A 144179-nucleotide genomic window follows, 5' to 3' on the forward strand; every position below is an offset into this window, starting at 1 on the left:
CCAAAATGGTTATGACTGTGTCTTAATCTGTTACTTACAGTTCTCTGTAATGTCACAGCAACATTGATGTGATGTAGTTGAGCAAATACTGAATAGCATTGCAGCAAGGCCCGTCTGCATCCAAAGGCACGGGTGTGTACGATCCGTACAACTTGGAAGAAAGAGCTGTGCAACAAACTACAAAGTTTGGTGGAAAGTGGGGCACATTATAAGTTGTGTTATGAAGCAGTAGAAAAGTAGCACAGTCATTTCGTAGGAAGAATAAGAAGCAAAATTGGGGGAAGGGAAGGGGCTGTTGGGAGGTAGTGTAATGAAGGAAAAGTTAAACTCGTTCGGGAAGATTCTCACAATTAAGGCGGCACAGTGCCTTAGGCAAGGACATAACAGTACGTCTTTATGATCAACTTGGGAGGACGATCTGTTGTGGAAAAAAGAGAAATGGTCCACGTGCCCCCACCCCCTCCCCATCGAATCCTAATTGCAGCAAGTCTCCAAAGAGTTTGACGATAACATCATCAAATTGCATAACCCAAAAATAATTTTATATCCAGTGTATTTATACAGACAATGTAATTGCTTGTATAAACATTCACAAGTATTTTTCCTACAACTTTCATAGTTCAAGTAAGTTTTGTTTTGTCAAGTCAGGTTCTGACTGAAGTTGACAAGGGAACTTTTGAAGGTTCTTTTTATGGGTCAAAGTGCAAGGCAAGGCCATGTTTGACATGCAAGGTGAGTGTGTGTGTGTGTGTGAGTGTGTGTGTGTGTGTGTGTGTGTGTGTGTGTGTGTGTGTGTGTGTGTGTGTGTGTGTGTGTGTGTGTGTGTGTGTGTGTGTGTGTGTGTGTGTGTGTGTGTGAATGGAAGGGGGCGGGGGGTAGCTTATGTAACCTACCCACTTACCTGTCAAGTTGACCCCATTCCCCAACAGCCCCCCCCACTCACCCCCCTACTTTGAACATGTGTTCTCCTACCCCTAAGTAAGTGCCTTCATTGTGCATTGGCGCGTATGATGAGAGTGGACGTGAAGGAAGGGGCAGCGTAGCCAAAAAAAACCCCATCTCCTGCTAGTCTGACTAACAGCAGCTCTGTAATATATAACACCAGGAGGTTTAGTCAATAAAGAGGCCATCAGACTGAGTTTGTCAGAGGGTGGCTATTACAACATCATGCACACAGCTGGACAGCCGTGGCCTAGTGGTTAGAGAGTTGGTTCTTTCAATCTAGAGATTGCAGGTTTGAATCCCCGCTTACCTCTCCCTACATCTCCATCCATGGCTGAAGTGCCCTTGAGCGCTGGTTCTCACTAGTCCGGTCAAGAGCAATGCAAGTACTTTCTGAGCTCCCAAAAAATGGGGAACTTCTCCCACTTTGTCGGGAAGCAAACAACCATTAGTAAACCATGGAAGGCGGGTCAATCATGCCAGGTGGGAAATGTTAATTGTTGTGCTCTTGGTCAGACCAAGTCTCAAAGAGATTTGAAAGTCGATGATAACCAGGCTTCTTGAGCAATGCACCTAACCCCACATTGCTCCAGGGCCTGTAACCAATGCCCTGAAAAAGAATAACTGTAAGTTGCTTTGAAATAAATGAAAGCGTCAGCCAAGTGCAATGTAATGTAACTGAAAAGGTTACTTGACAGTGAGCCTGGGTGACTGACTTTGTGTCTGTTTGCACATAATGCAAACTCACACAAGACCCCCAGACAAACAGGACTTCAATGTGCAGCTTGTTGTGGTATGTACTTTCAAGGGCGTTGTCGCAGTTTTGTTGATGTGCTTTTTAAACTCACATTGTTTACAAATGATTGAATGCAAGTCTGAGAAGACAATGTGCTATGGCCTCTGTACAATTATGTGTCATTTGGATTCCTTGGTAACTATGAGAGTGATGAAAACCAAACCCTACGATAAGCAGGTTGAGAAAGAAAACAGGCATTCACACCTGTGATGATCATTATTGACTCAATCAACGTTTACATGATGCTTTTAATTCCAAATTAATAATTCAGAATTAAATAGTTCCGTTGAGTTTACTTTGATCTTTCATTTAATTCCGAACTAAGAGGTGTTTTTGAGGTGTGACGTTTTCAAAGCGGAATTAAGCTTTATTCAGAATTAAAGTGAGTTAATTCAGAATTAAATGTCTCATGTAAACTTAGCCATTGACTCATTATTTTGAATTTAAGTCAGAGTCAGAGAGTCAGAGTTAATTAAAGTAGTAAAAAAAAAATGCCTTTTTCGTATACTACAGCGGATGAAGATGTGTTTTTGAGGTAGTGCCATGGAGAATGTGGCACAGCTGAAAATAAACTGGGCAGGCCACGGAGGTTTTTCTTCTTTTCTTTCTGCTCTAAGACGGTAGCCCAAGTAGACCAGACGTGCCTTCAAACACGGAAGGAAGGAAGGTCTATCCCGAGCAGGCAACAAAAAAACGACGGGGTAGACTTGACTCGAGGCAGGCTATAGCTGGCAGCAAAGTGGCTGACTGGCTAATAAAAAACATGGTTTGTTTAAAAAAAAAAAAAGAGTTGGGTGAATGTGGCGTCGACACACCCTCTGCACGCTACACCACGCACTATATGGTGAACGGTGTGATAGAAATAGCAGCGAGGGCCCAGAGTAACAGGCCAGGCAGGCCCTGAGGTTTTTCTCCCTCCTCCTTCTCATTCTCCTTTTCTCTCTCCTCCTCCCTTTCTCCCTCCTCCTTCTCCTTTTCTCCCTCCTTCTTCTCCTTCTCCTTGTCTCCCCCCTCCTTCTCCTCCTTCTTTTCTTCCTCCTCCTCCTCCTCCGAACTCTATAATTAGACAGATCAGTCACAACATGAAACCATCCAAAAAGCCGCTTCTCCTCTACATCCAGTCACCAGATCCCCCTATCATTAGCCTAGCGCAGGGGTTTTCAAAGTGGGGGCCAGGGACCCCTGGGGGGGCCGCGAGAGGATGCTAGGGGTGCCGCGGAAAGTTGGCAGAGAGTAATGAAATACATTTTTAAAGAAACTGAATAACTAATGTACACCAAAATAAACCAAAATTGAGGTACACAATATTCCCGTTTGTTAATTTTATATATCTAGTGGGGCAATGACTCACAGGCCTAGGACTGTGGTTGTGGAGGGTGCACAGGAAAAGTAGTGCGGCACGACCCATGTAAAGGGGGCCTTCTCTGGAATCTACCGGTGTATGGGGGGCCTTGTCATGGTAAAGTTTGGGAACCCCTGGATTAGCGGGCCTCATGCTACTAAGCTCCATGGGTGGAGGAGGAGAGGAGAGGACGGACGAGGCGACGGACACAGCTGAGATTTATAAAAATGTATCTAACCAAGACTTTCCAGTTTTGAAGACTTGGTACTGATGAGAGATGGGCAAGAAAATGTTATGTTGCTTCACAACCTAGTAGGGCATTATTAATAACAGGACGCAGGATTCCTCGAGGAATGTTGTTGTGCTCTGGATGTTGGAGAAGTCCAAAGCACAAGGGTAGTTGGCACACTGACATAAGGCATAGAGCTGTACAAAAAGGAGTTTTTTTTTAATCAGAAGAAGAGCAGATGTGTCAGCAGTCAAAGTTGAAGTTCCAAACCATTGAGTAGAATTGGGGTGGGGAACCTATGTCTCGGGGGGCCATTTACGGCCCTTGAGGGCGTCTTATCCGGCCCCCAATATAATGTCAATGTTATGCAGCTTCACATGAAATATGACATGTTTTGTAAAGAAATATTAGAAATTCCATTTGCCATACAATTAAGCTATAGTCAGGTGATCTAGAGATGGTGGGGTGTGTTGTAAAGGTGGACTGGCCACTTTCAATATAGGCCTAAAGTGCAGGGGAATAATCCTGATTTGTTTTAATAGTACGGCCCTTGGAGGAATTTGAAGTGGCCCTTCGAATGAAAAAGGTTCCCCACCCCTGGGGTAGAACATAAAACATATTCTTCTGCAATGTACAGAATGTGTCTGCATGGGAGTGTGGTCCCAAACCATAGGGCACGTTAAAAAGAGAGAGAGAGAGGGAGAGAGAGAGAGAGAGAGAGAGAGAGAGAGAGAGAGAGAGAGAGAGAGAGAGAGAGAGAGAGAGAGTAAAATACAGTTGTTCTGAATAAAACTGGACTGCACAATGGTTAAGGTCATGCGGACACCAACAAGAGTATCATTTGCACCTAAACCTCAGATATGAGCGCAAACCATGCAACTATTCCTCAAAAGCACATTAGGCTACCACTCCAAACAAAAAAGGGGGGAAGGGTGGGGGGGGGGGGGGGGGGGGGGGGGGGGGGGGGTACTCGACAGATGCAAAGTTCTTGGCTCTTTCAGTTACTGTGGAATTCTGAGTGAAACGCAGATTAATTCGCATTGTTAAGTTTGCACTTTTACACTAATCGAAGTGCATTTTTTTCCATAAAGATATTTTTCAGGAAACTTACGGCGTAGAAGTGTTGGTTGTCTTTGGGCTCCAGCATATACCTCTCTGTGTAGATGGAATCTGGAAGGGTTGGTTTAAAACAACAAAAAATAAGGCCACCTGATTAAGGCCTAAGCGAAAACGTTGGCCAAGTTAAAAAGTACTGCATGAAGCTCAACGACAATTGATTTTTTTTCATGAAGGTGACTATTGGAACTATAATTAGTATAATTAAGGAAAGTATTCGCTGCGCCATACCATAAAATCTCCATTCAGAGACAGGGGCGACTGCCATGCCACACTTGAACACTCCACTTCCTGCTCCAAGCACCATGGAGGTCACATAGCCACCGTAGGACTGCAGGAAGAACAGGTACATGTCACATTACTACTGCTGCTGCTGCTACACTATTACTACTACTACTGCTGCTGCTACTACTACTACTACTACTACTGCTGCTGCTGCTGTCAGTAGTACTACTACTACTACTGTTGCTGCTGCTACTGCTACTGCTACTACTAGCACTGGTACTACTACTACTACTACTGCTGCTACTTCTGCTGCTGCTGCTGCTGACACACACACACACACACACACACACACACACACACACACACACACACCACACACACACACACACACACACACACACACACACACACACACACACACACACACACACACACACACACACACACAGAGGGAGACTAAGAGGTTTCCAACACTGCCCAGACACGACGCTGTCAATAAGCTGAATCTGGTCTGCATCTTAAACTCGAGGGGAGAGGGAAAGAAAAGAAAAGAAAAGAAAGAGAAAAAGTGAACTAGACGGCAGCCTAGGCAGCGGTCATGTTAGAGGAGCTCTAGAGGTCGTAGAGGTCACGGGGGCCAGCAGTCAGTCTGCTGATGAATGAGACGTCAGTGTGGAATGCTAACAGGCCAGACGCCAGGCAGGCAGGCAGGCAGGCAGGCTGTGGTGAGGAGAAGACTGCCAGCGTGCCAAATCACCATTAAACTCTCATCACCATCAGCAGCCGTGGTGGCATAATGGTTGGGGCAGGCAGTCGTGGCGTAATGGTTACGGAGATGGGCTTTCAGATCAAGGCGTTGCAGGTTCGAATACCACTCTACCGCTCCCTGCTGCAATCCATGGCTGAGGTGCCCTTGAAGCAAGGCCTACCTAACCCCATACTGCTCTGTAAGCAATACCCTGTAAATAATTGCAAGTCGCTTTGGATAATAAAAGCAATGGTCCTGCTATGGCAGTCTGATTTCATAGGCAGATAGAACAGTATGTAAATACTATGTCTACATGTATAAATTGCTTGTGAGAACATACATACTCCAGCCAGTCAACAGGTAGCAGGCTGGGCCAGCCCAGTGTCCCAAATCCCTATTGAACTCACTAACTCATCATCATCATCATCATTGTAGTCATCGTCATCATCATCGTCATCCTGCTGCGACGGTCTGACCCCACAGGGATATGTACGAATCTTTAACTGGTTGTGAGAATTAAAGGCATTCTTTATCAGCAGGAGGCAGGGAAAAAGGCAGCAACCGTTGAACTCTCATCATCACCATCATCATAATCATCATCATCATCATCATTGTCCTGCTTCCACGGTCTGATTTCTAGTTCTGGGTAGGGAGAACTGCACATGTATATATAACGGGTTGTGGCCTACATAGTTAATCAGCAGCCTATTGAGGTGGGCAACAGACTGTGTGAGGAAAAGACCAAGAGTGTCAAATCACCATTGAACTCTCATCACCATCATCACCATCACCATCGGTGCTGGACCGGGACAAGAAAACAGGCCAGGTATTATTGTTTGGCTCCTTCTACATCTTGCCTGGTTAACACCAGATTATCTCAAAAGTGAGACTGCCTCACTGTATATGCAGTTTCTCATAGGAAAGGTGTGGTTTGCGATTGCCCATGGTCGTGATGTATTTATTCAAACAAACTACAAGCTTTTGTTTGTCAAGTAGTATGCGTCATCACCTTTCCACCCCTCCCGGCTCTGATTAGTTCCCTCGCTCAGGATCGGCTTTTGGGAGAGGATCCATGAGAATCCAGCAGCATGGGGTTTCCTTGGCTACTCTAAATTGAATGGTCTCATAGAAAATACAAAAAACGGCCCTATCGTGGCTTTAACCGTAGGGCACTGCCTGGGCTGTTGTGGCAGCAACCTGGGTCCCAGGTCCTTTGCCGGACCTTCTCCATCTGTCTCTCCCCACTTGTTTCCTGTGAAATCTCTCACTGTCTTATCAAAAAACAAACAAATAAAAAGACAAAAAAGAAAGAAAAAACAAATAAACTATAAAAGCATCTACCCTTAACCTGATGGCTGTCGACCCACTGGAAAATGCCCTGTAGGCAAGATAACCAGACCATCATCATTATTGTCATCATCATTTCTAAGTAACAGTGCCTGGAAAATGACAGGTTTTTTTTCGTGTCCAAAATGTAGCAGTGAACTGTAGATCTGATGTGTCGTGATCTTGGGAGAAAACCTTAGATGAAATGTTGGCAGGCAACTTAAAAACACACCAGTAAAAAATATTTGTGCAATAAGTTCTTAGCTAACAAAAGATTTATCTAAGCGACACATTTTTAAGTTTCCTACAGTGAGCTCAGTGAACAATATCACGATAGAAGAAGGGGAAATGGGCAGTGAAACGAAAACAGAGAGAGCGTGTGAATGAATGAGGGGAAGCAGAGCTGGATTGACCCACAACACCCACAAAAATTATGCAAGCTTTTGTTTCCACAGCACACGGGGGCCTGCAGCAGCGATAAAAGTAAACGAATCACATCATTAGGTCCCTCAGACTAAAAATACACCCAGGACCAGGTGCTGTTCTGTCGATATGAGCTGCCTCATCGAGATGAGGTGTGCGTTCCAATATGCGACCTTGCGTCCTCCACTTGTGCTTGTGGCCTCGTACTAGGAAGTAGTACGCCATGATGACATCACTGACAGCAGCATTATATTTCAATATCTCGCAAAAGCTCAATTGTAAAGTAATTTTCTCATTTGCAAACTGGATGGTGAATGAAGAATAGTCCCCCCAAAAATTGTTGTGCTTTAGGCTGACAGAGGGGACACTTAATTATTTTCTCAATGGAGACGGGGAATCAGCAAAACGTGAGGCCACAAGCACAAGTGGAGGACGCAAGGTCGCATATTGGAATGCACTCGAGGTATCAGGATTTTTATGTTGCCTGAACGCAAAGCCTCTTCCAAACCTTTACCATTAGAGGCGCTATTGTAGTGCATTGTAATAGCTTAGTAGCTCTCCTCGACGGGAAGCTCATATTGACATAGCAGCCGCCTGCAGTGTTGCCAGATGTACGATAATTATCATATTTGTACCATAATTTTGTCCATTTTGACCTCTGTATGATGAAAAAACCATGATGTACGATAAGTTCAGAGTTCTCATTCAATTCATCTTCATGCCTTGAAACAACAATTTGGGCTTACTACTCCTTGTCTCTATGCAAGAGTCGCCTGAAGTAGGCCCAACGGCCAACAAGTTTTGAAGAATGGACTTTGTCGTTTAACTTCAAGAGCAACAGCATCGGAGTATACTGTCTAACAAAGAAGAGCGCTCAGCATCTCCCCCTTATAGCCTTACAACAATTTGGGTGTTGTACGATAATTTCCTCACAAAAAGCCCCCAAAAACGATAATTTTGAGGTTTTGATACAATAATTCATGGCAGCCTGGTTTCAGAGAGTTAGGCAAGACAACACAAGCCTATGAAAGTGTTCCTTTCCTTCCAAACCCTATTCCTAACAATAACCCCTAGAGGCGCTATTGTAGTGCATTGTAATGGCTTGGTAGCTCTCCTCGACAAGTAGCTCATATCAACACAACACACCAGCTGTCTGGGTGGGTGGCTAAAGTGATATGCTGGATCTAGGGTTGGGGATTATTTTTTGTTTTACTTTTCTATTCTCCCCTCCATCACCTGTTTCTGTCTCTGGCAATTTTCCTTTCTCTCTGTTACTGATTGCTCTTAGTGCTTTTCTCAAAACACCCCCCACCCTCCAAAAAAACATAAACACAGAACACACGCACACGCAAGAGATAGGGAGAGAGAGAGAGGGAGAGAGAGAGAGAGAGAGAGAGAGAGAGAGAGAGAGAGAGAGAGAGAGAGAGAGAGAGAGAGATAGAGAGAGAAAGAGAGAGAGACAGATAGAGACAGATAGAGACAGAGAGAGACACACAGAGAGAGACAGAGAGAGAGAGTGAGAGACAGAGAGAGACTCATGAACAGTGCAAACAAGGAGGGATTATGGCTATGCTTCTTTTCAGTAGAATGCATGAAACCTGCCCCCCTCCCCCCTTCCCTCGACCTCTTCTGCTCACTGCCCCCCCACCCCATTGGTCATGTTAGTTTGTCTCTAATGAGCGAGGCTGAAGGCTGCAACACAGGGGAAACACTCCAGTGGACAGTGTCTGAGTAATTGCCCTTCCTCTCTTCCACTTGGTCTCTCTTCTCATCCCCCACACACCCAAACACCTTTCTCTCTCTCTCTCTCTCTCTCTCTCCAGAGGCGATTCGAGGGTCAGGTGGGGCCCTAAGCGAAAATGCAAAATAATGAACATTTGAACCAAAATCGCCACTAATGTGGTAAAGTGTGGGCTGTTATTCACAATGTAGGGGCTTGGGGGCCCCAAGCGGCTGCCTGCCTTGCCTGGTGGCAAGATGCGCCTCTGTCTCTCTCTATCTCTGAAACACTCCAGCTTGAACTCTCTCTCTCTCTCTCTCTCTCTCTCTCTCTCTCTCTCTCTCTCTCTCTCTCTCTCTCTCTCTCTCTCTCTCTCTCTCTCTCTCTCTCTCTCTCTCTCTCTCTCCAGTCACCCACCTCTGCTTTTCTTTCTCTCTCTCTCGTCCTCCCCCCACCCCTCCTGGCTCAACCTCACCCCTTTTCACTTCTCTTGTCTGTCTTTTGTTGAGAGGCTGATGATGATGATGAGGATGAAGATGGGACCTAGCAGGCGAGTGATGGACCTCCCATGCTTTGAATTCTAGCAAGTAATGATAATGGAGGCAAAAGATTGAAAAAAGAGACATCTAAAAAGAGACACTCAGCTGTATTGAGTAAAACAGGACTGCTGCACAATGGTTACGGTCACGCCGGGACCAAGAAGCAATCAGTGTGGAAAAAGTGTTGTTTGAGGCAACAGCCCATTACGATATGGTTACAAGAAAGGCATTTAGTACAAGAGCAAGCAGTTTTGTTGAGGGGCTGTCCACTCTGTACTATACCAGACATACTGAGTAGACTGAGTATGCACAAGTCCTTTATTCATCCCAATGTCTGGCCACTCTGTACACGAATCATGCATATTACTTTACTTATGCATCCGGACTATTAACAGGTCCTTGATTAATTCTGGCCATTGTACAGTATATACTACAATGCATACTTGCATTGTAGCCTACTGACAATGCACAGATCCTTCTTTCATTTCAGTGTCTGGCCACTTTGTATACTACAAGTATTGGCAGAGGACGCGCTCAACTTCTTGGAAAACCGAAAAGCTTTTGGGTGCGAGATAAAAAGCGTCAACTTAAGGAAGAAGAAATCCGCACTCACAAACTGCGTCTCATTACCACGCACTGATGAAGGCTTGTTAGCCGAAACGCGTTTGCTTTTTGGACATGGTGGTAATATAAATAAATAATGAGACGCAGTTTGTGAGTGCGGATTTCTTCTTCCTTCACTTTGTATACTAGTCATGCATACTATGCATCCAGGCTACGCACAGGTCCTGGATTCATTCTGGCCATTTTGTATACTGTATATGCAAACTTGCATTCTAACCTCCTGACTTAGTCACTATGCACAGGTACTTAATTCCACTCTGTGTACTATGCAGTGCACAGATCCCTCATTCATTCAGATCTGTGTACTAACCATGTACACCAGCTGCACAGATCCTTGAAGCACGACATAAGCATCACATTTCCCATAGGGCCTATGTACTGTAGTCACCGATTTATTAATTTTGCTGGTTCGTGACCTCACCCTATTAAATACTTCTCCTCGGCCTATACTTGATCCCCCCCAGGCGTCTTGAGTCCCATAGCTCAGTTACAGTTACAAAGCACTGTGGAAAACAGAAAGGTGCATGAATCAATCTCTCCGATTTCTCTGTCACATACATGCACACATACACGCACACGTGCACGTCACACACACGCAGGTCATACGGGGACCTTGTGTATGAGCAAAGACAACACAATCTTTTGTGTGTGTGTCTGTATGACTGAAATGAAAACAGACTGACACGGCAGCTTGTCTATTGTGTGTGTGTGTGTGTGTGTGTGTGTGTGTGTGTGTGTGTGTGTGTGTGTGTGTGTGTGTGTGTGTGTGTGTGTGTGTGTGTGTGTGTGTGTGTGTGTGTGTGTGTGTGTGTGTGGCAGAAGGGGAGAGAAAGAGATCGGAGAAATTGATTCATGCATGCACATACTGTATGAATCACAAACTCTCCCTCTCCCTAGCCCTCTCCCTAGCCCTCTCTCTCTCTCTCTCCTAGTCCTCTCTCTCTCTCTCTCTCTCTCTCTCTCTCTCTCTCTCTCTCTCTCTCTCTCTTTCTCTCTCTCTCTCTCTCTCAGCAGCAGAGCCCAGCTGCATTCCTGACGTCAGCGGTTTAAGTGCCACATTGTAGCTCTTTCAGCTCTGTTGTCACTTCTTAGATGTCTATAAAAGAGCACAGATGTGATCATAAGGGAGAAGAAGTAAGTCATGCTAATTCAACAAATACCACAGAGTTGTGTTTTCTCCACTCAAAAAATTAAAAGGTCCCTGAATAACCTCCAGTGTGCAGGAAGAACCCCTCAAAGTTCTTGCAGGAACAATGTAGGTAAACTAGAAATGCACTCAGACAAAGCAGACCCCTGCCAAGCTCTTTGACAGAACATTTGTATGTTACACCTTCATTTTGTTCAAGTCTTTCTGCCTTGTTTTTGTGGAGTTAGGAATGTCAACATTCGCCCTATCCCAGAATGGTGAACAATGTTTTTTTTTTTTTTAATTCCTTGACCGGGATCGTGATCAAATTTGGCAATAGGCATGCAGCACAGTTTCAATGAGAAGCATAGTTGCAATAGCTACTCAGGACACAATTCTAGTGTAGGGGACTCTCAAGTGGGAAAATTAAGGTTCTTCATGGAGTTTTTTTTAAATAGTTTATGTAAATATAAATTATAACGCCTAGAAGGTTATGATGACATAATCAATCGTAGAATAGCTGTCATACCAATTGTCTTTCTCTTGGAATAGTCGTTAGGACCACTGCCACACACATGCACACACACCTCATTGGGACCACTGACCCTGGTTGGACTCTGGGTTCAGAAGTTAAACCCTCTTTCCCCCTCTTCTTCAAACTCCTCTCCCTCCCGTCTTCCACTTTTGTCTCCTTCTCTTGCCCCCTTTTTCTCACTCCTGTCTTTGAGCTATTCTCCAGCTCTTGCACGTTCTCTCTTGCTGTCTTGTCCTCCACCTTTTCTCCATCTCTTGCAAATCTCTCTCTCTCTCTCTCTCTCTCTCTCTCTACTGCCATCATCCACTTCCTTTCTGCCCATGAAGGCTGTTCCCCGCTGAAATAAACCAAGCGCAGGTAATTTAATTATGCATAACGAAGCAATGTTCCATGCTCTCCACTCCAGGCAGGACAAGCTAGTGTGCTTTCCGCTTTACAGTAGTATCCTGTGTTTTGTCAGTGGTTGGAGAACCACAATGGAGGTGAAAAAGTGTAAACAGTGGCCATTTCTCAATGTCAAGTGTATGAGCCTTGGAAGTGTGTGAGACTAATTAGTCACGCCGGGTGATTGGATACTCCGCAGAGTTCACCAAAGATTATCCAATTACTGGCCGTGATTACGAGGGCTGATACACTTGGAAGGGTGCACACTAGATTTTGAGAAATGGCCAGTGTTTTAATACTGAAACCTGGCCTTGCCATCCGCCAACCTCCGGTCAATTCACATTGGCCCTCATGCTATGTCTGGGTTGGGTCTTCTGGGAGATGACTCATCATTCAAAACTTTGGGCCTACTTCAGGCGACTCTTGCATAGACAAGGAGTAGTATGTATTTATGTATGAATGTTTTTTTTGTTGATATTTACCCAGTTTAAATTAAAGGGGTTTTAATTTAAAAAAAAAAAACATACTACTCCTCGTCTCTATGCAAAAATCACCTGAGTCTTTTAACTTCAAGAGCACCGGCATATTGAAGTTTACTATTCAACAAAGAAGGCCGCTCACCATCTCTCCCTCTAGTAGTCATGTCGCCAGACAACCAGAGGCGCATCTTGCCACCAGGCAAGGCAGGCAGCCACTTGGGGCCCCTAAGCCCCTATATAGCGAATAACAACCTATACTGTACTACAGTAGTGGTGATTTTGTTTCAAATGTTCATTCTTTTGCATTTTTGCTTGGGGCCCCATCTGACCCTAGAATTGCCTCTGCAGACAACATCATGATCAAACAGGGCACGGGGGAGGGGGAGGTGGGTGAACTGTGACGCAAAAGTCAGCAATGGACCTTGCTTCTCACCTGACGTCAGACACCCTCTATTTAATGCAATTGAACCAAGAAAAGTACAGTATAACATCCAGTGGCATAGACAAAAACGTACACCTGACTGTTTTCCATGAAAAACAGTGGTTGCTTTTCTTGCTTCGCTTCAAAACAGACCTGGTTTGACGTCATTGGAAAAAAAAGGCAAACTGGGAAAATAAGATACCTTTTTAATTTGCACTTTAATTTTTCCAAAGGAGTTTACTCCTCCCACCAGTAATTGTTTCTCAATCAGGCAGTTCAAGATCCTCTGTATGAAAGCAATTAGTTTGAGGGGATGGTAAGGGCAGGCTAAGGACACGGCAGCAGCAGTTTTACCCCTTTGGGGGCCCTAGGCAAAATATAGAAATGGGGCCCCTTTGAATTACTTTTGTTGGTTTTAACAATAGCAGGGCTAACGGTTGGGGGCCCACAGTGGGCCAATTTGGTGGGGCCCTAGGCAACTGCCTCGTCTGTTTGTTGGTAAAACCGGCTCTGAGACACTGTGTGGATATGAAATGAAATGAGAATGCAGACTGAATTCCAATCAGTCAGTCTGGCTTTCAGGCGCTGCTTGGGGTGAGGACGTGTACAGTAACCCCCATCAATGAATTTACTTCATTCACAGTCATGTACGTCATAAGCCTGACGTATTAGCCGTCTGATGCAACCTCCAAGGAGAGTTCATGAGGGAGGGGAGAGACAAAAAGGCTAATAAATAGTCGAGTTGTAAACAACCTCTGATGTGTTTTATCTGCATTTCCCAGTGAGCATTCCAACATCACTGTGGACATTGCATGCGTATGAGAGAGAGAGAGAGAGAGAGAGAGAGAGAGAGAGACAGAGCATTTCAGAGAGAGAGAGAGAGAGAGAGAGAGAGAGAGAGAGAGAGAGAGAGAGAGAGAGAGAGAGAGAGAGAGAGAGAGAGGTGGAGGTCATAGGCGGTAATGTGTGTTTGTGGTTGGGGTCTAGTAATGTTTGTGTTCACTAAGACAGCAACAGGTTAGCTCTTCGTGCCACTATGTTGTGTAATGGGAGACTACGAAGGCAAGGCAAGCCAAGTCAGCCCACTAGCCTATCCATCCAGTCATCACATCAGTCACACTTCACAAACCAAAACACGTGTTGGCAGCATATACAACAACATGCATAAACACGTCACACACATTTTCCTCTGTGGATATCAAGACAGACTTCTTTCAACACACATGTATTTATCCGGACAAATATGTATATAAATATTTAAATAAAATATAGAAAACAAAAATATATAAATATACTAAGGAGGGATATATAATGTGCTGTCATGAAATTATATTGAAAACGAACTGTGCCAGTGTATACGCTTATATCTGTCTATAGAGCGAACTCATATTCTATCTATCGATACGACAAATTCAAAAGCACTTTTACATTTGTAGTCAAAATGCCTTTATTTTAACTGGCATAAATGAGTGGTTTGCCGTTGGCTAATTGGTCCCACCTAAACACCTGAAAACACTCATGTCTTAATTCAGTTTGTCACACAAGACATTGCTCACTTCCTGATGAAGGCCTCATGCTGAAACGTGTCTAAGGTGCTGTTTCCACGTAGCAGGATATTTTTTTTAGCAGGGTATTTTTTTCTCCTGTTAGGTGTAAACGCAACATGTGAATAAAAATAAATCCTCCATTGTAACAAATGCGTTTCAGACCCCTAAACAGGATATTTTTTTCTCCTGCTTTTTATGCCTGGATTTTAAATATCTGCTACGTGGAAACGGAAGGCCAAAACCAATGCAAAGCCAATACAACCAGGAGAAAAAAATATCCACATATAAAAATATCCAGCTACGTGGAAACAGCACCTAAGTGTTTGAATCATGTTATGCCAGTTAACATAAAGGCATTTTAGCTACAAAGAAGATGAGTGCCTTGGTATTTTACACTTTTCAAATGAACTAAGCCTGTCACCAAACGCCATCTTTACAAAGTAGGCCCACTAGTAGTTCCAGGCAACACTCCAACTATTCTGAGGCTCTTTTACATATTCAATTGGGTGCAAATGTTTGATATAAAAATGATATACAGGAAAATGTAACAGGAAACATACAGGACAAGCTAACAGGACATAATGTTTGTAGAAATGTAGAACATATTGCTAAGAATGTGCAAAAGAATTGCCTTACATCCAAGTTTTCCCCATTATTTCGAGGCAGAAGTGTATAAGGGTGGTTGACGTGACGCCCTTGTTTTTTTTCGTAACATTGGTTAAAAAACTGTACTGTACAAAACTGTTATTTTTCCTTCAAAAACAAATGTCAATGAAAGAAGATGTGGTAAATTATGTTTCATATTAGTCTTAGATGAGAAGAAACATTTTTGTTAAGATTCATGTAAAGGTTTATATGTCAAATATCCTGCGGTGTGACTGTAACATTAAAGGGGTATGCCACTATTTTGGGGCTTAATACAGTTAAAACATCGTTGGCCAGGGTTTATAAAGGTGGTAAAGTGTGTTATTTTTCATGTAAGCGTTGTCTTGCTTTAAGACAAGTTAAAAGAGCGAGCATGTCGCTGAGCTAGTGAAAGTCAATGCATCCGTGTAGCATGCTGCATGCTACAGTGATCCATTGACTTTCACTAGCTTAGCTACATACTCCCTCTTTTAACTTGTCTGTATGTCAATGTTTGTGAAAGGGTAGCTGCAAGGCCAACTACAAGGGGCTTAAAGACTGGCTCCTCACCAGTCAGTGCCTCAGTTATTGGAGAGTGCTGTGGAAGTTTAAGGTGACTATTAACCTCTTAATATGTCTTCATATTGCAATGTTTCTGTCACGCAATGCTTAGGTTCATTTTATGGTGTCCTGTGGTGTGACTGCTTATAGAAGGAAAGAAAAGTTTTTTATAAATAAAAACACATATTAAGATTAAACACAATATCATTATCAAGTTCTGTGGTGTGACTTCATTTTCCTGCGGTGTGACATGCCTATGCAATGTGTTGATGCAGGACACATTTTCCCAAAAATGGCAAAAATTAGGCGAAATTCCACGGACCATTAAGTGCTTCACTTTTTTTCTATTTTCCCCCCCAAATTTTTCCATTATTTTTTTCAGGAATTGGAAAAACTTTTTTTGGCGTTATGCCCTTAAACGTCAACCACCCATAAAGTAAAAGTAGAAGTACTTTAACAGTGGGCACGATCGTGATGATTCTGATGAAGCAGTGCTGCTTTTGCTAGGCAGTGGGCACGCACACTTTGCCAGTTTGATGCATTCTGGTTAGAATTTTCTATCAGCATGGGCAATCCCAGAAAGAATGGGAAAAACGGGAATGGAACAACGGAGCGATACATAAGCCATAGGGTTGGAATTGCAATGAAAAACAGATTATAATGGCTATCTAGAATTGGCTGTATAAAGTGTCTCTGGTATAGTGGAATAACAGGTGTAAGAGCCATGTATTATAGTGTTATTCTTTAGGTACACACATCTCTGTTTAGAAGTAGAAACTGACATCCAAGTCAACAACTCCACGTGATGTACTTACGTTTAGAGGTACAGCATCCTGAAGACTCAGGGACCTGTGGGTCTTACTGGGATGCTCTGGAACCTTCATCTTCTCTCATGTACTAAGGCGTGATGATCAGACTGGTTGTTTGATAGCGCACCAGCTATCATCACCGGCCAATGTCGCCTCCTCAATGCCCTCTCCTGTTAAGTGGGAAGAGGTAGCTGATGCTTTAAAAACTCCCCAACACCTGCTTCCAGACGGTTCAGTCACATAATCAACAGTCCAACCTTGTGTTGGCAAGATGGAGGGCCCTGCTTTAAAAACTTGCAGTATAAATGAATAACTCCCAGATTCCCTATCCTTCCCAGCTCCTTCCCCTTCTTCGTCATCTTCTCCTAAATACTGGCATCCTGGTGTTGGTGAGACCTACACCAAGACAAACTGTTAAGTGAAAGCATCCACTCTGAGCCTGAATCCCATGAGCCGTGGGATTGCCCCTTGCTTTAACCCATTGATGCCTGATGTTGCATTGCGCAACATTGACCCTGCACACACAATTTCTGGTACTTCACACACAATTCTCGGAACATCTCACCCATTTCCCAACTCCCCTAACCAATGTCACTGAACACTAAACACAATTTCTTCTTTACACTCATATTTCAGTTTTAAAACACACTCTTTTCAAACCACTACACACAATTATCTGGATTACACACAATTTTCATGAAGGAAATCCCTGGTTGTCGCATTGAACACACGGTCATTCAAAATACTAAAATCAACCGCCATACTATGTTCATTTACTCATCACATGGGCAGACTCTGGTAGACATACTGGTTTACAATTTGAAATCATCACCCCATAAGGACACACATTGCATGTGATATTGATGAAAACATGAGTGGACGCAGAGAGAAAACACATTTGTTTAGTTTTTGAACTCCAAAATATGTTACACAGGAGATCACTTTCATGTGGTTACTCAATATTTTACAATAAATTAGTGCATTTTTTAAAATGTCAGAAAAATATGTAAAATATACACACATCTGTGTACTCCAAGTATAAAAGCAATATTTCAGTATTTTACTACAGAAAAATACCCTCTTTAGTAAGTAGAGCACTGAAGAAAATAAGTTTCTACTGTGTGTCAAGTTGAGTATAGAGTTTTACCTTGTGCATATTAGTGTTCAATGGTTCACATAAGAGTGTATTAACATGACTGCTTGTGTGTGTCATTTGAGAACAAAATGACCTTTTTAGAAGAGAGTACATTGTTTTGAGACAAGACGTGCATTTTTCAGAGGTAGTTAAGAGTTTTGCCCGTTGTGTGTGAGGTTTGGAGATTTGTGTGTAGAGTTTTGAGAATTCGAGAACTGATTCCGAAAATTGTGTGTAAGCAATCGAGAAAAACTGTAAAAAGGGCTCAGGCATTCAGCACCCTTTTTTGCAGGTGCCTTAGGCGTCAATGGGTTAAGAGGTCTGTGGGAGAGTGAGGGAGAATCCCCCTCAGGCGTTGGGCTCATCAGATAAGGCCTTATGGCATTATTTATCAACAACACCGTCTCGTGTCAAAGCCATAACACAACGACATGCAAGCATTACATGAACAAAGGCCCTTTGCATATAGCCTGCATACTGCTCCATTGTTGAAGGAAAATAGTGATATCCAACATATTTTTCAGTTTTATTAGGAGATTGAATGCATTTTGGTGAGGTTTAGTATTAAGTGAACATTTAAGACAGTTTCATCTGCAATCCTTTCTGCGTCCACTTTCATACAAAAACATGGATCTAAAATACTTGGTATCCGGAGGATAAGTCAATAAGAGCTACCCTCAACTTACAGATCATAATAAACAGGGACATGAAGGTGACAAAAACTGTGGTGAATTTAATTTAATTCTAATTATGCACTTTCCGATTCAGTCATTACAGAGTACAGTGCTGCTGATCAACGACTATACAAGACAAGTGAAGTGTGCACACTGCCCCCAAAACAAGTTTATGTTGGTGTTCTTTAGTCATTTATTGCTTCTAATGTTTTGCAATTCTTTTCCTGACAACTCCCCCCCCCCACACACACACACACTGTGAAAACCAGGATAGGTGACCAAGTCGATACATCAGTCTGATGTCACAACAAAATGGATAACAAGGAGAAGTGAAGAGGACAGCGGAGCAATAGAGAGAGTGAGAGAGGAACGCAAGATGTTTTTAAAATATATTTTTGGCTTTTACTCATTTATTTATTAGTCAGATAGGACAGTGAGACAGCGAGAGAGAGAGAGAGAGAGAGAGAGAGAGAGAGAGAGATGGGGAAGGATTGTGAAATGAATCAAACCCGGGTGTTGGTGCCATCTAAGATATTTTACACCCTACTCTTCCTGAATTCTCTCTCGGCTGCCTTAATGGTATCGAGCCTTAACCCATGGTGTCGCCGGAATGCAAGGTCTTTGACATCCACATGTACTGGTTATTCATTCGGACTATGTGACTGGGACAGTGACTGGAGGCAAAAATATGTGAGCTTTAGACTATAAATGTGCGACCTCCTCAATTAGCACAGACAGCTCCACAAAGATGAGGCAAATCATTTGCTTTGACTTTCTCTACCCCCTGTGAAGTGAAAGCGGTTCTGTGCCTTTGAGCTTGGTCACATGTGGGCCATGGGATGGAACTGAACCTTCTGACTCAAAACACACAGTGAGGCAGAACAAAAGGGTCAGCTGTCTCGGACCCGGAAGCTCAGAATTGGGTCCTCATTACACTGTATGTACTGGTTGGGGGGGCCTTTCAGATGAGTTTGTCCCGGGCCAGGTCAAAGTTGTCAGCGGCCCTACACACACACACACAAATGCTCGCACACCCACACACACAGTCTGGGTGGCCCTGGCTACACAAGCTGCACAATACTAACAAGCAAAGCAAGCTCATCCTCAAAAGAACTGTTATTTCTATTCTAATTTTCATGTGATTGTTTGAACTGCATTCGAGTACATCAACAACGACATGGTTGTTTAATGCTGGATAATAGTGTAAGATTGATCAAAATAAATATTTACACTTTTCTCCAAACACTGTGAATTTGTGAGAGTTACGTTTTAGTTTGGTTGGGAAGCTCTGTGGTTGTTTGATAAAAAGATAAAATAACACATTATGATACAGTTTCAGTTACATTGCAGCATATTTGTTTCAAGTAAATGGTCAACATCTAGAAATATTTTTTAATACCTACCCACGGGATAAACTCTGGAAAAAAACCCTGCTCGGAGAGACCTGTATGAACCACTGACGGATGTGCAACATGTATTCATTTGACCAGCCACAGTAACTATTAACAAGAGATAGCTATTTCAGATGAAAGAATGTAGGCCTAATGTGTGTTAAAGTGCACCGTGGAATGTCAGGATTTTGATACTTTGTGGTCACACATCACTCCCCAAAACGTTTTGAGTTTCGTTGATCACGTCAAACGTGAAATTGGCAAGACATCTGAACAGACTGGCTGCTTATTTTTCCTCTCCGAAAAGCTTTCACCCAACTTTCAACATTTTTTTTTAAATAAAAAAGATAGATTTGGGGCTTTTGTTATTCTGACAAGGTTGTCTTACAGATAGATAGACAGGAAGCGAGTGGGGCGAGAGAAGGGGAAGGACTGGGAAATAACCTTGGGCCAGAATCAAACCCGGGGTCCCAAATGTACTGTAAGGCTATGAAAATTAAGCACTAAGCCGTGATGCCCCTCTCAACTTTGAACGATTCACGTTCATAATATCTTCATTTACAAGATTTTCATCAGTGTCCACCATTATATACATATGCTGTGTTGTTATTAGTGTGGAATTGGTGTTACTAAGAGAGAAGCTCAGGCCCATACACATGTACAGTCTGACCCCTCCAAAAGTCTTGGAACAACAACAGAACTTGTGTGTCATCCTTAGTCATGGGTAAGCGGCTAGGGCCTCAGTCTTGTAGCACAAAAGTTGCCGGTTCGACTCCTGACCCGGCACGTTGGTGTGGGGAGTAATTAACCATTGCTCTCCCCCATCCTCCTCCATGACTGAACTAAAACCCAAAGGTTTTGAGTGGAGTGGACAACAAATACAAGAGAATTCGACTTGCTGTTCCCAGACTTTTGGAGGGGACTGCATACAGGCCTGTTCATCATCCCACAGGACCCTCTCTGCAAAGACACCCTCCTTACAGCCCCACCATCCTGACCCATTTGCACAGTCTAACAGCTTATTTTTAGACGTCTTATTGCCTACATCTGGGTGCATGATTGGGGAGATCCATTTAATACATTGGTTCAATTAATGGTTTAAAACTATATCGGAGTTATTGGATTGGCCATAACTGGTAACTGGTTTATCAGGCCGCTCTTATTTTAGCAGTCCATCCGCACTGTGTTTTGATAGCGGGTGGTGTCTCTACTGTTGTTGTCTGTGCTACAAGGCCCCATGTTGGATGCTGCCGAGGCATCATGCAATTCTGTACAGCTGTGGTTCCCAAGTTTTTGTGAACAAAATACGCTCCTTGATCTCATTAGAAAGAAGCCAACCAAAGCCCCCTAGACCTCATCAGAAGCCTGCCATTGCTGTCTGTATAAGTCGAGAACACAGACCGACAATATGTTTTAAGGCAAGGTGAAGGAAAGGTAGAGGTAGAAATGCACACAAACACAGAAACACAAACATGCCCACTCTGCAAAATAATATTTAAGGAGAAGAACAGCCTACCAAAAACCAAGCATGGTGTCAGATCCATAATATTGTGTTATTACTACTTTCATTGTTGCATCTGGTATTGGAGGCCTTGACCATATCAGGTATCCTGGCAGGTATCGCAGGTATCATCATTTAAAGCAAAACATTTAACCACAAAACCTCACTGGTATGGGTGAAAATGGAGAACACTGTTCTGAAATGACAGTGCAATTGTCAAATGCGATTCTTTCAGATGCAAGTCCAGCTGTTCAAAAGGTTGTACGAATTGCAGTAAAGCAAGAATGGGGGAAATACCACCAAAGAAGTGCAATCAGCTCATTGATGGACAAGAAACGTTTGTAGGCTGTCATTGCTGTCTAAGGGTGTGCAACCAGATATTAAGGAGGGGTGCTTATTATTGTTGCACAAGCACATACCCTTTTTCTTCTTCTTTGAAATTGCAAAATCTATTTTGAAGATCAAAAAGATCCTGATGGTATAAGTTGTGTATATGTCCATTTATTTCCGGAGATATTACACAAAATCAAATCAAATTAAGGGGTGCCAATATTGCTGGGCGGGGCTGTTTATTAGCCTATATGTCGTCTATTGTTTGCAGCTCTATCTTCCATGGTTCTTTGTTTTTGTCATTGATCTGCCTCTGCGTACAACAGGCACAAAACATGGGTTCTACATTTTTGTTTTCCCCTGACAGCGCTAACCTAGCTGCGCACAACTCAACCTCTGTTTGTTGGAAACAGCTGACAGTCAAAAAATTAGCTCACATGGTTGGCTGACAGTGTCTTGCTGCCCCTCCTCACAATATCATGTTGATAAACACGGTAAACCCATGTATACAAATGCATTTACCTCGCCGGTTCACAACCTGACGTAACGACTTGGCCTACAATCAGTGTTTTCTTTACAGTCATTACCGTCCAATGGCAAGGCCATTAGTAGGCCCCATTCATACATGATACTTCAAAGTGGACACACTGAAGAACAAAAACAAGGCTGTTCCATCACAATGGGTCTAGCCTGACCTGAGTCCACAGAGATAACCTCCCCACAACCTTCAAGCAACCTGTGGGGCTCACATGTGGGGTCGCAGAGGAGGGAGCAAGGAGTTGCTGAAAACAAAAATTCAGAATAGTGTAAGAATCTGCTTAGACGCAAAGACTTTTTAGGATAGTTTGTTGAAATTTGCTTGTTTTTTTGTTGTTGTTGGTTGTTCATGGAGTTCACTTCAACCACACCCATCCCCAACATTTCAAGGAATGCTTTGCCTTCTGGTGGGTAGATATCCTTACGGTCTGACCCAACGGTAACTAAAAAAAAGAGACCTTTATATAAATATTTATATAAACTTTTATATAATTATTTATTCAGTAAAAACAAAAAATGTCACATTGTGTTTTTAGCATCAATACCATGCGCATACTTTAGCACCTCCCAAGGGAGCTGTGTGTTTTTGTGTGCTTTCAGTGTCAACACTGTTTGTTTTGGTGTTAGGGCCAATAATACAGGCGTCTCATCAAGCACAATTGCTCTACCTGTCTGCCCTTAGACTTAGTGTCAGACAAAAGCCAATTCTAAGTAGCTGTTAGAAATAGTCTTTATTCCAGAGAGCCAGAGGGAATGTAGGGGTGAATTAAAATAAATTGGGCAACTTTTTTTTGCATACAAGTGAATGGAAAAAAGTGGCCCAATTTACCTGAATTCATCCTATTATAATGTATCATAAAACCGCAATTTTGGCCCTACCGTGGAACTAACGGTGGGACACTCATCTACTATGCGTCTGACCTGGGTTCGCTTCCGGCTCGGGTCCTTTGCCGACCCTTCCCTATCTCTCTCTCCCCACTCGCTGTCATTGCCTCACTGTCCTATCGAAACAAAGGCAAAAAATCCAAAAATAGAAAATAAAAAACAGCAATTTTGTGTATAAAAAGTTTCATAGAGGGTTTGTCACAAAATTGTCAAAGCAAATTACGTGACGTGCTGTTTGGCTCAAAAAGACCAATGTTGCATACAATAAAAAGTTACATAGATGCAGAATAGTCAGCCACAATGTTGCCAATGCAAATCATATGCTGATGGAAATTTGGCTCACAATCTGCCCAGGATGCACGAGGACATAAAAAAAACAGTTTAGAGCACATGCAATGTAAAAATATTGTCAGTGTGAGGGCGACTGACGTCAGTGAGTGGAGCGATATTTTTTAACAACTTGGCTTGTACCACTACCAGAGGGCGGGGTCCCCTATTTTTTCGGCCGGGCGGCAGAAAATTTGTGACATTTTAGGGAACATGTAATCAAACACAGCTGCGACATATCTCCTGCCTCCCTCCAAAAAAAAGACGAGGCACAACTTTCGTGGAATGTAAACAGTGAGGATCCTACACCAACTCCCATGGCCGCTGAAAGCTTTGACCAGACCCAGGAGAAAATAATCAGAAAGGGCCCCGTTCTCAATACATACAACGTACTGGGGTCCCAATTCTGGCCTCGTCTTTTCCCTGGGCAACTGACCCCTTTACACACCCCTGTCTGCGGGACAGCCATCCCCTGACCCAACCCCCCCACCACCACTCCACTCCACTCCACACCACTCCAACCAGAGAGACAAACGGCGAGAAGGTATTACGTTATCACACGTTATCACAGATTTTCTGAGAAATGTTGGGCTGTATTGGTTGGGGCTTATGTGACCTAAATTCAGAGAATGCATAAATATTTACAGTGTAACGCGTGAGCTCTTGCCATGATGGTGAAGGCCGAGTCTCATCCTAAGGAGATGCTCTTGGCGTCCACGGCCAAGGCACGTGTCGTCTCTCCTATTTTAAGATTTCTTTTGTTTTAAGGGCGACTTTACTGTGATAGGACAGTGGGAGAGTTGGACAGGAAATGATGTGGAGAGAGATATGGAGTAGTATGGAGATGAGCCAGGCCGCATTCGAACCTGGGCCACCATGGGAAACTTGCCCATTCAACTTGCAACTTGCCCAATACAATGCGCCACCGCACCACCATCTCTCTCTCCATCTATCTCTCTCTTTAAAAAAACAAGCAAAAAAAATTATCTTAAAATCACGATTCAAAAATGCCAATTACTGGAGCCCGGTGTTGTAGACTCTGTTCTTTAAATCTAGTCCAGCTCCCAGAACTTGCAAGTGGAAGTGTATTTTTTTCCCCTTCAGGTCTTTTTTCCCCTGTTCCTCTGGGAGCATGACAAGACACAGAAAAAAGTATCAGAACTTGGGACAGAGAATGACGATGTGTCCTGGTGACTGTGTCTACTGTCTATACCCAGCAGCGTCCTCCCCTCTTGTACTTTGGAGAAACTTCTTCTTTCTGTCTCCTCACACAGAATTCCACTGAGGCCATATCTCTGCACACTTCAGCTGAGCTGACCACCCCCGGCCCCCACACTGACGCACCCCCAATCTCTCTCTCTCCCTCTCCCTCTGCCCCCATTCCACTCTCACTCTCCTGCATGACCATCCAAATATTTTTTTCCCTTCTGCACTTCTAATCTTACTTGAGAAACAGACACCCCCTCTGGGCCAAACGGTGTATCATGGTTTTGCTAAATACCACGTGCATAGTCTTACCTTTTTGTGTCAGTTCATAGCATGTCGTCTGCTCTTTGAAATGGTAGCCTACATATGATTAAAGGTGACGAGGGTGCCTAGCCCTGACACTTTGCCCCCCAGGCGTAATGGAGAAGGATGGGGCTATTGTTGCCCCCTCCACCCATCAAAACCCTCCTCACTACCACCATTCCATGGACTTGACTTGGTGGTTGCAGACAGGGCCGCTGACAGCTTTCGTTGGGCCCGGGACAAAGACCTGTGAATGGGCCCCCCCTCCTCCATCCTTTTTAAAGGGACACGGTTTGAGATTTTTAGTTGTTTATTTCCAGAATTCAGGCTGCCCATTCACTGTTACCTTTTTCATGAATACTTACCACCACCATCAAATTCTAAGTATTCATTATGACTGGAAAAATTGCACTTTTCATACATGAAAAGGGGGATCTTCTCCATGGTCCGCCATTTTGAATTTCCAGAAATAGCCATTTTTTAGCTGCAAAAATGACTGTACTTGGACCATGCTAGAAAGATGATTTTATTACTTAGTAAACTTGAATGTAAAGATCAAATTTGGCAATAATCAGCCCAGTTTCAAAGAGCAGCATAGCTGCAGTACATTTTTTGACCATTTCCTGCACAGTGTCCCTTTAAAGGACAAGAAAGGCAAAATATCTAGAAATCAATTATTTAATGCAAATACGGTGCATTCTCCCTCCCTCAAATCAACTTATTTTGAAATAAAATTGAACATTTCCTAACTTCACAAGGACCCAGTTCTCTGGGCCCCCCTCATTCCTGGGCCTGTGACAAGAGACCCATTTGTCCCCCCTTGTCGGTGGGCCTGGTTGCAGACGAGCGTAGTGCCACAGCTAGAGCACAATGCTGGGACTTCTAACGAGAACAAGAAGGAATTCCAATTATGCTCCTTTGCTGTGGTGTTGTCTGGGCGTGACAGGCCGTTTTCTGACTGTGTGTGTGTGTGTGTGTGTGTGTGTGTGTGTGTGTGTGTGTGTGTGTGTGTGTGTGTGTGTGTGTGTGTGTGTGTGTGTGTGTGTGTGTGTAAGGGGGGGTTACAAATCATGTGACTATAGTGGTGTCTGATCTCATTTAAAGCAGCAAAATAGAATACAAAACACATTTATATCCAAGGTGACGGGACAAAATACACACAACACACTTGACTGGTCTAACAAAGCGCTGCCAACTTTTATTGCCTTCATCCACAACAGACCAATAAATATGCATGATGCACAGAACTGGAAAGACTTTATATATTCATTCCACAACAAACCAAGCAGGCATCGTATACATTGTTTACATTTATTTATGTACAAGCTTTATTTACTTTTTACATTGCCACCATAACTTTTTTTAAATTTTATGTTAGTTTTCCATGTTTTGACATTGGCACTGTGCTTTGAAACTGGTGTCTCACAACTTTTTGTCAATGGATTGGCTTCCCAGCAATTACTTGTGCTACGAGACGGTGACATAAAACGTTACACATCTCCATAAAGTTTTTATGTTAGTTTTCTATGTTTTGACATTGCCACTGTACTATGAAACTGATGTCACATAACTTTGCCTTTGCCTTGTGTCACAGGGAGATGCTTGGCAGCCACTGCTCTGCTATGAGGTCATGGCATAAAGCATTACACTGCTCCATCTAGTGGCCAATGTTGTAAAATGCTGGATCCCTTCAGATGCGGCAGGGGTGGGAAACCTTTTTCATTCGAGGGGCAACTTCCAATTTTAATAAGTCCTCCAAAGGGCCGTACCATGAACACAAACCAGGATTTCCCCCTGTACTTTAGGCCTATATAGAAGGCCTCACCTTCACTAGGTCCCCTGAAAATATAACTTAATTGTATTGCAAATGTAATTTCTAACTTTTCTTTACAAGCATGTCATATTTCATGTGAAACTACACAACATAAAAAATCTATTGGGGGCTGGATATGACACCCTCAAACGGCCCTTGAGACATAGGTTCCCCAACCCTGATCTAACATATCAAATGGCTTACCTTACCACACTTACCTGTTATTTTCCTTGTGTGTTTGAGGTGTATTTGTGGGAAGCGTGCTACCACTGATCACCGCCGTTACCTTTAGAAGTAGTAGGACGTTCGAGCAGCATGACACACATGATTGGTGACCTGCAGGGAGACAAAAAAACAAAACAGGGAGACTTTAAAGACTCAAGCCATGAAGACACTGGCCATCATTTTAGACAGCAACCCATAGTCATCCTCATAACATTATCCACTGCAGCTAGAAGTAAAAAAAAAGATTAAGACAGCAAAACCATGATGTAAATAAATAACTCTTAAAGTAAACATAACAATCGTCAGTTAAAATGACAATGAAGGTCAAGGTTGGAGCACAAAGTAACCTGAAATGATGGAGAAAACCGAAGTCATCAGTTTTTATCCATCTACATGGAAAGAGACAAGCTCAACGTCAGTATGTTGCATATGGCATTCCCTTCATGGGATGCAAAAAAAGGCATGAAAACAATTTCACATAATTCAACTGCAGTGAATGGAATAATGGAATGGAATAACCTCTTTGGGGTGCCCATATTTATGCACATGCCCATTTTCGTTTAAATCCACATTCAAATTGTTTCTGTTACACCTATTAAAATTATTCCACTGCTGAAATGTTTCTCTTTCCCTTCAGTTTAACATATGTTAAAATGAAGTTGCTATTTTAAAAGCTCCACGAGCGATAAACCAATGTAATGATTTTCCAAAAGGGTGCCCAAACTTTCTCATGACACATTATTGAACATGAACAGTGGACCACATGTTTGACTCTAGGATGCAAAAAATCTAGTATGCAAGTTCCATTGAGGTCTCAGATTCTCTTCTCTGATGGGAAGACATTATGGACAATTATGTCGGGGGCAGCTGTGGTCTAGTGGCAAAGAAGATGGACTTAAGTTCAGAGTGTTGCAGGTTCAAGAAAACCCTTCGACTCCCTCTCACACTCAATGGCTAAGGTGCCCTTGAGCAACCATACACTGCTCCAGGGACTGTAACCAATACCCTGTACTTAAAAAAATAACTGCACGTCGCTGTGGATAAAAAGCAGCAGCTAAGTGTAATGTAATGTTGCTGTTGTTCAACAGGTTAAGCAGCGTACCAACCTTCGCACCAGGAATTCAATACCCTCAAAGCACAAATAAAACAATACTATGCTCCTAGCAAGACGTTTGACAAATGACTTCACATATACTGTAAGGTACAAAAAAGCACCCATCATTTGTCAACCCCGGGGCAAGGTTAACCCATTGATGCCTAAAGCACCTGCAAAAAACGCCTGCTGAATGCCGAAGCCCTTGTTGGTAAAGTTGCCCTCAACCTACAAAAACCTAAATATCTCAGCCTCTGATGCACATAAAAACATGAAATAAGTTTCATTTCCAACCCAAAGAACCCCATCTTGCATTAGAATGTGTTCAATCAGCTGTAACATACCCACATTTTATTAAAAAAGCTAAAAACTGAAGAGCCTGAATGCAGCGTATATGTGTCTCCAGGCACCAAAAGTCAAACAACATACACAAGCCATCAGGTTAAAATGGGTTAATAAGCACATCACGCATTTCCGCTATTATTGAATTGCGCAAGTCCCCTCACAATAGCTAAAACACAGTAGTGCATGAGCCGTGATATAAATACTTGAGTATTTCAACAATCATTACTAACAACAGTGACTTACTGTAAATGCCAATAGCAATGTATTAATGTAATGTACAAGCAATGCATCTGTGTAGAACCACTGAGCATCAAAGAAGCAGTTTATTTCAGAGTAGGCCAAAGATCAAAGGCCAAAAGGATCAAGGGGCGTTGATCAAAAGCCTTTGTACCTGCATACAATCAGACAGCTCTAGCAAACCAAGATCACTGATTTAGATGCTGGACGTTCATTTTCATTCATTGAAGGATATGTTTCTCAAACAAAAGGAGAGAACACACAGTAGAGATTTTGTTGACCCCACTTATTTGAAAGTGAAATTCTATGCAGTCTCACAGACACAAGTAAATAGGATATCAAACACTGTATTCATAGTTGATTGTATGAAAATGTGTGTTTGATGTTTGATTGTTAGTTAGTTAGTTAGAAACTTTATTGTCCTCATGGGGATTTTTTTTTTTGCTAGCAGGTAAGGTTAACACCATGCAGGTTGTATTGCCTATGATTGGCCTTGTGTTTGAATGCATCCGAGTGTGTGCTGTACGCTCAATTTAGGTAACTCTACTACTGTACTCAACTACCAAATAGCAGAGAATCATGTCCACAGAACTGTGATGATCCTTCTGCAACTGACCTTAAATTTGATATTTCACACCACATCATCCTACTCAACAGTCAATTTCTTCTAAGAAGGAGCGGGCGGCCCTGTGTGCAATGCATGGGCCAACATGTTTGCCCTCCCACATTCAGGAAACAGCAAACTGTGGAGGCAGAGAGAGCCATGCCAATAGCATCAGCACAATGGAGCACGAACAGAGGTCGAACAGAGGTCGAACACGGGACTTACACTAAACACTAGTGAAGTGAGACAAAGGGCCTGTATATGCGGACCCTGCAGTGAATCATACACATACGGTAATATATGACGTGTACCAGAGCTTCATGTTCCGTAGTTGATACTAAGCACAGGTCACTATCTTCTATTTATCACTTCTCATTAAAGTTAAACTATGTAATTAGTCGTTTGTTTTCAAAATGTATGTGGCTGATTCACAAATTTGCTCTTCTATGAATATTTACACAGTAATTAAACAATATATACACTGACTGTACTTGTCTGATGACAGTACAGTAGGTTTTGCAGCCAAAGATGTTTATGACTGTAAATTAAAAATGGCAGGCATGGAGAGGATCCACCTATTCATGAATGAAATATGTACATTTGTAAGTCATTGAATGAATGAATGAATGAATGAATGATTAGTCGCCACCACGGAAAAAATTGTCTCTCGTGGAGACTGTTTTACGGCGTCTGTTTTACGCCATCTTTCCTATGGGCTAGCGCAGTGTTTCTCAACAGGGGTGCTGGGGCACCCTGCGGTGCCGCGGGCCTCCCTCAGGGGTGCCGCAGAAACGTGGCTGATAAATAAATTATGTAATATGATACATATTTGTTTAAATTGATAAGTTAATGCTAGTCAGTGGAATCTTTCATCTGCCATTTACGCACAATAAAGTAAATATAGGTCACCCCAGTCAGCTGCAACTTTGAACGTAGGTCGTGTGACATCTCCAAATGTGTTACTTTTCTAAGCTTTTGTGGTATGTTAGGGCTGGTTGGTTTGGGGTGCCTTGATATTTTTCATGAATTGAAAGGGTGCCTCGCCTAAAAAAAAGTTGAGAAACACTGGGTTAGCGGGACTGCAACTTCTTGCATGCAAATCTTGTGTTGTATACAGACAGAGCAGCTGTATTAATAAAAACGAAAGTGAGGATTTGTCTGCAATGCACTTGTTCTGCAGGGCGTCTGTCCGAAATGGCTTGCGTACTGTACTGACTTGCATGTTCTGTTGTATACAGAGCAGCTGGATTAATATGTTTTAAACTAAAGAAAGAAAAATGAGGGTCGTCTGCCTATGCGTCTGTTCTGCTGTGTCTTTCCAAGTGGCTGGTGTACTGTACGGTCTTCATGTACTGTAATCGCAGCCGCTAGGACAAAGTCATCTCTAAGGGCACCCCCTTCAACACATATAATGTACTGAGGACCCAATTCTGGGACACCCCTCTCTCCTGGGCCTGTGAAAACGGACCCCTTTGTTTCCCCAAATGTCTGCTTCCCTGCATGCTCGTCTTGCATTGTATACAGAACTGCTGGATTAGTGTTGGCCATCTGTGGCCTAGCTGCGTGTTAGCATTCCATGCCAATGACCAAGCAAGCACTCAGTGTGTGCATTCCAATATGCAACCTTGCGTTCTCCACTTGTGCTTGTGGCCTTACCCCGCCTCCTGGCACCTCCTCCATGTAGAAAACAATAAAGTTTCCCCGCAGCAGCCTAGCCAAAACAAATTTTGGGGGACTATTCTTCATTCCCCATCCAGTTTGCAAATTAGTAAATGACTTTACATTGAGCTTTTGCCAGATATCCTAGGTGAAAAAGTGGTTCAATTTAGTACAATAAAAGCACGACTGAAGTGTACTTAGCATGTTAAAAGCGCACTCACACTTTTTGTGCTAAGAAAAAGTATGTTTACAATATGCTTATTTAAAGTGTACTTAAAATTAGATGTAATTAAGTTGCTTTCAAAGAAAGTACACTTTGCGAACCATACATAAAGTGCACTTAGAAGATGTTTGGCTAAAGTGTATTTAGAGGAATATACTAATAGTGTTCTAATAGTGAACTTACTAAAAGTGTATATTTTAATAACATATTGCAATTGCACTTTTTTTAAGTGCACTTTGATTATACTTCACCCAAGTGACTTCGAAGTGTGATTTTCTATAGTGCGCTTTAAAGTAAATCACTTTAACATATTGGAAGTATACTTTTTCTAAGTGCACAATGATTGTGCTTCATCCAAATATATTCAAAGTGTGCTTACACAAAGTGCATTTACCCATCATGCATCATCATGCATGTACCATCATGCAATGCACTTCTTGGAGCTAAATTTCACAAACAGAAAGCCATTTACCTCTAAGGAATATCTTTGGTTTGCATGAAAATATTACTCATTGTTATATTCTGCATTTATTGTAGGAGTTTTAACATTTTAAAGTGGTACACAAAAAATGGCCATGTTCCCACCGTCATTATGATGGTCACGTATATGTTCTGGTATATATAGACTCACGCTTCCCATGATATCATGGTGAAAGGTAAGTTGGAACTAGTTGTTCAAACAAAGAATCAAGGGTCACCATTTGTGATTAATTCAAATGATCAACTGCAGGAAGGTTGAACAAGAATGAAGTAAAGTGAAATGTGTATCTGAAATCTCTGTAACAATGCAATGATTGTAAATGTCAGTCGTGTTAGGCATGCATACTGTATCACTACTGTAACATGTGGCTGTGTGTAACGTACAAGCTCTGAGAACCAGCATGGATTGTTGTATTACATTTATATTATTCGTTGTACTTGGGAGTGTACTGTAAATATACTTCAAGCATACCTGTTATATATTTACAATACTTAATATGATATACTTTTTACATACTTAAAATGTTCCAATGTAGTCCAAAGAAGCATGAAGTTAATATACTTTTATTGTACTTCTAGTAACAATAAAATGTTATAGAAGTGTACTCAAGCACACTATTAATGCCATACGAATGCATGAAAAGCGTGTTTGGAGCATACTTTCAAAAGTATGCTTGTAGTGCACTTAAAGTTGTCCAAAAGCGGTGCCAATTTAGCATCCTCAGTGTGCTGCAAGTATGCTGAAGGACTGCTTTAGTAGTGCTTCAGCGCACTAATAGTGCAATGAAGCGCACTTTAAATCGCCGAAAATAGTACACTTTGTACTAAGTACGGTCAAAAAAAGTACACTTTAAGTATATGGGTTTTTCACCTGGGATTGAAATATAATGCTGGTGTCAGTGATGTCATCATGACATATTACTTCCTGGTACGAGGCCACAAGCACAAGTGGAGGACGCAAGGTCGCATATTGGAACGCACTCAGTGTCCGTGGCTTAGCTGGGAGGCGGAGGACGACTGCACTGACGAATGCACAGTACAGTTTCAATAAATCCTGCTATCCCCAGGCCTGTCACAACCAGGCAAGCAAACTAGACAAGTGCCTTGGGCCCCGAGATGAAAAGGGGGCTCCCCCTTGTGAATAACTGGTTATGTACTTGTATTTAAATTGCAGAAAGGACAATTTTGAGTGCGGCGTACCACCTCTCTAAATCAAATAACCGAAAAGTGCAATCATACTGCCATGAAAATCTCTCAAGGGGGGGCTGCTCTCCAATGGTTTGAAGAGGGAAAAAGCCCCCCCAAATACCTTGAAATGGCCCTGGGTATCCCCACACTACTATGGAAGTACAGACTTCGTACTGTGTGTGTGTGTGTGTGTGTGTGTGTGTGTGTGTGTGTGTGTGTGTGTGTGTGTGTGTGTGTGTGTGTGTGTGTGTGTGTGTGTGTGTGTGTGTGTTTTAAAAGAGGTTTAGGTGGATAACAATACTGTATGACTCTATAGGGTGTCGTTTCGTTTCAGAAGGGATTATATGCTTCGTATTTCCTAAATGTTTCCAACAGTAAGACATTTCTTAGTCTAAGAATTCCTCTCAGAAAAAAGACAGTGAGATAGGAGACAAAAAGAAATAGAGTAGGAAATGGACAACAAATACCTTGAAATGGCCCTGGGTATCCCCACACTACTATGGAAGTACAGACTTCACTCCTGTGTAAAAAAGTAAGCTTTGCCAGAGGGGTAAACTGTCAGCCTGACTTTAATTTTTACGTGTCACAGGAAAAATGTCTGTTGACATTTGAGTAAATACTGTATATAGGGTTTCTAGTATATTCCTTAAGTTGCAGACGCATTCAAAACAAGCAAGTGACTGTAAATCCTGCCTCGTCATACTAAGGTATTCTCAACATTTCCTCGAAGGAATCTTAAAGGGGGAAACAAAACATTCACTTTCGGGCGCTATTGGGGTCTGCCCCCTTGCACGACTCAGGCATAAATATAATGTTGTTGTGTGCAGCATGCAATTGTGTGCTGTGGAGTGTCACAATGACAATGGGAGTTGGAGTTTCCCAGTCGGGCAATTACCACCATGGCATTCACTAAAAAGTGGCTTTCCTTAAATAGTTTCTAAAGCAGCAAGGAGTGGAATTTTCACACTGATAACCGACGCAACAAATGATTCACTGCATCACAGTGATAAAATTGATATAGGGGTTTCCCACGTGTGCAGAACGTTGTCGGTGATGAGACGATACTCTATGCACTCAACGCTCTTTGCTGCTGTGTGGACTACACCTTTTGGAACCAACACACTCTCCAGGACTGGAGTTACTGGCACACACACCCACCTTTTCTTGTATTTGGTCATACAATAGTCTTACGATATTTGTTGGTCTTTTATGACTTTATTTGTGATAGTACAGTGCGAGAGAGACAGGAAACGAGTGGGGAGAGAGAGACAGGGAAGGATCTGCAAAGGACCCGGGCCGGAATCGAACCCGGCTTGCCAGCGTAGCAGCCCAGTGCCCCACCACTAGGGCAATAATGGTCTAACCCATACCATCACCACCAATTACATGCTACTGTCATGTACATCATGAACGTGTCAGATATGTTTATGTTTTAGTTTGGCAAATTATTTAAGAATGAGAATGTGTGTGTGTGTGAGAGAGAGCGTGCGTGCGTGCGTGCGTGCGTGCGTGCGTGCGTGAGTGAGTGCGTGAGTGCGTGAGTGCGTGAGTGCGTGAGTGCGTGAGTGCGTGAGTGCGTGAGTGCGTGAGTGCGTGAGTGAGTGCGTGAGTGCGTGAGTGAGTGAGTGAGTGAGTGAGTGAGTGAGTGAGTGAGTGAGTGAGTGAGTGAGTGAGTGAGTGAGTGAGTGAGTGAGCGAGCGAGCGAGAGATTCTTACACTACAGTACCTACTACTGTAAGTACATATAGTACTGGGTGGTACTGAGAATAATTGTTTCCAACAGAACTAACTTGGACTACTACTATGACTTAAAAAAAAAGTTTGTAAGAGTGCCTCTTCCAAACTCAAGAGATCTACAAAGGACGGCAGACGACACAAGCAAAAGACAATGAGAAAATGGTGAAGGACATGACGTGTGAGACTCTATGGCCTGGAAACGAAATGTGACCTTGACCTAAGCAAATACAAGTTGAGGAAACTGCTCATTTCAAATAAGTTGTGTATGCACTGTGTGGAGTGGTGTAATCACAACATCAGACGAATCACTTTCATTCTGGACAAAGTCACAAGTGAAGATGGGCAAGAACCACGTTAGAGCGCTTACTTTGAACAAAGAGCCGGGCTGTGGATAAATATAGGCTACTTGATGGAAATCTTCTCATTTGTTCAGGTTACAGTGGTCCTGATATTTAGCCAACTGGACTTACACTTCTAACTTCCAGACATGTCTCAGGTCTGTGTAACCATTTTTACATCCGAGAAAAAAAAGTTCCCAAGGTACAACAGGAAGCCTCTGAGAAATTCTGGACACACTGTTGTCATCACATACAAGAATGTTCCCAACCCAAGGTCATTTCCAAAGAATTTCTCTCTCTACGTCAGTTCACCAAGAAAAAAAAAGACTAGGATAAGAAAAAATGCAAATAGAAACATGTATGCTTTCCGTGTGTGTGTGTGTGTGTTTGTGATTGTGTGTGTGTTTGTGATTGTGTGTGTGTGTGTGCGTGTGTGAGTGAGTGAGTGAGTTTTAAAAGAGGTTTAGGTGGATAACATACTGCACGACAAGGATATTATCTGTAGGTTGTTATTTCAGAAGGGATTATTTACAAACTTCTGTATTTCCTAAATGTTTCAAACACAAAGACATTTCCTAGTCTAAGAATTACTCTCAACATCATTTTACAGAGACAAAGAAAAAGACAGTGAGATGGGAAACAAAAAGAAATAGAATAGGAAATAGACAACAAATAGAAGCATGTGTGCCTGAGGACTTGGAAGGCAGTCTTGTCACAGTGTCAACTCTAGGTTAAACTGGTATCCTGACACTATAATGTTACACAAGTATTTACTGGGGTAAAGTGTTACTACTTTGCACTGGAAGAAGTAAATGCTACCACCCCTTTAATGACCATATATAGTGGTCTTGTGACGTGAGGGAAGAAGAAGAAAAAGGAGTAGAAAAAGAAGGGATCTTTCTAACATCATAACATTAATAAAAAAAATCTTGCAACAAACATGGTTCAAGAACATCAAACATGTAATAATAACCGTTTATTTCGGATGCTGAAATATATTTACTTTACATCTGCCTTACTAGCCACTTGAAGGTTCATAACTGCTCAAAAGAAAGTTGAAAGTCTGTAAACATGGCCAACCGCTAAAGCTCAGTCACACACACACACCTGAAATGTACCTTCAAGAGGGAGTCTTTCTTGATGCACAGGCATAACTTACAACTTATAGTTTACTTCCAAGTCTATTAATTTGATGTGAAGATAAAGGTAGCTGTTATGATGTATGTCATTCTTCAGACAAATGCTTTAAGTATGTCTGTGTAACCTTGCGTAAAAAAAGATGAAGTTAATTGAAAACATGCGCGCACGCAAACACACACACACCTCCGATGCATTGCACTTACCTGCACCACGTATAAACCACATCAGCTTTACTTGACATTCACTCATGTGACGTTTTGACCAATAGATGCAATTCTCTACAATGCTGAAGTCGCGCAAGTTGGTAATGCAAATTCTTGTGCTGTTGTACTTTGTTGCATAGGCATAGGACAAGCGGTCATCCATTGAACGTCAAGGTCTAAGTGACTTGCAATTGTTAAAAAAACAATGTTAACGCTTTATTTGACGTCGGTGTCATAAGCATGTCATTACAGTGTCATAATAGTGTCATGACAGTCATAGATAAGTCATAAACATTATGTCCATGTCATAAATATGTTATAACTGTTGGCCTTAAAGTGATACTGTCCCATTTTTTGAAATAAGCTCATATTACTCCTCCTCTTGAGTTAAATTATTGAGTTTTACCTTTCTCCTGTACTTAATGCCGTTCTCTGAGTATGACAGTGCAAATTTTACCCCCAAGCTAGCATTTAACATTGAGTTCTATGAGACCAGCTAGCAGCCAGCTGGTCTCATAGGACTCAATGTTAACTGCTAGCATGGAGGTAAAATTTGCACTGCCATACTCGGAGAACGTTGAACATACAGGAGAAAGGTAACACTCAATAATTTAAGTCAATGGGAGGTGTAATATGAGCTTATTTCCAAAAATGGGACAGTATCACTTTAAGTGACATTCGGTTATGGCACAATTTTGACACAATTTTGCTATAACCGAACGTCACATAAGGCCAACAGTCATAAAATGTTTATGACATGGACATAATGTTTATGACACGTCTTATGCACACTATTATGACACTGTGATGACATGCTTATGACACTGGCGTCAAGTAAAGTGTTACCAAAACAACAACAAAAAAAAACCACCATGTATGTTGTCATTTTACGCGACATACTAAATTGATTGTGTACATATGGAGCCCATGGAAGGCAGTCAATTCATCATCACCACTGAGGTGGAGAGGCTGATATTATACAAGATGAATCTTAGTAAGGCTGTAACGATACTGTATCGAACCAAGAAATCGTGATACTCAGAGTCACAATACTGTATCGCGATGTAGGAAGGCAGTATCGTGATATGCCCTATCAAAGTTTTGCTATCATTCAGTCCAGAAAATACCCATATGATTCAATGTGATAATGCTACAGGCAATGAAAAAATCCCATATAGCCACTACAGGTGTAGGTGTACATATCCACATAAAACACTGTTTCCACCGTGTATGTGTGTTCACATAAAAACGCACATAAAAAATGTTTTCACTGATTAATTGATCATGTTCAGTGTGTGTGCAAGTGTGTCTCTACATCAGCCATAAGCCACCGTGTTTTCATTGTTCATGAATTTCATTCCATATTTCTCACACTTGACGTCAAAAGCACAAAATCTTCATTTGCATACTTGAGGCACATTCCAAAAAGGTGGTGAGTAAAGAGTAACGAACACGTTAACCTTGAGTGAGCTGCAAACTTCCTAATAGAAAAGTCATGCTACTTTACCCTTCCATCAAAACAAAGCCACAGGCCTCTTCTATTACTTGAGTTAAGGTAAGACAACCCCGTTTTGTGGAATCCACCCACGGTTCAACACAAAACACATTCACACATACATCACCAGCCCAAGTTTGTTTCCAGACAAAGGTCAAAAGTTGCTTTGCAAATATACGGTGGACAAGTAGCAGAAAGTCAACCTTTTCTCCAACCGATGCCAAAGTTAGATTGAAACTCCATCCGATGCGTTTGTTAGCTTTATTGAAATCAAGGGTGTCGATTTTTTTTTTGACAGATACCAAACTGGAGCTGAATCTTCATCCAACTTGTGTGGTCTCGAGCATTTCTAGGATCAACGTGAGTGGAAAAATAGTATGGATAGCTCAACAAGTTCATTTGGAAACGATATTCCAGTGATCACCATGAAAAGAAAATGACAAGAATGTTGTCAAATAAAGGTTGGGTTTTCATACAGCTTCCCACAACTATGAAAATCATGACAGCTCTGAAGTGTCTCTTCCAGCTATGAATGCTGTGATGTCTGAAATCAAGATTTTTACACACACGCGCCTGCACACACATGCACACATACTGTACACACACCTTTAATTATTATGGTAATGTATTGGCCTTCAAAGGTTCCAGAGCAGTGGTTCTCAACCTTTTTTGAACAAACGCCCCTTGACCCTCGCATAAGCCTCCCAACGCCCCCTGGCCTCAACATATTCCTGCCAATGCCCCCTTAGTATTGAAAAATAAAATGGATTAATGCCCCCCAATAGTGACTAAGGCCCCCACTCAGTTGTGTCCTTCTCAAAATGTATGCTGCCCATGCACAAGTTTGATCTACTCTATACAGGTACTGGGCATATAATTAGAATATCATGGAAAAGTTTATTTATTTCCATAATTCCATGAATGGCCCACATTTTCACTATTTCAATCATTCAATTGTTTATCTTTACATATTTTGGCCTTCTAACTAAAAAAAAAACATGAATTGAGGAAATCACATTAGAATACAGTAATAAAAATCACTATTTTCTTCAGGAAAAAATAAAGACAGAAATTCAGATCACATCAAACCAGTTGAAATTGGTACTTTCTACATAACATGTCAATGTTCAATACTTGGTTAGGACTGTCTTTGTCTTAATCACTACAATGCCACTGCACAATCTCTGCCATTGACTTCAATGTTAAACGCATCATGGCAGTGATTAAGACAAAGACAGTCCTAACCAAGTATTGAACATTGACATGCTATGCAATAAGTACCAAATTTCAACTGATTTGATGTGAGCAGATAAGAGAAGATAATGGTGATTTTATTACAATATTCCAATAATTTGAATTCCTCAATTCATGTTTTTTTGGAGCTGGAAGGCCAAAATATGTAAAAAAAATAAACAATTGAATGAAATAGTTCAAAATGTGGCCCCTGCATCTGCAAGCGATGGAAGTTAAACATTATTTATGGAAATGGAAATAAATCAACTTTTCCATGATATTCTAATTATATGGCCAGTACCTGTGTATAAATATTTACTACTCAATACACTTATATTTACCATTTAACATCATAATATCTATTTAGAAATTGATGGTGGTGCTTAACATTCATGAAAGAGACAACCTTTATGAATGGGCAGGATAAATTCTGGAGAAAAAAAAACAAAGCCACAAATACACAAAATGTTAGGACTTTTCTTGATCTTGCATCTGAAAAACACAAGGCAAATTTCATTGAAAGTTAATTTGCACGCACGCACGCACATGTGAACCGCTGTAAGGCTGACTGCTGTATTCAAGCGTGTGCTTTATTTTAACTGTGATGTACAATACTGTGTATTAGGTCTTTGTGTATGTTTTGCATTTGTGTATTTATGATTTTTTGTATTTTTGTATTCGTGTTTTTATGTAAGCTGACAGACACCTTCATTTCCTTCGGGATAATACAAGTACTCTAGTCTACATGTATAACCAGAAAAGTATGTAAATAAAAACAATGTGCATCACTCTAATAGTGTGGTGTTTACAAGTGTTGACATATGTGCTTTCCCTTTCAAAACAAAGAAATTAAGAACAAAAGAGAACATTCATTTCAATGTGCTCATTTCAAACATATATCAGGTTGCTGAGAAGTTACAACAGTCATGACAGTTATTGCAAATAGCGCACCAAGCAGACATTTCAAAATGGGTTTATTGTGCATATCACTTAACGGAACAAGATGCATTTATGTTCAACCCTAATCAAGCATGCAACGGTAAACACAATAAGCCAAACTTAGGTAGGCAAAAAAGGAAATCACAGTGTAGATGTTCATGGAATAAAAAGTAAGAAAAAAATATGTCATACCTCAGACTACAAACATTGCTTCATGACAGCAAGATGTGTTCACAGTTGTTTCTAATGATTACATAGGATTTTTTTAAAATGGCCAGATCTGCAAAGGTGGTTCATGCTGAATATCATGTTGCGGTAAGTATTAGGCACACAAAGCTGCAAAAGATGACAGCACATTACGAGCCAAGCCTGAACTAAAGCAGTTGGACAGTAACACTACAGTAACCATTATGAAAAACAGGACTACAATCCATCCCACCAACATGTGTACATCGGAGTATTTACAGGAATTAAGAAAATAAATGAGGAGAAAAGGACGGAACAAAAAAAGAATCTATGACCAATCATTGCTCAATTCAAAACCTACGGCGCTTGTTGTTGGGCCCATCGAAGTTCCCGCCGACTGGGCTTCCACGGCCAAAAGCACCCGGGCCCACACCCATCAACCCCGGCCCTCCAACGCCACCACCCATCACTCCAGGCCCCCCAACGCCACCACCTATGCCCCCTGGCCCTCCAACACTACCCATCAATCCTGGCCCCCCAACACCACCCATGGGCCCAGGTCCCCCCACGCCACCCATGGGCCCTGGCCCCCCAACACCACCCATGGGCCCAGGTCCTCCCACGCCACCCATGGGCCCAGGACCGCCACCCAAGCCTTGCTGCTGCTGCTGCTGCTGCTGTTGTTGCTGTTGCTGTTGCTGCTGCTGTTGCTGCTGAGGAGAGTCCACCCCCGAGCGCCCACCCATGGGGGGCACCATCTGAGAAGGACCAGTCTGGGGGTACCGATCATTGCGCTACAGTTACAGAGCCAACCAAAAGTACGATGTCGTTCCAATTTTGGAGTTATTATGGTTAAGACAAGACACAAGGGAATTCCGAACCGTGTTTGAGTCCATTTTGTTTGAGAATAGAAAGATGGTTCCACGCGTTGACAGTCAGGTATAGCGGAGTCACCAACAGAAATGATCAAGGGAGGAAGAGATGAAATCAATCCATTAGTTACGATAATAGAAAACTATTCTGGACTCAAAATGGAGAAGGGCACTATGGTCTAAGGGACTACTATGGCAGTGATATCAAATAGTATAAAGGATTATAGGGAGGAGCTTGGCCTGGATCATTGACGGGATTATAAAATTGTTTGTCCTGATAATACATGGGTTTTCAAAATTATCAAACAGCCGGCTGCGCACGTACACAAGAACACCAAAACGGTACGTGGCTAGGTGTTTAAAGGGGTCATCCGGTATAAAATAGCTTAAATGGCGTTAAAAACTTGATGCTGAAGGCAAAGTCTGAGCACATACCTAAACTCCATTCGTGCCTTGCATTGAGAAATCCAGTGCTAGTTAGCCGATGCTAACATTGGGCTTTTGCTGTGATTCACCAGGGCATGAAGTAGCCATCGTTATAAATCTCTACTTTCCACCCATTTACGACGCTCAAAGCTGCCCAAAACTGCATTCTGTGGAGTCGCAGGTGTGTTGAAATGTAAAACGAGGCATAGAGAACTTTGGCAGCCAATGCCATTTGGTAAACAATGACATTCTTACAGGCTGCGCAACAGCCGGATACAGCCTGTGGTTGGAGTACAGCAACGACGGAAACCGCTACAACATCTCCAGCCGTCTAAAAAACAGGTTCTAACCACGCACTACTCTGGTCCAATGGGACTTCCAATGTTAAACACCTCACCACGTAGCATTTTAGGATTATTGTCTATGCACGCAGCTGGCTGTTTGATGGCACTGAAAACCCATGTCTAGAAAATCTTACATGCTTCCACAGCACTGATAATGAAATGAATGTAATTCAATCTAATTGCACTCCCAGCATCCAAAGAGGGGTAAATTACCAAGGCTGCATGTGAGAAGAAAAAAAACTTGGTTTATCTGAAACTGAGAATGACTACATCCTTTTAACAGGAACTTGCTTCTAATTGCCCCAAAATATATCTTGGAGTTGTGACTGTGAAAAAGACTCCATAGGGACCATATAATGTGTGAGGATTTACCACTGCATCCGCGTAGGTATGGAATGTCTTTTGATAACCTCTTTTTTTAAGTCAAACCTATATTTTTGAAAAAGGTTTAGATTTAAAGCGGTGCAACGTTCTATGCACAATGCAACATTGATAAATAACCCCTTATAAGTGGAAATGTGGTAGGGACTTCTAAAAATGCTACATTTCTTGTTTCTCCAATTCCTGGGTTGCAGTGACGCATCACAGGAGCGCGCAAATTTGATATGGTGGTCGACCTGGGATTGGCACCATTGAAACCCATTCAAAAATACATTTTTTTCGAACAGCCGCAGAACATTTTGAGTTTGAGTCAGCTTTTCATAAGTGAAAACTGCATGTTCCTAGCTTCTATCAATCCGAAGGTAGCCCACTTTAAGCTAGGCTTACTTTGGCTGAAAACATCGTTTTGTTTCCCTGGAAAATGAGACGAAGCCAGAGGAATCTCTGACGAAGCCGTTTATGTTACGCATGTGCTTTTTGTGTTTTTTGGACGCATTTTGAATCTTGACATTGTAATGGACAGTCTGTGATTTTCATAATGTGTTTTTACGTGACATGGAAGTAAATGTGTTAACAGTAATGGGGCACCTAAGTCTCCACCTCTTCCGGGTGGCTCATGGGGCTGTGAAAGGCAAAACTTTGACTGGGCTGTAATGGCCTGATCAAAGCTATTTCCCGATCCACCTCGCATTCCCGCGTTGATCACACATGTTCCTCACATATGTACCACAGAATTAATGGTGTATAACCAATGGTGTGCTTGTAGACTTCACTTAGGAAGTGATTCATGAGTTGTGTGAGTGCAAAAACATGCAATTATTTGGACAACACAACAGAAGTTGCATGTTCGAAGTGCAGCCACTTCAGCCGACGTGCAGCGGTAGGGTTGGCTGTGTCTCGGTTCACATCAAATACGAAGGCGCACGTTGTAGTCTCTAACACAGTTTTGCACAAAAGCTAAAATAACCTTTCTTGCGTGCCGAAAATGAGTGGTCTTACGGCGCAAATCCAAACCTTTAAAATTCACTGCCATCATATGTGAAATCTGGAGCACATGCCGAACGGGATGAGGATTTAGCTTGACTCGCTTCATTTACTCCCATTCAAAATTTTAAGAGCTACAGCCCCACGCATCGGAAGTAGAAGGGCGTGACTTAGGTGCCCCATGCCGTCTGGGATTTGCTAAAGTAGGCTAGGCTAGTCCGCTAGCTTTCACTGCTTCGTCTCTGTTTACTAAGCCTCGCTAAAGTAGGCTACCTTCGGATTGGTAGAAGCTAGGAACATACAATTTTCACTTTTGGAAAGCTGAGATAGTGTGTCTTTAGATCTAACAAGAAAATTATTGTGGTTGTTAAAAAAAATGTATTTTCAATGGGTCTCAATGGCTCCAATCCCAGGTTGAGCACCAGCAGCGGTAGATCAAAGAGATTTCAAGCGTGTGACGTCAACTGAAACCCAGGAACTGCAGAAACTGCATCCAAACACGCAAATGTGCACGCACCCATGCACACAAACAAACACGCACGTTAAGAGGGTTCTTCTTTAGGTACATTTCATGCTTTGAGCTTCAAGATTGGTAACAAAGGCTAGTTTCATACTACACTAGTGTATGTGTATATTTGCACAAGATTGAGAATTTAAAACATGTAGACTTGACAACAGTTATAGGATTTTTTTGTCACTCACACACATACTGTACACACCTCCTCTCCACAGACAAACTCTCAAACGTCTCCCAGGTGCACACGCACACACATACATGCAGGTGCACAAACACACATAAACGCAGGAGCGCACACACGCAGGCACACACACCCAAACGCAGGAGCGCACACAGACACACACACATATATATATGCGCACAGGTGCACACACAGGCACGCACACAAATACACGCAGGCGCGCGCACACACACATACGTACACGCACACATACACACAGGCGCACATGCATACACACAGACCCCTCCCCCCACCAAAACACCCGTCACCATAAAAGTTCAACAAAAAGTTTACTTTTTCAAATGCTCGTGAAAAATCTAGAGCGCTGACTGTTGAAATTGGTTGCCTTCGATTGATTGGTTTCAACTTGTCAGGTTCACTTTTTATATAATAAATGTATATGCATGGTGAGCTACTGTAGACATTTTGTTACAAAAGAAAGAAAAAAGGTAACTGAATGATGTCCAATCATCATGGTGGATAATATGACTACCTGCGAACTAAAGATTGGATATCAACACCACTAATGTTCACACACAGATTTTGTGTTTGCGCGATAACTCTTTGAATGGGTCGACAAATTTGCTCCGAATCATCTGGACGAACTGATTGAATTTTGGAGGTCTTCAATACGGCCGACTCTATATGTGGCCAACTTCCAATGTGGTTGTTTTTTGTTTGTGCAATAACTTTGTGACGGGAGGTTAGCCTTGCACCTGTGTGCCAACACTCTACTGTGCTACTCTGCCTGGTGTAGCCAGTTCTATTGACTATAGTGGAAGCTAGTTGTTCCAGCAGATAACGACGAAACACATCCAGTGTATTAAAGAAACTTAACTAAGAAATAAAGAAAAAAAAAACAAAGACTTCGGGTAGAAACCCAAGCCATCCAATCACCTTTGTAAAAGTTCAGCTCGTTTTTAAACTTTGGCACACGGTATTCATTTCAACACACACATGAGCGCACTCACACACACACCCATGCATGCATGGAACAAACAAACACACACAGACGCACACACACACACACACACACACACACACACACACACACGCACGCACGCACGCACGCACGCACGCACGCACGCACGCACGCACGCACGCACGCACAGAACCCCCCCACACACACGCATACAACTCAAAACGACACGCACACATGCGCACACGCACACACACACTGGCACACACGCGCACTCGCACACACACACTGACACACACGCACGCAGGCACTCACCTCAAACCCTCACAACCACACCCACACACGAAACACACACCCACACTGCATATAAAATAAAAGTTAAACAGTACGAGTATATGAGTACACAAATACGTTACCATGACTCCATTATCAGGCATCAATGGCGTCCCCTCGTTGCCCATGGCGTTTCCCATGGCTCCGCCCCGGCCAGGGCCGGCCAGCCCCATACCCATCATTTGAGAAGGAGCCTGGTTGCCCCCGCCGACAGCTGATGAGTTATACGCATCTATACGCAAGATAATGCATGAAGGGGGGGTTGATACGGACTACTGCACCACAGCCACCAGCTCAAGAGTACATCAGTAGCAGCAAGAAGGTATCAGTAATACACAGAGACCACATGAGAAATGCATCACAAGAGGAGATTTCCTCACATAACTGGAAAGGCTGAGTGAGAGAGCGTGCGATGTGGCGAGTGTTTGAATGTAGTGAATTCTATTTGGCAGGACAAAGATCCTTTTCTTTAACCACCCAATGTATTTGGTAGTATTTGAGACTGCACAGAACCATTTTCGGTAGCTTTTGGGAGAGCACACGATATGAGGAGAAAGGAAAGAGAAAGAGGAGAGAATGCTGCCCATGATGATAACCTCATTCACACATCTGGTAATTTTCATATAAATATAACCAAGAAGTACAGAGGATTCAGAAGAGGACTCAAAAGATATACCCGATTACCACAGTAGTTTTGAGAACCGGTTTCTCACCGTACCTTTTGCACACACACACACACACACAAAAGTTTTTTTTACAAAACATTTTCAAAAGGTAAAAAAAAAAAGTTTGCAAGCCCCCACCCCGACATGTTCAGGTAAAATGTAATTTCTGTATAGAGCACATGTTCATGTCAGCTTGTGGCATTTCCATGACAAAGGAATAGGTTTCTACTGGTGTTTGCCACAGATGCCAGGCAGAAGGGGAATATGGACAGAAGGGCTTCTGAGGTAGGTAGACAAACCCAGGGACATAGGTTACGGGAAGACTCGCTCACACACGCACTCTCGCACGCACTCACTCACGCACGCACTCAAGCACACACGCACAAGCACTCGTACAAGTGCGTGTGAGCGTATGAGCGCGTGTACGCGGCACGCAGTCACGGAACACACACACGCACACATTTGTGTAATATTAAATACAGAAAGACCAATATCAGGTTCCGGTGACAGTTACAACGGACACACACACAGCGATAGTTGCAACGGACACACACACAGCGATAGTTGCAACGGACACACACCTGCACACCCCCACACACACAAACATGGTTGACTACAAGTGTGTCAATGTTACCAACCCTATAATAGACCATATGCATTTGATAATCCCAACATGTTTTCAGGTGGCTTGTGCAGTCCCAAATACATCCTTAGTCATACAGAAATACCACATATCGTTGGGGCAGCCATGGCCAAGTGGTTAAGGAGATGGGCTTTAGATCAGAGTGTTGCCGGTTCAAATCCAGCCTTTCCAAACCCTACCTCACTCCATGGCTGAGGTGCCGTTGAGGCAAGGCACTGTGAGTCGTTTTGGATAAAAGCGTCATCTAAGTGTAATGTGGTGTCGTGTAGTGTAGTGTAATGTAGTGTAATAAAACATACAGTACATACGCGGCACATCTCACCCAGTCTTCCCCTTAATCCCATGAGAACATCTTGGTGACCCTACCTCCCATATTAATGCCTCCACGAGGACCCATTTCATTCATTCTCATATCCTGTTCCCTCTGGAAGTGAAACATGAAAAAGAGGTGTGCAAACGGTAAGGGTTGAAGGTAAACATAAAGACGAAGTAGCATAACAGACTAGACAGGTATCATGATTGTACATCAAAGTGTAGTTTGCTCCACATCAATGAAATTATCCAGGGGGGTTTTTCCCCTCAGGGCATCCGACCCCGATATGTCACTTTTGATCAACATGCGCCTTATCCATATGTTAAACAAAGGTGATACTGATAAAACAAGACAATTTTCTTAGCCATTTGCAATATAATCCATGCTGTGTTTTAAAAGAAAATGTTATTTTTCAAGAAATTATAAAAACAAGAAGACTATGAAAAAATAAGGATAAAAGTAAAACATACATATTGTGACTGTGAATTCTACTAAAACTACTAACCTACTAACAAACCAACTCTCTACCTTTAACAATATTTAACACCACATTTTTACTTATTATTTTCCAGAGTTCCTTTAAACTATTTGTGAATTCTCAATTTCTCTGGATAAAGGGCTTTACAGTTTACAGATTTTCAAATCTTAAAAAAAGAACATTTTGGCCATACACTTTTGTATATAATGGGGTGTTTCAATTTAACATTTTAATCAGTCTAGAGTGCCTAGTATGGTCATTTTTTTTTCTTTTTTGGTGTAGTTGCTAATTACTAAAACTACAATCTACTACAGATAATTGTGTTTTAAAGCCACTAGCAGCAAATGTCCAATTGTCAAATAAAGGAAGGCGCATTCTACTAGTAATACTACCTAAGATAAAGGGTTCCGTTTTTTAAGTAAGAACAAGTAGTTTTGTGTGAATTTAATCTCACACAGTGCAATAAACCTGTTATTGCAGGTTTTGCATGTGTGATATGTCAAACTGTGTTGTAAATCAACTAAATATTTTGACTGATCTGATTAACTAAGTATTAACGACAACGACAGTTGCATTCGCAAGCATTTAATGCTAAGGTAAATAAATGTCAATTTAGTTGTTACGGTCAGGTTGCCAGACCTGGAGCCTCATGTACTAAGAAGTGTGTGGATCCTACTAAAAAGCGGTTTAAAAGGAGGTGAAAATCCTGAAAGTAGCTCAAGGACAAAAAATCTGGATGTACAAATAAGTGCGTAACCAGGTTTTGCCATGAAACCTTTCTTTTTCTGTAGAAAAAGAAAGCGGTGATTTCATTTTTGAAATTCTGTATTCATGGGGCTTTTTTTTTGCTGGAAGCCCAAAATATGCAAGAATAAACATTGGTCAATGGGTTAAGACCAGCAGCAGTGTCTATGAGTACAATTTAACTTTGACAGTGCTGAATTAATCTTTTTTAGATCTGGTCTTTATGTCTTAATGCATTAAGCACATTTAACCACTTTTAATAAGTCAACAAACTACAAGCTGCCGATTGTTATTATTAACACCATGTAAATGAAAATATTTTGACTAAGTACATTTCAAATTGACCAATCAAAGATACTGCTGCTTTAAAAATGAAATAAGGCATTCAAAACCACAGTGCGCTTTCAGTGCTTGCTAAGTGATCAGACAACCACCCATCACCACCACAATTAACAGAAATACAGATATCGCCCACATCCCGTTAACACTAGCCCCATTATAGTGTCATGGATGCACACTTTCAAACACACAGCCATCCATCTCATTCACCACACCACACACACACAAACAGGACTGACAGTCAAACGCCACACAAACACATCAACAAGTACATTTTTTTCAAGACATTTAAAAATGACCACAGCATGCTTGTATTTCACTGTTAACTGCTTGCTTGAATGCACCGAAGTAAAAACAATACTGTCAAAGCACATCAATGTTGCAAATACAAGTTCAAAGATGATTAACAAGTTAACTTGTATAGCAACTATGGGACATAAATGAATAAATAGAAAGTTGCAACACTAATCGTGGTTTTAGTGACTTACCTGGTCAAAAAGAACAAGCCAAAATTAATTCAAAACTCAAGCTCTCTCTCACTCACTCATCCTTACACACAGCTTGCAAACCTATATTCTAAAGGCCTATATACTGTACGTCGACAGTACACTATGTAACACTATGCATGCTTTCACTGACACAAATTGTTTGCACATACAGTACACACATACAGACGCAGGTCATATAATTAGAATATCGTGAAAAAGTTGATCAATTTCCATAATTCCGTCAACAATGTTAAACTTTCATAGATTATAGATTCGTGGCCCACATTTCAAACTATTCCAATCTTTTGTTTGTTTATTCTTACATATTTTGGGCTTCCAGCTCCAAAAAACAAGAATTAGGTATCTCAAAATTTGAATATTTTCTGAAATCACCTTTTTCTTTTTCTTCAAAAAAGAAAGAAATTTGCATGACATCAAATCAGTTGAAATTCTGTGCTTTCTAAATAACATGTCAATGTTAAATATTTGATTACAAATGTATTTTACTTAATCACTGCCATGATGCGTTTAACAGTGAAGTCAATGGCAGGGCATTGCATGGGAGTTATGGAAGCCCAGATATCCTTGATATCCTATTTCTAACCAAATATTTAACATTGACATATTATTTTAAAAGTACAGAATTTCAACTGATTTGATGTGACCCGAATGTCTTTCTTTTTTCTGAAGAAATTAATGATTTCAGAAAATATTCTAATTTTGTGAGATACCTGATTCCGTGTTTTTGGGAGCTGGTAGCCCAAAATATGTAAGAATAAAGAAACAAAAGATTCAAATAGTTTGAAATGTGGGACATTAATCTATAATCTATGAAAGTTTAACATTATTGATGGAATTATGGAAATAAACTTTTTCACAATATTCTAATTATATGACCTGCACCTGTATGTACACTCATCTCTCTCGATCTTTCTCGCACGCGCACACACTCACACTCGCACACACTCACACTCACGCGCACACACAAAGAAAGAGGCATTTATTTACTCAATGTGAAAAGTTCATAAACACCGCTCACTGGATACTGTTCTTTTTTTTTTGTCTTTATTTTTTGTAGCAAACACGTTTCACCCAGTGTGTCTTCAAGTGCGTCTTCAGGTTCGCTCTTTAGAGACGCACTAGGCAAAACGTGTTGTTCACTACACAAAAATAAAGAGAAAAAAGAACAGTATCCAGTTTGAATTGTTTATGAACTTTTCACATTGATCACCTTTTCCTGCCTTACACCTGCACCTGGACAGCTGAAGGATTTTACACAAGGACTTTCTTGCACTTTAGGCATTTATTTACCTTTTAAGAAGGATTTTGAATACTAAGTGTGAACCAATAGTGAACAGTTTTATTGACTGCTATAGACTTAATAAAGACATTAAAACTAGCCAGTAAAACAGATTTACCAAGGCATTGAACATTGGTATATTAACTGGTATAATATGCTGACTACAGCATGTGGACTGCACTTTTCCAGTTGGACTCAAACATTGTGTTTGTTCCTTATATCCTTATAGGAGTCTACCATATATATTATATTCCTTTCCTGCGCTGATATGACCTTACCGGAGCTTTGACTACACTCAGAATGGAATGGAAAAGGCAATTTTGCAAAAAATAATTTCATCTCAAAATATGTAAAGCTGCCTTCTGTAAGTTTTCCTTTTGACATTGTGTAAAGCCTCGATTCTGGGATTTTGGAAATTGTACATGAATTATCAGAACATCGAAGTTGAAGACTGCTTAATCTGCAGTTGCTAAATGCACATAATTCACAAGTTTAGCTAAAAATAAGTATAAGTATTCAACTTCCTTTCCCGTTCTCCAAAGTCATGTGCTTAGGCAGCTACCCAAACCCCCGATCGGTTTGGTTAAGCTAACCAAGGGAGCGCTTAGATTTAATAAACAAGACTACAGGCTTTGTCTGGAGCTAGAGAACTCAGCTTTTTCCGTAATGGGCCATTTCACATACTACTTTCGGAATCCCATGCCAGTTCAAGGTAATATGTCTAACTGTAATGTGACTAACTGATTAATCAAGTGCACTATGGGTCATTTCATGTGAAATCAGACACTTTGGAACCCAACCGACACGGATTTCAATCATACTTGCTGTGCCTGTGAAGTAGCAAGGTAGCACCCCAGAACTGCATTTGCGTGAATCTGACACCAACATTAAGGGAGAAACAGACTAGTAAAGATTTACATATGAGGTTGGACACTTTGCATTCAGCCTCGATTATATCAGTCAGTGTAAGTGACACAAATATGTCCGTGGTGTTATTTGAAAGTGTAAGAATGTAAGATCACGTCGGGGTCACCAAGTTGTAAGAATGTAGGTGTTCGGCAAGGTGGATGGAAGTTGACGCAGAGACAGAGTTTGGTCAAATGTTCAAGAGTTTACTGAGTTACCCAAAGCAAATACAATACAAGACAGTATTTGGAGAAGGCGCGTTCTGGCTCTCCGATTGTCTGCAAGCTGGTTTTAAGGAAAATGTCCCCCTACTTCTAATTGGTTATTCCTAAGTGTCCTCTTGTTTATGATTGGTTCTCTTTAACCTGTCCTTCAGCCCTATCTTGTGGTCACCTAACCTTACTTCACAGTTTTGCGAAATATGATCTGGAAGTGTGGTCAGGATGTATTGTGGTTATTCAGGCCCAGACATCTGCTGGTACCAAACTGTGTTTAGGGAACTTACAACATGATGTCTGGTATCGGTCTAAGATGATCTATTAGTTGCTCAACTGTTCTGTATTTTATCTGTACCCTGCAGTGCCCTCTGCATAACCTTCTGTATTTTAGCTGTATCCTGCAGTTCCTTCTGCATGACCTTGTTTGACCTTTTTCTGTTAGTGTATGCCCTATGCCAAAGCTTACATGTTACCTGACTATATTTCTATTATATTTCTATTATTCCTACAAAAGCTCTTTTCTGGCTCTACAAATTACACAAGCAGCATGGAACACAACAACCCTCAGAATATGAATTATCATAAATTGAAAAATTAAAAATTGAATATCAAAAAAACTTGTATTTTAAAATGGCCAGTTCCTTGTCTAAACATAGCCTGCAATGTCATGAACAACACCTGAAATGCTGGTGTTTGGTTCTTTATTCATTTCAGAGACAATGGGACTAAAAAATATGGCATCATACAAATCACCTAGTAATAATATGGTGATACCATAGTAATATCACATGACAGCATGTCTATCGGAATATGTGAAGGATGGAGATGGTCCATGAGGATGCAGGAAGTTCAGTTTCACCTCTCCAGTGCTCTGCATACATTCCTCAACACATGCTAGCCACTAGTTGCCATCATATACAGCTACAACATACCCTTTGATGCTTGAACATTTTTAAAAAATCCTTTACTGAGCTTATTCTTTCAACCCTGCCTTCTCTGAATGCTTAAAATGGTCTAGCTTCCACTGTGTCCATTGACAATGGGCAGAAGCCGTGTAGTTTTTGAGTACCTGGAATAGGGACCGACGAGGGTGCAGGGCCCACCGGGAAAATGCCTGTTATGCCAGATGGCCAGTCCAGCCCTGTCCCTGACACTACTCTATTACTACTTCATTACAACTCATTTCAACTTTTATGTCCCATTATCTCTGAAATGAATAAAGAACCAAACACCCCATTTTCAGGTGTTGTTTATGACCTTACAGCAGTGGTCTCCAATTAACTTTTCCCAAGGGCCAAATAATGTAGAGCAAGCAAGGCCGCGGGCCAGATAATTGTCATCCAAACTTCACATAAATGTGAGTAAACAAAAGACAAAATGTATCTGGCCTGCTAAATACATAAAAAATAGGAAAGGAGAGAATTATCCTCATTTTAACCAGAAGAGAGGAGAGTGCTTCGATACCGCACAATTGCGAATGGTCTGATGACCGAGGTAAACGCAATGATGAATAACGGCTTCTCTAGATGTCTAGGAGACAACAGATTGCACTTCACCATTTTCCCTCATTGTCAATGTCTGTCATGAGACTGTTATTATAAGATTTAACTGTTTGTGAAAGGAGAGATAACTGACGTTTTTGTGATTGAAAATCGCGCATGGCCACAAATAGACGCATTTATGGTTTCATTTTTAAGGACCTCGTGGCGGGCCAGAAATTTGCTGCCCGCGGGCCGCAGTTGGCCCACGGGCCGTTGTTTGGAGACCAGTGCCTTACAGGCTATGTTAGACAAGAAACCTGTCATTTTAAAATGTAAGTTTTTTTGATATTCAATTTTACATTTTTCAATGTATCATAATTCATATTCTGCATGTACATCTGTTGGAAAACTTTGTAAACAAACTAAAAAAGCTATCGGTACTTAATTGAGAGATTCTGCAGAACTCATTACAGTGCGGTCAGAAGATGAGGTTCTGGCATGTTGGCACACTAGTCTGTTGCATGTAAATAGGTGTGTATTTTTGTCTGTCCGCATAAGGACATTCATAAGAATAAAGGTGTGTGTTTATGTATGGGCAAGGTTAAAATGAAAGTAGCAGTACACTACAGGCTAAATTCACTGAACTATTTCTAAAGTGCAGTAATTGACCAACTATCCTATCAAAGGTACCAAAATAAATATTCAATTGTGCTGATGACAGTGACACACTCCAAGACAGCGTGGCACTTAATATCACCGTCAGTTAAAAAAATACTTAAATCGAATATGAGCAATCAGTCATGAGTTTTCTATTGGCAAGACTTCTGACTGACAAACGTTTTACGGCAGGGACACATGAAAACACAATGAGTGAAGCGAGGTGAGACGAAACTTGGTCTTCCATTCAGACAGCTCAACAGTTAACAGTTTGCAGCAGTGAATCCAATAGCTTGAAATGTGTATTGATAAGCCACTGATGGGGACCAAGGAAGCTCGTCTCAACTTTTTCTACGCATGCCTCATAAGAATGAATGGCGAATTTCGCAAATTTGTTTTCACGTGTCCCCGCCATTAGGGAAGATATCAGTGCCTGTTCCAGCGAGTCTCAGGTGGTATTGTGGGGTTTCTTCACTTGGCACCAGCAGTAGGAAAGAGGTAATCATATGATTATAAATACAACAGCATCAAACACACAACACTGCATGCAAAAATCATGACATCAGAACTACAATACTACAAATACACATGTTAAGAATACAAGCAGTGTTCAAGTTAGGCCATGGCCTGACATCTCACCATTTAGAATAGGAAGAAAATAAGTATTTTAATTATGCTACTTAAAAAAACTGTTTGAGTACTACTCAGTCAACCTCTGCAAGTACTTTTTCATCACACACAGTTAACACTCTTCTTCTACTTTGGATAGAAATACTTTTCGATGCAGCATTGAGAACTACCACTTCTTGACTAACCTCAAAACAACCATGCGTAGACGGATGAGGTTCATACTTAAGGGGTTCTCAAACACAAAGAGTCACAAGAAGAAAAAGTGCTGAAATAGATTGAGCAAGTACGGGATACAAGAAGAGCAAGAGAGGGAGGAAGAGAGGAGGAAGGAGGTGGAAGACTTGTTCTACCCACATATTTGAAAATAGAAGCAATAATCTACCGTCACGTTCTTTACCATCACTATCGCCATAGACAGTCAAACCATATACCATTTCTGGTGCAAAAACCTGTGTATGGCACAGTATTTAAGTACACTTCATAGATGAGAGCAGAAATGTTGAGAAAAAATGGAATAAATACTTAACGGAAAAGCCAACCCTGTTTCCCAACTTAACTCAAATCTGAGACAAGTTCATATGTTCCTCTGGCTTTTGCGCAAGCCGGCAATCAGTCTTGAGTGTGTCGCTACTTTGTTAGCCTTTAGCTCACGGAACATGAAACTGAGCACCAAAAACGGCCGAAGTTAGTAGCGACCAAGCTCTTCCACATTTTCCCTAGTTGTGCTTGTGTGACTAGTTATACAATCCAAAAGTATTCACACAAAATGAAACATGGACATTTTTAATGCAGAAAGAAAGAGTACTATAACAAAATAATTTTCTTCTACTCAATGGCTTTCTGAGCTAACTATATGCTAACAAAGAAGCTCTCTACTCCAGGCTGATTGCAGGCATGCACAAGGACCAAAAAGGTATGCAAGAACTCTTCTCTGGTCAAAGAAGAACATTGTTAAGTATGGCAACACAGTTGACTGTTCTTTTCAAATTTGAAATAATATGCCATTATCCCTTTGAAGGGCTAAACGGCACGGCGATGTCTTATGTGGCATTCACATGCTATGGGAATTATGATGGTGATTTAAGGTAAATTGGGCCACTTTTTTTGCATATAAGTGAATGGAAAAAAGTGGCCCAATTTACCTGAATTCACCCCTAAATACTAAACACTGGTATGAAAAGCACACATTAACAGCCCACCATGTGGTATTTTTTCACTGGACACACGAGCCCACCAAATATGAATCACAAAATGGTTAGACGCATGTTTGGCAGTTTCAAACATGCTCACTAACAACATCGACAGAATTAACTTTGGCACTGTTGTGGTTTATGTCACTACGACAAAGAAAGGACTTTGAATACAACACCCTTGCAATTTCCAATTTCCAAGTAGAAGGTATCATCTTTCCCATGACACGTGAATGAGCCATTACTGCAGTGGTTCCCAAACTGGGGCTCAGGGAGGTATTGTAGGGGGTTTGCTTTCATATACTATAGGGCTGCACGATATCAGAAAAAAATGCAATACTCGATAACAGCATGCAATACCTCGATAACAATATTTTAAATTCTGATATTAAAAAATATAGCAGAGTGTTTTTCTTGTCACTAATTTGTTGGTCTGTGTGGGGGCGTAGCTTTAGTCATGGTGGGCTTCTTGCGCATTTGTTGACATTCAGCAAGTGATTGGACTGCACAGAAATGTTTTTACTTTACGATTATTAAGTCATTTTTGTGATACGCATATCGCCACTCTTGATATCGTGATTGTGATACATTTTTAATATATAGTGCAGCCTTAATATACTATAAACCATTCTTTCCCAAACTATGGTTCGCGTACCCTAGGGGTACGCAAGGTGATGACAGGGGGTACGCGAGAAATTTTGAATTTTGAAAACAAAACAAAAAATGCAGGGGAAAAAAAAAATCAATAGCCTTTAATATTCGAATCAGGAATGGGCAGTGATGTTTTGGGTATTTCATGGGTATTGTTTCAGTAGCCTACACATATTAATTTATTTTTCCATCGGGGTTAATTGCAAAATCAGCTGTTGAGGAGAGTCGTGTGCGTGGCACATCTCTGTGCTCCCCGAGGAGGAGACGAGTCGCTGCGGGAATCTCCTCCAGTCTGCATAGTGCAGCATCATAACAAAGCATCATCATACTACTTTCTGGAGTTGATGCGGATGGAGCTGAAATGCTCCAAGGGGTACGTGATGTGAAAAAGTTTGGGAAGTTCTGCTATAAACTGATTAGTAGCAAGCAATATTAAGGATCAAGAAATGTTTTCCGTTTGAAAAATGGAGGTGAGGGGTTTGCTAAAATATTCTTGGGGCCGAAAGGGGGCTGGAGCAGAAAAACCTTTGGGAACCACTGTCTCACAGGACATCTCTGAAATCTGAGTGTGAATCGTTCTCGATTATGACGCAACATTTATTAATTCTGTACACATTAAGTCGATACCACACTCAAATGGTATTGGAAACGTACGCACGCACGCACACACGATTGTGCTACTTGAAGGCAAAACACCTTAGTGAACAAGTTAATTCCAGTAAACAGCCCAACCCATACTTGTGGCAATCTTTTCTTAAACAAAATGTGTTACTTTATGAAAGAGCTACAGTATGAAAGAGCTACAGTTTGACCCATTGAATTGAGGATACGCCAGAAACACATATATAGCTGTAAAACCAGACATTCAGATTCACATACACATGTAGACCCTACCGTAAACATACACACACTCTTTCTATTTCTCGTTCACACACACACACACACACACACACACACACACACACACAGACAAATATATCTCCACGGTTTAGGAGGACACACCCATTCAGGTTAATCAAACAAACAAACGAAAAAAGCTGTTCACCCATAACCATCATGTTAGCCATGTTCCATTGTATCAAGTTGAGATTTTCACCCTCTTATGCAGATTTGATCACAGACGCGTCATCGCAAGGGACCTAAAGCTACTGCACAAAGATTAAATATGGGTCATTCCATGTCAATTCACACGCCTTCCCCACATGACCCTCTCCGATTTAGCCGATATCTCACATACAGGTACCTTTTCATGTCAATTGAAAGAATACCAAGTATTAGCACCCTACGTCTAACGGTTGCGGAGATGAAGCCCTCCAAAGTTGGGGTGCCATGCCCACTTTTCAAGCCTGTGAATTGCATACAACATTTACAAGCAGATTTTGACACCTCTGGTTTTAGTTTAAAGGAAGATACAGGCCTAAAAATCAACATGGCCCCTCAATATGACCCTGTCTACCAGATGATGTACTTACAAATAGCATGCCTTGATTATTTTTTGGCTATATTAACCCTTAAAAACTTAAGAGTCTTGCCATTTTGGGGTTCCAGATCTTGGAAACTATGTATGCTTTGGGAGTTATAATTGATTTTCCTTCATATTTGGGAACTGTACAGTGTATTCCAAAAAAAGTAGGGCACTCAGCCTTTTAATGATCGAATAGGAGGGACTCAAAAACAGCTTTTGGACAAAATGACCTTACGGTACCCTCTACTTCAGGCCTCAAATTAACCATGTGGGCACTTGATGACTGGAACGCCCTTTTAACCCCATGTACAGTAGCACTGTATCAAACATTCAAGCTTGGAAAAACGTTGTTTTTCAAAGTTCTTCATATTAATCTTGGCCTTCAAAATATATGTTTTTGTCTATGTCTTATCACAGCGTCTGTTTTGTCTGCTGCCATCTGCTGGTCAAAAAACGTAACAACAGCGTAATGTAAGAATAATATTTTAATAATTTACCAATGAAGTAGCCGAGAAATCTAGACGCCCCTAGGGGTTAAGCTCGCTAGGCTACCAGTAAAGCACTTTAATTCTACAGTATATTGCTATAAATTAATTATGATTTTAACGAGCATTATGCAGAATGCTCAATCATGATTACATTTCTACCAGGACACCCCCACCCCCATGTCTGGTAGAAATGTAGTGCAGGGTGAGGCCATCTTGGGACTGGCATCATGATTGAGCATTAATCAGTCACACTTAGGAAATTATTTAAACTAGAAATATTCATCATGCTTGTTAAAATCATAACTATATAGCAATATACTGTATAATAATTACAGTGCTTTATTGGTTAATTATGTTTTTCACATTACGCTGTTGTTACTTTTTTAGACCAGCAGATGGCAGTAGACAAAACAGACACTGTGATACGATATAGAGAAAAACACATATACTTTGAAGGCCAAGATTAATATGAAGAACTTTGAAAAACAACGTTTTTCCAAGCTTGAATGTTTGATACAGTGCTACTGTACATGGGGTTAAAAGGGCGTTCCAGTCATCAAGTGCCCCACATGGTTTAATTTGAGGCCTGAAGTAGAGGGTACCGTAAGGTCATTTTTGTCCCAAAGCTGTTTTTGAGTCCCTCCTATTTTATCCTTTTAAAGTCTGAGCGCCCTACTTTTTTTGGAATACACTGTACAGTTCCCAAATATGATGGAAAATCAATTATAACTCCCAAAGCATGCATAGTTTCCAAGATCTGGAACCCCAAAGTGGCAAGACTCTTCAACACACGTTTCACTAATTCAGTTTTTAAGGCTTAATATAGCCAAAAATAATCAAGGCATGCCATTTGTAAGTACATCATCTGGTAGACAGGGTCATATTGAGGGGCCATGGTAATTTTTAGGCCTGTATCTTCCTTCAAACTAAAACCAGAGGTGTCAAAATCTGCTTGTACATTTTGTATGCAATTCACAGGCTTGAAAAGTGGGCATGGCACTCCAACTTTGGAGGGCTTCATCTCTGCAACTGTTGGACGCATGGTGCTAATACTTGGTATTCTTTCGATTTACATCAAAAGGTACCTGTATGTGAGATATCGGGTAAATCGGCGAGGGTCACCTGGGGAGATTCTAGGGAATCATGTGAATTGACATGGAATGACCCATATGGAAGTGATCGCATGACATCACAAAAGGAAAGCAAATGCAACCAAGGATAGGAATTGCAGTGGTTGAATGATACAAATACAAAACAGATATAATTAGCAGCTGTATGTTATGAATGTTGAATGCCTCGGCCAATACAAGGCTACCTGATATAGATCTGAGTCATGGGCAAATGGACAACATGCTCTAAAAACAAAAGTCCTTGAATGGACAGCTACATAACCAAATCACTGGAGCTACACAACCTGTTGTTGCCATGGAGATAATTCAGGATTTTTGAGCAAGACCAACTATGATGAGGAGTTGAAGTGTACAGTTTTGGGAATGTCAAGCAATTGAATTGTTTTGCCAATTAGGCACTGTAACTTGACAAAACAATAACATGGCTAGAATAGGCTACATTCTTTGGCACTGTATAGAAATCTTTCTGTTACATACTGGCTTTGTTGATGTTAAAAGGTAATTGCTTTTACATATTTTCCATTGTGTGGCATCACATGCATATAGACCCGTTCAGAGTCAACGTGCTCATGAATGCGTGTGCATCGCCGACTCAAACACACCAGCGATATTGGAAGGATATTACGAGAGACTCCACTTTTCTGGGTGGTACTGCACCCTAGGGGGAGTGCAGACTCCATTCAGAAAGAACGGGCTGCTGCGCTCAGAGCCGTATCTCGACGGCGGCCACTAGGGGCCACTGCAGGCATGGGTAAAATCGGGAGTGGTGATTCTGTATTTAATACTGGGTGACAGTGCAGACACTAAAGAGAGAAAAACTGCCCTTCTGAAGCGTGTACGTTGATTAAAAATAGAGATTCCGAAAAGAACACTTGTTATGCTATTTTGAGAGGGAAGAGGCTGTTGCAGAAGCATAGGAGATGTTTGTCGTTACAAGACATTAAACTACTGACTGGACTGAGGACATCGCCAGGAATACCCGTGTCCGTGGTGCCCACTGCATATCTGAGCATCCGTTATCTTATTTCGGAAAAAACACCTGTCGAGTCTCTGTACAAGTGAACGGAGCATGGACGATTTTGAGGCAGCGGTGCGCACGCAGCCAAATTACGTCATACCTGTTTACAAACTCTAAAGGGGTCTATAGATACTGGATAAATAAGGACATGCTGTTAAAGTAGCGCTGGTCAATCTATTGTACATATAATAGGAGAGGGGAGTAAAGTGCGTAGGATGCAGCTTGGGAATGACACTGATGGAGATGTCAAAAGTAAAAGTAAAAAAAGAGAGAAAGAAACCTTTTCCTTCCGTTTCCTTCCAACACAGGTAACTTATCTGAGTAACTAGTAGACCTGTGTACTCGTCTTACGATCAGCTAACTCTGTTCTGGTTGGATCAAATTTGTGGTGGGTTCTTGTTAGTTTTTTAGTGTTTTTCAGTAACAACACATCTACCTCTTTAGGTACAATGGACTGATTGGGATAACAGCCATGTAATATAATGTGCTAGTGTTATATTGAACCATGAATTTACTTCTACTTTTGACACCTCTGCAGCCTGGTGATGGACAGGAGTACAGTATATGAAGGGATAGAAGTTAGAAGTAGAAGTGCAGTTTTGTTTGGTGAAGTTGGGGTGGATTGTGTAGTGGCTGTGGAAGAAGGTATGGAATATAGGGTGGGTGGGTTTGTGTGTGTGTGTGTGGGGGGGGTCTTTTGCCTGTGCGTGCGTGAGTGCATGTGTGCGTGAGTGCGTGCGTGCGTGCGTGCGTGCGTGCAAGAACACAGGGTTAAGTGGCACAAGGTAAGACTTCAGTCTGTAAGGGGAAAAAGCACTAGCATGCTTGGGACAGGTGGGACAGGAGAGAGGAGTGTTGGTGTTGGCTGTGTAAGGGGGGGGTGAGTAGTGCGGATTGGAGTCTAGAGGACATTGCCATTGGTGTGACTTCACCGCGCTAACTTGAAGCATGTGATGTTTAAGGCCTGTTTACGTCTCCAAAGTAGTTCAAATGACCATAAACTGTCGTAATGACAATCGGATCAAGAGGAGCCCTTGCATGAGAGACACTGAACACAGTATAAGCATGATGAGCTCCTCCCAATTCATTTCAAATTTTAGTCACAATTCTGGTAATGAGTTCAGTTTTTAAAAGCCTTGAGATTAACACTAAATTGTGAGAATAAAACTTCTGAAACAACGCTTAATGGCAAATTAAATATGTCGGGAAATTCTCAGGTGCACCGGTATTTATGACTGTGCAGTTGATGGATTCTGATTTATGCAGCATATTAAAATATGTGTAGCTTTCACTTTTTAATGGTACAAAAAACAAGTAACAGGTCACTGGTATATAGATTCAAGTGACAGACACTGCTACTAAGGCTACGTGCCATGTGCCTAAATCAAAAGCAAATATGCACTATTATAGAACGAAAAGTGGGCCGGAAGCAATGAATGACATCCTCAATTACTGAAAGCTCAGCGTGTCATTCAAAGGCTTACAATGCATACGCACAGAGATCACCCTATCAAGACTTACTAGAGAACATTCCACATACCCTAGTCACATACCTCGGATCATTCTATAAGACATGTCCTTTCCAAATCTATGAAGGACACATTTTATGTACCCCATCCCACATCTACCAAAAAAAGCCATTCTATCCACATCTACCAAATACATATCAGGCTTCTACCAAAGACCATTATACTAGCATTATCCCACTTTACCTAAGAGCCTTCTACTGTATTAGCCCTATCCCAATCTATCAAAAGTTATGACCCATCTCAAATCAACCAAAAGACCATTCTATATGACCCAATCTACCAAAGATAATTCTACAAACGTATTAGCCCTATCCACAGCTACCAAAGATCATTTTTCATGTCCCATCATAATCTCTGAATTGGCTCTCCAAAACATTTTAGCATATATTTCTCCACACTATGTTACCTCATCATTACATCTCTTAATCAATCAGAGATCTGTACATAGACATGCCTGCTGCTCAAATGGCTGTGGAAATCGTTTCACTGCCGGTGAAAGACAAACCCGAAAGCGAAAGAGGGCGGGACCAAAGAGGCTGCGTGGTCCTGCTCATCTACCATTGTGACTCGTAGTAGTACCCCTAGTTACGGTTGCTATGGTTTCTGCACGTGCAGTCATCATCATCAGGAATATTGAGGCTTCAACCCTTTCAGATGGGAATGACAAGTTTACGAAAGGTTGAATTCTGCGTTTTTGGTTACTCACGTTGTCCATGAAGTTGGGCTTGAAGCCACCGTCCTGCTGGCGCCGCATGTCATCCTGCTGTCTGCGCATGTCGTCCTGTCTCCGCATCTCATCAGGGTGCCTCTGCATCATCTCCTCCTCCCGCCGACGCCTCTCCTCCTCGTGTCTGCACACACACAAAAACATGCACAGTGGGCACTTCAATATTGTGCATTCAAAATCACAATGTGATTGCTCATAGGAAGTGAATGATAAGGGACATCTGCAACAAAAAAAAAGTATTAAAACAGACCGATGAAAATGGTGGTGGTGGTAGCGTTCAACAGCTGAACCAGTTTGCTACGTTTTGGTCCAGCTTTGTATGTGAAACGCTGTGCAACGTTTCATGTGTCTTTAGCAAAGCCAATATTTTGGTTTGTATGTGTAGCGGTGTGCTGTGCATGCTTATGTATGTGTGCGTGTAGCGGTGCACTGTGCTTGCTATCTATGTGTGTAGCTGTACACAGTGTGTATAGCATTGTGCTGTGCATGTGTGCGTGTAACTGTGCATGCTTGTGTATGTCTGCGTGTAGCTGTACCTCATTTCCATCTGCTTGCGTTTCTGCAGTTCCTGGTTCCTTAGCTCCTCCAGGCGACGCAGCTCTTCCTGACGTCTCATTAGATCTAAGGGTCAAAGGTCGAGATAGAGCATTAAAGGAGAAATCCTGCTGTGCTGTGCACAGCCTGCTGATGTTGTGCAAATTTTAACAAGCTATGAATTAGGGCTGTCCGCAAATAATCGATTAATCGGTCGACCAAAAAAATTACTAGTCAACCAAATCCCATTGGTCGATTGGTCGCAGCGGAGAAAAAAAAGCAGTGTTTCATCAGGGCTTCCAGGACTCTTAACTTGAAGGGCGTGACAAAGGAAGACGTATTGGTGATTAGTTTGACAAGGATATAAGGCATCAACTTATTTTGGCCATGTCTGGAAGGAGCTCTAAAACATGGGATAATTTTTGAAAAGGATTAAGATTACTGCTGGTCAGCCAATGGTCACTAACGTTGCGGGCGAGCAGAACCACGCAAATTCAAACTATTCGAATATCACAGGGCGATTTGTCGACGTAAATGACAGTCACTTGTCAATCAACAAAATCCTTGGTCAGCCCTACTATGAACTCAATGTTTTTTCTTTTTTGCGTGACTTTTTTGAACTAGGAATGACCAACCACATTTGCAGCAAAAACATTGAGAAACTGAAGCTGACTGAAACTGAAAGCAAAGATCTTAAAGGGACAGTTTGGTCAATTTCAACATGCAGTTGTAATGCTCACACTACCCTGGACTTTTCAGTGCCTGAGATTTTATTTTCTTCTTCTTCAGCCGTTTCCGAGATCCTGGTCATTGTAATGGGGGCAGCTCTTTGTTTACATTTCAAAAAAACATTTTTATTTATTCCCAAAAACATCCAAAAGATTATAAAACATCAGCAGACAACTAGCAAACAGCAGTACCTTTTGGGAAAATATTTGGAGTTGGCCTATGTTTCATTTTTTAAAAATGTAAACAAACGCTGCCCCCATTAGAATTGCTCATATCTCGGAAAGGGCTGAGCCAAAAAATGTGGCATCATCGGGTACTGACAAGTCAAGGGTAGCGTGAGCAATACAACTGCATGTTGAAATTGACCGAACTGTCCCTTTAAAATGATCACAATGGCAAAGTCAGACCACCTATAAAGTCAATTGCAGGCAACAATAGACCTACATTGTGAGCTTTTCAACCCTTCATTCCGTTCAAAAAGGTGAAGTAATACTTTTCATATACTGGCGGCCCAAGCCACTTCTCGTGGGCAACTTTTAAGTCCTTTTTACATGTCATTATAAGGAAAGTGCCTTGGTCAAGAAAAGCCCTGCTTTCCATCCTTTCCAACGCAACAACACCTTGCTCCAAAGAGCACCCAGTTGAAAAGTTTCTGCTTTATACTTTTTTCTGTGAAGGGACTGAGTACGCCTCCGACTTGAAACAAATGTGAGTGTTCTCCTTTCTGTCTCTGGGACCCACCTTGCCTCATCATCATGAGTTGGTGTTCGTGCTTGGCTGCCTCCATCTCAGTCTCCATTTTCTCGCGCGCTTCCCGGATGTTGCGGTCCACCTGGTCCCTCTGCTGCTTCTCCATCTCGTCCAACGCCTTCCAGCGCGACGAGTACTCGAACTCAAAGGTGCCTGGCGCAGCAAAGCGAGGAATCTGCTCCCTCTCCCTGCAGAGACAGGACCCAGGGATTGAAGGAGGGTGTTTGAGTGACTGACCATCAATAGGGTTGTGGGTGTTTGCTCTGACGTCTGTCATCCCAATGGGGTGAATAAGTCACAGACCATGGGGCCTTAAGCCATTTTGACCTAAGCCCTTTTTGGGAAAAGGTGTCCTCTCCCTATCAAAACCTAAATATCTCAGCCTCCGAAGTAGAGACCGACCGATCGATCGGCCGGCCGATTAAATCGGCCGATTTTTGCTATTTTGTAATTAATCGGCATCGGCCGATTTTCTCATTTGGTTGCGCCGATTTTAAGGTCGAGGTCACGTGCTTAAAATTAATGAAAAACGAACGAAATAACAATCGAGTGGCTCCCCCAGCTGTGATCCTGTCCCCTAGTTCACTTCAGGGAGCCGTTCAAAAGAACCGACTCGTTCGTGAACGTCACACCTCTCTGTCAGGCACACCTGTCTATCAGGCACATCAGCGGGCAGCTACTCGGAGCCCCAATACTGGTGGTAACCAGTGTGAAGTTTAGCTCTAAAAATACAATAGTAAGTTAAAATCTGAGCGAAATGTTAACAAAAAAGGATGCATTTCTGACATGTGATTGACTTTCACCCCATGTCTATTTGTTTTCAACGGCAACGGAGTTGAAATCAAAGTTGCTTGTGGTGTGTGACCACGATGCCTGACCTAAGGACTATCCCTGAAATTGAGACGCATGGATTTTATCTATTAAATCGCCATTGCAACTTTCTGGAGTTGTTGGGAGTCTTTTGAATATATACTTGAATCTGTGATTATGTTAATCCCAATATTGTAGATGAACTAGTTTGCAAAATGTGTCACTGTTGAGTTCATGACAGGCTGGGATGCTAAGATATTTTTCAAGTTTCAGTCGGGGCCGAGGTAGTTTGGGTACTATTTTATCACCTTGTTAATAAAACAAAATGTAATCGGCGCTTTGGTAGTAATCATATTATGTCATTCATTGTTATATTATCACCGTCCGTCACCAAATAACAGGAGCCAGTTACGGCAACAGTCAACAGTCAACAGCTGTTTATAAACACTCCAAACTGAATAGCGGTTAGCGTTAGCGATTGCTTAGCACTTTTATTTGTGACTTTAACCCACAGTTGGAATAGTATCATGCTGTAATGTAAGCACATTTCGCAAAAGTGACATTATTTTTTGATAGCTTTGTGAATCCATCCTGTAAAATTGCCTCTTTGAAGGCTGTAGCAAGTTAGCTAAACATGCTAGGTTACGAGACAACTAGCTCATTTATACGGAGGGAGACACATGCTGTGTTCCATTATTCACCCTCTGTACTGTGTACCTTGTTTGAGTGCAGTGAAGTACCCTTTCCACCCTCCGCAATTCACGAGGCGAGTACATTCCGATTCCCGTTCTGTCTGATACACTTAACGGAAATGACGGTTGGTCGCGTGACATCCGAGTTTACCAACCGCCAATATGCAATTCAACACGGAAGGCACTGTTCCTTATGCTGACACTTTTTAAAGTTACCCCTGCCTCTAATACACATGGCGATTGTCTTTGGAATCAAAACTATGCTGTTATCACAGAGATTCAACCGTTTGACAGATCTGACACTCAACTACGTCACAAACATGGCGGCCGTTGAGTGCGAAAAGTGTACAGTAACACCACACTTCGAAAAATGGCCGTTTTGGGGGCGTTATCCGGGTAATTTACAGTACACTTTACCCTCGCGATTAGAAATGGAACGCCCTGCGTACCCAAACACAGTGCGGAAAGGGCGTTAAGTACGGGTAATGGAACACAGCAACAGAGAGGAGAGCTGCCTTTGTTTACATCGCTGCCTGCGTGAATGTGAGATAGAGGCACTTGATCTGATTGGATCAGCACGAGTTTCACATTGACCCATTAAGTGCCGGGGAACAGCAAGTAGTGGTGGCTATAATAAGAATTAAATACAAATTAAACAGCTTATAAACATGCATTGAATGATTGTAGGCAACAATAAAATAACAAGATAATAATAAATAACAATTAATAATAAGCTTAATTATTAACCATGTACATGTGGATAATTCATACACTGACACAATAATATTTATGCAATTTGTGTTTTTTCTTACATTGCCTCTTGAAAATATTGGAAATAAATCATGGGCCACCAGACAGCTTTTGCCTCCCTTGTGTATTTGTTACATTGAACCGGTCATCACACAATAGGCTGTCACCGCTAATGTGCGGCCCGGCCCCTTGTTTATTTTCCTGTATTCTGCCCTCACTACATACATAATACATAATATTTCTACTAGGCCTATATATATGAATATTAAGTGTGTAAATAGAACATGTTACTTTTAATTAATAAAATACACATGTTATGGATAAATAAATGAAAAAGAATATTGTTTATATACCGGTATATTTTTAGCATGCCAATTAAGGATAATATGATAGCATATCGGCCCCAAAAATCGTCCCCAAAAAATCGGCTGGTCACATCGGCCATCGGCTGACTCTGACCTCTAAATATCGGCATCGGCATCGGCCATAGAAAAACCCATATCGGTCGACCTCTACTCCGAAGCACATAAAAACATGATCTAAGTTGCATTTAAAAGCTAGAACCTTCGTTTAGCACTAGAACGTGTTCATTCAGCTCTAACGTACCCACATCTTTAATAAAACAGCTAAAATCAAGAACCTGAATGCAGCGTACCGCAAATCCTCTATTATTGGCCGGGGCCTGTATTTACTCAAGTGCATCTTGGACCAGGCCATAATTGGAAGGAGGCCAGAATTAGAGACAGGCCAATATTCCTATTTAAGCAAAACAGACTACCAGTGGAATGAATAAAACCATGTGTCTACCGTATTTTGAACCAGTAAAATACTTGGTTCATTTATTGAAAAAGTAGGCTACAGTTACCATACCAGTTACGGTATTTTGCGAATGACTAGGAGACCATCGTCGGTCCATTTTTTTTACTCACGAGGCGTGTCCCTTCCTCCCTTCCTCCTGTTTGTCTTTAATCCCATTCTCGCCTTGAGTTTATGGACACGAGATGCGGCAACAACATTGACATTGACGGTCGTATTCCAATATCTGCGGCTGTTTCACTCCCTATTTTACCCCCAGACTTCGCAAGGCAAACTGTTTCTTGCTGCAGCCAAATGTCGGGGAAATATAGCCCACAATGTCTGTCTCCGGTCCGTGGCCTGAAGCAATCTCTATGTGTGAAGCGCACGTTACTGAAATATGAAGGTTAAGCGAAGTAGCCATATTATTGTCTAATACTGTAGCGTGCCTATTTTTCCTCCACTGGCAACGCATAGTAAAAGTTTAACCGCCAAATGCATTTATGACGAGGGCTCTCACAACTTTGCAACCAAGGCAAAATCTCTTTCTGAATGGTCGCGCTCCCTCTGCCTCTGGCTGTATTCTGGGCTCGTGTTGTTGCTATAGGTTACCCACACGTCTGCAGGAAAGCTAGAGAGAGAGAAGCTGCGAAGCGGTCGCTCAGTTGATATTAACACACTGCTCACATGTAATAACTAGTCTTTGGCGTGTGCACCGTTTGTTTTATAGTAGCAAATGAGTCCTTTTTCGGAGTGAGGAACAATGTCTAATGTTAACCAGCTAAATGATTACAGTTGTGGATTTTGAGAACAACGTGAGATATCCGGTAAACGGAAAACAAATCATTGATTCTATTTTTAGACCCGGCCTGTACAAGAGACCGGCCCCAATTTACCTCCGCCGACCGCGAGACCGGCCAATATTAGAATCCCGGCCAGTAATGGAATACAGGCCACAATTAGAGGATTTACGGTATATGTCGCTCCAGGACACAATGGGTTAACTCGCAAAAATGTTGAAGAGGGGTGAAGGGGGTGAGGCAAGCTAAATCCTGATTCCATTCACAGATATTCACAGATTAAAAATTTAGATTGGTGTCGTAAAACCACTCATTTTCGACAGGCAAGAAACGTTATTTGAATTTTTGTGCGAGACTAGGTAATAAACGTGCACCTCACATATTTGACATGAACCGAGGCTGAAGGCGAGTAGCCAGCCCTATTCTGCAAGGCAAAAGTGGCTGTAGTACGACAAACATGCAAATTCTATTGTGTAGTCCAAACAATTACATACTAAGTTACATACACGCACACAAATCACAAATCGCCTGACAAGTGTAGCCAACATGCACCTGATTGGTTATCATTAACTCTGAGGTACAACTTATGTCTGATCTAGGGGGGAAAGGTGGATTGGAAAATAGGTTTGATCAGTCCTTTAGAGCCCAGTCAATCTTTTAGAGACTTAGGCACCCAATAAGTCTGGCTTTTTGCTGTGGCGGTCAGATGCCCAATTCGTTATCCCAGTAGGTCAGATTTGTGTCTGGGAAAGGCAATCCCACTCCCCTTCGTTACAGAAAGGTTTATTCTAGGGCTGTAATGATACACTCCACTCACGATTCGATTTGTATCATGAATTTTGACCTACGGCTTGATACACCCTACAATTTTGTTTTAAAAAGTTTCAAAATAATAATTATAATGATTTGAAGCTTGGAAGATCCATCACATCATATTGTGGGTGTTAATTCTGGACTAAAGGGTAACAGAACTTTGAAAGGGCATATCACGAAAATGTCTTCTTGCACCGCGATACAGTATCGTGATTCTGCGCATCACATTTCTCGATTCGATACAATATCGTTACAGCCTTAATAACTTTATAGTGCATGAACCTGATGTGTCATGTCTGAGTCAGAGGACCTATGGATGGAAGCACTCTTGGAGAAAAAAGGGCAGAGGACACTATGGTACTACGGCTATGGTACTTTCCCATAGTTTCTGATCTCCATGGCCTGTATATTACCACCATGCACCGTCATGTTGACAGACATGTGATGAGAGAGAGAGAGAGAGAGAGAGAGGGAGGGAGAGAGAGAGAGAGAGAGAGAGAGAGAGAAAGAGGGAGAGAGAGAGAGAGTGTAAGTGTGACAGATATGGGATAAGGGATGAGAGAGAGAGAGTGTGTGTGTGTAAGTTTGACAGATATTGGAATATCTGTAAATAAAGTCCTGAAAACATACTTGTGAAAATGGGCTGATTTCTGCAGCAGCTTCTCGGGAAGGCCATCTTCTTCATCATACTGTTCGGTCATCTCCACAACCACTGGGCGAGGTGACCTGAGCACATCACAAAATAAACAACACATATAATATACAGCACATACATGTCTGCTGCTGTTGAGGGAGTCTTCTTTGCCTGCAGACCCCTAATCAGTCTTAAAAAAGAATGCAATTTAAACCGTGTTGTAAATGACTAGATTGCTGTGAAACAAGTCAAGGGTACTTAATTGTCAAAAATCTATACATAGGGTTAGCACAGAAGTTTGAAATTGCGTTTGACCAGTTTCTAATGTGCAGTTTAACTAAAACATAAAGTATAAGTAAGATATTGACAATAATCTCTCACTCACACACAAATGAGGTCAGCGCTAACAATATCACATGTGATGTCTTTCTTACGTGGTGAGGAGAAGCGCTCCCTCATTGCACCGGTCCAGTGCCTTCCTTGCGGCAGGTTTGTTGGCGAACTCAACGAAGCCCTTCCCCGTGGGTCGTCCACGATCGTCCACCTGTACAATTGCCCTCTCCACGGGGCCGAACTGACTGAATGCCTCGTCCAGCAACTCGTTGGAGACCACAGGAGAGAGGTTGCGGACGGTCAACGCTGCCCCGTGAGTCGCGAAGCGGACCCGAATAGGCCTGTTCTTCAGCACGGTACCATCCAATTCTGCTTTGGCTATTTCTGCGATAGTCCTGGTTTCCTGGCAGACGACAGATGAAAGGCACGGAGTCAAATACAAACAGTTGCATACAGGTGAAATTAGCCGGAAACGAGGCATCATTGTTGATAAATACGAGTTACATTTTAGTTACTCACTTGTTGTTACAAAGTAACGTTCTAAATGAGTGGGCAGCACAGAGAGGAACAGCAGCTGCAGGGTAAACAATAGCAGCTAGCTATCCCCCATATGTCACTGTAGCAGGTGTTTGAGCTGCTGCGGTCATAACGTAATCGATGATGTGCTGCTATTCCATTTATTTCACACATGCAGCAGTTGTTCGGATGAGTGCATTTGCATTGCACATGTTAGGGCCAAAACATACCAAGGCGGAACGGAACGGTCGCAGGACGGACGCGGTCTTTCTGCTTAGTTTTGGCCGGCGTGCTTTTCTCTGCCTTGCACACTGACAGCGTCGGCGTGCGCGTCTAGTCCTATTCAAAACCCTAGCCACAGCCAAAGCTAGCATGCTACTTTGCCATTCATTTGAATGAGACACCGCCGGTCGCCGGCGTGAAAAATACGCTCGAGTTCTATTTTCCAAATGCAGCGCGGCGCGGAGCCGGCTCCCGCGCCGCTGACGCCCGACTACCGCCGGTTGGTGTGTAAGGACAGATAGGTTTCAATGTATTTTCACTGACGCCGGTAAAAACCGTGGCCGTTCCGCGCCGCTTTACCGCCTTGGTGTGTCAGACCCCTTAGTGCATTGTTAATCGACCATTGGACATGCAAATCTTAAGTCTGCGACGTGGTCTGTAAATTGACGTCTGGTGGTGAACGTTATGCAACCAAGGAAGGCACACTAGGTAGACAACTGCTAAAGGCATACACAAGACGGTATGTACGAGTCTAGTTTTTTTTTTTAAATAGGGAAACAAACACAAATATTCTTACCAGTCGGATAAAACCAAAGCCTCTATCTCGGTTGATGAACACTTCGTTTGCCTCTCCATATTTGGAAAACAATTTTTTGAAACCATCTTCGGTTATGTCGTTTGGTAGGTTACCAACAAACAATCGACACCTTTGTGTGAATGTTTTCTCGCCAGGCCTACGAAAGCTTTTCAGGTCTAGTGTCATCTCAGTCGATTCATCTCCTCCAGCATTTTCAGCTCCAGGGCTGACTACTGGAGGGGGTTGTGCTCCTTCCTCCATGTTTGGTCTTCGGTCCATTGGAGAATCGGCGTTGCGCTTCTGATGCTGTGGTGGTGTTGGAGAACCACTGTTTTGAATGTTAACCTGTTTGAGGTTTCGGTTTGCCATTTTAGACAATGTGCAGGAGGTACTTCGGATTGAAAACGTCAACAACAACTGGAAAAATGCAATTTCTCGCAAGGATGAAAATTCTGCAACCAGATGCGGCTGCCTCCGAATTTCAAAATGGCGTGAGGAGGCGCATGGGCTGATGGGGGATACACGCACTTCCGCTCCAAGATTTAGCCTACTTCCCAAAACAACCTCAGGGTGGCGTGGTGAGACTTGTCAGAATAATATTGTAACATTGGCCAATGTTTATCCCAAGGTATCCCACTCACTCTATGGCTAAATTGCTGCACACAGCGTTGAATTGATTTAAGTCCTCCTTCTTAAGTTCAATTTGTATGGGCTGGATAAAATAATTCCAACATAGCTGCACATAGCCTACAGTGCCTAGGCCTAGGAGGGTTCCTCAGCCATGTGTGTGTGTGTGTGTGTGTGTGTGTGTGTGTGTGTGTGTGTGTGTGTGTGTGTGTGTGTGTGTGTGTTTGTAAAGCACATTGAGTTACACAACTGTATGAAAGGCACTGTAAAAAGTAGAGTATCAGAGTAGTGTATAATTTATTAATCCTGTGGGAAATTAAGGGAATAAAATTGTTATGCCTAGGAGAGCTATGGTCGGTAGGAACCAGCGGCCCTCTGATCTAAAGAACAACTCCTATAACTGTGTATGTATGTATGTATGTATGTATGTATGTATGTATGTATGTATGTATGTATGTATGTATGTATGTATGTATGTATGTATGTATGTATGTATGTAAATGTGTGTGTGTGTGTGTGTGTGTGTGTGTGTGTGTGTGTGTGTGTGTGTGTGTGTGTGTGTGTGTGTGTGTGTGTGTGTGTGTGTGTGTGTGTGTGTGTGTGTGTGTGTGTGTGTGTGGATTTGGATTGTGTCATGATAAATGTATATCTGTCAATCCAAATAAAGAAGTAAAATGTGTGTGTGTGTGTGTGTGTGTGTGTGTGTGTGTGTGTGTGTGTGTGTGTGTGTGTGTGTGTGTGTGTGTGTGTGTGTGTGTGTGTGTGTGTGTGTGTGTGTGTGCGTGTGTGTGTGCACTACAGTAGCCTATGTATTTGCCAGCAATACACGCTTAAAGGACTTGAATTACATTACATTAGACTTAGCTGACACTTTTATCCAAAGCAATTAAACAGGTACTGGCTACAGTCCCTGGAGCAATGTGTGGTTTGGTGCCTTGCTCAAGGGCACGTCAGCCATGCATGGAGGTGTAGGGAGAGGTAAAGGTGGGATTTTAACCAGCTACCCTCCGATCTTAGGTCAAGACCACCTTCCTAACCACTAGGCCACGGCTGCCCTTGATACATACTGATACGTACAGTAGATGTTGTGTTTTCTACACAAGTTCATCACTTCTAACCCCAATTAAGATACTACATGTTAGGAAAATGTGTGTGTGCGTGTGGGTGCGTGTGCGTGTGTGTGTGTGTGTGTGTGTGTGTGTGTGTGTGTGTGTGTGTGTGTGTGCGTGTGCGTGTGTGCGTGCGTGCGTGCGTGCGTGTGTGTGTGTGTGTGTGTGTGTGTGTGTGTGTGTGCATGCTTATGTACTGTACATTTGTGCGAAATTGTGTGCGTATGTGTGTGTGTGTGCATGTGCACACTTGCATGTGTGTGTGTGTGCGTGTGCACACGTGCATACGTGCAGGTGTGTGTGTCTGAGCATGAGCGTGCATGTGTGTGTGCCTGCGTGCAAGTGTGCCACCTGCAGTCTGTGTGCCTGTGTGTGTGTGTGTCTGTGTGTGTCTGTGTGTGTGTGTGTGTGTGTGTGTGTGTGTGTGTGTGTGTGTATGCGTGTCTGTGTGTGTGTGTGTGTGTGTGTGTGGGTATGTGTGTGTGTGTATGCGTGTCTGTGTGTGTGTGTGTGTGTGTGTGTGCGTTGGACTGTGGATGGAGTGGGGAGGGGGGGGTCATTGTGGCTGGCCAGTGGATGGCAGACTCCTATTGTGCACACGGTGTCTGAGACAGGTCATGTGACACAGTGTACAGAGGGCCGCGATACAAAGGCCTACGAGTAATGTTATTCACTGAGGCATGAACAATGAAAGGTTGGTGTGGTCACATTTTTGCTCATTGTGGTAAAATAAAGGACATTTGAGGCAATAGGACTCAAAAGGCCACAACAGCAGGCCCCATGCGAAACGAAACGCACCAAGGATGATATTCACATGTGTACTAACCAATACACGCGCACAGACATACACATAGCAAAAAGAAGACACAGGGATGGGACATGCACACAATCACACACACAGAAACACACAGACTCGCACACACGCACGCGCACACACACACACACACACACACACACACACACACACACACACACACACACACACACACACACACACACACACACACACACACACACACACACACACCAAATGAACCCTTGCTCACACACATACACAGTCTCCCTCTCTCTCTCTCTCTCTCTCACTCTCTCTCTATCACCCCCCCCACACACACACACACACACACACACACACACACACACACACACACACACACACACACACACACACACACACACTGATGGGGGGACGAGGTGACAGTCCAAACATGTACACACAATTAGTCAGACATAAACATACTCACTCAGTGAAAACAGAAACCCCAGCACTGCCAGACTGGTTTCCCCTAGTTTCATATCATAACCATTGCAATGTCACAGTTCCATCAGACTGTTATTACCTTATGTCAACAACATGAGAATTGCATAATAGTCTTACTATATCTGGCATGGAGCACACCATAATACTCAGAGGAGTATGACTTAGTAGAAATAGTCTTTCTTACCGATCTAATTACAACACGTCTGACCGCTTACAGAAGTACACAAATAGGCCTACAAAACATACACAAAGACCTAATGTAAGCAATATTGTGTAGTAGGTCTTTGTGTATGTTTTGCATTTGTGTATTTATGTAAGCTGTCAGACACCTTTATTTCCATCGGGATTAATAAAAGTACTCTACTCCACTCTACTCTGCTCTACTCTACTCTACTCTACTCTACTCTACTGTACTAGTATGTGATCTGACATACCGTAGTTGTTTAAACACCAGTTATTCCACTGTACCTAATGAGCACTGTTATAGTACTTCTACTTTTACTTCTACTCTATACATTCTGATGATGGCTATAACATTTGCCTCACAGTAACGTCACTTAGAAGTGTTTTTTTAATGCTTTTTACTTATGTTATTTTTTTGTGAATTAAGACAAGACAAATACAAGTAAGAACAAATAAATAAATAAATAAATAAGCTGGAGGTCAAGGAAATAAGTGCACATTTCTTACAAGTGTTGAGCGAGAAAAGTGGTGTTAAACTCACTCAAGTGCACCCTGGAGTCTTCAGTTATTGTAAAAGTTTTTCATCTTTTTTTTCTTTTCTTCTAAACATGGGTGTAGTGAATGGGTGTTCATTATTTTTGTAGCACTGCCAAATGAAAGGGTTTATAATAGGGTTTATGAATAGCTGTAAATTCACCCCAATGTTGCTGACCCCTCACCTACTTTACTATGCCTATGTCAATCCTGTGAACATGAACTTGCTTCAGGCACAGCTGCAGTTCAGGGTCGTCACTCTACTAAAGGTGACACGTTGGGCAGCTGTTTGAGTTGCGTTGCTAGGCAACACCTTTATTGGCTCTTAATTTTGTGATGGGATGGAAATTGCTGCTCTGCTGTTCTGTTTGTTTATATACTGTAGTGTTTCTCAACGGGGGTGGTACAGCCCCCCAGGGGGCGTTGGGGAGTCTAGGGGGGTGTTGAGAAGGATACAGCTGAGAGGGGCAGTGCTTAATCGCCATTGGGGGGCATTGTTCCATTTTTTCTTTTTTTAATACTAAAGGGGGCGTTGGCAGGCTTATGATGAGGTCAAGGGGTCATTTGTAGGATTTGTTCAAAAAAGGTTGAGAACCACTGATATAGGCTACAGTAACATTTGTGCAAACTTGATGACACCTCCGTGAATAGTGTTGGAAACATGTCTAGAAGAGTATAAAGTAATGTAGACGTACCTCATTGGGTACAATGGAATAGCTGGTGTATGAACTAGAACATAGAGCCTACTAATGTTGTAATTGCATCAGTAAGAGTACTTCTACTTTTAACATATACACATCTGAACATGTCTGTGGAAATTGTCATTCATCTAGGTCATGATATATGTAACTAGACTTGAAGCTTGTAAAACATCCTCAAAAAATATCTACTGTAAACAGTGTTGCCTGATTGGGTGGTTACCCGCCCAATTAGGCTGCTTGAGATGGCCGTCTGCGGGTAAACACGGTAAAAATTGTCCATTTGCCGTTTCTTTCTGCAGTTTTATGTCCATAGAAGCCAATGCAATTTGTTGAATTTGGGCGGAATTTAGCGCATTTTGGCGTTTTTAGCACCTTTTGGGCGGGATTATATCAGACGCATCTGGCAACACTGACTGTAAATCACCTCAGTGAATGTTTTCATGTGAAGAACATCAACCAATATACTGTGTAATGCACCTGTCACCATCCCCTCACCCCCTCCATCTCTCTCTCTCCCGTATCCTCCATCCTGCTGTAGCTCTTCCATCTTCCCTTCATACATACACAAACTCACCCATACACATAGTACATAGCCTACAGTGTGCACTGCACACACAGACACATGGACACACACTCACACAATTACACTCTCTCTCTCTCTCTCTCTCTCTCTCTCTCTCTCTCTCTCTCTCTCTCTCTCTCTCTCTCTCTCTCTCTCTCTCTCTCTCTCTCTCTCTCTCACACACACACACACACACACAACACAACACAACACAACACAACACAACACAACACCAGATGTACAGCTGTGTCCTATGGGTGAAAAGCGAGTGAAAAAAAGCCCCACCCTTTTGCCCTTTCCATCACTCCATCTCTCCCTCTTTCCCTCTCTCCCTCCCTCTCTCTCTCTCCCTCTCTCTTTTTTTTGTTTGGTCTGAATCCGGCCCATTGAGAGGGCATAAAGGAAGCGCTGCTGTCAGCATGGTCATGTGGGATAGCCTCGCAGGAAGGCGAGGGACAAACTATAGGCTGTGATTAGGCCCTCTAATGTCCAACCAATCCTCAGCCAATCACATGATATGAACTAATGTGGCCATTTGATTATAAAACAACAGCGGCTGCCGGGGGTGGAGGTGGGGGGTGTGGGGGTTGGGGTGTGGAGTGGAGGTGAGGTTAGGTTAGGGGGAATACTGGTATTGCAAGTGGGACAGAGTGAGAGAGGGAGGGAGGGATGGGATGGGCAGAGATTGGATGAGCCAGGGAAGAAGAAGGGTACAGGAATGAGCCATGTATTTGGTGTGGAAAAGTATTTTTTGACTGCCCCAAAAGTTTAAGCAATAGTATCAGCTCTTGCTCTACATCTGTGTTGATCAATACTGTAAAGGCAACTCAACCCCTTTACACAGAGCCTATGTTATAAACTTACTGTCACCAAAATTGTAATGTCCAAGTCTCAATATTTTACTTAAGGATCCTGGCAATATCGTGGCAATGCTGTTATGATGTAGCTGACTCTCTGTAACGATGAGTGAACGGGCCCACTGCCGGGCCCATTTGCACAAAGAGGTTACGTCCAGCGTCTGAACAGATTTGTACTCCAAAGACCTACACAACATATGAAGGATTTTACACATGAAAATACAACCACTTTGGACCTGTCAGACAGTCACCTAGTGAATATGGTAGTGTAGCACAACTTTCACCTCCTACATTGAAAAAATGTGAAGATTCCTCTGAGAACCTTCAGTTGGCTTGTGAGGGAACCTAAACGTTCTCTTAAAAGTTCTCTGAGCAAATGTTCTAGGAAGAAACGCAAGATTCCTGAGAGAATGAACCTTTAGGTCTAGCCAGGGAAAACCCATGCTGCTTTGCACTATTGTTCTGATTTGAAAGACAGCATGGATTCTATCCCTCAGCAAGGGTACCAGATCTTGGGCTCTAATCAGAGAGCGGGGAGAGGTGGAAAGGTGATGACTGCAGTTTATTTGAATCGATACAACTGACATGATTGGCTAAGGGCTATAGCCATTATACCTAGATGCCAAATGACACATTAATAACACCCAATGAATGGCCATGGGCAATCGTAAACCACACCTTTCCTGTAAGAAATCGCATCGATAGCCTCCAAACTCACTTGTGAGATCGCCTGGTGTTAACCAGTCAACCTTAAGACCTCTCCCACAGTGGCAATCAAAGGATTCCTTAGAAAATCTTTGGCTTTCCAAGGACCCTTGAGGAACCTTCAAGGAACCCCCAGGCCTCTTCTGGGAGACAATAATGTATAGGTTAGTTGGATCACTTGGGTTCCTCAGACAATTTAGGAGAATCTGAGGGTGGCCCAGCCGTGGCTCAATCACCTGGGCACTGCACCGCTGCACCGGCGACCCGGGTTTCATTCTGGCTTAATTTACTGAGCCTTCCCTGTCTCTCTCCCGACTCGTGTCCTGTTGCCTCTCTAACTGTCCTGTCACAAATAAAGGTACACCACCCCCCTTAAAAATAAAGTAAAATAATAGGGAACTTATAATTTTGACAGTGTACTCCTGCCCTTTTTCCAGTAATTCCCAATTAGGAACTTGTTCAGGATCTTGTACCATGGTGATCATTTTTACCTTGTGCATTAGTGTGTGTCTCACCCAGCTTTCCTGTACACCTCCAGCAGCACCACAACCCCTATGCCCTGGCTCGCGTGTGTTTGGATTTCAACTTAGTACTCACACGCCACAGAGTGTGAATGTGGCACGAGCTTCTCTGTCCATTTACTTTGGAGTTCTCACAACCCCCTCCGAAATCTTGAGCTGCAACGTGATCAGTTCAAAAGCTGAGACTCATGTTGCCGAGTGGTCAGACCGATGTTCAGAAAGTCCAGGGCTTGCCCTGAGGTCAAAACCAATACTGCCAACCAACTGTTACTAGTACTTACAGCATGGTTTTATTATTGTTCCGAGTCACAACAGTTACAAAGTTGTTGCAAATGTATTATGTAGAAAAGAATTGCTTTTAGAAGGCAGCTGAGATTTTGAATACTAAATAAAGTGTCTTAAGCTATTTCTCTATGAAATTGTATGGAGTCTATGAAAAAAAATGATGGCAGGTTACCATCTTGCAGCATCTTGAACATTCCTGAACCCAACAGCTTGATGGTGTGGTGGAATCACACTACCTACTACAGTCACACTACTTTGCCAAGGCTGCTGTGAGCAGTGTAGTTGAGTGAAGTACTCTGACATCTGACACTGACTCTCTGCCAGATTAAACGGACAAATAAACAAACAAACAAACAAACAAAAGAATACCATCACACGGAACAAAATAATCTATGGTACAAAAATTTATTTGGTAACAGTTTTGTAAACATTTGAGGTAAATGAACATTTACATCAACTTGATCTTACAATTTCTCATACACAAGGCACTTCTCTTAAGACAGCGATGCAGTGGACCTCCATTTTCTACGTCCTTGTCCATGACTGGTCAGAGACATATTGCTCTGAAAAAAACTCTCATCCTTGTTTTCAACTTGAGGGATGCATGGTGTTTGTGTAAGTGTGCGGTAAAATCTATTAACTGCTATGGTTAAATGAGCAACGTCCTCCATCTTGCATTGTTACAGAACAGAACACACAGTCTGCAATGTACATTGGAAATGTTGTGGGCAGTTGGCAACATTTCCGGGGCATAACTGCAATCCTTTCAGACAATGGATGCAGATCCAGGTCATTTATTTATTTATAATGCATTGAAGCATTTGGAAATCAGAGTGAAAGACTAAAGGTTCACAATTAGAAATTCTGTTTGTCACTGACTGCAATGTGTGAATTGTAGTTCCAAAAGCTTTGGTTGTCTATGAATCTGACTGTACAAATTCACCTGTTTGAGATCCTGCTATGAAGTTTGTTTTTTTGGTAAAGATGTGCAAATCGTTATCTACATACTGCAATGTAAACTTTTTTTTTTAAACCAAAAAAAGAGACATAGAAACACACACTGGTGTATTTATAATACAATAAAATAAGTCGGAAATGTTACATCCATCTCAAAAGATCAATATTAGTAGGCCTATCAATGATATCAGCGTAATTAGCAAATCTAATGGTTTGCAAACTTCAGTTTTATTTCAGTTCCAGCTTGGCAGCCCAAGCGAAGTGCCGGTCTAGACTCCATCTTCAATACAACTAAAAAAAGAAATACCCCAAAAACTCATCCTTATCCTATATGGTGAAAAACAGGATTAAAGATATATATCTTGACACCTCATATTGGGCAAATTCACAGTGTGTAAGAATACCTAACGACTGAGTAATTATTCATTAGTTGTTTTGTGGCTGAGTATTTTTCAAAATGGCAGCTGGGATTTTACACACTCGTCCACACTACGTGCTTCCAATAACGACCCAACACATGTTACACTAGACAGCCAGGGAGGTAAAGCAGAGTCAACATGACAAAACTGAAGGGAAAAGGTCTGCTAAGTCACGACCTCTCCATTTTGTACCAAATAAATTGTTTCAGCATCCAAAAAAGACAGCAAAAACTATTCTCCTTCGATACCCTTAAATTATTTCCTTTTTTTCTCTTTATAAAAATAGCAATTTTATCAAAAGAAAACATGGTGTTACATGCAATTTGCATTCGTTTCAATGCTGCTCTTCACAGATAGTGCCTAGTTAGTAGTGAATAAAAATGCTATGTAGGTGCCGTGAGAACAGAAGGCCTGAAACACGCCTATCCAAAAGTATAGTAAAGGATATAGACTATATCTCTGCAGTGAAAAATCTGGGTATTTTTCTTTTTTACAAAACCTCTTTGGCAAAAAAATGATCAATTATTGTGTGAGTCACACGTGTTATATAAAATGTAAATCTGGCACTGAGATAGTTGTGTAATACGATTCACTTGAAAGTTGTCGTTACCATGTTCTAATGTAGTAATGATAAATTGCAACACCACCTCTAGCTCCTTTCAGGGGCCGATGTAGGTATGTCATGCCTGAATGTTCAAGACAAATTTCCTCATTTTCAACACAAACTTTTGGTTGAACTGAACCCGAGTCTTTGAGTTAGTTGTGCAGCAGCAAGGGCCTGACATTATGAGGCACCTAGAAGACACAGAGAGAGAGAGTTCGGAGGGGAGTGGAGAGGGTAGGCATATACACACACACACACACACACACACACACACACACACACACACACACACACACACACACACACACACACACACACACACACACACACACACACACACACACACAAACAAAGGGATGCAGATGCTACAAAGCGGGTTCTGCATTTCAGCGCATGAACACAACAAAACAGTAGTGCACAGCAAGCACATTGACAGCCCTGGTTCAGCCCAGCCATAGCCATGGAGAGATGGATGCTCCAGCATGACAGAGAGGGACAGCGAGAGGCTGAGAGAGAGAGAAAGAGTTTGCGTGAGAGAGGGAGTGGAATGGGAGTGGGAGGGGTGGGGTGGAGAGCTAAACTGTGTTGCTTTTTTTCTCGATTTGGTTTTTAGCTGTTTAAACTAACTACTTACAAGTTAACTGAGCCGATTGTGTCTTATTTTTGTACCTGCTATTTGCCTTTTAGTCCAAACAAGTGGTTTTGTGATATCAGAGATGCCGGTGTAACAGTCAAAAGTGCCCTGGATGAATCAGTGAGTTGTAGTTTCACAGTGATAGATTTCACCAGTGACAATGCAAAGATAGAATTCTTTGAAAAAACAACTATTCTGACTGTGGAAAATACCCAGAAAAAAATCCAGCGAGTTCAAATAATGAAAATGGTATTGGGAGAAAGGAAATTATTTTGTCTTGATGTATATAACCTGGCAGGAATTAAAAAAATATAATAACAAGGAGGTGCGGAGTGGTTTCACTGTTCCACTGGTTGCCGTAAAATACCCTGGCAACAAAGAAATCAGATGTCATTGTTGTAAATTTCAAGCAGTTCTATAGCCTACAAGCCAGTCTATCGCCTTGACCATATGCCATCTACACTGTCTTCACACAGATGTTAGCCCTGTATGTACAAAACGAGCAGTACTCCTGTTGATCTATTGCAGATTTTTTTTGTTACGAGGAGGACTTGCACTTCTCTAAGACACTGCAAACGCTACCATTGTTTAATGGGTTCAATTATAGCCTCTTTAACTGTATATTATTTATACTTATATACACTTCATTTGTACTTAGGCGATATAATCTTTACCAGTATTACCCTGATGAAACTGCAACGATAGTAAGAATGTATTTTTTGTCCTTTGTTTTGTTTAATTACAGTTAAAAACAAGACCTCCTTCATTTGCAATCAAAACATTAACCTTTGAGAAGCCTACAGATTGAGTCTCAGCTTGGGATCTGTCATTACATGGGACAGAGCTACACAGTAAAAAAAAAAATGCAGTGTTAATTCAACACTTAAAGAGTACTCTGGGACCAAATACACTCTAGAAGTAGTTAAATCAACCCTCTAAGTGTTCAATTAACACTGTCTCTTTTTTCAAACTGTGTACCGACGGCCTCTCCTGTGCTCCAGCTCCCATACTACAGTGGAGAGGACAAGGTAAATCCCCCCCCCGGGATCGCGTGCACGGTTCACAGTGTGAGTAATAATACTTGTACGTCCCACTCTGCGTCAGCCTGTTTCAGACCATATGTTGTGTAACCATATGTTGAACGATGACGACCAACCAGAGGAACCACACAATGATGGACGAACACTGATTAAAAGAATGGTGGCTTTAGCACACCAAGTGTACAGGGGTCATAGGGTCAAACTCAAGATCTCTTATCACAACAAAAGAGAGAGAAGGAAAAAAAAATGACTCAGAAGTGCATACCTCTCCGAAATTCTTCCTCAGAGAAAAAAGAAACGATTCAAAACAATAATTTTCAAAAGAAAAGAAAGAAATAATAGTGCTAGTGTCCAAATTAGTGAAAATGTCTCTACCTTCACAATTCTGGGCCAACCTGCTCTTTCCCATTTTCAAACACATACATTAGATGTGAGTGTATGTCACATTCCGAGCTATCATCATCATTTTCTGCTAGGGTGACCCTACAACTCACCGATTGCACTGATTCCTTTTTTTGGATAGTCTAGCCACTAAAAAAAGAATTTCATGTCACAGAACATCACATTTCCACCTGTCTTTTTTTCCTTCTTCTTTTTGTTCTACCGTACTTCTAATGTACTGTATTCTAACTTCAAAACTTTTGTCTCTCTCTCTTGATAAAAAAAAACAGAGGTGGTGAGATGATGAGTGTGTGTATGTGTGTGTGTGTGTGTATATGTGCACATGTGTGTCTGTGTCTGTGTGTATGTCTGTGTGTGTGTGTGTGTGTGTGTGTGTGTGTGTGTGTGTGTGTGTGTTGAAAGTGGTGGTGAGCGGGCAGGGAGAGAGGGAAGGTTTTTTTTGAAGGGGTGGGGGTCGGGTGGGGGCTAATATTAGGTGCATGGAGGCTAGACCGAGAGATCGTCAGGCCTGGCTCTGAGACTGCTGGTCTTGCTGGCCCGGCTTAGCCTGCGGACATCCATGGGCAGCAGCGGGGGTTCGTGCATCTCCACCGTGGTCGTCGTGGTGACGACGTCGGGCCCCGCGTCGCTCTTCCCGCCGCTCGACTCGTCGCCGTCGTTCTCGCCGTCGCTCACCACGCCCGACGAGGCCAGCGGCGGCTCCTTGGGGCCTCGCGCCATGTTACTCAGGGAGCACAGGGAGGAGGAGGAGGACAAGCACGGGGCGCTGGGCTTGACTTCGCTGGTCTGCAGCTCTGCGGCCGCGTTGGCCCAATTCTGCAGCGCCGGTAGCCGGTAGTTGTTGCTGTTGTTGCTGCTGCTGGAGAAGATGGAGGAGTGCAGAGGGTCAGAGTGGAGCGGTTCTGCCTTCAGCTCCGGCTCGGGAGCACCCACTAGGGCCATGGAGTGGGAAGGCGGCGGCGGTGAAGAAGGCACCGCCACGGGCATGAAGGCACCTCTCCCGGCGACCGTCAGGTCTGTGTAGTTGGGCGGGTGGTTGGGGAGGGGGAGGGTGTCGCAAGCCCGTGTCTCGGGCACCACCGTCACGTCGTCTGCCTCCCGGGTCTCGTCCCCGCCCACCGACTCGCGATCCGGCACGAACTCATTGGCCATGCCCTGCTTGACTTTCTTCCAGCCCAGGTGATAGATCTCTAAGAGGTTCAACAAAAGGGACACGCAAGCCACCACAAGCATGAAAATGATAAAAATGGTCTTTTCCGTGGGCCTGGAGATGAAGCAGTCCACAGAGTTCGGGCAAGGCCACCGGGCGCACTTGTACAGGGGCCTCAGCTGAAAACCATACAGGAAGTACTGGCCCAGGATGAAGCCCACCTCAAACAGGGTTTTGAAGATGATGTTGAAGATGTAGGTGCGGAGCAGGGCCCCGCGGATGCGGATCTTCCCGTGCTCGTCTCGAATGGGAGGCTTCTCCTTTTTTCCACCTCCTCCACCACCTCCGCCTCCTCCTCCTCCGCCGCCACCTCCCTCGCCTCCGTTCCTGTAGAGATCCTTCTCCTCCTGGAAGCGGAGGGCTTTGCGCATCTCCTCCTCCTTCTCCTTCCTCTTCTCCTCCATGCGCACGATGTGGAGCACGTGGCCCAGGTAGATGAGCGTGGGCGTGGAGACGAAGATGATCTGCAGCACCCAGAAGCGGATGTGCGAGATGGGGAAGGCCTCGTCATAGCAGACGTTCTCGCAACCGGGCTGCTGCGTGTTGCAGGTGAAGTCCGACTGCTCGTCGCCCCACACCTCCTCGGCGGCCGCCCCCAGCACCAGGATCCTGAAGATGAAGAGCACCGTCAGCCACACTTTGCCGATCACCGTCGAGTGCTCCTGCGCATTCTCCAGCAAACGCCCCAGAAAGCTCCAGTCACCCATACTTCACGATGTCTAGCCTGGGGAAGGAGTACAGGGTTTGGGGTAAATAGAGGGCACACAACAAGAAGCTGAGGGGGGAGAAAAAGAGGGGGAGAAGGAGGAAAGACAGGGTGATGGGGTGGAAAAAGAAGGAGAAAAAAAATGAGTGAGAAGATTGGTGGGAGAGAAAAAAAAGAAAAATAAACAGCATGCAATAAATAAGTTCAAACCCTGTGTTGACCAGAACACCAGTAGTGTGTCAATCGTTTGTTTGTACAGGGGACACAGCAAACAAAACATGGGAGAGACCAAAGCATCACACCCAACAACTTGACCATGCACCAGTGCTCTAATTAGCCTGTCCTCATCACCAGAGGCGAGAAGACAGACTGCAGTAGGTTAGACAGACAGGGGCCTAGCTGGCTTTCATCACTTCACACTCTCCCTGCTCTTGATGCTCATTCTACCCACCACCACTACATTGAGCAGGTGGAATGAGTTGGCACAACGCCACACACACACACCACACTGAACTAGCACAGACTCGTCACCTTGTGTAGAGTACACAGCCAGATGCGCACTCAACAGATTGTTCCCATTCCTACTTTTCAGCGTTTACATCGCACAGACTTCTTTACACATTTCCAGTCTGACACAGACAGTAGCCCACAATTACACCGATTTGTGTAAGAGCATACAGCCTGTACTTACACGGGTTTGATACATATCACTAATTAGTTACTGTAAATGCTAAAGTCATCCCTTCTGCTCATCACATCGTCAGTCATAAATTACATCCGTGTGGACATCAGTGAAGGACGTGATAAAAGTCGATCAAACGAGATAATTATTTGGAGTATCAGCGAGGAGGTGCTGATAGACCCATGATAACCAAATCCCAGAAACCGGCTGATGAAGGTGCCAAGAATCCCTTCCAAGAACTAAGGTCTGCGTTACCCAGCCACAGATAACACATCTTGTGTAAATAGGAAGACACATGCCACTCAAGACAACAAATAACTTACGAACATTTCCATGCCAAACAACTTCAACAAGCCTACGCTGTCGAAAGCAGCGCACACCATTATTAACGAAATCTTTGAGTCGATTTAGTGCAAACCAAAGTTTCCCCCAAAATGTACAAGTTCAAATGCCTCGACTTCCTGACAATAAGGCTACTCTGGGAATTAATTAGCTACTGATAATACAGCGCATAACTGCTATACGAACAACAATCTGATGCCTCTATCATAACATAAAATATTACCTATAAAATTCAAATATACCATTAGTGTGGCAACCTCAAAGCTAATGCACACGACTCACACCACCGCACACCAAAGCAAAAAAGGGAGGGAGAGAGAAAGAGAAAGGGGATTCACTGAGAGCAAAAGCAAAAAGAGAGGAATTCAGTCAGGCAAAACCACGAGAGAGGTGTCACTCACTAAGTTGGTGTGGTAACGAAAGTATTAAATCCATCGACTAAGGCTTGATATATAAACACCTGTAGATGGAAAACATTGCATTTGTTTAGTCTGTTTATGGGTGAGAAAAAAATATCTTACTTCTCCAAGTTGTACCGGTGTCTTCAATATAGACTAATATCCTGATTCGGAAAGGCATGAAACATACAGACATTCAGTACTTATCTGAGCACAAATATCCATGTGAACACCACCCAAATGTAGTACACTAACTTTTGCCACATGTTTATGCACAGTGCGGATACATTTAGGCCACGTGAACTACTTTAGTTCTGCAGTTTATTTCGTGCGTAATTTTAGAATTTACGCAAATTACGCAGTGATCAATTAAACACGCATTCGTTTAATCAGTTTATTGGGCTAGGTGAAGTCAGTAAACTGCATATTTGTACCGTGAGTATGCGAATAACGGGCCAGTTGGCTGAATTCGTGGGGAGTGCTGGTCTCATCAGAACAGGGAAGTGCTGATGAGGTGAAATATTTCGCCGTATCGACTAATGGGCACACTGGGCTGGATTCGGCGCCCAAAAGAATGTTTAGTGCACTACAACACATGACTGAGACGAATGCAAAGAAAACAATATTAGTCTAACAATGTATTTGGCCTTGTCATTAATCTATGATGCTGGTATAGAATTTGGAATAAATTTGTATATTTATTAGAAAATAGTTATTATTATTATTATTATTATTATTATTATTATTATTATTATTATTATTATTATCATCATGATTAGCCTACTACTACTATTACTACTACCAGTACTACTACTATTAACTGCCTCTGTAGGAGTATGTATAATCACAATCATAATCAAATTATTTCTTATTACATTTCAATTACATGGTAAGTACATCCCAGCCATGGTAATGCAGTTTAGATGGTGTATCTCCATATCCATCGAAAAAAGGTATGTGTTTGCCCCATAGGCCCTCTGACAAACTGTATACACTCACAATAGAGAAGTTGCCAGATTGTCTTTGTGTGCGCCGGCGCAATCCATTGAGACATATTTACTATTGTGTAACTAGCCACTTTCGTTTGAATTTAAAAAAGTTTTAATTTAAATTTAAAAAATGAAAATAAGTAAAAGTAATTAAAATGTTGACTGTCAACATGAATATACAGTATGTCATCTGTATCATAATGCTTAAAAGCAGGCTGTCCCAACTCAGACATAAGGCTTGAGCACACACACAGGAGAATCCACTTGTTCAACAAGATGCCTTGATAGACACTTGGCCCTTGTCATCATCATCATCATACCTTATGGTGAGGGAGCCAGCCTTTGCCACTGAAAGCAATATCCGGCAGCCACAGATGCCATGTTTTGAGTGCGTTGGGAAATCATACAGAACCTCCCTATGTTGCAAGAGCCCTCCCCTCTCCTCTCCACCCCATGCCCAAAATCCTTGTAGCTTTGTCAGCTTACCCAAAGTCCTTTTGAAATCAGCCAGCCAAAACTTTTTGTGTGTCCCAGCTCTCGGTCCTCTTCTCCGTCACGATGGAAGGGGAGCCTTTACCCAGGGGCCCGGCTAGTTTATTGAGGCGGTTTGAACTTGGAGATGGGCTTCCGCGAAGCACAGCAGCGCCCTGGTCCCTGCCATCCCGCGTGTCACATTGGGTGACCATGCATGAGTGAATTCATACAGTGGTTCCCCCCCGTGCGCGGCTGCACGCCACGCCCCTGTCAACTTCCAAAAAATTCATCACCAGGGCTTCAAATAATATGCATGGCTTCACACCGGGGGGCCTCCGTCCACCCCGCCATTGCCCGGAAGGACTGGCTGAAACATTTTGGGTAACAGTAATTTACAGTAGATACATCTGATTTTTAATTTTCTATTTTTTTATTTTTTATTAGAGCTTTTCTGGGTTCTACATACCTGTTTGAAACAGAGAGCTACACTGGGTTGTGTTTGTTGTCCACATTCCATCTCTATTCAGTTTAGATGGCCGGTGTTTTTACTAGAGCAGAGGTCATCGTAGAAGTCACAATCCTGCCTTGTATTTATATTACTCTCCCTTGTGTGCTGGACATATTGTGTTGGCAATTTAAATCATTTGCTAATTTAACTGTCTGGGAAGGTTGTGTATTATTTGAATCGGAAGTTTCAAGAAATAGTAGGGTCAGGTATGTGGCAGTTTTTGATGCCACAATGTTCAACTTTGTAATCAAGAACAGGTTAACTGACCCACTGAGAGAGGACAATGTTTATACATATGGAGTTACACTAAACAGAAAGAGACCAGATGATCCAGATAAGTAGCTCATCATGCACTTACTGACAACCCATTTTACCTGGACGTCTATGAATAACCCAACATAAATATCACAAGGAGAAAATCTACACACTGTACAAGTATGCACTTTACAGGCCTACTCTATGTTCTACAATCTAACATTCTGAAGAACAGTCTGATAAATAAAATCAACGAGCTATATTCTGCCATCTTTTCCAAACTGAAAATATGATGTCGACTTGGTGACAAAAGCTCAACATCGCCTTCTAAAGTATGGGGAAATTATTTGTGGAAGTGAGACATACTGGACCATTGAAATCAAAGGGTTGTACAGTATACAGAATGTATATTTCAATGAGGGCTACTGTAATGTGACAAGACGTCTCCTACAGAAGAACAACAATATTACATTGTTTGATAACAGTTATGATCATTTAATGTGCTTGGAATGCATCTGTCAATCAAAAATAAGGCACTAGATTTATTTCCATTTCCATTGCAAATCATATTCCTTGCAGGCTTCCTATGACCTAAAAAACTAATTATCATCATGATATGCTTCTTCATTGTCATTGTCACCATAACCACCACCAACACCTGGGGAGCTATTCCAAGAAGGTGGCTCAGGAGTAAACCAGTTTTTACCTGGAGCGACACATCTGTTCATAAAAGAGTCACTCTGGAGTCCTCATTTTGTTAATTAAATGATGTCTGCTGGCTCTCCATCTACTAGCAGGGTTACCACTTCCTAAATGTTAACTTTGCGAGGTTTAACCATTAAACCATGTTCTTGGAATACCCTGATATACAGTATAATAGAAATATACACAACAAAAAAATACAGTGTGCATCATCTAATTGAATCATTTCCCTTTGAACCTCTGTTTTCAGCCACTAGATGGCGTAAAGCCTCTATGTTACGTCAATGTCCAGTCCATGACTGGAACGGATAATTACCCCCTCACTCTCCAGAGAAGAACACGGTATACTGTAAAAGAAAATACGAGCAAATCTAATCTTTTTTTCACTGCTATGATAAAGGAAATGTGTTGAAGACATGTATTGATGTTAATTTTTGTAAACAATGGCCATCTGTCATTTCCTGTGCGATCGAGCTTTAAGGGTGCAAGTCCATGTACTGTAGTTGCTCCCGTCTTTTCCTTTTCCTTGTGGCCTCACGACGTAAAGTTTGACACGATTGATTGATGATCAAAGTTTTATTCAATATCTTGCAAAAACACAATTTAAAAGGTCAAAGGTCGACCACAATTCATATGCGAATGGGTGCAATGTTGTTGAAACAGGGAAAGCCCGTCAGAAGTTTCTCTGCCCAGGTTGACCGCAAGGATACTTGATTGTTTTCTCCGCGGAGGGAGTCGGAGAGCGACAGCGAGGCAAGAGGCCACAAGGCAGCAGGAAAGGACGGGAGGAACTAGGTTGACCTCCGCTCTAAGATTTCTCCGTGAAGATGAGGTCGCCATCTGTCGGACGTGTTAACCCTTTGAGGAGTACCATCACAAATATGTGATTAGAATTTTGCCAGAATGTTGAGTTCTCATTATGATGTCATAAGGACTTTGCAAGATGTTTAACACAGACCTCTATGGGAGCTGTAGAGTGGTCCAGTAAAATTCTAGAAGAACTGGGAAAAAGTCCTTACTCCTCAAGGATCCAGTTTCCTCAGGAGTTTGGGGCGCATGGTGTCTCTGTCTGTGTGTATCTGCATCTAACAGAGAGTTTAACATGGTTTTTTGCTTGGGTGTGTGTGTGTGTGTTTTTTTTTTAACGTAAGTTGCATGTTTGTTTTGTTTAGTTTCATGTGTGGATTTGTATGTAGGTGTGTGCTTTCTGTGAGTTGTAATGTGTGCACTTCAGTATCTCTTCAGTGCACTTACTGTACACATGCCCACAAGAGCGTTGTTGGGGGAGGGGTGTGTGTTGCATGTACTGTGTTGGATGAATTTGGTGTGTGTGTGAATTTGGTGTGTGTGTGTGTGTGTGTGTGTGTGTGTGTGTGTGTGTGTGTGTGTGTGTGTGTGTGTGTGTGTGTGTGTGTGTGTGTGTGTGTGTGTGTGTGTGTGTGTGTGTGTGTATGCAGTGTGTCCAGCTCACATAGTCTTGGCACTGTATGCCACAGCAGACATGGAGGACAGATGTATGTAGTGTGTGTGTGTTTTTGTGTGTGTGTGTGTGTGTGTTATAGTGCTGTATATCGGTAATTGGCATATATATGCAGTGTGTCAGTCTCACACCGCCTTGGCACTGGACGCCACAGACGTCACAGACGACAGCAAAGTCTCGTTCTTCTTCTCGTTCTTCTTGTTGTCACAGTTGGACGGCCCGTTCCTGCCCCCCCTCCTGAATGACGTCCCCCCCCGCCTGGAGCACCTCATCAGCTCCTTGGCCACCAGGTAGAGCAGCTCGGCCGCGTTCAGCACCACGCAGGCCCCCGAGGCGGACGCCATGAACACTGTGAACACCGTCTTCTCTGTGGGCCGGGACACGAAGCAGTCCACCTGGTTGGGGCAGGGCCACTGGTCGCAGCGCACCAGCCGCGGCATCCACAGCGTGCCGTAGAGGGCGAACAGGGCGTAGACGAAGGCCACCTCGAAGGCCACGCGCGCCACCAGGCTCAGGGCGTAGGTCCACCACAGGCTGCCCGCGATGGGCAGGCGACGCTGGCGGATCACCTCCAGCTCCTCTTCCTGCTGTTTGGTTCTCCCACCACCACCACCACCAAACTGCGGTGGAGAATTAAAAACATCATATAATCGTGATTATTTAGGTCAGTGGTTCTCAACCTTTTTTGAACAAACGCCCCTCTTGACCTGATCATAAGCCAGCCAACGCCCCCTTAGTATTGAAAAATAAAATAGACTAATGCCTCCCAATGGTAACTAAGCCCCGCCCCCACTCAGTTGTATCCTTCTCAACGCCCCCCTAGAGTTCCCCAACGCCCCCTGGGGGGCTGTACCGCCCCAGTTGAGAAACACTAATTTAGGTCCATATTGGGGGTGCAGTGGCGCAGCGCGCCAAGACACTGTACCATATGTGGGCGGCCCATTTTCCCACCCTACCCCATGTCTCCCTCCCACTTACTTCCTGTCATCTCTTCACTGTCCTATCCATTTAAGACATTAAAGGCCCCCCCAAAAAAAACATTAAAAAAATTTGGTCAATATAGAAATCAGAATTTCCTTCCTACTGCAGCTTGGTTCTCCCACTGCCAATCTACTGCTGTGGATAAAATGGATAAAACATTGTGATCATTATCATTATTTTGGTCAATATTGAAATCACTAATTACACTGCATTCCCAGCAATAGCAATCACCAGCTCCTCCTGCTCCTGCTTGGTTCTCAAGCCACCGCTGAACTAGCGTTGGTGGATAACAAAAGCAATCAGAGGCCCCCTATTCAATGCTAGATGCTCATGATGTGTGTTTGGTGACACCCGCAGATGACCCAAAACACTGCAGGCGGACACACAAACAGACAGACAGACAGACAGACAGACAGACAGACAGACAGACAGACACAATGCAAGACCTGGCTTAACCCTCTCCGTGGAGCCAAGTAACAGTCATAATTGTGATTATTTTGGTCAATATTCTAATCACACATCAGATCACTATTATTCAAATCTTATGATTATGACTTCACACACATTACACACAGTTTTTTTTCAGTCAGCATTTTCTTTCTCGCTCTCTCTTAAAACACTTGGTTGATTTTGGTTCTCACAATTGCAGTGGATAAATGGGTGAAGAAAATTGTGATTTGGTTTTGGAATTGTTATTTTGGTCAGTGTTGAAATCACAAGTACATTCAGAACAATCAGAACAAGAGCAGTCAGAGAAGGCAATGTGATACCCTTGTCATTGCTAAATGCACCTGTGTGTGTGTGTGTGTGTGTGTGTGTGTGTGTGTGTGTGTGTGTGTGTGTGTGTGTGTGTGTGTGTGTGTGTGTGTGTGTGTGTGTGTGTGTGTGTGTGTGTGTGTGTGTGTGAAAGTGTATGACCTGGTGTGTGTTTGGTGCCATGTGTACCATTGTACCCTACTATGACATTACGCATTATGACTTGGTTTTTATTTTTAATTTTTATTTTTTTATCCATTATGACTTGGTTGTTGCCATTCTAATAGCAGCAAATGTATCAAAAGGACCATGTCATAACAGACAATGGTTCAAGAAGGAGGCCGCACCTTGCATAGTAGTGTTTTTATTGCACAGACGCGTTTCGGCGTGTGCCTTCTTCAGTGTGCACACACTGAAGAAGGCACACGCCGAAACGCGTCTGTGCAATGAAAAACACTACTATGCAAGGTGCGGCCTCCTTCTTGAAATATATAAAATTTGTGCCAGCACCCTCAGAGATTTCAATAATTAAGAGTGACGCCTGCTCCAAGAAGAAAAATAACAGACAATGGCAAAAGATCATCATAATCACAATTACAATTATGTTAACTCTGCAGCCTTATGGAGAAGGATGTCTTCCTTCCATCACGGTGCAGGGCGCTGCGGTTGCTCTCGTGCTGGCAGTACACCAGGTGCATGGCCACCAGGTGCGACATTTAATCACTCCCTCCACCCTACTGGTGGTGTCAGGAATTGAACCAGCAACCCCATAGGCTACAAGCCCGACCCCCTAACCACTTACCCATGACCATAGGCGTGCACAGACAGGCACCTGCCCCTTTGCCCCACTGCAGAGAAAATGCCCTTTTTATTTTTTTGGAAGTTTTTTTTGTCACAATGTACTGTGGTCCATGTTGACATGATCATCTTACAAATGCTTGATGATCAAAAGCATGTGACAGTGATGCCTCTATAGCCTAGTATGGCAGGCCATAAGTTTCACGTTCCCTCTGCCCTTCCTAGAGTACCTGACCCCCAAAATGTCTGTGCACGCCACTGCCCATGACTGCCATACAGTAATGTAATGTAATGTCATGCCATGTAATTAGGACTGGACAATATGACGATATATATCGTTATCGTGATATAAAAATGTATATCGTGACCTTTCTCCTATATCGTTTATATCGTGATAGTAATTTTATCAACTTTATACAATTGAATATCATTTAATTACATTTCATGTTGTCACAATACACACTATAAGTTAATGTAACTGTAAAAATAAGAATAAAAAGATCCATTTTAAAGAAAGGTTGTTTTGCGACATGAAAAAAATAAAGAGCAAATAAAGAGAATAACTGAAAACGTATGTAATTGTGCTATATCGTGATATATATCGTTATTGTGATATAAAGTAACCCATATCGTGATAATGTTTTTTTTCCATATCGCCCAGCCCTACATGTAATGTCATTTGCTCAGCCTTACGGAGGAGGACGACTTGCGGCCATGTCTCAGGACGCTTCGCTTCTCCTCGTGCTTGCGGTACGCCACGTGCATGGCCACGAGCAGCGGCGGGGTGGAGGCGAAGATCAGCTGCAGGCACCAGAGCCGCACGTGCGAGATGGGGAAGAAGTGGTCGTAGCACACGTTCTGGAAACACAGTAACAAATGTGGTGTTAATATTCCAGAGTAAACTAAACTCCACTAGTAAACTACAGATAGAGTATTTTACAACAATGTGCAACGTCGAATTACTCTTAACAGTGAAGTCAAGTCAGTGTAGAATTTTGCAAATGGCCAGTGTAATTTCAACTCTACAGAAATATGATTACTCTCTTTTTTCACATTTCAGTGTTAATAGTTACAAAATATTGTGTAGAATTAACTTTGAAAATGTTACAAATGACCAAACAGTAAAATAACGCTATCTTTGAGTGTGACCAAATGCTATCTGAAATGGAGCTAATTTCAACTCTTCAATAATAAATATAAGAGTTACAGTCAGTGGCAGAACAATTGCACATAGGGCCCCAGGGCAAGACACTGATAGGGCCCCTCATACAGCCTTGCCAAGGTCACAATAGGGCCCCCACCACCATTGCAGGAGGGCCCTGGGCCCAGGGGCAACTGCCCTGCCCCCCCCCTTAGCTCTGCCCCTGGTTACGGCATAGTTGCACTGGTGCTCTTACTGTGCAGCCCGGCTGCAGCGTGTTGCAGGTGAAGTCGGACTGCTCGTCGCCCCACACCGTCTCGGCCGCCAGTGCCAGGATGGTGATGCGGAAGATGAAGAGCACCGACAGCCAGACCTTGCCCAGCGAGGTGGACTGGCGGTTCACGCCGGCCAGCTGGGCGTACAGCGTTCCCCAGCTCATGATGCTGCTGCCACTGCTGCTGCTGCTGCTGCTGCTGCCGCCTCAGCTGCTGTCCTGGCCTCCTCCTCTGCTGTCCTGGCTGTCTCCTTACCCTGCTCTCTCAGGGCTGCTGCCTCTCCTCTCCTCTCCTCTCCTGCTGCGGCTTGTTAGTCGTAGAGGTCAAGGGTTAAGTGGCCTGTGCATGGAATACGTTCAAAATGACTGGGTCAAAATTCAGTACAGTATAATATAGCCATGGGTAGGCCTACTTTGGGGTTGCTTAAAATTATGTTCAAGCATAAATCCACATATCCTGCTGACAGTATTGCAGAAAATACCCATTGTGCACATTTATACCTGTTTACCATTACCACCATAGTGTTGCATATACTTTGCAGTGTGTGTGTGTGTGTGTGTGTGTGTGTGTGTGCCATCCTGCGCGTGCCTGTGTGTGGATGAGTGCATGTGTGTGTTTGTGTGTGCACTGCGCCCTCATGATTACTTTGTGCGCCCGCATGTTTTTTTTTTTTGGGGGGGGTGAATGAGGGTATTGAATACAGGGCTGTCTATAAAGTTAAGCCAACAAGACCAAAAACAAGTTGGCCCTACCGTGTCTGATATGGTGGGGCACTCGTCTACTAACTACGCCGCCGACCCAGGTTCGATTCCTGGCCCGGGTCCTTGGCCTGCCCTTCCCTGTCTTTCTCTCCCCACTTGCTTCCTGTCTCTACTTCACTGTCCTGTCTGAGACAAACAATAAAGGCTTGCAAAGCCCCCAAAAAATACTTAAAAAAAAAGACCAAAACCAAGTTGTCTCTTGAACAAACCAAGTGGCTGCAGTGGATTAGGCGCTTCAGGTCCACTAAGCATGTGGTGACATGGTGGGAAAAGCCTCATAAAATGAACAACACCTCCCCTCGCAGTGTTGGAAGTTGTGAAGTGAAGTGAAAGCCCATTGGGAAACTCCCATTGTCATTGTGACACAGCACTCCACAGCACACAAGTGAACACTGCACACTACACACAACGAAATTGCATTTATGCCTCACCCGTGCAAGGGGGAAGCCCTCAATGCCGCCCATATAGGGAGCAGTGCGGCGGGACGGTACCATGCTCAGGGTACCTCAGTCATGGAGGAGGATGGGGGAGAGCACTGATTGATTACTCCCCCGGGATTCGGACCGGCAGCCCTAACTTGTTATGTACCGAGCCTAATGCCCTAATTGCCTGGTTAACACCAGACCTAATCACAAGTGAGAAGTGTCTTTCAGATCGAAACGATTGTGTAGAACTAAAGGCAGTATGGGAGTTCCCAGGCTAATGCCCTAAGCCCCAAGTTTCTATCTAATGAGCGTTGGAACCTCCATGCACTTTTATATACACAATATAAACTCAGGGTACATTTTAGCAGACCAAAGTTCTTGCATGTTTTATTATTACAATGTTATGTTTTGTCAAGCATTACTCAAGGTTCACCTATAAATTGACCTTCAGTGAGAGTGGGAATGTGTACAGCATTCTGTCTCTCTGCCTGTGCATGTGTGTGTGTTTGAGTGAGGAATTATTTTCGCCAAAAGACTTGGAAATACTGCAAAGGCATGGATAGTATACTATGCTCTACACCCAACAGTTGAAGAAACATTAACATCAGAAATAGCAATACAAAATATAAATGGCGATGCCAGATACTGTATCCAAGAATAGGGTAGAAGATAATGTAGACTACTCACCAGTGTGGAGTGAAATAAAGGCAGAGAGAAAGGGTGGTTAGTTAAGGTAAGAGGTAAGGTGGGGAAAGGGAGGCGTGGGAAAGTAGTCAGTAATCTTGAAGAGGCTGTAAAAGCAATATTATTGCTGAAAGCCATTGATAAGCACTCCTTACGGTATAGGTGTTACTTAGAAGTTATGGCTGAACAAATTGTTATGCACATATTTTTTCCACATATGCCAGCCCAGTCCCAACGTCCACAACTTCAATCCATATAACTGTTACTTATATATATAAAAAAAACAATCAATGATCTACTATCAAAGCACTGAATAGAACAACAAATAAGTATTGCATTCACTTTGAGAATGTGGCCAAAGACTCTGTGGATTGTGGAATGTTATCTTAGCGGAAGAAACAGTCTCTAATGTTATGCCATAGAGAATAATAGCGCTCTGTTCAAAACAATGGGCATTTCTTCAGGGCTCACTCCACTGCGCAGCAATCTGCCAAATCAACAATAAACTGAGTTTAGTGATTGTCCATTGATATAAAGGTACTACTTAGATATCCATCAGATTTTGCAGATACTGCTGCACATCATTTTCATTGCACGTTCTGTTGCACAAAAAGATTTAGTGAGTTTGGTTAATAATTTCAACATTCCGACTAAACGGGTCAGAAACACGCCAAACGCAAGTGGAAGACAACTGCACATAAATTGACATAGCCTATATTTCAGTGCAATTGAAAAAAAAGAGTAGCCCATTCACAATATTCCATTATCACACACGTGTACATTAAAAACTCACCTTATTCTGCGAAACCTCGGACAGGGCAAACCATTGTGCCGGTTAGTAGGCTACTACAACCTCTTCACAGTCGCTCTCGCGCTAGACTCGTTCCATCCCGCATTACAGAAGACAGTTGAGGAGAGCGTCTGTACAGGTGTTCAAATGCGCGCTCGTGGAGCTCAGATTCCTGTGGAGACTTTAACATCGTGACGTCACACTCCCAGACGAGGCTACGCGACGCTGTAGCCTTCTTCATGGCGTCTCTGACCGAAGTGATTAGTTGAGGTAGAATTTCAACTTTTAGTCACATTTGATGAAATCACATAAATAGGCAACTTGACCAAAAAGTATTTGCATGTTGAATATGTCTACAAGGTTTAATTACATTGAATTAGGCCTATCCGTTCCAGAGGTAGGCTACTCAGACTCAGTTTGAAAAGCTGCAGGGAAAATATAACAACAACAAAAAAAACCCAGCAAAGTTACTTAAATCAAGCTCATCCATGCGCACATAGGAAGGAACTAGAATTTCAGATACAGAGTGATGAGCCAAGTAACCAGTGTCCTCTGGTGCAAGTCGACCTGTAAACAGAAACCTCAGCCCACTGGAGCTGCACTCAAAGTCTTTCTGCACGATAGAGGTGCCCCTTCATCTCATAAACAAATGCCCACATGTGTGCCAAGGGGCAAAGAGCTTGCATGGTCTCTCCCTGACAGTGGTCTTCTTTCAGCCTGCACTCCCCGGCAGCTCCCACCATATAGGGTTTCCTTTCCTTAATGGTCCCCCTGCCATGGCACACTGAGTGACTGGTGAAGAACAGAGAATGCCATGAAGCAGTGGTTCTCAAACTTTTTCAGACCAAGGGCCACTTTGTCCCGCCAAAAATATTCAGGGAGCACCTGAATTGACAGTTGATGGATGCTTTTGACACTGATCATTTCGATGCAGATCACTTACTGTGATTAAAATATGACTTCAGCTTTGTTTAGTCTTGGAAAGTAGAATTCCCCTCGCGGACCACCTGAGCTCTGTCCCCGGACCACACTTTGAGAATCACTGGCATGGAGGGAATACAGGTTGTAAGAACTCCTGCAACTCTTCTGCAATCAGCAAGTCAGTAAGGTGTGTTCATAGAATACATGTGTGTTCCATAGAATGCATGTGTTCATTCTTGCAGTAGTTTGATTGCGACCATAAAAAACGGTGGTGAAAAGACATGAAAATGATTCTTTGTTAACATGCAAAAGAGGGATTAAGCCGGGATCAGTTACATTTGGCCACATAGTCTATCTGACAATGGACTGCAGGAAAATTGGCTATTTATGCACTGAGCAAACACAAAGTCCTCTCTGTGTACACCACAGTAGATCTATTCCTATTGGGAAATGTCTGCCTGTCTTGCAAGGGCTCTCTCTTTCCCACTCCGATTTCTCTGATGGCTCTGTGGATTACAATAGTGGACACCGGACAAAAGAAGTAGCCAGAGAGCCAGTCCAAGAGGAGGATAAATGGATTGACCAGGGCCCCCCCCCCGCCAAGCCTTTCCTTATTTAAAATAATAAATTGGGGGTCATTTTTTGTCTTTATTTGATAGGACAGTGAAGACTTTGACAGGACGCGAGTTCGGAGAGAGAGACAGGCAAGGGTCAGCAAAGGACCCGACAGGAATCAAACCCGGGTCAGCTGCGCAGCAGGGGAGTGCCCTACTGTTAGCACCACGATAGGGCCCTTGGGGTCCTTTTCTTCTCATCAAACTATCGGGGATGGGTCCTCTCAAGACAGATTTCGACAGCAGTAGCACGTTCAGTCACTGAATTTGTGACAGGCCTGGGATTTACTAAGTGTTCACAGAATGGTAAGAGGCAATGATGATACCCCCTCCTTGGCGTTGAAATAAGACAGTAATAGAGAAGACAAACAAGGGTTTTGTTTTAGCTGTGAGTTTTTAAAGGACTGTATATTTAAGGCCAAGTTGAGATAGCCTGCTCACCACTGACAGTATTTAAGTGCGGTTGCATGATGTCAGACTAACTTAGCTTCACATCTGATAAAGAAAACAATTTGAGGACATTGGGAAGTCAACTATAATGAACAGTAGAATGTCTTTACTGCTAGTAGACCTCAGCGACTATTTTCCTTTTACAATATGCTTGTCCATCAGAGTGAGAGTAATAGATTGCCAGGAGAGAGTGGAAAAGAATGTGACACGTCTTCAGGACCATGGACAGCGCCAGTCATTAGGAACATTTAAAGAAGTCCAGTGGTATTATTACCAAGTGATATTAGGGTTAAAGAATCAAGTCCATTTGGAGTGCTACCAGGAACTTTGTTAAAACTTTGTAAAGATGGTGCTCTTTGGTGACAGGCTTAGTTCATTTTTTTTTAAGTAGAATACCAAGGCACTCATCTTCTTTGTAGTTAAAATGCCTTTATTTTAATGGGCAGAACATAATTAAAACTCTTCGACGTGTTTCGACATGAAGCCTTTGTCAGTGACTTCCTGATGAAGGTTTCATGTAGAAACGCGTCAAAGTGTTTTAATTATGTTTTGCCCATTAAAATAAAGGCATTTTAACTACAAAGAAGATGAGTGCCTTGGTATTCTACATTTTAAAAAAAATGATATTAGGGTTAGTTTCTGTATGGACAGGGAGGTTCCATAGAACAGTGGTTCCCAACCTATGGGTCGGGACCCAACTTATGGGTCGCCAAAGATCCACAGGGGGTCGCGGAGCCCTCTTGATTTTAAGGGGTTTCATTTGAAATATATATAGCCCATGATGATTAGCCTAAATGACAAAGCATTTAACTAATACATGCATAGAAGCAGCAAATTGTAAGTGGTACATTAAACATGTATTCTATATTTGACCAAAGACGAATTGAGGAATAGAATAACTAAAATTAGTTTTCCCAGGAAACAGAGGGCATCTTGTGACTCCGTCTTGTGCGGGCGCTCGCGTGGTTGGGTCACCAAAGCTCACAATAGTAAAAACATGGGTCCCTTAAGAAAAAGGTTGGGAACCACTGCCATAGAACATATCCCCTTCGTCCCTTCCCCAGTCCTCCTCAGCCTAGACAGCGTGCACTATGTTCTTCAGTTAGAACCTAAATGTTTTCTGAGGAACCTATAGTGACAAAACATTTATCGGAAGACCCCCACATTCCAAAATAAATTTCCTCAAAGAACCTTTGGATTCTGGTTCTTTGAGGAAACCTCAAGAATTCAAGAACTTGGAACTTGAAACGTTTTTGAATACCCCCTGGACCTCATCCTAAGCCCCCCAACGCCCCCTTGACCTCACCATAAGCTTGTCAACACCCCCCTTAGTATAAAAAAAAGACTATTGTCCCCAATGACAACTAAGCAGTGGCCCCTCTCAACTGTATCCTTGTCAACGCCCCCCCTAGGGCTCCCCAACGCCCACCCCCGTTGAGAAACACTATTTTAGAGGTTCCCCCACAGTTATATGAGCTGAAGGTTCCTCTCTCAGGGGAACTTTTTAATTTGTTCAGAGTGGGAGCGGCGTGAACCTCGTGATTGCTCTGGATGCCAACTCTGGTCCTCCACCACCGCGCTACTCTGCTCATTGGTATGCTGCACGCAGGGCACCGGCGGGCGGCACACGCATCGGGAAGACTGCCATCCTCATCCCGGACGGAAGGGTCATGGATGGAGGCAGAAGCCACAGCTGTGCATGTCTGCATGTACATACTCACACACTTAGTCAGAGAGAGAGAGAGAGAGAGAGAGAGAGCGGAGAGAGGAACTGAATATAAATGAGTTATGAAATGAAGTGAAATGCACACACACACACACACACACACACACACACACACACACACACACACACACACACACACACACACACACACACACACACACACACACACACACACACACACACACACACACACACACACACACAGTCCCATACAGCACCCCCTTTCTTGTGGTATTCCTCTTGATCTTACCACTTGCCTTTGATCCATTACAGGAGTGCCATTTCAGCCTCATAACATTGCATTGCATTACATTTAGCTGATGTTTTTTCCGAAGCAATTCACTGTTATTGCAGGGTATTGGTTACAGCCCCTGGAGCAATGTGGGGTGAGATGTCCTACACAGTCTCACCCCAAGTAGTCAATTTTTGACTACTCAATTTTTGACACCCCAAGACTGCAATTCTTGGGTATTCCTTCCACGTCACATTTTGACTATGTCCTCAAAGGCGCCCCCTTGTGGCAGCATAACGTCATTGAGGTTAGGTTTAGGAATAGGTTTAGGGTTAGGCCACATAGTCAAAATGTGACGTGGAAGGAATACCCAAGACGTCAAAAAATGCCGTCTGGTCCAAGGTAGTCAGAAATTGACTACTTGGGGTGAGACTGCGTTGAGATGTCTTGCTCAAGGGTACTTCCTCATTACGTGTATATACAGTAGTGATTAGGGTGGGATTCAAACCTGCACCCATCTGATTTCAAGACAAACCCCCTAACCAATAAGGTGATGATACACAGAGAAATGTCGCCATGGCAACTGATTGCCTCCAAATGAATGAATGAATGAATGAATGAATGAATCAATCAATCAATCAATCAATCAATCAATCAATCAATCAATCAATCAATCAATCAATCAATCATATAGCACATTATCATACATAAATGTCAATGTGCTTAAGAGTAGAAAAAAGAGAAGAAAAAGAAACTACATTGTGTTATAGATTGTATGTAATTAACTATCACCAAAGGCAGATGAGAATAAAGCTGTTTTTAATTTCTTTTTAAAACAATATACTGTTGGGGCAGTTCTAATTTGGACAGAAAGTTGGTTCCAGCATTTTGCATAATGGCTAAATGCCATTTCACCCTGTCTAGACGTGACCTGATGGAATAGAAAAGTTGTCTGCTGCTGATCTCTCTTCGATAAAATGTCATAGTGATTAGTCCAAACAAAATAGTATCGTACAGTGTTTTTCACTGGGGTCGGGACCCATTTGGGGTCACCTGGAATTCGCATGGGGTCGCCTGAAATGTCTGAAAGTGAAAAAAGAATAGGCCTACTAATAAATATTACTAATTAACATAAGTATTCAATATTCTCTTTGAAACACCATGTACTCTTAGTAATCTTAGAATACCATACAGTTAATATATATAGGTTTAATACCCTACTACAAGATATGTAACTCAGTCATGTTTTAATTTTTGTCTTGAAAAATGTGCATGGGGTCCCCAGAAATATGCGATGTCAAAATAGGGTCCCATGGTTCCCAAGGTTGGAAACCACCGGGATAGTATGTACTGTATGACTCTAATTTATTTCCTTCTTTCTTCCCTGTTTCCTTTCTTTTTGCAATTGTTTATTTTTGTGAAGCACATTGAGTTGCATTTGTGTATGAAATGCGCTATACAAATAAACTTGCCTTGCCTTGCCTTGCCTTGTATATCGTTGACCAGACATATTGCTCAAAAAAGTTACCCTATGTATCATCATCCTTGGGCCGCAACTTCAGTTTCACCTGTCTGGCTGGTTTATTGCCATATTGTAGCCTATTTGAGGAAATGCGTCCGCTGGCAGGCCGTTCATGCATTGCTGGAAAGACTTCAGTAAATCATAACAACAACATTGCTATGATATTACCGAGAACCTAGTGACTAGTGACTAAGATAAAGACGGACTTGGTCATTACAATTTTGGTGACAGTAAGGTTATAACATAGGCTCTGTGTAAAGGGTTCAAGCCACCCTTCCACAATTTTGTCTGTTCCTCACATTTTTTGTTTCTCTGGCATTTACCATTTCCTTTTTGTTTCTACCCTTTCAAGTTCAAGTTCAAGTTCAAGGAGTTTATTGTCATTGTCAATGAAGTCAACGAAATTGTGGGTGGAGCAACAACACTGCGTAGTTTGAAGTAGGCCTATAGAAGTAACCAAAAAGAAGTAGTCCAATAAAGTCTAAAATTCATGAAGTATATCATGAAGTATAATAAATTAAAGTAAATAATAGTAATAATATGAGTATTAACAAATTAACCCTCCATTTCCTTTCCTTTCCCTTGCCCATTCTCTCTCCACTACCCTTTATACCTCTCTCTCTCTCTCAATCTCTCTCTCTCTCTCTCTCTCTCTCTCTGTCTCTCTCTCTCTCTCTCTCTACCTCTCTTTCTCTCTCTCCCCAACCTCTATCTCCCACTGTGTATTTATCTGTCTGTCTCTCTCTCGCCACCTACTTCTCCACCCCCCCCCCATCTCTCTCTCCACCTTCTCCCTCCACCTCTCGCTCTCTCTCTCTCCTCTTTCTCTCTCCTCTCCCCCTCTCTCTCACCCTTCATGTCTGTCTCTCTGTCTCTCTCTCCTCTCTCTCTCTCCTCTCCCCCCTCTCTCTCTCACACCCTTCTGTCTGTCTCTCTGAGACCTGCCGCTCGCTCGGTCACATGTCGGGTGGTGGTGGGCCCTTGCTCCTCTGCCTGCTGACCTGTGGGGCACGCTCTCACACTGGACTCTCTTGTTCTGACCCTGGCTCTCGCTCCGGCTCACAGCAGCCCCGCTCCCTCGCTCGCTCACTCACTCACTCATTGGCTCAGCCGAGGCCACTTTAACAAACACTATGTTCTGTTTCACTGAGTTCGGCCCCTGGCCCGCCAGCCAATGGTGAGATAGATTTACCCCCCATGGCCCATTAATTAGTGTCTTTGTTTTGCTCTGCATCTGCTCTGCTGCTTGGGAACGTATGTTTGGCAGCTGTCCTGATCCCCCCCACACACACACACACTTTTTTTAAACAAAACTGTATGTTTGTCAATGTATCATCCATTACTCATTGAATGTATTGCTATATATTTTTAATCATATTCCCAAATCATCCATCCATTATCCAACTTGCTCCCTTCAATTTCCAAAATGTTTTTTCCCATTCCCAATGCTCTCTCCAAAAATGTTTTTTTTTTTTTTTAACATGTGTGCAGAACTGAAAATATGCATTGTTGAGAGGGGAGGCCACCTGCCACTTGGGGAGCAGAGAAAAAAAAGTCTGATTTAATGACAACAAAAGTTACACAATATGAGAAGGCACCTTACAGCACAGCAATCATTTTTGGGATGATATTTGTTTCAAACGATAAACCCATACCCCAATGAAGTGGCTAGGAAAAAATATGTGTCTTCAGGTATTGAGAAGTCAAAGGTAGAGTCATCCAGACAATTCTGTGTTGGAGGTGGCAGGAATTCTACTTTAAGATGCACCAGGAAATACTGTGCGGTATAAAAATTAAAAGTTCCCTTACGTTTGCCATTGTGGAGGAACCCCCAAAAGTTCCCTGAGGAATCTAAAAGTTCTCTGAGGAGGTTGAAGGTCAGAGAACATAGTAACCCAAAGATTATTTGAGGAACCCCTTGATTGTCGTTTGTGGGAGAACCCCTAGGTTCTTGAAGGAACCTTTGGGTTCTTCACAGAACTTTTAGGTCCTTCAGTGAACTTTTTGTTTCCCCCATGATCCGACATGTTTCTTTGAGGAACCTTCAAATTGTTCAGTGCACAGTGCTCTGCGGATGCAACATGATCTCACAGATATTTTGTGAAATGAACACGGACCAATGTGACACAAAATCTGTGGCAGTTTGTCAAAATTCTGTGATCACGCTTTCTTTCTGTCATGGTCACAGAACTGCTTTCTGTGATGAGCCCATGTAAGTGTTCTATTTTCTCATAGCATATGCCCTCACAGTCTTACCTTTCAATTCATGTTCTCTCAGGATTTTTCTAATTTAAAAAAATGTATCGAAAAACATTTCTTACTGCAGACCCGGCTGCAGAACCAAGTTGTTGGACGGGCATTTGATGGAGTATGGGGGGGCACCTTGGCGGGTGGTATGGGGCTCCTCCCCCAGAAAATTGTGCATTTTAACCAAATTGTGGGCTCAGTTTCAACTCTACGGAACAGTGCTTTTGTTTCTAAATATGGGACAATCCTATTATTTCAAGGGATCTCTGTTCACTTATTATTTCACATTTAGGTCTACTGACAATGTCTAAATAGTGTAGCCTATTCCTTTATTTCTTTATTAGGGCTATGGTGGTTAAGCATTGGTGGCATTTTAACGTGTACTTTTTATTACGGTATTTAGAAAAATAATACTAATTTGTTGCATATTAATGATCATATCAGCATGTTTAGGTGAATAGGCCCAGGTGAATGCCCCCCAATGCCCCCCGTGGCACCGGCCTTGTCTTACTGACAGGCTAGGGTTAGGGACTGTTTTGGTCTGGGCACAACTTACATTGCTATAGATTTATTTGTTTTAGTAAGAGAATTTGGGATCGACTGACTCGAAAAGGTAGGCTACTTCACCACTGGTTTGTCAGTTTTATAATGATAGACTTAACATGCTGTTTGAACATAAAGAACTCATGGGAAGAACTTCCGTGAACATGGAAATTTGGCAAAATCTGCGAATCTGCCACAGATTTCGTTTCCCAAGGCTCCGTGTTCCTGTCACAGAATTCTGTGAGATCAGGTTGTCTGAACCCGTGCCTTTGAGACACCTCCAGGCAACACTTCATGACAAGACTCTGGTCTTTACTGCAGGGCAGGGATCTGACCACAGGGTGGCAGCACTTTGACTCAGAATACTGTGCTTACTGTACTACATACGCACAATTTCATTCCTGCAGTTGCTCTTTCAGATCAGGTCATCACCAGTGGAGGGCTTCCAGTCAACTAGGGCAGGTCAACTACGGCAGGAAGAGGGGTAACACATAGACTAGAGTTGTACCTACAATCAGGGTCACTAACATCCTTGACTGAGCCCTATCCAGTGCATACAATTGTCACAGTGTTAATCATTGCAGGGTTCCACATGACACAATGCAATGAGGACCCAATTCTGATGGGCACCCCTCATCCTGGGCCCAGCACAATAGACCCCTTTGCCCCACTCCCCCCTGTCAACTTCCCTGTACAGTACACATTAGACATTAGTTAATGATAGATTGAAATCAATGTTAATGCTGTGAAGACACAAAAAATAAACAATGTAATTACAAACTTGCAGGTGGCAAATGTATAGGTAGCCTAAATATTTGTTACATGCCAGGGAGAAAGTGACTCAAGATTTCTGGCAGCACCACTGCCTGTAAGTAGATATAAGATATTTTATCAATATTACCCATGAAGTTATTCTTTAAAGATATATATATTGTACCGATTGGACTGCTCCCTGCAAGTTGGGCATTAATTTGCTGCCAAGGTGGGTTACAAGTGAATGATTAACTATTACACAGAGTGAAAATGAACACAGAGGTTGTTTTTAACTTACAGTATAAAGACTCTCTTTACAAACAAAAAAACTGTCCCTATTGGTCACAACCTGAATAAACACGTGTAGTTCAAAGTCTGAAGTGCCTTGTTTTTTACATGCATATTTACACAAAACAGCACACATTTACACTGAGATCACGATTTAATTTCAGTTTGTGGAGTATGGCGTGCTCTTATCCAGATAGTTTGTTGGCTTCTTGGGTTTGGGTGCTCTTTAGTCCAAGGTATAGTACTTCCAGGATCAAAAAATGAGAATAAATTCTCTGACTAAGGCACTCCAAATTAAAATGTCTTTATTGATGTGACAGGTCCTACATGGACATATTAAAAACAAGGCCTTGTTTTTAATATGTCCATGTAGGACCTGTCACATCAATAAAGACATCACGATTTAATTCTTTACAGCTACTGGCAACACATTAACCATTCATACTGTATATCATTAATCTGACCGTGCAACATAGCTGTTACAGCCAGGCCTAGACTACACAGTTACAGTACAAGGCCTCAGAAACAAATAAAGCTTGAAAGCAAAACACAATATAAAGCACTTGAATGCAATTTAAACATAGATTTGATTTTTTTTTTTTTATCTCATAGTGACTGTTAAGTGTGTGTGTGTGTGTGTGTGTGTGTGTGTGTGTGTGTGTGTGTGTGTGTGTGTGTGTGTGTGTGTGTGTGTGTGTGTGTGTGTGTGTGTGTGTGTGTGTGTGTGTGTGTGTGTGTGTGTGTGTGTGTGTGTGTGTGTGTGTGTGTGTGCACTGTGTGTGTTGGTGCTCAGGCATATGCACTAGGAGGTGGTAGTACCATGATGCTGTTTGCTGGTTTTTCACTCCCCTCGCCAAAATAGCATGGGTCAGGAATTGAACTGGCAGCCCTCGGGCCACTCCATAACTGCTTGCCCATGACATCATGGTAATGCATTCCAAGCACTAGTCTTTTTTGCAACTAGCCATATGTCTCACAATGTCACCTCTAGCCCCTTAATGCACGCCGTACCATCTGAGGCACGTTGTAATAGTCATTGAAAGGTTAATTACCATACTACTCTAATATGACATAACACAGGGCCTTTAGTAACGCACTACAACTCAGTCATTGCCATTCTGTTAACAACAAATGTATAACGCTGTTTTAACTTGTTAATGTGTGAGCCTGTGTACTGCTTTATGTGGTACAGTCTTACCATTTTGTTGCCATTTGTGTTATTTGGTCAATGTTACTGTTGCTCTGGTTTAGGTAGCATCATTTCTGCCCTGTTTTATGATCAATCTTTCACTTTCATCACCAGCAGAGAGTGCAAAAGAGTAAGACAGAAGGAGTAAACTTACAGACAGGGGTGTTTGTAGCCATACATAAGCATAATGTTGTTCACATTTTTTTCAACTGGACAGTTGCAAGGCAAACTAGAATGTCTGTAAGAATCAAACTCCCAAATTGTACTAAAAACAGGGGTGGGGGTGGGGGGGGGGTCACTTTTATTCAGACAGGACTGTGAAGAATGGGACAGGAAGTGAGTGGGAGAGAGAGATGGAGAAGGATTGGGTCAGTGCCCTACCGTCTGACCCACGGCAGGGCCCACATTCCACTCTTGAGTGAGGTTGGGATGGTATCCAGTTAAGACTGCGCTTCTTCTCTGACTCGAAGTGTGAAAACGTAGTTGATGCTACATTAACCAGACACAGAGGAACTCCTTTGAGCCTGTCAGATGTGTTTAGAGGAGCCTCGTCAACCCTCCACAATGCCAGGACTGTCTAAACTAGGCAATTACCAAGGGCCCCCAGGTGAAAGGGGGCCCTATGTTAATGACTGGTTATGTATATGATTCAAATGAGAGCAATGACAACTTTGTGAGTGAGGGAAAATCTCCCTTCTAAACTGCTATCAAAATCCCTCTTGTCTTGAAGGGGGCCCTCCACAATAGTCTGAAGAGAAAAAAGTGGCCCCAAGTTCCCCTTTGCCTTGCCACCCTCCCCACCCCCAAGTACCTTGAATCAGCCCTGCACAATGCTGTGCATCTGCAGCAAAATAGCAGTGTAGTGAACAAAACTCAGTGGTCAAGAGAGACTTCATTTGTCATGTGTGTTCCTGTCTAGAAATGCATTAGGACTGAGGACATGTGCCATGAGCGTGTTTGGAGCGTCTACTCTGCATACCTGCATAGTCTAGTCATCTGTGTCCAGATATAAAAAAACATCCATGGAGATCCCTATTTACATATAAACATTCATAAGAGCACCACACAGAGACGTTCATAAGCAGACAGATGGGCACACACGCGTGCACACATGCACGCGCACAGACCCAATACAATGTAAAAGGAACCCAATTCTGGGCCCCCCTTCTACCTGGTCCCATGACAACTGACCCCTTTGCACCCCCCCCCCCCCCCACACACACACATAAACAATAAAAAAGGCGCTCATTGTTATTTAAGACACAGGCATTTACATCAAATATAAAACAAAACAGAAACGAATTTCAAAAAATAATTACAATAATTAATTCAAGAATTACAAATTTTGCCAATTTTTGCTTGGAGGTTATGACTTCATACAATCTACACTAGACACATGTGGAAGGTATGTGGAAGTGAAACACGATCAAACAAACTCATCAACTTTTTTACTGTAAGTTCAGGCCTAAAAGGCTGCGTCATTCAGTGACATCTGGAATTTCCTTTGTCGTGAAACAATCACAGAAATGATAAGACGCTTTCTTTACACGAAAGCCACAATCAATCGATCACCAAAAAAAGCTTCCAGGCAGGCCCAGAGCAAACAGGCCTAGACCAGGAGGAGTAGGCTGCTGCCGTATACGTGTGAAAAACCACAACACTAACCCTTATCGTTTATTATGCTATCTCTTCAAAATGCCACCCAACACCCGCAATAAAGCGCATGCGACGAGTGTCGGGGTGACAAATGCACTCGATTTCATTAAACAACTCCTCCCGAGCAGCGTACCCTCAACGGGGAAATAAAATGGAAGCGTCACGCTCCATCCAAGCCTGGTCTGGGAGAAAAAATCAGGCCGGGCATTTTATAGCCAGGCCCGGTCCGCCAGGCATTGACAGAGACAATGAAGCCTGTGGCAACATATTTAATCTTCTATTACGAGCTATTTTGACCACAAACAACCAAAATGAATATTTAAATCTGACTCTGAGAGTTCTGCTGAAGCAACATGAGGACTAATACCACTATTGAGGGGAGGGCCAGGCCACAATCATCAACAGTCCCCCGAGCAAATGCCCTGCATGTCCTACGGCCAATACAGCCTTGGCTCCATCTACTGTTGCCATCCATCCGCATGCTGCATTAGGCATCAAAGAGCGATCCAAAATGTTTGCTAAGGAAATCCGGACACAGGGGAGATGACACAGTATACACAGTGCCTGGCAGGTGGGCAGGCAGGTAGACCGTAAAGGAAGAGGCCTGATATTTGTGGAGCTTTTAGTGAGGGCTTTTAGTGTTCTTATCGCTCTGCTGGATGGATCTAGTTGTCTGTGTGTGTGCGTGTGTGCGTGTGTGCGTGTGTGCGTGTGTGCGTGTGTGTGTGTGTGTGTGTGTGTGTGTGTGTGTGTGTGTGTGTGTGTGTGTGTGTGTGTGCGTGTGTGCGTGTGTGCGTGTGTGCATGCATGTGTGCATGCGTGTGTGCGTGTGTGTGTGTGTGTGTGTGTGTGTGTGCGTGTGTGCATGCATGTGTGCATGCGTGTGTGCGTGTGTGTGTGTGCGTGTGTACGCGTGTGTGTGTGAGAGTGGACTGTACGTGTGTGTTTGTGTGTGTTTCTAAACTGGTTCTTCACTGAGCAACCTCCAGTGTATGACACCAGTGTAACTTCTAGTGAAAATCTAGTTCCAGCTGCCTTTGCAAAGGTATCATATCATAAAACATATGGCACAAACCCAGAATAGATAAATGTTTGTCATCTCAGCAGCTGTTGAGAAGCATTTGGAATCGGTCATCTTGACTTTATGGCAATATAATAGACACATTAGTACAGTGTCATCTCACCTCACTGATAGAGTAGGGGTTCAGGTTGGGTAATGGTGGTACAGAAATGGTACACAGTCAATGGTAAATGGAACATAGTAAAAAAAATGCAGTGCGAATTCAACACTTAGCGATTCGATTTAACATCTTCTAGAATGTATTTGGTCCCAGAGTACTCTCTAAGTGTTGAATTAACACAGCATTTTTTACTGTCTAATGTGCATGCTATGTATGTACTATGCATCGACCTCCTCATGACACACATGATTCATATTGACAGTTCCCTTGATGTCATTCCCTCCCGTCATTGCGCATCTGGTGTCGTCATGTATGGTATAGGTGTCACAGCACAGGTGACGCAAGTGACACATCATTGTCTCTTAGGTGTTCATGTGCGCAATACCTTAACAGTATTTGACTGACTATCCTCTGCGCTGTTTACGGTGTAAGATAATGCTAATGCACTTTACATAGGCCCACCTGCTGCAAACAGGATACCCCACCAGTAAAAAGCTACTGCTACTGCCACACTTCAAAGTGCAGCCATTATAGTGGTGAAATGAACGCGAGACTGTCACGGTTCATCGCCTTTTACAGTAGGCCTATTAAAGGTGCACTGTGTAAGATTTTTAGTTGTTTATTTCCAGAATCCATGCAACCCATTCACTAATGTTACCTTTTTCATGAATACTTACCACCCCCATCAAATTCAAAGTATTCATTATGACTGGAAAAATTGCTCTTTTTATATATGAAAAGGGGGATCTTCTCCATTGTCCGCTATTTTAAAATTCCAGAAATAGCCATTTTTAACTGCAGAAATGACTGTACTTGGGCCATACTAAAAAATATTAGTTTATTACTTTGTAAACTTTCATGAAAAGATCAAATTTAGCAATAGGCAACCCAGTTTCAATGGCCAGCATTGCAGTACCTTTTTTGACCATTTCCTGCACAGTGTCCCTTTAAAGGCTAAAAAACAGAACGCTTTTGAGCAATGCAGCAATTACTTATGAAAGGGTTTATGTTTGAGCAAACTGCCTTTCTTGTTACGTCTTTAAATGTCTCCATAATTCTGCATAAAATAATGCAAAGACAGTGAAAGCAAAAGATTGTGTGGTTTCTTTTCCTTTCACGAATGACCTCTTCTGTTCCCAGCAGTGTTAATTTTGTCAGCTTTTTTTGATTTAGTCGTAGTCTTAGTCACAATGACGAAAATCAATTTTAGTCTTAGTCATATTTTAGTCATTGCCTTCCCAATTTAGTCTTAGTCTTAGTCTAAATGACGAAAATCAATTTTAGTCTTAGTCAATTTTTAGTCATTTTAGTCATTTTAGTCAACACTGTACATAATAGAACTTCTCCACACACTGCTTCTCTTTTGAACATATATCACTGACTGTACAGAATAACCCTCTCCGCACACGGCTTCTCTTTTTAACATACATCATTGACTGTACAGAATAAACCTTCTTCACACACTGGTTCTCTTTTTCAAAATTTTATTGAACACCAGTGTTAATTTTGTCAGCTTTTTAAAATTTCGTCTTAGTCTTAGTCACAATGACGAAAATCAATTTTAGTCTTAGTCATATTTTAGTCATTGCCTTCCCAATTTAGTCTTAGTCTTAGTCTAAATGACGAAAATCAAAAAAGGGCATTGACGAAATATTTTAGTCATAGTCATGGTTGACGAAATTAACACTGGTTCCCAGTACGGACAACAATAACCAACCTGTTGGCCAGCACAAAAGATAGGGAAATTACTGGCACACAAAATGTATCAACAACCAGGGTTGGACTGGGGCCAAAGCAAGGCCCAGGTACTTCTTTATCATAGCCCAGCCCCCGTTTTTCCCACAATATTCTGATAGGCTCAGTCCATTACACAGTATCCTAAAGAAGGACCAATGGGATACTCCATCTATGTAAATGGTGGGCCGGTATCCAAAGACAAAAAACAAAGGAAACAAAACTAAAAGAACAACAATAGCTGCAATGAACAACAGCCATAGTCAACATCGGCCCCTGAGGACTGTTGGTCCACCAGGAAAATGCCCTGTATGCCAGATTACCAGTAGGTTACATAAAAGGCCGTTATAGGGACCAGATTGCACACATCATTCAGCTCCATGGACAAATCGACGTGAAGTATAGGAATGTGACATACTTACTAAACACTTTCCCTTGCTCTTTTAACCTATTTCAAGCATGCCACACCTTCCCCTACTTGAGCGATGAAATGTTTGAGGGGAGTTAAAGACAGATGGGGTAAACATTCCTCCGAACTAAGACGAGGCCCTGCTGCTGGGAAACTTTCCATCTGAGAGCAGATATTCAAGGATTCAAGGAGCTTCTATTGTCAGAAGACCTGATATGTAGAGTATAGAGTAGAATAGAGTAACTTTACTGATCCTGGAGGAAATTAAGGTGTCCGGCCGCATACAGAAATATAATATATTGTAAATAGGCCTACAGCATGTAATATTATAAATTACAATGTACGACAGTATGATAATTTGAAACATTGTTTTCTGATTAGAATTGTGTTATAGACGTCAGTTAACATACCACAATGAGGGCATAAAAGTTGTCATTTAAAAGGGATATAAATGATGGAAATTAGCCTTATGGCTATAATCTTGTATTTTGCATTTTGTCTAAACACTGGTAATATATGCTGTCCCTTTGTTAAATAAATAAACTTGAAACTTGAAAAGTAAATAACAGCAAAACAAAAGCAAAAGGTAGGCTACAAAATGAGAGAGAGCAAGAGAGAAAGAGAGAGAGAGAGAGAGAGAGAGACAGACAGACAGAGACAAAGAAAGAGACAGAAAGAAAGAGACGGAAAGAAAGAGACAGAAAAAGAAAAAGAAAAAGAAAAAGGAAAACAAAAAGAAAAAGAAAGAGAACAAGAAAAAGAACAAGAAAAAGAAAGAGAAAATGAATTGGTCTTCAGGGGATTGGTCTGAACAAGCGCTGTGACACACACACGTACGCACACACACACGCACACACACACACACACACGCATGCACGCACGCACACACGCGCGCAAACACACACACACACACACGCACGCACGCACGCACGCACGCACGCACGCACGCACGCACGCACGCACACACTGACGTCTGCTCCCTCTACAATAAACCTAAATCACTACACCCCTTACCATATGCTGTAGGCCTATGCAAGGAAATTATGTGTGGTAATGTAATTATAAGCTTTATTTCCTGTTCCTAAGTTTCACACGGTCTTAGTTATCTTGTGCAATCCACAAGTATCTTATGTTCTGTATCTTCTGTTTGGAGAGACACACACGAAATTGACCCCTGTTCTCTCTCTCTCTCTCTGTCTCTCTGTCTCTCTCTCTCTCTCTCTCTCTCTCTCTGTCTCTCTGTCTCTCTCTCTCTCTCTCTGCTGCTGAATTTACTTCAAGAGTAATAAAAAATGCTTTAGTTGTTGGTCTGCAATGTCTAATCAATATCAGTAGTTGTTTGATTTGCGAAACATTGAGCAAGAGACAAGTTAACACCGTGGTCCCCATGTAAGAATACAGCACCCCCTACCCCCCACCCAACACAGACCGCGCATACACACACACACACACACACACACACACACACACACACACACACACACACACACACAGACAACACACACACACACACACGCGTACGCACATGCGCACGTGCGCGCGTACACACACACACACACACAGACACACACACAGACACACACACACACACACACACACACACACACACACACACACACACACACACACACACACACGTGCATGCACACACACACACACACACACACACACACACACACACACACACACACACACACACACACACACACACACACACACACACACACACACACACACACACAAACCCTCCTATAATCACAATAATAAGAGCATGGGTAATGACGCTCTCCAAGGGGCCCCCTTTCAGTGCAACTTTCCCTTGCGTCACAGCACAGAGCACAGAGCAGCGCCCCTTCTCATATTCAACAACCAGTCGGCTTTGAAGTAGGCTGTTTAAATAGGACCTAAATACACTCATCTATTGTAAGATACTTTGACCATGTGACTCCAATTACTTTGTGGTGTGTGTTCTTATAATTGACACGGAATGATATGATCATCATTATAGTTACAAAGCTTTGACTCCCAGGAATGTCAATTGGCCTTTGAATACCTTGCAGTTTGGACATTTTTACAATAACGCAGGTCCTGCAGAAAATATGAAGGAACAGACGCAATAAAGTCATTCACAATGCGCGTCCCCTGACTTGCCTGACTCTGCAATGCGTTGTTGATGTTGCCTATTCTAGTCCCCACATTCCTGGAGCTGTATACATGGGGGCAAGCGCGTACATGCGAAGTTCATGAATCCCACAAGGAAACACCCTCGCATTTAATTAAATGAAATTGCTAGTTTCAACCAAGACGAGCAGCCAAAAGAAGCGCTATTTATATTCGAGCAGAGTTGTGTATGCACGCCTTTACTGCCTATCTCTTGCAGTTGGTAGGACTGGACGTTCAGCAACTCTTTCTCCGTACAAGGGACTAACATGGGCTACAAAGTTCTCAGAGTCAGAAAAAGGGGAAGTTTGCTTAGTCATCAATATATCTCATTTGATGTACGACACAGTTACACCCTAAACAATGCGTACCGGACCTTTGAGGTGTTGATTTCCAGGGAGAGCTTTGAAAAATCTATTGCTGTCTTTGTGTGTCCGCGTGCCATTTCATTTAACCAGATGAGATTGCTGAACTGTGCAAACTTTTATCTGGTGGAATTTTATTGCTTACTTTACAACCGATCATCATCTTGAGATAATGTTTAACGCAAACCTCTGTCTTCGCTCTGGTGTTAGTTTTGGACACGCGCTTTACTAGTTCAAGGAATTGCTGAGGTCCGGCCAGCCAGGTTGCGGTCTCGTGCTTTTTTGAAGAATTTGGACTGAAAAATAGAAACTGGATTTATTTTAATCGCTTATCAGCCTTGTTCCTCGTAATGGTCAGTATTTAAGAAATGATATTCAGAACCAAAGCAGACGGGTTGAAAAAAAAACTTTCGACAAACTTTATCAGCAATGTCTATTGAATGAAATATGGTGTAAGAGAACCTTAATTCTAAAGCGCGCGAGAAGGCGCGTAGCAGGGTAAATCAAAACAAACATTGGCTGTTGAAACGTGAATGTTTCTTGAATATTTTACTTTTACAGGGTGTGGGCAAGTGGATCCTAGGGATTGGGGGTCTGGTCGTCGTTGTCGTCGTGATTGCTGTCCCCACTGCGCTCTTTTTAAACGGTAAGTGGGTAGTGTTTGAGAAAGCACTCAGTTCTGGAGTCATACACATTACCCTCCTCATATTGATGACAATTCAAGTAGATAATATTAATGACTATTACAAAAATGTTAGTTCCTTGCAGATTACTTTCAAGCTTCAAATAAGCTGTGGAAAACCCCCAATTGCAGTGTCAATCTGCAACATATAGGCCTAATATTCATAGGCCTAATAGAAGAATAGTGGAGACATTAACACGTGGCTTGGTGTAAAAGTCTCTTCTGGGATGTGAGAGTTATCTGGCTGTTGTTATAGTAGCCTACTTGGTAGAGGGGTTAGAGTTAGAGAGGTCCAACATCGCCCATGCGATAGGGGTAGGCTTCTTCACACAGGTATGAAAGATGGAAATGGATGGTCTATTTGTTTAGATAAATGTAGGGAGATATCTGAATTGGCAGTCTTGTGCTGTAGTGGATGCCAGCAGTAGGGCTGCTGTTATTAGGCTATATCATAAATATGCCAATCATGCAAAGATCAGTTGTAAAATAGCCAGCTATTGGTCTTACATTACATTACGCAGCACTTACTTGCTATTATGATTTTATCCAAAGCGACATGTAGTTATGTAGGTGGGCCTACAGAACATTTGGTTGCTGTCCTATTAGCCATGTGTGGTTATTCAAGGACACTTGAACTTGAAACGGCACACACGTGTGGAGTTTGAATCTGCAATACCGGTACCTTCCCAATCATTACGGCACTGCTTTCCACCCAACTTACTAGACCTAAAAGGGATGGCAAAGTTGAAAGCTCTTTAAGTATTTATTTATTTATTTGAAGTAACAGCATGTCAACATTAAGCAATGCTGTAGCATGCTACACTTTTTCCAGTGGGGGGCAGGCATATCAATACACCTTATCAAACTGTGCCCTTTAGCCAGTAGTTAATGAGGAAGGACACACGCACACCGAGTAATTACTCAGTAATTTACTTTTAATTTATAATTTTCCGGCAAGACAGTGACTGCTACAAAATAGGTCATGTGAGGAAACAACAGTGGCATGCACATACATTTTGGGGGGCAGGTGCTGAGGGTTGGGGGCATATGGAACTTTCTGCGGCCTTAGGTAGAGGCTATATATTATATTGTGGAATTGTTGTCACATGCTTTTAGTCGTGGAGTATTTTGTAGATTATCATGTCAACGTGGATCACAGGACGTGAAAAAAAACGTTCAAAAAAGAACATTTTAAAGGGCATTTGTTGTCCATTATGGCAAAGGGGCAGATGCTTAAGCACAACATCATCCCTATCTGTGCACGCCTATGGAAAACAACACAACAACACAACACAACAGTGTAGGCCTACTTTCAGAGATGGGCTGAGACTGTCCCAAGGAGTAAATGTTTTATAAATCAGAGGAAAGGAAAGGGGGCGCTGATTTCCCTAGGACCCTAAAGCATTGATGTTGTTTTTTTTAGCCATTCATGTTGAGATGAATGGGAGACAGACACTTAATTTAGCCTACCTGATATAGAGTACAGTATGATGGTACAGTAGGCTACCTGGGATACCTTGAGGTAGCAGCCAGCACCCTTACCCTCACTCGTGAATTCTTAGTTTCTCTGAAATCTTCAGCAACGAAGATGATCTGTAGGGGGCTATGTTTACATACCATACCCTGAACTTGAATGAACTGAAACAAGGGCCAAGGTCAAAAGGCCAAAATAAAAAACAGCAGTTCCAGAGGAAGTGTACGGGAGAGAGTGCGGAAGCACAGTGGCAAACACCTTCTGCTCACAGTGACTGTTTCCAATGTCCGATCAATCAGTGACAAAATGAACGAGCTGATGGCAAAACTTCAGCATGACACAGACCACAATAACTAATTTTAAAATATAGCTTTTTTTTGGATATTCAATTTTTAATATTTTAATTTATCATAATTCATACTCTTGAATCATGACTGTTGCATTCCATAGGCCAACTGTTTGTGTAAGTTCTTAGCTTTCAAACAACAACTATGTGACTTAAATTGACTTACATAAGTTAATCAAGGATGTATGTATGCCCTTCCCTCGTAGCCCCTTAATAAGAGTGTACTGTCACACCGGTGTGACGGGAATGTTCGGACAGTGAAAGTTCTATAGAATTCTGGGCTTCATTCATTGCAATTTGGAATTTTAGAATCTTGCATTGTTATAGAACACATTCTTTTTGTAGAATGTTCAAAAACCCACCCTCTTAAAGGTTAACACACACACCGTTCCACCACTGGAACATTGTAATATCACTGAAAAAACTTTGCTACCATAGTAGGCCTACTACACCACTATCACAGTGCACAGGGCTTTTAGTAATACATTATGACTTTGTCATTGCCATTCTGATAACAGCTAAAATGTCTGATTTCATGTGAAATCACCCGTTTGTTAACCATTTAAAACATGTCTTTATAGAGGAGGAGACTGTGGTCCAGCGGACGTTCACTCTGGATGACTATTTCAACGGTAGCATCCGAGCAAGGTCCTACAGTCTAAACTGGATTTCAGGTATTGCAATTATGACTTTCAACAATGCACAACAACACATTTACAAGGCAGCTAGGTACAAGGTGTTGTAAACCTGAAGCAAGTTCATGAACCACCTATTTCAAATCAGCTAGTTTGGTCTATTTCACTGATGCTGTAATGGTACTGTTGAAATGACAAGTCATTTTCTAATTTTCATCTGCAAAATCTTAGCATTGGCTTGCTGGATTTAGTCATGTTTGTTTGTTGTGTATACTAAAATTAAGTTTCTATGCTTTTGAAATTACAGACCAACATTATCTCCATAATGGAAGAGATGGTAACGTCTACAGATATGATGCAGCAAATGCACAGAGTGACGGAGAACTGTTCCTGGCCAAGGATACATTAGTAAGATGGTGTTTACTGTGTAATTGTGATGTACATTGGTGTGTATCCCAGAGTTTCCTGGGAATAAAAAGAGTGAATATTGTTAATTCTTTGTAAAGCGGCTTTGAGTACCAAGAAAAGCGCTATATAAAACTGATCTATTATTATTATTATTATTTTTTTATTATTATTATTATTATTATTATTATTATTATTATTATCCTTTTCTCAACAGAATCAATACAATGGTTATTTACTGTCGGCAGATCACCAATATGTTGCATTCATGAGTAACCGTGCTAAGGTAATGAACACATTCAAAAATGATGACTTAAAACACAGTGGAATTAAGGATAATACTTCATGTGAGTAAGATTCATATCTTCTTTAATAATCAAACTTTGTAATCTACAGTTATGGAGACACTCGTACACAGCGACTTACAACATCTCTCACATTAATACACCGTGAGTATTCTTGTTTGTTCACTGTGTAATTTCAGGAATACACTGTAAGCCTGCGTACTGTAAGTATGCATACTTGGCATTATGATAGTTGGTAGTTGGCAAGAGTTCAAAAGCAAAATGACAAACGTTTTGTTTTTGTCAAAATTATGTATGACCATTTGAATCTTATGTTCAATGACAAATTGTGTTCCATGTAGAACTGAATACAGCAAAGACCTCCCTCACAACATTCAGTACCTGGCATGGGCTCCCACTGGTAATGCACTGGTGAGTACTGTATAGCTTTCATGGACAGATCTAATGCACAGTCATTGGTGACAGGTCAGGGAAAGACCCTCACACAGCCCAGTGGGAAACGTTAGGAAACCTCCATTTGGACAATTTAAAAACATGCACTGCTGCCTAAGACTGAGTTCTGGAATATCAGCAGATGCCTATGATAACGAATTACATTACATGCTAGGGGCATTTTGTTTTCTTGTTATTATAAAAAGTTTGTAATATGATGTAGCGATTGAAATAATTATTACTAGCAACCAGCCAGAGATTGTACCTTAAATCCGTTGGCTGGGGTTTATAAAGGTGGTAAACTGTCTTATTTTTCATGTTAAGCGTAGTCTTGCTAAAAAAAAGCGTTGTCTTGTCCTTTATAAACCCCAGCCAACGATTTTAACTGTATTAAGCCCCAAAATAGTGGCATACCCCTTTAACATTTCCAAATATTCATATATGCAAAATCCATAAGCCCTACAGTTTCGGTGTACTAGGCCTACTACATGGCAGGGCTAAGACAGGGCATTTTTATGACGGCCATAGTGTAGTTTTCATAGCCTTATCTTGGAGTATGTCACTGATATGGTGATATGGTTACAGCACTCACATGCAAGGACAAGGGTCCATAAAAAATAGCCAGCATTATCTGTCACAGGCTGGCGTCATTGTGTTATAGCTGAGAAAGAGTCCTGTGATTTCACAGTAGGACTGTTTGTGATTGTGACACATTTTGTTGTTTTTTAACCAGCCATGAGTAAGATTTTGAGAAAGGACATATTGACATAATGGCATGAAATCTTGTGAATGTTATTAACACATATGACTATAAAACTCTGACTTTGCCCATATTCAGTAGCATGATCAAAGTTGAGATTGGCAATTGTCTCAGTAAACACGTTTCAAAGCCCTACACCTGAACTGCATCGAGAGCTCCCATACATTAACAATGCTGTGTTAAGTTAACACTTACAGAGTTGATTCAACACCTTCTACGGTGTATTTGGTCTCAGAGTGCTTACTAAGTCTTGAATTAACACTGATTTTTTTGATTGTACAACTTGTTTGGGATATGGTCTCAAGGTGCATTTTTAACAAGGCGCAAGAGAGAAGGAATGATGAGTCATGGTAACTTGTTGAATGCATCTTGTTATTTCCTCCTCCAGGCCTACGTGTGGTTGTATAACGTGTATGTGAAGACCAGCGCAACCGCTGAGCCCGATCAGGTCACCTTTGATGGAAAACACAACCAAATCCTCAACGGTATCCCCGACTGGGTCTATGAAGGTGAGTGAAAACCAGCTAACCCCTGCAGACTCAGTGTGGTAAAATCATATTACAAGTCTTAAAAAGAACCTTCCCATTTTTTGTCTGTTGTTAAACCACATTCATATTGTAAAGAGTTACTATTTTTTTGTTCGCCAACATTGTTTCTGCAATGCTATTGGCTGCCTGACTGGATACATTCTGTGGCCATGAAGTCGTTTGACTTGGGAGCCCGGTCTAATATATTTGGGCTGCTGAAGGTTAAATATTTACCCCAGTACGGTCACAGCGAAAACTCCCTCTTTACTCCCCTGACTGACAATCACACTCTTGTTCAAAATTGGTGACCTGTGGGAGGGGATCAGACTGGGAGGAAGGATTTTGTGGCCTCAGATGGTGTTGAATGACCTATGGGGGAACTGGCAGCTTTGGGGAACATACATAGTGGGCTAAACACAATTGCTGTCAAGGAATGTAAATTGAATGACTTGAAGTTATTGCCCATTCCTGATGATCCATTCAAAAATTCTGGGGGATGTGCAATCAGGGGAAAAAAATGTTCCAGACTTGAGTATTCAGAAACAATGGCATTGGTTGTTAAGCTTAAACATAAACACCCTTTCAAAAGAATAGGTGACACACTTTTAAATTCCACCGTCAAGTCAGGTACATTGTGGGACTGTGAAGGTTCTCATTCATCCTGATCATGCTATCCAAAGAGTTAAGCTTAAGCTTTAAGCAGACTTAAGTTCAGTTGCTTTCAGACAGACTTGTTGGATTTACATGTCAGGGTAAGCGTTATTGTCCATGCAAATGTGTGTGTATTTATGATGTTCTGTTGTTGACTTTGCAGAGGAGATGTTCTCCAGCAACTATGCCTTGTGGTGGTCTCCTGGAGGACAGCGAGTGGCCTATGCCCAGTTTAATGATACTGCCGTCCCTCTCATCGAGTACTCTTGGTATGGGTCAGGAGATTACCCAGGCACAGTCTTCATTCCCTACCCGAAGGTATGACTTTCTGTGGAATGCACGCCATTCCACCAATGGAACGCTGTAAGGGGTCTTACACACGAGGGCGGTAAAGCGTCGCGGAACGGCCGCGTTTTTTACCGGCGTCGGTGAAAATACATTGAAACATATCTGTCCTTACACACCAACCGGCGGTAGTTGAGCGTCAGCGGCGCGGGAGCCGGCTTGGCGCCGCGCTGCATTTGGAAAATAGAACTCAAGCGTATTTTTCACTCCGGTGACCGGCGGTGTCCCATTGAGATGAATGGCAGAGTAGCATGCTAGCTTTGGCTGTGGGGAGGGTTTTGAACAGGACTGGCCGCGCACGCTGACGCTGTCAGTGTGAAAGGCAGAGAAAAACACACCGGCCGAAACTAAGCAGAAAGACCGCGTTCGTCCTGCGGCCGTTCCGTTCCGCCTTGGTATGCTTTGGCCCTAATAGTCATTGAAAGGTTAGCTACCATAGTACTACACTACTACTATGTCATTGCACTGGGTCTTAAGTAATGCACTATGTCTTGGTCATTGCCATTCTGGTAACAGCAAATTCATAACGCTGTGTCTTAACGGGTTAAAGGCTGAGAACAGAACCTCCTAGGCATAGGCTTTGTAGGGAAGTTTAAATAGATGTAAATGCCAAGCATAAGAGACAATGTTTCATGAATAGTTTTCGAAGCCTTAATATGCTATTTGTGATGCTTTTTAAAATATATCCAAAGTACCAAGGGGTGAGCAGTGTAAAATCAATCTTTCACTTATGAGGCAGAAACAACTTTGTGATCTCATTGGTTAGCATTCATATGGAGTGACAAAGGTGAAACTGCTCGTTTTATTGAAAACGTGAGGTTTCTCTCTCTCTCTCTCTCTCTCTCTCTCTCTCTCTCTCTCTCTCTCTCTTTCTCTCTCTCTCTCACACACACACACTCTCTCTCTCTCTCTCTCTCTCTCTCTCTCTCTCTCTCTCTCTCTCTCTCTCCATGAACTCTGCACTTGATGCATGCAGAGCAAACTCAAAGGTTAAACATAGCTGCTTTGTGTGAGTAATAGGCCCTACACTCACGTTCAAGATACCCTTTGCCCTCATCCTTTTCACAACAGTGATACAGTATAATCTGTGCTATAACAGACTTAAACAGTTCTATATATTATTTCAATAACAGCAATTGTTCTCTAATACTGACTGGTATATATTAAGTCAGATGTTTTTCATTCCTTCTTTCATTTTTTCCTCCTTTGGTTTTGTTTTTTACAGCCGGGTGCCAAGAACCCAACGGTTCGCCTGTTTGTTGTCGATGTGTCCAACACAAGTGTCATTACAGAGGTTGTTGTCCCAAGTGCTTATGGAGCAGTGTAAGTCCACAAAATATTTATTGTCATATTTTCAGGAAGGAACTAGGAGGAGAGACTGTTTTTATTTTATTTTAGGGGAGAGACTGTAATGAAAGATTAGGGTTAAATCGCTATGGCTAGGCCCTACCGTGGCTGATATGGTAGGACACTCGTCTACTACGCGGCCGACCCGGGTTAGATTCCCGGCCCGGGTCCTTTGCCGACCCTTCCCCATCTCTCTCTCCCAACTCGCTTCCTGTCTCTACTTCACTGTCCTGTCTGAGAAAAAAAACAATAAATGCTTGTAAAAAAAGAATAAATAAATAAATTGTTATGGCTAAATAATAGTAAAGGGCGGGTTATGCTTCCTACTTGCGCCACAGAGTGAGCTTGTCGCAGCCATGATGCAGTTAATTTTGGTTTATGCCCTGTTTTGAAGCACGGTCTGCGCGATGTCATTCCACGCTCAAACTGCCTTCAATACAAAGAGTAACCTAGACGTGTCGGTTGTTTTTGTAGCTTCACAGACTCGACGACAATGAAAATGAAACATTACATCTTTATATCACGTGCATTTTTGATCGCACTAGCAGCCAACAACGAAGGAACAAAGAAGTGGCTCATTTGTCGAGGATAGGTCGCACAAAGCGGAATGTTTCCTCGACCTTGGAAACACTGTTCAACTGACCAAATAACTTCAGCGTCGTAACTTGCAAGCGCACGTGTTGTCTTTGGTTCGTGTAAATAAATCAAACGACAAAGCACGGGCAACTTATTTAATGAAGAGCTCACAGTCCGTAGACCGACGAAGGTTAGAACAAGGAAGTAGCTCTCGACTCGAGGACAGAGCAGGCTGGTCGAGAGGACCAATCAGAGACCTATTTTCGCCCCTCACGCCGTCGCTCCCTGCGTCGAGACACAATTTTGGGGAGGTGCCCCTGTGTACCTGCGTGATGGGGGGGGCTTCACTCCGTTAACTGCACGGCTCACTGCATCACGACGCAGGGACGCTGATCTCGAGGCATAAACCACCCTTAAGTGGCTTTGGTTAAAAGCATCAGCTAATTGCCATGTAATGTAAAATGTAATATGCTGTACCTAACCCCACATTGCTCCAGGGACTGTAACCAATACCCTGAAAAATAATAACTGTAAGTCACTTTGAATAAATGAAAGCGTCAGCTAAGTGCAATGAAATGTAATGTAATGTAATTGCAATGTAATGTAATATGCTGTACCTACCTCTGCCCCGCAGTGACCACTACCTGAGCACTGTCACATGGGTGTCGGACACACGCATCGCCGTGCAGTGGGAGAAGAGGGTGCAGAGTAACGTTATCCTTGTGATCTACGACTGGAATGGAGACGAATGGGTAGCAAGTGGTGTAAGTGACCTTTCACCTTTCACCTCTTACACTCTCAGGAATAAAGGTACAGAACCTGTTGCTGTGGCATTACCCTCAAGGGGAGTACCATTGCGTCGCTTGATTGGTAAACCGAACACGAGGTGCGTTCAGTTTCTTGCAATGTCGACCAATGTGCATCTGTCACCTCTTTTTTTGAGGTACTAGCCAAGCGACGCAATGGTACTCCCCTTTAGGGTACTGCCACAGCAATGAGTTCTGTACCTTTATTTCTGAGAGTGTAGGAGAGGTGTCATAGTTATGAACAGCAGATGCAGCATTGGCCTAGCCAGGCCATGCCCTCCTAGTGACACAACACCTTCAGCGTTGCTTCTAGTCGGGGCAGGAGCAATTACAAATATTGTTTCTGAGCTGAGGGAAATAGGGAACTCCACCCACTTTGTCGGGAAGCAATCAACTTTGAGCATCTCCAACGGCCCTGGGAAGAGGCATGTTCAAGGCTTTGAGGTTTGAAGCTGGGACGTTCTATAGGGACTACGAAAATGTTTGGTTTGAACTTCGGCACAGACTTGGTTTTGACCAGAAGCAAACCAAGGGAGGCGGATGAACCATGCCATTTGGGAAAGTTTAATTGTTATACTTCAGATCAGACCAAGTTTTGAAGATATTTGAAAGTCAACATGTGTCCTATAACTACTGCATATGGAGATATTCTGTGGAAAATAAAATGCAAGCCATGAAAAATTATTACCACATTTTTTACAGCTGTAAGTTAGTAAACAGTTAATCGATATGAAACGACGTTAAATATTATGTGCTGTCTATACTATGCTGTTCTATCAATATTCTGTACTTTCTCTGTATCTAACACTAACTACGGCAGAGTGTATATGTGATGTGTTACATGCTTTGTTAAACTGCACCTATAGTAATTAATGTCTTTCACAATACTATACGGCATTGCACCTTTCTGTATACTGTACATATATACAGTAAATTGTGGAATATTTGCCTACAACACATGTGAAACAGGCAATAAAGTACTGTATACGCTTATCTGATATAATGATGCTATACATGATTGACTGAATATGCTAAGAATGAACATAATGTGCCTTCTTCTTCTTCTAGACCCATGAACAAGTGATGAAGAATGGCTGGGTGGCACGGGTACGTTTTCTGATCAATGGCTCTACATACATTGACTTTGGAGGGAAAAAGTACACAAGATGCTGTCATAAGTGTTTTATCCTGCAATAGTCGAACTAAATGACGGGTGAATGGCAGGTCACAATGCATTATCAGACAATTCAGCCTAAGCCATCTTTATTTTACTGATCCAGTTTCTTACACCTGAAGACCTCTTTTTGAAAAAAAAAAAAACAGTACTGTAATACCATAAACACTGACAGGATTATTTTTACCTTTTAGTTTTCTCCACTGGATCCAGTCTTCACCGCAGATGGCAACGGTTTCTTCATCATAGAGAGTGATAACACTGACAGCACAGGTTTCAAGCATATCCGTCACGTCACAGGTGTAAGTATGCTTTCATTGACACACACACACTCAAACATGTGCGCACAAAAACACACACACACACACACACACACACACACACACACACACTGTCTCTCTCTCTCTCTCTCACTCACACACACACACACACACACACACACACACACACACACACACACACACACACACACACACACACACACACACACACACACACCCACACACACACACACCTACAGTGGCGCACCCCCTGGCCTGGCCACACCCCCTCTGGAGCCCCACCTTCAATCAGACCCCCACACCCCTCCCGACGACAAAAAGAGTCCAAAAAGCAGAAAAAAAAATGTAGCTGCTATTAAAAACCGCTAATAACATGCCAGTGTTGTTATAGAATGGCAATAGCATAGGCCTGGTTGGCCGACCCCTGCACGCACGCACGCACGCACGCACGCACGCACGCACGCACACTCACACACACACACACACACACACACACACACACACACACACACACACACACACACACACACACACACACACACACGCACACGCATACGCACACGCACACGCACACGCACACACACACATACACATCGAAGATCCAAAGATAACATTTCATTTTTTTTCACACAGAACAACTGGGGAGAGAAAACCTTTATCACAAGGGGGAGCTGGGAGGTCGTTGGGATTTTGAAGGTGACAGCAACACACCTGTAAGTTAGTGCAAGCAAAGCACTGTAGTCTCACCTGCAAGTCTATACTTCTACCTGTGCTTGTTCTGGCATGACGAAAGACCAAGAAAGGTTGGCGTCTGCGCCTTGAACTTAATACTCGTGTATTGCTTGGTGCGAGCACTCCCAAAAAGTAGTAATGACTCAAGATAATGGAAAAAAGGAGGCGCACACAAGACATGTGTGAAAAAGTGTATTGAAGCCGAAAATATACAAATATACAACTTTTTTCCATTATCTTGTTCTGGCATGAACATGCACCTCCATATAGAAGACACACCTTCTCATAATCGCTATTCTTCTCTCTTTTTTTTATCTTGCTGCAGATTCTTTGTTGGAAACCAGGGACACCCAGGACAGAGAAATGTTTACAAGTAAGACACGGGTACAGATAGTGACACTACACATTTTGATGTAGATGTAGATATAGAACACAGGGCCTTTAGTCATGCACTATGACTTCTTGGTAATAGCGAATTCATAAGTAAGGGTTAACGTTCGGCGAGAAGGTCGCTACCGTGGAATAGCAGCACGACAGAGAGAATCTTTAGACCCCGACGCGGAGCGGAGGGGTCTTGTTCTCTCTGAAGTGCTGCTATTCCACAAAGCGACCGACTCGACGAAAGTTAACCCGCTTATTATATGGATATACTTAAATGATTCACACTTGGCGGGGACATTTCTTTAGACCTATTTAATGTTAAGATTGTTGCTGCGCAAAACAAAACAGTGCCGTTGTGGAACACCGCTAGGCAACAGCTAGGTAGCCAGGACAACAGGTGTTGTCTATCACAGCAGCTGATTAGAGTGACAAAAGACCGGACCCCCTGCGGAGTGATATGAAACATTCGCTTTAGCCACTGACTTGTATACAAGCCAGTGGCTTTAGCAGTGAACGTATTGTTGCCATTGACAGCGGTAGCCAGGACAACGGGTGCTGTCTATCACAGCAGCTGATTAGAGTCTTGTTGAAAAGTCGCTTTAGCAGTGAAAAGTCTTGTTGCCATTGACAGCGGTCTGTTATAGACCAACCCGTCCGTTATCGAAAAATAACAGACGTCCGAACGTTGGGGAGCCCCGTTGAAATGAATGGAGCATTCGACAGATGACGTCACAACCATATAATAACGCACGTTAATTACATGGTCCCTAGTAAAATTAAACTGAACTGAACTGAACACATGCTTGTGCAGCACTGCATACGATCCCACACGAACACATGGGCCTGGCCGCTAGTCTTCTGGAGCATAGCTAGTATAATAAAAAACTGCTCAAGTATGGTACTCTAGCTCAATGTGGTACTGTTTGGTGTTGTTTTCCAATATTGTATGCATGTTTTGTAGAGCTTCATCTGACCACAGTAGAAAGGACAGTAGAAGGACAGTATTTCTGATGTTAAAATCTTTGAATTGACTCACAGGAAAAATCTGATTTTTTTTCCAGCGCTTAGGGAGTTTGTTTAACCCAAATGACTATACAAAAAAGTGCAAAATCTGATTTTTGTGTATGTAACCTGTGTTTCATAAGACTGTAGGTTTTTGAACATTCTATACAAATAATGTGTTCTATAACAATGCAAGATTCTAAAATTCCAAATAGGCGCCCAGAATTCCATAGAACTTTCACTGCCTGAACATTCCCGTCACACCGGTGTGATGATGCCCTGCAAGACAAGTGAGAGGCTTGAAAACAGCTTGAAACACAATCAGTGTTATCTTAATGGCATCTCGTGCTACTGCTTCCCATGAATTCAGTGTAAACAGGACGCGTCTACCCCCATTTGTTGTGTGTGTTTGTGTGTGTGTGTGGTCGCATGCAAATGTGTTGGTGTGCAGATGTGTGTTTTCTTGTGCATTGTGCTTGTTCTGGGTCTGTGTGTGTGTGCGTGTGCGTGTGCTTCCGGATCACATTAAGCAACCTAGATGCTGATCCTGTGTGCCTAAATGTGTGTGTGTGTGTGTGTGTGTGTGTGTGTGTGTGTGTGTGTGTGTGTGTGTGTGTGTGTGTGTGTGTGTGTGTGTGTGTGTGTGTGTGTGTGTGTGTGTGTGTGTGTTTGCCCGTGTGTTAGGATCACACTAGCCAGCCTAACTGCTGTGTGCCTGACGTGTGATGTGGACCAGACGAGGTGCAAGTACAACTCAGCCAACATCAGCCCAGGTGGCACCTATTACCGCATGGACTGCTCTGGTAGGCATAGTCTCAAATAAACACACACACGGACACACACACATACACACTGTTTCTCTCTCACTCTCTCGCTCTCTTTCACACACACACACACACACACACACACACACACACACACACACACATGCATGCACACATACACACTGTTTCACGGATGCAATACAAACGCACACAAACGCACACACACACACACACATTCACACACACATTCACACACACACACACACACACACACACACACACACACACACACACACACACACACACACACACACACACACACACACACACACACACACACACACACACACACACACACACACACACACACACACACACACAGACACGCAAGATATTATTGTAAGCACAGAATATGGACTGTAGTGTACTATTACTGTGATTTATGCTCATTCATTAGTCCAAATCCAAATCGTATTCAGGGCCGGATTAAAATGGTTTGGGGACCCTAGGCTACAGGTTGATTTGGGGCACCCCGGAAGGCAAATTTTGCGACAAAGTTACATAGACAGATGAGGATAGGATTGGATCCAGATCACATCATGTCACAAACCTGTATTTTTGTTTCACTTTTTCACAATCGGGGGCCCCAAGGCTGCAGCACTATCTAGCTTGTGGGTTTATCCGGCACTGATCGTATTGTATATATAATACCCATACGCGCATTTGCATGTGTTTACAACGGCACTCTTAAATATACAGTACCTTGCAGTGTGCTTGTGTGTGTGTGTGTGTGTGTGTGTGTGTGTGTGTGTGTGTGTGTGTGTGTGTGTGTGTGTGTGCGTGTGTGTGTGTGTGTGAGTGTGTGTGTGTGTGTGTGTGTGTGTGTGTGTGTGTGTGTGTGTGTGTGTGTGTGTGTGTGTGTGTGTGTGTGTGTGTGTGTGTTAGCATGCATACAGTATGTACGAGCATGTGAGCTTGTGAGTGTGTGTGTGTGTGTGTGTCTGTGCGTATGCATGCGTCTGTGCATATGTGCGTGTGCGTGCATGCGTGCGTTTTTGTGTGTGTGCGCGCGCGCGTGTGTGTGTGCGTGTATGTGCGCGTGTGTGTGTGCGTGTATGTGTGTGTGTGTGTGTGTGTGTGTGTGTGTGTGTGTGTGAGAGAGAGAGACATATAATAACAAAGTGATACGCTAATATTTTTGATTGTCCTTATTTAGGTCCCGGGCTACCTATGTACTCCCTAAGGACTGTCAGTGACAACAAAGGTACTGTATATAATAATAATAATAATAATAATAATAATAATAATAATAATAATGATAATAATAATAATAATGATAATAATAATGACAATTTTATTTCTGATATAAACATCTGTAAGTCCTCAACATCTTTATTTTTTTCTTACAATAGTAATCAAGGAACTTGAGCTCAACACTCAGTTGGATGACATCCTGAAAGACATCGCCATGCCCACCGTCATCCACGACACTCTGAAGATCGGCAAATATGGTGAGCTTCATAGCAACCACACTTGGCCTTATAGTGATAATGTCCCATTTTTGGAAATAAGCTTATTTTACACCTTCCCTTGAGTTAAATAGTACGGCTTTACCATTCTCCTGTACAGCAGTGCAAATTTTATATCCATGCTAGCAGTTAACATTGAGTCGTATGAGACCAGCTGGTAGCTAACTGGTCTCATAGGAGTCCATGTTAACTGCTAGCTTGGAGATAAAATTTGTACTGCCGTACTCAGAGAATGGTTGAAAGCACAAGAGAATGGTAAAGCCGTATTATTTAGCTCAAGGGAAGGTGTAAAATAAGTTTATTTCCAAAAATAAGCTTATTCACTGCTGAAATTCGGTCTCAGCAGATCCTTGTGGATTTCCACTCAGCTTAGTGAGCTCATACAAGGGTCTGGAAGATTCACCCCGCTCCCAAACCAAGAACCAAACAGCTTCGCCTTTTATTGTAGACGCAGTCAAAATTGAAATGTAGTGGAGAGGGGGAAAAATAAGGGAAACGCAACAGTTACGTGTTTCAGCAATAATGGCCACTCGCATGGATTCACTCATTAACACTGATTCTGTGATTCTGATTCTGATTCCAGTAACCAAAACCAGATGTGTCCAAATTGAAGTCTTTACAATTGTGTTTTGTCACAAAGCTGAAAGCAGGGTTTTAATTGTTCAATACCGATCTCTTTAACGTCTGACTCATGTCCTATCAATCCATATTCTAAATCCAATGCTTTACTCACTGTCTTATTTCACAAACATTAATACAGTGAAAATAAAGATGAATGTCGAAGAGCGACTAGCTTGAAAGCGCTCACTTGAAAAAATGTAGGGTTGGGACATTAATTCATTAATTTTGATCACTTAATCACACAAAATTAACGCGATTAAAAAAATTAACTCATTTTAATCACACTATGTTATAGCTATGATAGTTCTGGATTAGACCAGTGGATGGCAATATTATGCCTGATGGTAAACAGCCTGCTGAAACTGAGAAGAGTTCTCTCTTTTTAAAAATAAACAACATTTTTAGATTAAGCTTATTTATTGTCATTATTCAAAATCCATGTGAAAAAAAAAACTTTTTACTGTTCTCAAGGCAGATATTTAAATGCGATTAAGATGCGATTAATTAATTAATTTCAAAGCCTATAGATTAATTCGATTAAATGTTTTTATCGAGTCTCAGCCCTATTTTTTTTTTTAAAGCAACACGAGAGCAGTGTGCGGACATTCATCTTTATTTTCACAGTACTCTGACCTTTTGTCATGCACCTGTGTCTTGGATGTGCGCACCACTAACCTACTGACAATACAATACAATCAAATTCTTTTACAGATCTGTGGTACCAGATGACCCTACCTCCTGGCTTTGACAAGAGCAAGAAATACCCACTGCTCATCGACGTGTAAGAAATCATTCAGCCACTACCAGCTAGACTACTTACACACTTTGTTGTTTTGGTGATGGCATAAAGCAGGGGTGGGGAACCTTTTTCATTCGAAGCGCCACTTCAAATTCATCCGAGGGCCGTAAAAGTCCTCTGAGGGCCGTACTATGAACACAAACCAGGATTTTCCCCTTCACTTTAGGCCTATATTGAAGGCAGCCACCTTTTAAACAAACACCACCTTCTCTAGGTTCTCTGAATATGACTTAATTGTATTGCAAATGCATTTTCTAAGATTCCTTTACAAAATATGTCATATTTCATGTGAAGCTGAATAACATTAAAATTATATTGGGGGCCGGATAAAACAGCCTCAAGGGCCGCAAACGGCCCTCAAGCCATAGGTTACCCACCCCTGGCATAAAGGCAAATTTCGTTGTGTGCTGCGGGGTGCTGTGTCACAATGACATTGGGAGTTTCCCAGGTGGGCTTTCATTTTCACTTATGGCCAGGACCGCTGACAGCTATGGTCGGGCCCGTGACAAATTAATCTGAAAGGCCCCCCAAAACAATAGATGCAATGTAATGAGAACCCAATTCTGGGCCCCCTCTCCCCCTGGGCCCGGAACAACAGACCCCGTTTTACCCACCTGTTGACTTCCCTGCTTATGGCCATGTTATCTTTCTCCAGCTATGCGGGGCCTTGTAGCCAGAAGTCGGACTTCCGCTTCCGTCTGAGCTGGTCCACCTACCTGGCCAGCACGGAGAAGGTCATCGTGGCCAGCTTCGACGGCCGCGGCAGCGGTTACCAGGGAGACGAGATCATGCACCTCATCTACAAACGCCTGGGGACCTATGAGGTGGAGGATCAGATCACCGCGGCAAGGTGAAAAGAAAAAGAACACACACGCATGCACGCACGCATGCACGCACGCGCACACACACACACACACACACACACACACACACACACACACACACACACACACACGGATGTGACGTACCATTAATGTCACGCAGAACTACTTATACAGGGGAGTTAAACATCATGTCATCGTCAAGAACAGTAAATCGCTTAGTTGTTCTTGATGTTTGATTATCCTCAGAGGCGCATCTTGCCACCAGGTAAGGCAGGCAGCCGCTTGGGGCCCCCAAGCCCCTAGATAGTGAATAACAGCCCATACTATACTACAGTAGTGGTGATTTTGGTCCAAATGTTCATTCTTTTGCATTTTCGCTGGGGGCCCCACCTGACCCTAGAATCGCCTCTGATTATCCTCCATACTGAGAGGAGTAAACCCTTTGACATCTACACTGCTGCGCTTTTATTGCCCCCTGTGGACCAGTGTCCCACATTACACGTACATGTGCAATCTGAGGAGTCTTATTTTTCTACATTAAGGTGATGTTTGAATTAGGTCAGGTCAGTGCATTGACCAATACAGATTCCGTGTGGTCAGGGGAAATCCAATGTCATCATATTCAGCCTGCATGCATGCTAATATTTACATATGAAGAGGTGTGGCTCTGACTTGAGGTCGCGGCACACTTAGCTGTCACTATGAAGCCCCAGGCATAATCATTATTATGTTAACAGTTTCTTTATATTGCCTACTCGCGCAAAAATGTTAGGTTAAACTATTTCTAAACCCTGACAGTCATTTCAGCACCACCTCTCAAGTTAGCCCAACTTTGACACTGTTTGCAAATCAATGCATATGACTCTCTGCCTATATACAGGCAGATCTGTACTGAAATAAATCTGTTGTGTTAGGGTGGAGGGAAATTGTCATACAGACAGAACTAATGTACCGGTAATTAATATGCTTTCATGCTGTGTTTCTTCCTCAGACGATTCATAGACCTTGGCTACGTTGATAAGGACAGGATAGCCATCTGGGGATGGGTGAGTATTGGCAATGACAATAACTGGACTCACTTTTAATGTTTGTATGTGTGTCCGTGTGTGTCTGTGTGTGCGTGTGTGTGTGTGTGTGTGTGTGTGTGTGTGTGTGTGTGTGTGTGTGTGTGTGTGTGTGTGTGTGTGTGTGTGTGTGTGTGTGTGTGTGTGTGTGTGTGTGAGCAGCAGCAGCAGCAGCAGAAGTAGTAGTAGTTGTAGTAGTAGTAGTAGTAGTAGTAGTAGTAGTAGTAGTAGTAGTAGTAGTAGTAGTAGTAGCAGTAGCAGTAACAGCAGCAACAGTAGTAGTAGTAGTACTAACAGCAGCAGTAGTAGTAGTAGCAGAAGCAGTAGTAGTAGCAGCAGCAGCAGCAGCAGCAGCTGTAGTAATGTGACATGTACCTGTTCTTCCTGCAGTCCTACGGTGGCTATGTGACCTCCATGGTGCTTGGAGCAGGAAGTGGAGTGTTCAAGTGTGGCATGGCAGTCGCCCCTGTCTCCGAATGGAGATTTTATGGTATGGCGCAGCGAATACTTTCCTTAATTATAGTAAACGCACACCGGGTAAGGTGCGCACTGTGTTCCAATAGTCACCTTCATGAAAAAAAAAACAATTGTCATCGAGCTTCATGCAGTACTTTTTAACTTGGCCAACGTTTTCGCTTAGGCCTTAATCAGGTGGCCTTATTTTTTGATGTTTTAAACCAACCCTTCCAGATTCCATCTACACAGAGAGGTATATGCTGGAGCCCAAAGACAACCAACACTTCTACGCCGTAAGTTTCCTGAAAAATATCTTTATGGAAAAAAATGCATTTCGATTAGTGTAAAAGTGCAAACTTAACAATGCGAATTAACCTGCGTTTCACTCAGAATTCCACAGTAACTGAAAGAGCCAAGAACTTCGCATCTGTCGAGTACCTCCTCATCCACGGCACAGCGGATGGTAATTACAACACTATTGCTTTTTATTTCGAACCCCCCCCCATTAATGTTCATTTATGTGCAGTAAACAAAAAACATTAACCCCTTAACCTTAGGGGCTATTTTTGAGTGTTTTTGAGGTTTTGCACAATGTCTACTTAAATGGTTCCTGTGCCTGCATACTTTGACCTATCATGAAGTGGCTGGTACCATTTGAAGGAAGAGACTCTGTAGAATCCACAGGAAGTGACAGGAAGATGTTGTGATGTACTGCCAAGGACTTACAGGGGTTTGAACATCTTTTTTTCTGACAGGCGGTTTTAGAAACTCGTGGAAATTACTACATTTCAACAGTTTAGCTGATACATTTTGCCTTGGAAACAAATTTGATACTTACTCACAGGTCTACAGAAGCTGTTTGTCAAAGTTGATCTTTTTACATCCATATATGACCTTTCTCAAGACAATTATGTGTGGATATGCACATGCGTTTTGCCATATGTTTTATTGTAGACCTTTTGATTAGTCAAAATGCACCCCACAAATAAGGTCTCACTGTTCAAGAACAGTTTGAGCTAGAAGCCTCATGATGGTCTCAAATGAAAGCTTACCCCTTGAGGTGTTCTACAGTCATCTGCCTTTTGGGTAGTATTACAGAGATGTTACTGTACAGTACTGTACGGTACTGTACACTATGTACAGTAAAAACATGGGAAGAAAGGGGCATTCTTGAGCAGATTTGAGATTCCTCTGTCTCTGGGTGTAACACAGAAGAGCTATATGACTCATTTGAAAACGTGGACTCTAGACTATCATTCAGTCTTTGAATGGAGTTTCTAGCTCTTGCTTTGAGGGAGCTGCAGTCATTCAAAGCACATGACCTGCCTACTTCTCTTCTAAGGCTTGTCTTTCAGGGTAGGAATGTCACAGAGCCACTCCAGTGGTGCCTATGTAATCAGCAGGGTCTGGGGATCATGTGGAATACCATTTATCATATGAAATATATGGAAGTGTAGGCAAAAACAGCACAATTCTTGAGAAAAAAAAACGTGATCGTTTTTTCCACAATAAAGTGGTTTAGTTTGAGTGGAGTTGTACAACTTGTGGTTGAAGTAGAATAAAAAAGAATACACTTTCATAAACCTTGGATTGTAACATACATTTTGAGACCATGATGATAAGGATATGTTCATGTTTGGATGTCCACTCATCCTAGGAAGGTAGGGAGACATCAGGCGGGGGGTGCTTGGGGGGGTCAAATTTGAAAGGTGACATTGTGTAATAAATTGATAATAATGCACATGAAATATGTTCATATCCCTGTATAGTAGTGCTAGGTGTGTTCCTGAGATTCTAAGCTTTCCAATGATATATAATGTTCCTGGGTTTATTACACCACCTGGATTTTAAACAATTGCGGAATGAAGATCAAGTTCAAGTTCAAAGTCATTCGGGTCGCCCCCGGGTTGCCTGACAGTCAACAAGCTGAAGAACAGATTTTAACTAGCTGTGTATTGTCGACATCACCAGAACGAACAAAGATATTGGATTAAGAAAACCCTTACTTTAGCCTGTTAAGACATGGTTCTTGTAATAAATTTGATGCATGAATTAAATAATGCAATACTACGTCAGGTGTTTTCTGCAGTATTTTGTAATGTCAAACGTTTTTTTCAACGACTATTACAGCTGGCAGAACGGCACACACTACGTCTACATTTGTCAAAACTGAGTATTTGTTTGTGTGTTTCAGACAACGTGCATTTCCAGCAAGCAGCACAAATCTCGAAAGCGTTAGTGGATCAGCAGGTGGACTTTGAAGCCATGGTAAATATGAGGCTCTCGTTATTGCAGCTTCAGCACGATGGAGCTAAATTTAGTAACACTTTCTCCTCAGCTTTACTGTCGTAGAAGGAAGTGGTTTAAGGGAGCGAAGAGTCAAGGTTTACCGACTAGGGAAAGTCATGGAATTATACTTGCATTTAAATGAACACAGCCACTGAAATTGATGGCTATTCTGAACACATCAATCAATTTATCACAATAGCATGAAGTTACATCTCTCTCTCTCTCTCTCTCTCTCTCTCTCTCTCTCTCTCTCTCTCTCTCTCTCTCTCTCTCTCTCACACACACACACACACACATACATACACACACACACACACTCTCTCTCTCTCTCTCTCTCTCTCTCCCTCTTTCTCACTCTCTCTCTCTCTCTCTCTCTCTCTCTCTCTCTCTCTCTCTCTCTCTCTCTCTCTCTCTCTCATAGTGGTACACCGATGAGGACCATGGGCTGGGAGGCTCCGCCAATCATCATGTCTACACTCACATGAGCCACTTCCTCAAGAGGTGTTTCGCCTGATAAGATTACTACTGCTGCTCTACCACCACCATTCCAACCTCCACCATAAGCTTTTTTTCCGCCATTACGTCAAACTAGTTCCATTTCAAAGCAAAGTATGTGTAAATAACTGCCTCTATTAGGCAGAAACTCATGGGAGACAGTGGCGTGTGTGTATATTATATCTTTCCCACCGGATGTGCCTTGTACACTTGCTTTGAATGCATTGAATCGAAGGTGTGTGACGTCACATGGAAATGGCCCATCACTGCAATTTCGTAATTTTTAATTCCTCTCTCTGGATTACCCAACGGCATTATCAGTATAATTGCCTCATTGGTTTAACTAGAACATGAAGAACTGTACATTGCAGACTACTTTTTTTTAAAGAGTTTTGGTTTTGTTTTATTCACTGTGGAAGAAATGCTATGCAGAGCCATACTTTTTTTGTTCATGAGGGTTTAATTCCTCTGTCTTCTGTTAATGTGACATTGGTTTGGAATATCTGAATAGCAAAATACAAAAAGATTTTGTTAAATTATTTATTCTAGATTTCCAGTGTAATTTGTCAGTGATTGTCATTATTTGCATTTTTTAAACTATAGTGTGACTGTGATAAGACCACATGGTATGTAAATTATGTGCAGGAAATATTTATTTTTCCATATACTGTATAGGCACTCCACTCCACTAAGTCCTTTACATGTTGATAATAAAATTATAATGCACACCTGATTGTGACAGTGTGGTAAATGTATAGTATACCATAACACACAATCATGCTGTATGACACAGCCATACTACTAAAATACCTACTGTACTTCATTCCAAGAAAATACAACTGTGAAAGTGAAAGCCCATTGAGAAACTTCAACTCCCATTGTCATCGTGACACAGCACACAACGAAATTGCATTCATGCCTCACTCGTGCAAGGGGGCAGCCCTCAATGGCGCCCCAAGGGAGCAGTGCGACGGGACAGCACCATGCTCAGGGTCCCTCAGGCATGGAGGAGAGCACTGGTTAATTACTCCCCCCACCAACCTGACGGGTCGGGAGTCGAACCGGCAACCTTTGGGCTACAAGTCTGACACCCTAACCGCTTACTCATGACTGCCCTAGTCCAATCCACCATCCAGCTGCAGTTTTGTGTATGTGATCGTACTGAAGTCTGGATATATTAACAAAGAGTCATAGTCCATAAAAAATAAAATATTGTATTAAGTATTATACATAAAACACACAATGGTACACAGACTGTATTCAATGAAATATTTGAAACTTCCAACAGCGCATGTTTGAATATAACGACAATCATTTTATAAACAACTTTCAATATGTTCCTCCGAGTTACACACATTGCAAGATCAATTATCATGAATATAGTATCTATCAAACCTGTATAATTTGTGACTCAGTCTCATGGAAATGGAAAGTCTGCATAACAACTTTCTGATGTTCTCAAACAAGACTAGAATTTGTTCATGGGCAGAAACATCAAATACTGACTCAGCTCTTCCTTTCATTCACCCTGAAACAAATCACTGCATCCAGGGGAAAAAAAAAAAACTTTACACAGTTTCATGCTGACTCGAACACTTACATTACTTTTTATTTTTCTCCTGCTCTAATTGACGGAATGGTATCCTGTTTTTCCACCGCAAACTGACAGCTTTTAACCTCTCTTAAAGGGCCGTCTTCCTCCCTCGTCCCTCTCTGAACAAACAGAACTAAATTTATTCAGCCAGCCCATCGAAACCGGCCCAGGGGTAATGGATTGGGAATAACTGGAGGGTTTAACACTAGCGTGTGTGTGTGTTTGTGTGTGTGTGTGAGTGTCTACTGTGTGTGTGTCTACTGTATGTGTGTCTACTGTGTGTGTGTGTCTACTGTGTGTGTGTGTGTGTGTGTGTGTGTGTGTGTGTGTGTGTGTGTGTGTGTGTGTGTGTGTGTGTGTGTGTGTGTGTGTGTGTGTGTGTGTGTGTGTCTACTGTGTGTGTGTCTACTGTGTGTGTGTGTGTGTGTGTCTGTGTGTGTGTCTGTGTCTGTGTGTGTGTGTGTGTGTGTGTCTACTGTGTGTGTCTGTGTGTGTGAAAGAGACAGAGAGAGAGAGAGATCTTGATTGGCCATGCCCACCTGGCGGCATCACTATAAAAGCGCTGTGTGATCAGGAAGACAGCCACGAAACAGCTAGCCAGCTCAGGACCACTCCAGCACCTTCTGCTCTACTCTATCAAGCCGTCTGCCTCTACACTCTACACAGGTGAGTATGTGGTCTGGGGTGGGGTTTGAAGTTTACAACCTGGATGTACTATATACCTGTATCAATTCATACCACTAGGATTTCTTTCTTTTTTGGGGGGACTTTTTTATGGCATTATTTAAGATAGGACAGTTTGAGTGTGACACGAAACGAGTGGGGGGAGGAGGGAGATGGGGAAGGACCGGCAAAGGACGTCGGGCCTGAATCGAAACCCAGGTCGCCGGTGTAGTACTGCGTCATTTTAGCTCATTGAGCCAGAAGTAATAAGTAAATGTATGGTGCAAGTACAACACTAACATGACATTACAAGGAAGTTTCATCAGTTGTTCCATAATGAGGTGGATAGACGTTGTTATTGGAAGAAAAACCCTACCCCCCCCCCCCCTTATTTCTACTTTGGACATCTCTGCATTTTTGACAATGTGTGTGTGTGTGTGTGTGTGTGTGTGTGTGTGTGTGTGTGTGTGTGTGTGTGTGTGTGTGTGTGTGTGTGTGTGTGTGTGTGTGTGTGTGTGTGTGTGTGTGTGTGTGTGTGTGTGTTGTTTTTTTGGTTTCACAGGTACCATAATGACGATCATGCACTCTCTTGCTGGGATCCTTCTCCTCCTCTTCATCCAGAGTAGCTGGCAAGTCCCCCTGGTGGAGGAAGATGGCAGCCCCAGGTAACACCACCAAAGAATACACACAGTATCAAACGCAAGCAGATAATTGGAGTGCTTCTGGGTCTTCACCTTTTTCCTTGGTGCTCATCAGTGTGGGGGCTCACAAGTTTAGTCCAAGAAGAGAAATTCTGAGGCACTCAAGGTTGCTCTTTTTTTGTACTTTTAATTTGGCTACAATTGCTTATGCATTTCAGTCTTAAAGGCCTTCTTCAGGGCGTATCAGTACATAAAAATTGCAACCTTGAGTGCCTCAGAACTTCTCTTCTTGGACTAATACACAGTATATTATTATCAACCTTTAGAATCCATGGTGACAAAGGCATTGCCATAACTAACTTGCTAGCGGTTGCTAATGCTAAATCATTCAGAGCAGAAGAGCTATGGGCAGCCTTACTGGAACTAGCAGACCGGAAATTCTGTCAGAAACATGAGAAACGTTGAAAAATGTGGGGATGATGGACGAGGGGATAAAAAAACCAACGTATAGTAAAAAGCCTGTTTAATTTTTTGGCCTTGCTTATGACTCTTTTCCACTGCCGGTTTTCTGGTTGGCCTACAGCTCGACACAGCGTGACTCGGCTGCCACTTTTTGCTTTACCATTGAACTGACTCGTGCCTATTTGAAAAGCAAAAAGGGGCGGCCGAGTCGCGCTGTGTCGAGCTGTAGGCCTACCAGAAACCCTGCAATGGAAAAGAGGCACTAGTGACTTTGCTGAAGCTTACCCTCCAACCCTCCATGTGTGTGTACTCTTAACTGTGCTGCAGCTTGGAGCCCCAGGCCCCCGTGCTGGAAGAGCCCCGGGAGGCGGCCAGCATGAAGAGGCACTCAGAGGGGACCTTCTCCAACGACTACAGCAAGTACATGGAGAACAGGAGGGCACAGGACTTCGTACAGTGGCTCATGAACTCCAAGAGGAGCGGGTGAGTGAGTGTCTGTGTGTGTGTGTGTGTGTGTGTGTGTGTGTGTGTGTGTGTGTGTGTGTGTGTGTGTGTGTGTGTGTGTGTGTGTGTGTGTGTGTGTGTGTGTGTGTGCGTGTTTGTATGTGTGCAGGGCCGCTTACAGCTTTTGATGGGCCCAGGACAAAGTCATCTGAAAGGACCCCTTACCCAATACATACAATTTAATGGGAACCCAATTCTGGGGCCCCTATCTCCCTGGGCCCGGGACAACATACCCCTTTGTCCCCCCTGTTGGCGGCCCTGTGTGTGTGTCTGTGAGTGTGTGTGTGTGTGTGTGTGTGTGTGAGAGAGAGAGAGAGAGAGAGAGAGAGAGAGAGAGAGAGAGAGAGAGAGAGAGAGAGAGAGAGAGAGAGGTGGGATATGGAAAAAGAGTGAAAGGCAAAAACAAGCTGAAGAGCTAAATGGGCTAAATGGGTGATTTGACAGTGTGCTTACTTCTCTATTCTGCTGGCCAGTGCCGGGGTGTTATTGGCTGTGTGAGGCCATTTAAGCCGAGAGTGGATGTCAAGAGTGACAAATGCCCCTTGTGCTGAACATCATAAAAACACAAATAGCACATCCTGTGGTAAAGCAGCATATTGTATGAACAGCAAAAAACAAAAAAAAACCTTCACGTGTTAACACGCCATTAGCTCTTTGCTTAGCTTAGCTAGGCTTATGGACGGCAACGCCAACCTGATATTCCACATATTCAAAATCAATTTCTGTTATAGTATAAATGGATAAATGTGAAAGAAAGAAAAAATATTCATGAAAGTAAGATATACACCTAAATATTTGACAAAAGTCTGGAATAAAAAATGTAGGCATCGCTTTTACTTGTGGTTGTCTGCTTTTGCCAGACATAAGATGATCTATTGATTTTGTGTAGTATTATCATATTGATTTATTATTAAATATCGACTCATAAGCTCACACAATCTACTGTAGGCCCTATGTATGGTTTTAAGCAATAGTCTACTTTGCATGACTGCCCACAGGCCTGCCAACAGGGGGACAAAGGGGTATGTTGTCACGGGCCTAGGGAGATAGGGGACCCAGAATTGTGTCCCCATTGCATTGTATGAGTTGAGTGGGGGGCCCTTTCAGATGACTCTGTCCCGGGCCCAGCGAAAGCTGTCATCGGCTCTAACTGCCTATAAAGCCCATAAGTCCAACTGATCAGAGGTCAACTTCCCCTTTATATAGGCCTACTTGGGCTGCCAAGAGAATATTCATTCACTTAGTAATAAGTCAAGTCAATAAATCATACATACATACATAATAACCATCTTTTTAAACTGACTTACAGTAAAAGCTGCATAGTTTTTTCCCCATGGTACAGTACAAACTAAGGTGCGGTCCACATGTGCTGTCTCTGTTTTGCAGTGGTCCCTCCAGACGCCACGCTGAGGGCACGATCACCAGCGATGCCAGCATCTACCTTCAGGACCAGGCTGCCAAGGACTTCGTCACCTGGCTCAAGTCGGGACAGATCCGAAGAGAGTAGGCATCACCTCCGTCCTCTCACCTCCGCCAGCAGTATTAGTGACCAACCAAAACCTCCTCAAACAGTACACAGTAAACACACTACAGTGCTGATTCAACATTTAGGGAGTCGATTTAACATCTTCTTCTAGCTTGTATCTGGTACCAGAGTACTCTCTAGGTGTTGAATTAACACTGCATTCTTTACTGTGTAGTAGAGACCAGCCAAGTAAAGAGACTGACAAAGCCAGTGCGAGAGAGAGAGAGAGAGAGAGAGCTTAGAGGGATACACAGAGAAAGAGAGAGCATCTATCGCTGTTGTTCCTCCATTCATCTGCATCAAAGAGTCTTTCTCGTGTTCACCTGTGTGTGTGCTGTCCTTTCAAGTGGTCATGATTAATAAAAGGCCATAAAATTACGATTGAATTTATTGGTATTTGGAGCGATTAAGTGTGGAATTTCAAGTGTGTAAATTTGTTGTTGGATAGTGATGGTGAAAACATCAGCACACGCTCACCACTACAGCTGGGCAAAGTCAAGTCAGCTTCATACAGTAGAAGACTTGTCATGCACACAGTGTTAATTCAATTCAGGTGTTGAATTAACACTGAAGAATATACTGTGCACTGACAATGCAACCAGGTGATATGACTACTTAAACCATCAACCTGGCTGAAGCAGCATTCCCTGATTGCAAAGGGACATTGAATCGGCACAATTATCGTCGAATCACCGCCCAACGCCACAGAATGCCATCGAATCAACACCCTTTTGATCCCTGGGTTTTGTGTGTGGTGGCAATCCGAGGTTCAGAAAGAAGCCACATCTTATTTCTCAGAGAAGCTGATCAACAGTACCTGTCTTGAGTGCTTAGTACAAGCATCTGATTCAGTTAGTTGGATCAAATTTGTGACAGGGTTTCCTAAACTGTCTGAACCCAGGCTTGACACTTGCGTGCATGTACCCTCTGAGGCTGGATCATTCACCTCTGTTCAAAACACAGCACATCACACCCCTCAATGAACTCCGAAATGACACCCTGTGGCAATTTTTTGCCTTTCTTGCCAGTTTACTCTGCAATGACATCTTCTGACACATAAACACTTTTGTATAATCAATTCTCAAAAGGTTCGGGGCAGAATCGCTTAAAAAATATAATATTCACAGCAACGAACTGTTAAAAAGCTGAAATGAATGAATGGATTGGCAATGATCTACTGGATGCTGAGTGAATATACTAGCCTACCTAGCACTGCAAGTGCTATATTCGCACAGGTGATGATGATGACGCTTGTGTGTTTGCTGTTCTCTCAGCCTTGAAGACACGGCATCGCTACAGAGGAGACACGTGGACGGCAGCTTCACCTCCGACATGAACAAGGCGCTAGAGAACCTGGCTGCCAAGGAGTACCTCATGTGGGTGATGAACTCCAAACCGGCCGCAGCAAGGTACTATGGCAACCTACTATAATAAACAATAGCCTACACATTATAGTATATATTTTGAGGGCTTTTATTATGACTGGACAGTGTGAGTAGAGGCAGGAAATGACTAGGAGAGAGAGAGACGGGGCAGGGGTGGGAAATGGCCCAGGCTAGATTCGAACCCGGGTTCCCATGGGCATGCAAGCCTGTATAAGTGGGGCTCAAAGCACTACTCCACAGCACCCCCAAATACATAGTGCTGTATATTCCAGTAGTGGTGACTGACACTCAAGGTGTTTAACAACACTTATTCAACACTGAGTTGAAATTAACAACCTTCCATAGACTGTATTTTCTTCAAGGCTCTGAGTGTGGACACTGCAAAATGTTCTATGGATGTAGGCTACTGTGATTTTATTTTGGACTGCACGAATAGCTTATGTTTAGAAGAAGCAGTATGAAAAACTGCACTATTTTTTTGTTCGTTCTTCTCCATTGTCATTACATGACTGCACACACTTGTAACAAAATTTATATTTAGTCCTACAAAATTTTGCACTGTTCCTCAAAAATTCCTTGGAATTGCACTATCTATAGCCTATATAACTTACCCCACTGAAATCATAGTTGGATAAAAATTGTGGAAGTTAAAACAAATGTTCAAAAATCATGCGGCACGTTGCTTTAATCTTTAAGGCTGTTGTGAATTGATGCAGGCTGTGGCCATTTCTCAATGTTCTAGTGGGCGTCCTCCGAAGTGTGTCAGCCTAATAAGTCCCAGGCCCTGTGATTGTGGTGAACGCTGCGGAGTATCCAATCACTGGGCGTGACTAATTAGGCTGAAACACTTTGAAGGGCGCACACTGCAACATTGAGAAATGGCCAGTGTTTTTGCAGTGCTAGCTTTCTAAAAATGGCTTTGTCTCTCTTGTCATTTTTTAGCAGCAAAAGAAATGAGGATCAATGAGTGCTTCCTTGTCCAACGGAGTGATTCTGTAGGC

General features: G+C 42.6%; 5 protein-coding genes and 1 long non-coding RNA gene across 6 annotated transcripts in view; 2 read left to right on the top strand and 4 right to left on the bottom strand.

Annotated features, from left to right (window-relative positions):
* Positions 1 to 4271: 4271 nt before the first annotated feature.
* LOC134460159 (uncharacterized) lies at positions 4272 to 4747 on the bottom strand. The gene is made up of 3 exons (XR_010037004.1): positions 4657 to 4747; positions 4421 to 4479; positions 4272 to 4323 (listed from the first exon to the last, which is right to left on the bottom strand). It is a non-coding gene; the product is annotated as an uncharacterized LOC134460159 (long non-coding RNA).
* Positions 4748 to 39775: 35028 nt separating this feature from the next.
* Positions 39776 to 71439, bottom strand: pspc1 (paraspeckle component 1). Its single transcript, XM_063212015.1, has 9 exons — positions 70955 to 71439; positions 69741 to 70042; positions 69303 to 69398; positions 64004 to 64200; positions 62536 to 62620; positions 61979 to 62123; positions 46614 to 46671; positions 45023 to 45171; positions 39776 to 40737 (listed from the first exon to the last, which is right to left on the bottom strand). Exons 1-9 carry the CDS (start codon positions 71321 to 71323, stop codon positions 40294 to 40296), a joined length of 1845 nt encoding a protein of 614 aa, XP_063068085.1. The 5' UTR covers positions 71324 to 71439; the 3' UTR covers positions 39776 to 40293.
* Positions 71440 to 82841: 11402 nt separating this feature from the next.
* LOC134459514 (gap junction alpha-3 protein-like) lies at positions 82842 to 85586 on the bottom strand. Its single transcript, XM_063211877.1, has 2 exons — positions 85538 to 85586; positions 82842 to 84289 (listed from the first exon to the last, which is right to left on the bottom strand). Exon 2 carries the CDS (start codon positions 84270 to 84272, stop codon positions 82842 to 82844), a length of 1431 nt encoding a protein of 476 aa, XP_063067947.1. The 5' UTR covers positions 84273 to 84289; positions 85538 to 85586.
* Positions 85587 to 90226: 4640 nt separating this feature from the next.
* LOC134459515 (gap junction beta-2 protein-like) lies at positions 90227 to 96799 on the bottom strand. The gene is made up of 4 exons (XM_063211878.1): positions 96716 to 96799; positions 94034 to 94391; positions 93330 to 93494; positions 90227 to 90721 (listed from the first exon to the last, which is right to left on the bottom strand). The coding sequence occupies exons 2-4, from the start codon at positions 94214 to 94216 to the stop codon at positions 90227 to 90229; spliced, it is 843 nt and encodes a 280-aa protein (XP_063067948.1). The 5' UTR covers positions 94217 to 94391; positions 96716 to 96799.
* A 17608-nt stretch (positions 96800 to 114407) lies between these two features.
* On the top strand, positions 114408 to 137126 carry dpp4 (dipeptidyl-peptidase 4). The gene is made up of 26 exons (XM_063211879.1): positions 114408 to 115055; positions 115264 to 115348; positions 117786 to 117878; positions 118147 to 118247; positions 118462 to 118530; positions 118641 to 118693; positions 118891 to 118960; positions 120130 to 120250; positions 121083 to 121237; positions 122490 to 122587; positions 123822 to 123951; positions 125062 to 125100; positions 125362 to 125469; positions 126082 to 126161; positions 126506 to 126553; positions 128248 to 128366; positions 129544 to 129591; positions 129740 to 129838; positions 131189 to 131258; positions 131932 to 132126; positions 133092 to 133146; positions 133555 to 133654; positions 133855 to 133913; positions 134011 to 134083; positions 135815 to 135888; positions 136331 to 137126. Exons 1-26 carry the CDS (start codon positions 115053 to 115055, stop codon positions 136421 to 136423), a joined length of 2238 nt encoding a protein of 745 aa, XP_063067949.1. The 5' UTR covers positions 114408 to 115052; the 3' UTR covers positions 136424 to 137126.
* Positions 137127 to 138587: 1461 nt separating this feature from the next.
* Positions 138588 to 144179, top strand: part of LOC134460162 (glucagon-2-like) — a 5909-nt gene continuing 317 nt past the window's right edge. Inside the window, 6 exon segments of the mRNA XM_063212619.1 lie at positions 138588 to 138664; positions 139224 to 139326; positions 140092 to 140247; positions 141655 to 141786; positions 143068 to 143202; positions 144121 to 144179. The exon segment at positions 144121 to 144179 is cut by the window's right edge and continues 317 nt beyond it. Of these exon segments, the coding sequence (XP_063068689.1) occupies positions 139232 to 139326; positions 140092 to 140247; positions 141655 to 141786; positions 143068 to 143202; positions 144121 to 144145 (543 nt within the window). The 5' untranslated portion in view covers positions 138588 to 138664; positions 139224 to 139231 and the 3' untranslated portion in view covers positions 144146 to 144179.

The sequence above is a fragment of the Engraulis encrasicolus genome, chromosome 12, assembly GCF_034702125.1.
Source record: "Engraulis encrasicolus isolate BLACKSEA-1 chromosome 12, IST_EnEncr_1.0, whole genome shotgun sequence".
Classification (NCBI taxonomy): Eukaryota; Metazoa; Chordata; class Actinopteri; order Clupeiformes; family Engraulidae; genus Engraulis; species Engraulis encrasicolus.

Bases quoted from the DNA above. Each gene is read 5' to 3' on its own strand.
- dpp4 (XM_063211879.1), top strand. The intron at 115,349-117,785 runs GTAAGTGGGTAG...ATGTCTTTATAG, and splicing joins CACTGCGCTCTTTTTAAACG to AGGAGGAGACTGTGGTCCAG. The intron at 129,592-129,739 runs GTACTGTATATA...TTCTTACAATAG, and splicing joins GACTGTCAGTGACAACAAAG to TAATCAAGGAACTTGAGCTC.
- LOC134459515 (XM_063211878.1), bottom strand. From the start codon at position 94,216: ATGAGCTGGGGAACGCTGTACGCCCAGCTGGCCGGCGTGAACCGCCAG. The intron at 93,495-94,033 runs GTAAGAGCACCA...CTGTGTTTCCAG, and splicing joins CGCTGCAGCCGGGCTGCACA to AACGTGTGCTACGACCACTT. The intron at 90,722-93,329 runs GTAAGGCTGAGC...TCTCCACCGCAG, and splicing joins GCCGCAAGTCGTCCTCCTCC to TTTGGTGGTGGTGGTGGTGG.
- LOC134459514 (XM_063211877.1), bottom strand. From the start codon at position 84,272: ATGGGTGACTGGAGCTTTCTGGGGCGTTTGCTGGAGAATGCGCAGGAG.
- pspc1 (XM_063212015.1), bottom strand. From the start codon at position 71,323: ATGGCAAACCGAAACCTCAAACAGGTTAACATTCAAAACAGTGGTTCT. The intron at 64,201-69,302 runs GTATGTTTTCAG...CTGTCTCTGCAG, and splicing joins AAATCAGCCCATTTTCACAA to GGAGAGGGAGCAGATTCCTC. The intron at 45,172-46,613 runs GTAGGGTCACCA...TCTTGCGTATAG, and splicing joins TGGAGGCATTAATATGGGAG to ATGCGTATAACTCATCAGCT.